We start from the raw sequence: 144179 nt of genomic DNA, 5'->3' as shown, positions 1-144179 counted from the left end.
CTGAAACTGAACTCAGACAAGACGGAGGTCCTCATACTGGGCCCCTCGCCCTCCGCCTGGGACGACTCCTGGTGGCCCCCCGCCCTGGGCACCGCACCCAAACCGACGGACCACGCACGCAACCTGGGCTTCATCCTGGACTCCTCCCTCTCCATGACCAGACAAGTCAACGCCGTCTCCTCGTCGTGCTTCAACATCCTGCGCATGCTACGGAAGATCTTCTGGTAAATCCCCACGGAGACCAGGAAGACTGTCACCCAGGCCCTCGTCACCAGCCGACTGGACTACGGCAACGCCCTCTACGCCGGAACCACCGCCAAGGTCCAGAAGAGACTCCAGCGGATCCAGAACGCCTCAGCCAGACTCATCCTCGACATCCCACGAAACAGCCACATCTCCGGACATCTGAGAGACCTGCATTGGCTCCCCGTCAACAAAAGAATCACCTTCCGTCTCCTCACCCACGCACACAAAGCCCTAGACGATCAAGGCCCGAGCTACCTCAACAACCGAATCAACTTCTACGCTCCCAAACGCCACCTCCGATCAGCCAGCCACGCCCTCGCCGCCGTCCCCCGCATCCGAAGAGCGACAACAGGAGGAAGGTCCTTCTCCTACCTGCCTACCTGGCCGCCAAGACCTGGAACTCTCTCCCGACCGACCTGCGCTTGACCCAAGACCACCTCTCCTTCAGGAAGAAGCTCAAGACCTGGCTGTTCGAGCAGTAACGGCACCCCCCCTCCCCCAAGCGCCTGGAGACCCTACGGGTAAGTAGTGCGCTCTATAAATGTCTTTGATTGATTGATTGATTGATAAACATCAACGTCAACATGAAGTCTCAAATGTTTTTGATAAGGTTATCTTATTTGAATTAATTCAAGGAAGGGTCAGAATCGGGAAAATCTATGAACATCTTCTATCTGATTTTCCGGATGTTCTTGATTTCCAGAACTCCAAGTGGGAGGCCACATTTAGTAGGACTGGGATGGATATAAGACAGGCATTGGATCTAGCTAGTTCTGTCCTTGTTTCTGGTAGCCTACGCACTCAAAGTTATATGGTAATGTTCGACCTCTATTATACACCGACGAAAATTGCAAAATGGGGGGGTCATAGGGGCGATTGTTGTGCTAGGTGCGAGCTCCAAGCTGCTAATGATATCCACATGTCCTACTCATTCCTGCATGATGTTGAGTGCTTTATAAATTCATCACATAATATTCCGCTTACCATCTCTTTGGAAATGGTTGTATTGGGGTGTGAAGGTACTTTGCCAACTGATAGAACAAGATTTGTTTCTGCCTTTTTGTTCATAGCAATGTCTCAAATTATCTTTTGTATTACCTCACAATGGCTGAGTCCTGAAGCTCCTACTTTTTTTTAATTGGAGAGGCAGGATTCTTGCCCTCTATAACTTGGAGTCTTCAGTGTTTTTGAGAAGGGGCAGAAGGAGGCTGGAGTTTGCCCGTAGGATCTGGGCCTCATTTAAGCATTGGCTAAAGCAATGATTTTTTTGAGTATCATTTATGCGTAAGGGTTGTGTTTATTTGGGCCCTTACTTTGCCCGTTAGGATATATAATGTTTTTTTTTGTTCCTGGCTCTCCAACTATGTGATATGCTTTATCCTTATCTATATTGTCCACTGTGTGTATCACCAATGTACTGGTTTTGCTATTTTCTTTGTTATATTTTACTCTATCTATGCTACGAAAATAAAGTTAAAAATTTGAAGTTAGGGGCCTTCAGTTTGCTTTGCCTTCTTGCTGCTCACTATGAACTCCTCTTCTAAAATGTTCAAAAACATATAAAAGAGGGGAAAATTAGCATGTCAGCTCTTTGGCAGCATTGTGAATAACTGTAATGCACTGCTTAGCAGCTCTTACAACAACACTACAGTCCATGTAACACATGGCCATTCTTGAAAACTCTGTGGCCACATCAGTTGTAGTATTCTGTACCTCTGAAGAGATGTTCTGGCCAGGAATTGGTGCTGCTGCCACTGATGTAGATGGTACTCCAGCTTCCCTCTGCTTGAACGGCAGTTAGGGACGTTTTCAATGAAAAGTTTTAAGATGATATAACATGAACATTGTCCCACATATTTATTTATTTATATGTTTGTATAGTGCTAGAATCAACTCCCGAAGGAGTATCTCTGTGCTCAACTCAACTGACAGACGGAAGGCAAGAGCTCTTAAGATCGAGAAGGGGTGCTAAGTTTGAAACAGGAAAGTTTTTAGCGTTTTCCCTAATATGAGATGATCTGTACAAAGCCTAAGGGTGGAGGGGAGTCTGTTCCAGAGACAGGGGCCCAAGTAGGAAAGGACCTTTCCACCCAGTCTAGCCCTTCTGATGGGGGGAATTTGAAGTAGGGACTGATTGCTGGAACGGAGGGCACGTACAGGGTTGTAGGGAACAAACTTCTCTGCCAAATATGTGGGGCCCTGGCTGTGTAAACCCTTGTGAATGACACAGCAGGTTTTGAATTTTAATCCGTTGGCGGATCGGCAGCCAATGGAGTTTTTCCAACAGAGGACGTGAAGGGGATCTAGGTGGGGAATTCAGAACTAACCTTGCAGCAGTATTTTGAACCACCTGGAGCCTACTAAGTATGGTATCGTTTGCTGATATCAGTAGCCTATTACAATATTCCAAGCGACTGAGCACCAAGGCCTGAACGAGGGTTTTCCTGGTGGAGTCGGGTAATAAAGGAAACACTCTACGGAGTAGTTCGATTACGTGAAAACAGGACCCGGCTGTTTGATTTACGTGCTCTTTTAAGGATAGACCTTGATCCAGGCAGACATCCAGATTTTTCACCACCTGCTTAGGGCTGTGCGCGGGGCCCAGGTCCAATGGCCACAGTCCGGGGTCCACAACAGTGTGGCCTCCCCAAAGAGCATTACCTCCGTTTTTCCTACATTACACTGTAGGAAAATTGAGGCCATCCATTGTGATACCGTCCTCATACCCTCTGAGAAGGACTGCTTGACCGCCCTGGTCAATGTCTTGAATGGGAACAGGAGCTGAGTGTCATCATGGTACAACACTGGGATGAATCCATATGACCTCATGAGTCCGGCCAGGGGGGCCACATATATGTTGAAGAGTGTGGGACTCAAACACGAGCCAAGTGGCACCCCCTTGGTATGCTCCACAGGTGAAGAACGGAAAGAGCCCATACTGACACTCTGTGTGTGGCCTGATAGAAAGCTCCTCATCCAGGACAGCGCTGAACCCCCGAGCCCCACCTCCTTCAAACGACTGAGCAAGATATCGTGGGATATCGTGTTGAATTCTGCGGACAGGTCCAATAGCACCAGAATCATAGAGTTCCCCTTATCCTGGGACATTTCCATTTTATCAGTCACCAATAGGAGCGCTGATTCGGTGCTATAGTTGGGCCTGAAACCGGACTAGGAATGATCCAAACCTCTAGTCAGCTTGATAAATTTCGACAGAAGTGTTGGCGTGTTTTTCTGTTATCTTGCTCAGATATGGAAGCAGAGAGATGGGTCGGAAGTAAGATAGTTAGGTCCATGGGATACTGGAGTTCTTATGAATGGGCCTCACCTGGGCCATCTTCCACTCCTGTGGCACCTGACCCTCCAAGAGAGAGAGATTGACAAGGGACTGGATCATGGGACCGAGTGATTGGCCCAACGATGGAAAAACTCTTGCAGGAATAATATCTGAAGGAGATCCAGTCTTAATTTGACCAATTAGTGTCTCTACATCACCTAGGCTAACTACAGGAAGTGCAGTAAGCATGATGGAATTGGAGGCCCTCAGATTCTGTGGTGGCACTGGAGGGCAGCTCATTGGAATCAACATAAGTCCTTCAAAATTTCTCCAGCCAAAATCTACCACCTGCTCACATCAAAGTTCTGGAAAAGAAGATTCAAAGGGAGGAGTGGGTGTAAACTTCATATTGATTTTACTAAAAAGTATATTATCCAATGATATTCCATACTTTCCTGGTCATGTGATGTTCGCAGATTGTGCATTGCACTTATTTTTCTGCAGTATTTAATTCCTCATGAGTTTGGGTATCAATAGGTAGTTTGATGGGTGTTTGGTAGTTATGTTCTATTCATGAGTTCAGATGTCAGATGTTAAGTTATTTTTTAAATGTGTTGTTAAAATAAAGTTAAACCAATATGTTACTAAACAGCTAGACTCAAACTTTGTGTAAAATATGTCGAAATATCTGTTTTACACTTTGTTATGTGTATTTATGACTACTGATGTAATTGCGACCTTTGGTGTTGCTGTGAAGAAAGAACATGCATTTTGGATTTTGTTATTTCGACAAAGGAATACAATGGGGAAAGCTAAACTAGAATGTTATAAATAGCTACACTGAAACCTTATGTAAAATATGTCTATGTATGTGTTTTACCCTTTGTTAAAAACAACCAATATTCGCTGTGTGTCCTTGGCAATGGCACTCAAAAAATCATACAGTCAATGTGACCTGTGCAATCATCAAGGACGTCCTTTCTCCACCACTCTGTAAAAGCATCTCCTGGCATAGTATTAGTTGGGGGATGAAGTCCCCTTGGCTATTGAGGGTATTTGAGGGCCACCTACCACTGCTGTTACCTCCAGCAGGTCACAGTTTGATAAGAGCTCTTCGGAGGCCACACACCCTTTCTGCACTACTCTGCAAACGCGTCTCCAGGCACACTACGGGTTGGGGAATAATGTTCTCTTGGATGCTAAAGAACCTTAGGGACCGGGGAGCCCTCCAGGTACTTTCTGTAAGTCTTACACAGTGGGATTCCCAAGAGCTGGTCCCTGGCCTGCCCCCTTTCCACACCATTCTGCATACACCATTGCTACTTAGAAAATAATGGAAATTCACTGAAAAACCAAAAGGTTACAGATAAGTTATAGCTAGGAATTAGCATTTAAAAAACCTTAGAAATTCACTAAAAAACAAAGGTTACAGGGATGTTATAGTTAGGCTCAGATTTCACAATCACAAAACCAGAGAAATTCAACAGTTATAGTTAGCGGAACGTGTGCCCCCGCAATGAACTGCTTATGTTCAATAGTACTCTGATTCTTGGTCATCCTTGTCTAGATTACCTCCCTCCCAGACTAGAGGAACAGGTGGGTGCCCACAGACACTGCTACAGATTGATAATTCAAGAAGTTACACTAGCTCCTCATTTTTAGAACTCCAGGAATGGGATTTAACAAGCATGGGCTAATTAAAGACGAGACCATATTTTATTTTGTTTTAATAATATTTTGGGATAGGTGAGCTATGCCTCTGCCTCGTTATGTTAGTAGATTACCACTACATACCCAGGCCAATTGTGCATTCCATCTGCTTTCTGGGAGCTAATTTACACCGAGTGAAGGTCCATGAAAATCAAGCCATATGCCAACAGCCAGCAAAGGGCCCGTCAGGGCACATCATTCAGAATGGATTGAGAACACTCCCTGGGATTAGTAGGAGGACCATCTAAGAGGCGGGCTAACGATTGCATCTCCTTCAGAAGGACCTTAGTTGGCAGCAGGTGTGTCTCATAAATTACAGTTTGGTGTTACATAAAATATGACCTCACGATCAGCATGATTCACACAATGTAAGCATAAAGCCACCACTGTGGTGTGCTCAGTTTCACAAAGGTCAAAAGCACTCTTTCCTCATACTGTTGACCGAGAGTTAGAAAATCCACACATCCTGTTTCAGTGGCTTCTAGAACCCTTACAAGTACTAAGGAAACAATGGTGGGATGGTTCACTTACTTAAGGACAGGGCCTCAGAGACTAATATACATTGAAATAGGAAATGTGGCATCTAACATTGGCATGGGGCTCCATGGCAGTGGGGCCGAGGATATCCAAATGCACTTCTTTACTGTGTAATACCTAAAGTTTAATCGGACTCTTCTTTTCAGTACCGAAGCATTCACTTCTGCAGAGAATACATTTTTTAACCACCTTAAAAGTGATCTAAAATGTCACTCCCTGATGGTGATGCGAGACCTCTGATGACCTGCAATGACAAATACTCTGGAAGGAGCGGGATTAGTTTCTGCAATAATACAACACACAATGTGTTGCATTTTATAAATATTTTAGCTAAAATTAAATGAACATGCCAATAATTCCGTCCCGCTTGTAAAAAATAGATGCAAGCTGATGTTTGCACACAGTTTATACAGAGTACAATTTTGGGGATAAATGCCTTTGTCACAGGTATATATGATGTAAATAAATTAATCATTCAGTTGTATGATTACAGTGCAATGAAATAATTAAATCTATGTACAAAATCGCTTAACAGATTTAGCTACTTTTTAACATGATTTGTAGCATTATTTCAAGAATCTGTAGCTTCAAATTAAGAACAGACTATGATAAAAGCAAAGACAAAGCCAGGCGCAGTGTCTATATGTGCCTTAAGGTGGATAAAATGTGAAGCTTGCATTAAAAAGTGCATCCGCGGTGCTACAAGAAAACATTTTGACAGCTGCTTCTTGCAGAGTAAAACAGAGGAAGGTTAACTTGCCTTTGAAAAGAGCTGATGCTGATCAAGACGAAGGACTTGAAATGAAAGGCGCTGCATGGGTTCAGGCTGTCACAGAACAGCGTGCTCGCAGCCTGAGGCGTGAACAGTCCCTCTCATTCTCATGCCAGTTGTTACATCTTTGTTCGAAGCTCTATAACTATAACTCTTAGGTAATTTCTACTGGTGAAATGTGATACATCTTGTTTTAGGAAGCAAAGGGCACACACTATAAACTGAATGATATGTAAACAGACTATTGCAAATACCACGTTCGCAATATGAGAACGCAGACTTTTGCAAATACCACTTTCGCAATATGAGAACGCCTTTCATATCTGAGTGCAGGTACAAATATGCAGGGGTGAAGAGCAAATGAAAATCTAAACTTTATTCTGTTGAAATAGGATATTAGATTTCCCATAAGTTAAATGATATACACATTACAGAAACAGTTCTGAAATTCCAGTGCACCATGCCTATAAAGAGGGTACTTTTGCATATCAACCTTCCACAATGGGACTTCCACTGGGACTGCCACCGCAGTCGGCCCACCAAGACCGCTTAGGCCGTTGTGAGCCTGCCCACCAAAATATAAATTTAATTCAGAGCGGGCGGTGGTGTGGTGGCGGTCTCATGGTGGCCGCTATGCTAGACTCATAGGAGCGCCTTGAAAGCGTACGGCTGCTGTGAGAGTTTCTGCAGCATGTTTATGCAGAGTGTGGAATGCTCCATGTCATGTATAACACACCATGGAGGAACTAGGGTGCAATTCCGTGGGGGCGAGGAGGCAACATGTGCCTCACCCGCACTCCCAAGGCCAGATTTGGACAGTGGCCCTTCTAGGGCTCACTGATAGGGCCCCTCACCTTCATGTCTGCCACCCTTTTCATGGTGGGGACTCCTCCGTGAAAAGGACGGTGGATAAGCAGGCTGTAATAGGCTCCGCAGTGCTGGCATTGCACTACCAGCACATTCAGGCCCCTTTAAACACCTCCACCGCAGTGGGGTCCTGGCGAAGGCGGAGGTCTTGTGGCAGTCCCACCACCACCATCATAATATGGAGAGCGTACCTGCAATGGTGGTGGTGGTCTGACGACCACCGCAAGCACGGTTGTCCCTGGACCATCGTATTCTTAAAAAGGCCCTATGTATCAATTCAGTACTGGTACCAGAGCACCGGAGGGTTACCTTTTCCCTCTTGACATTGAATCAGGACATTTGAATCCAGTGTGCATTGTAGATAAAGTACAGAATAGACCATCGCGATTTAACAGTAACAAAACAATCCAAACAACTGGGTCTAGGTTCATCATCATGAGTCCATTTCAGCTTGCGCGTGTGCTGGAGGTCAGAAGATAAGGCCGCCTCCCCATTATTAGGTAGGCATTATCAGGTGAGAACCATCAGGGACATTTCATGCCAAGCTCCCACCCTTTCATAACCCCTCCATCTGTCTCTACAGAAGTCTCACATCTCAGCTGGAGGTATTTGTATTACTGCAAGTAGTGTGTTGGCCTCTAGACTGGTCTAGAGGGGAGGGGGTGTAGCGCAGCAGCCAGAGCTGCTGACTCGGAGCTGGGGATCCAGGTTTAGGTTCCAGCATTGGCGCAACATCCTGTGAATCTGGGCAAATCACTTAGGGGGTGATTACGTGTTTGGCCATCTATTGGACCGCCAAACCCATGGTGGAAGCCCACAAACCCCCAGACTGGCAGAGTGCCAACCGTATTCCAAGTTTGGCAGTTGGACATCCACTGGACTGCTGCGGTGGCTGAGGATCCTGTCTCCAGCAGAGGTGGTGCAGCAGTCTGGCTGAGTTATATGCTGGTGGTGCTGCTGCAGCACTGAATGTATCTATGTCTATGAGTGGTGCAGTACGTGAAGGATGTAGTGTTGTTCAGTACGTAGAGGTGAAAGGCATGTGCTGGGTGTATGTGTACCTGTTATTTGTACAATACATGAAGGTTAAAAAGTGTGCATGTAAATGCATGTTCTGAATGCATATGCGGCTATGATTGATGAATGTACATAAAGGACACAGTGCTGTACACTGCATACATTTTAAGTACTTGTGCTGGGTGTATGTATGCCTATTAGTAGTACAGTGCAGTAAGGGTACAGTGCTGTGCAATGTGTGTATGCTGTATACATGCAATGGGTATATGTGTGCCTGTGAATGGTACAATACTTTGAGGGCCATGGTTTCCATTTTGGGAGACCCAGGCCCACATGGTGAGTCATGAGAAAGTAGAGGAATCCCCCAGATAGATTTGTGTATTGCTGCATTCCTGCAAACTAGGTGGGGCACACAGGGGAGAGGTGAGAGCCAGGCTTACCCTGTACACTTCAAAGGGTGCTCTTTGATTCAGCGAGAGGTCACAAGGAAAGGGCCCATACACATTTCATGAAGGAGAAGTGGCTGGAGCTACTCGTGTTTCGACAGACTGCCTTCAAGAGGGAGAAATGGGCAGGGTTGTGGCCACTTCAGAAGAAGCGGACCCTCATCATAAACTTCAAAGGCCCAAACTCTAAATCACATTAGGGGGCTGATTTCCATCCTGGAAATAAAACGTCCGTACCATTTTCATCCGGAGTCATCGCAGTACGATTCATACCCGTCCATCCGAGTCGCGTAATATGATCCGTATTCCGCCAATCCATCCGAATCATCACGATCCGTACGTATTGCAAGGCTGAAACAGTGAACCGTACGACTCGTACACATGCCGTACGACCCGACGAGTACGGTCCGGACCGGGGTATGAGGACGAGATTCGTAGGGTCCAGGTCAGGTAAGGGCCATTCGTACAGAAAAGCACACAATCACTTACACACCGTATGGTGCGTACACCCCGTGATCGCAGGAGTACGCACCGAACCCCTGCGATCATGGGGTGTACGCACCGTACACCCAGCGAACATGGGGTACTGTGGGTACACCCCAAGATCGCGGGGTATGGTGCATACACCCCGTGATTGCAGGGGTACGCACCGTAGTCCCTGCAATCACGGGGTGTATGCACCATACGCGGGGGGCGTTCCGTACCTGTTTCGGGGTGAACTCTTCTTTTTTTTACGGCTGTTTTCAGCTCCCGTAGAAAAGGGGTTGTACGGTGCGTGCCCGACACGAATCGTACTTGCTGGGTCAGAAAAAGCAGCCGCGAACCGTACAGATGCCGCGTACAGCGGGTTCCGAGGGAGATTCGTATGGGGATTTAATTCGTACGGTCTCTGTACGATTCGTACGGAGTCCAGCTCCTGGTATGAATCGTACTTCGTTGTAGGTACGGGGGACGTTGCAGGGTACGATTCATTTGGGAAAAACGCTCCGAACGGCTATTCGGCTCGGTTTTTCCCAAATCGGAATCAATCTCTTGGTGTCCGGAAATTGAATATAAGAAAGGGCATTTGAGACCCCATAATTCGCCATGTAGCCAGATGGGTTGTGTGAGGATAGGAAGCTCCTCAAGTCTTCTGTCTGTGACCAGGACTGGGGCCAAGACCTGCTTGTTTCCCTGATTTGCTGGGATAGCACCCAAGACCACCTGGCCTGAAGCCTCGAACACCATCACCTGCATGCTTGCCAAGATCAGCGGGCCCTGTGATAAAAAGGAGAGTGTTGGAGGGAGCAAGGTCCGAGGGAAATCCTGAGTGGAGTCCGCTTTCGTTGCGTATGGTAAACTCATGTAGACCAGGTGCTGACACTCCAACGTCTGCAGAGGGAGTGCGGTCAGAAACTCCAGACCCTCTGAGCCTGCAGCTGTGGGTAAGACTGAATTTGGACCAGTTGGCCCCAGGGAAACTTGCTGGTTAGAATAGCTCATCTACGCTGAAACACTATTGACAGTGGAACAGATTCAAAGTAGACACATGAGACGTGGACTACTAATGGGAAATACCATGGATTTTGCCAATAGTAAATGGGGAATAACCACTATCGCTAGAGCAAGGAGGAAATGGGACAGGAAACTGCCAAGGAAACACCAGATCCCCAACCTCAGAGGGATTGTGTAGTTATTTGTGAATGTAGTATTTTTTCTTTGTGTTAGTAGTGATAGGTAAACTACTTTTTTTGGAAAATAAAAGTGAGTATTTGTCTTGACAACGATTTATTTCTGCTCCTGCCCACATTCTAATTTGTGAGCCAGTGCTCACTCCCCTGTATTCACACCTCTCCATTGAAGGAGCCTTCGACTGCTCGATCAAGTTACCACTGAAAGTCAAGTGCAGAAGGGGTACTTGGCCCAATTGCTCAGATGCATAGTAGGTCGGACCCCCAGACATCTGGAGTGAAAGGCTTCAACCCCCACGGTTGGGCCCAGTAAACTCTGCTTGCCCTGTGACCCTCTGAATGGGTTTCTGACACCCTCCTATCCCTATTTTATTTATTTTTAGTCTCCTTTTACTGATTATCATCTGTTTGAACCTCAGTAGATCGATGTTCATCCTTATCCTCTCTCTCTATTCTCCCAAGGTATTGTAAATTAGCATGCTGTGGGTATCACATACATATAATCTGTATTGAATTTTATTAATCATGATACAGGTAGTTAAAACCTTTGCATGATTAAAAAAGTGGAAGTAACAAAAGAGAAGACAAGTAAAAAACATTTATATAGTCAAAGACCCTTGTAAAAGCATATTAAAAAGCCTCAAGACCTGACCTCAGTCACAGTCCCGCTCTCCGCCGAAAGCTTCAGTGAGCCGCTGCTGCCCCTGGTCCCCTGCCTCGTGGGTTCGAGGCTGCTGTGAGCTACTGCCATATTCTGCCAAATTCTGACTATACTTATCCTTTTCCGTGTTTATCTTTTTCTACATTTATTTTGTGCCCGGTTCTTGCTTACTTCTGCCTTTTCCCCATTGTCTCCATCTGGTCTCCCAGCCCCTCCCCTCTCCTCGTGCCCGTTCTCCTGCCCTTTTTCCCGCCTCCCAGCTGAGCATCCCTCCCCTCCCCTACATAAGCAGACCGCTGCAAGGGAGCCCTCATGAGACCAGACCTCGGTGACAGTCCCGCTCTCCCCGGACAGCTTCAGTGAACCGCTGTTGCCTCTGGTCCCCTGCCTTGTGGGTTCAAGGCTGCTGTGAGCTACTGCCACATTCTGCCAAATTCTGACTGTATTTATCCTTTGCTGTGTTTATCTTTTCCTACTTTTATTTTTTGCCCGGTTCTTGCTTACTCCTGCCTTTTTCCCCATTGTCTCCCTCTGGTCTCCCTGCCCCTCCCATCTCCTTGCGGCCACTCTCCTGCCCGTTTTCCCGCCTCCCAGCTGAGCATCCCTCCCTCTCCGCCTTAAATGACGACCGCCGCCCGGACGTGCAGCGGACATGCGCAGCGGGTGTGCCAAAGTCAAGCCCGTCAGCGCCAATCCTTGCCTGGACCGCGCTCAGCGCCAGAACCCCTGGACCCCAAAGCCGCCACAGCACCAGACTGCGCTACGACTCCAGCATCCTCCACGCACACAACCCCGGACAAGATCACTCCTGCTACCAGGCCATCCCGAAGCGCACTCAAGGGCCCTTCACCTGCCGGAACTGCAGCCTCACCAGCTTTCGGCCCACCAAACCATCAACCAGGGAACCCAACCACCTCCGATGCATCCTCCTCTAAACCCGCTCCGCTCACAAGCACGCCATCGAACTCTGGGACCTCCAAGACTCAACCATCCCGACGTCGCCTTCCTGATGGAGACCTGGCTGAACACCACCTCGGCACCGGACATCACCATAGCCATCTCAAAGGGCTACAAGATCTCCCGCAGAGACCGCACCAACGGAGTGGGAGGGGGAATGGCCATCATCCACAAGGACACCCTCAAAGTTTCGACCAACACCGACGACACCCTCACCACCGCCGAGCACATGCACTTCCAGATCCACACCGACCCCATCACTACCCTCAGAGGAACACTCGTCTACAGACCACTCAGACTCCCACCACAGTTCAGCGACACCATCGCCGACCTCATCATCACCCACGCCCTCACCTCCACGGACTACATCCTACTCAGGGACCTGAACTTCCACCTCGAGAACAACAACAATGGCAACTCCACCGCCCTGATCGGCAACCTCGCCAACCTCGGACTCAAACTGCTCGTGACAACACCCACCCACGCCGCTGGACACACACTGGACACCATCTTCTCCGCAAGTCCGCACGTCTCCTTTAACCACACCACCGAACCCCACTGGACAGACCACATATGCGTCCACTTCACCTTCAGGAAACCCACCACACACCACCGCAACCAACACCTACCACGCTGCTGCTGGAGCAAGATAACCAAGGACCAACTGACCACCACCCTCGCCCTGGGACCACCCGCAGACCCCACCAACCCCGAGACCGCCGCCATTAACCTCAAACAGTGGATCAACGACTGTGCCGACACCCTCGCCCCCCTCAAGACCTCCGCACCCAACCACACTAACGAGAAAGCCGCATGGTTCAGCAAAGACCTCCGGGCCTCCAAGCGCACCTGTCGGAAGCTGGAGAAGAACTGGCTCCGGGACCGAACACCAGATGGCTACACAGCCCACAAGAACTCCACCCGCAGGCACCACCAATTAATCAGGACAGCCAAAAGGACCGCCTGCAAGGACCACCTAGACAACAATGCACACAACAGCAAAGAGCTCTTCAACATCGTGAAAGAACTCCCCAACCCCAGCTCCAACACCAATGACATTCCACCATCACAAGACCTGTGCGACTCTCTGGCCACCTTCTTTCACTGCAAGATCGCCGACATCCACAACAGCTTCAACTCCGACAACCCCACTTCTGCCACCGAGACCACCATCCCTGCGACCCCCACCCGCACCAGCCGCCTGACCGCCTGGTCCAGCATCAGCGATGAAGACACCATCAAGACTATGAACTCCATCCACTCCGGATCCCCATCTGACCCATGCCCCCACCACATTTTCAAAAAAGTAAGCACTACCATCGCAAATGGATCCCCTCCGACACAAGAAAGACCGTCACCCGGGCCCTCGTCACCAGCAGACAAGACTACGGGAACGCCCTCTACGCAGGAACAACAACCAAGCACCTGAGACGGCTGCATCACATCCAGAACTCCTCAGCACGACTGATCCTCGACGTCCCCCAACACAGCCACATCACACCCCACCTAAGAGGCCTGCACTGGCTCCCCATCAACAAGAGGCTCACCTTCAAACTCTTCATCCATGCACACAAAGCCCTACACAACGATGGACCAGCTTACCTCAACGACCGACACAGCTTCTACACCCCCACCCGCAGCCTCCGCTCTGCCAACCTTGCCCTCGCCACAGTTCCACGCACCCGAAAAACCACAGCCGGCGGCAGATCCTTCTCCTACCTTACCGCCAAGACCTGGAATACTCTCCCCACGGACATACGGCAGACCCAGGACCTACTGGCTTTCAGAATACTCCTCAAGACCTGGCTCTTCGATCAATAGCAGCCCCCCCAGTGCCTTGAGACCCTCACAGGTATGTAGAGTGCTTTACAAATGAAATAATAATAATAATAATTATAGTATTAGTGATGTCCAGTGCCTGGCATGCCTCAGATTAACCCTTTTCAAATTGCGCACATTTTAAAAAATAGTGGGTTAAGAAGACTAAAAGAACAGTCGCTTGTAACTGTTATGACAGCTAAGTGTTCGTTCAAATAGTGGGCACCAGTGCCATTGGTCTATTACAGCATTGTACTCAGTAGTGTAGTGATGCACGTAGTTACAGTGGCAGTGTTTGGAAAGTGAAACAGAACAGGTGTGATGAACACAACTATAGCACATGGTTTAATCATAAAGTGTGCTCCGGTGGCATCAGAGCGGTTATTCATTTACCCACAGCAAGACATTGGCAGGACACACAAGGTGTAAGTGATAGTGCTTAGAAGGTGCATCAAAGCTTGCAAGATAGCCACTGCTATGGCCCATGGACCAATCAGAGAGTGTGCTCAATTGTCATCACAGTATTTATCAGTTTGCCCACAGTGAGGCGTCTCCTTACTGTTCTATGTTCAACTCAAACTGTAGGACAAACATGCCTCGCTATAAGGTTTCCATTTTGTCCACTTTTTCCTCAATTTTTAATCGATTACAGTGTTCAGTGGTGCTTTTGAAGTTCATCTTGAATGTTACTTGAGGTTGCTGTAGGCGCTGATGCCCTTCTCAGAGTCGTTCTGTACCCAGCTTTAAGCAGTTTCTCAATAATGGTGATAAACTGAACCATGAAGACTATTACCTGGGCACTCTATCCTTGCAGACAGAAAAGAATGACATGACAACATGTTTATTCCATTAGTGTTAAAGATGTTACGGCAGCTTTCTGCGTTCCCATTGCAGGGCAGGGAATATGCACAATATGTGCAAGAGAAATTCTTCTGACCCCAGCCACATCCTTCATATCGTCAAACTAGATTTTAGGGCCCGCATTGGGAGTGCAATCTTATCTGATGATAGGTCGAGTCTCAGTGCTAAAAACCTGGATTCATGAAAGCCTATGATTATTTCAAACCAATAGCCCTGTGGGTTCGCTGATTTGTATGCATTTATACATGATGGCGAGTGCTTACGCTTTATAGAGTGTTTCTTCTCTTTCGCCAATGAAAGTAATTTTATTTGCTTGTTCATTGTGAATTTGAAGGCATTGTGGGGTATATTTACTTCAAAGAGGTGGTGTGCGCCCAGAACCTCTAAAGTCTTGCTGTTGGCATAGACCCAACAGTTCCTTTTAATGCCATCTTGAATGTCTTTCCATATAAATGCCTTAGGGCCCGATGTAGGTAATCCCAGATTACCGATTCCTAAATACCGAATCATACCGATTCGGTATTTAAGAACTGGCAATCGGGATGTAGGTAATTTTACCGATTTAATTACCGAATCGGTATGATTCGCTAATTACCGAATTGGTATTTGCCGATTCGGTAATTGCCATTCATTCCTATGGGCCTGGAGGCCCATAGGAATGAATGGCAATTACCGAATCGGTATATACCGATTCGGTAATTGGGAGAAACATATAAGGGTGGCAGGGTGTCACTTTGACACCCTGTTGCACCCCTCAATTGTGCATGGGTGCACATGTTGCAGACATACATGCCCTTAGGGCATGTATGTCTGCAACATGGCACTGTTTTAAAAACAAAAAAAAATGCTTTTGAAAGGGTTTTCATTATTTACCACCAACTTCTAGTTGGTGGTAAATAATGAATTCTTAAACCCCTGTAGCACTGATTACAATGCTACCTAAATGTCAAAATACCGATTCAGTAATTTTACCGAATCGGTAAAATTACCGATTCGGTAAAATTACGGAATCTGTATTTTAACATGCCCCTACATCCCAAACTCCAAATACAGGTCGGTAACAGCCGAAATCAGCCGTTACCGACCGGTATTTGCCTTCCTACATCTGGCCCTTAGTGTGTTGTCCGGCATGCTCTCTCCTAATGATAACATGTATTTAAGAAGGATGCCTTGGGGGCGTGGTCTCGCACCGGTGAGTGATGGCGGCTCTCCTGTGAGCTCCGGTCATTCACGGAGCTTCGAAGAACATTACAGTCCGCATTCCGACATCGGCAGGAACCACGATGATGGATTCTCAACCTGAAGAAAGGGAGCGGTGATTTCGACCGCTTTGAAGACTCCAACGCTTTGTAATGTCCCGGTGATTCTCCCGGATCTCGTTCTTAGTGGCAGCCGCCATCTTATATATCGGATGCTCGCCTCACACAGTCCTGAGGTAACCGGCAGTTTTTTAATATTAACGCGCGGTCCCGTGTACTTTCTTTTGACTCCGCTTCTGCTTCTCTAATAGCTGCCTCATAGTTACAAGCCCTGTCATTGCAAATATTACCATGTTTTGCCACTATTTTAGTCAAACTGGTGACCTTATGCTGCCATTACATTTCACCTGTTTTGTTTTCCTCTCTCTCGTCTTATGTGCCTCATTCTGCTACTAAAATGAATGGAAATCATTCCAGGAGTGGCTGCATTTTATAAGTATATTGGGTTTTTGGCTAGCTTGGGCAAATTTTTATATTTTGTATTTTTACTTTTCATTTTTGTCACATCTCCTAGCCTCATGTAAAAATTAGCATTTGACATAATACTTGCCATATTGCTTTGGCTTCTTTGTATGCTAGCGAATACCACAGTGCTGACGGAGGGTGACGTAATTCTTCAGCTACATTGTTTTCTGGAGCCCATTCATCATTAGTGTGTTCTTACAAGGCATATGGGCAGATTGAAATCGTTATTGAAAATCTCTTCACATCCACGTCGTCATTTCAAGATGGCAAATGAAGCTCCAACGTCTGTCAGAGCCTCGTCTACAGGTACCAAACCTAAAAGACCCAAAAATGACCCCCCTTCACCCATCTTATCCTCTCAAAACCATGTTCTTGATATTATTCTGGATGAAGTGAGAGATCTTAAGTCTTTTTTGTCTCCGACCAATGAGAAGCTTCAACAAATTGAGGATAGATGGATTAGTATGGAAGCTAAGGTATTCGATATGGAACCGCGCATCAGTGACCTACAAGATGTCTCTACTAAAATTCTGATTTTCGAATGGGAAATTCAACGTCTAAAGATTCACACAGAGGACCTTGAAAATCGAAGTAGACGTAATAACTTACGCCTTTATGATCTGCCAGAAAATCTTGAAGGTCAGGATATGCTTCTCTTACTAAAGAAATTCTTGTCATAACTTTTGGACCTTCCAAAAGAACCCTCATTAAACATTCAACGTGCCCATAGACTTGGTCGATGGCAACCTCATGCCTCCAAACGGAGAAGGATAATTATGTTGTTTTTGGAATTAACTAACTTAATGCGAGTCCTATCTGCAGCCAAAGCAAAGCGTCATCTCAAATGGTCCAGCCACGACATCTACATATCTCAAGACTTATCTAATGCTACTAATTCTAGAAGAAAAGAATTCTTGGCTCTACGTCCTCAAATGAGGCAACTGAATATTTGATATGGTCTTCTGCATCCTTGTTTGTGTAAGATCACTCATGCTTACTCCACACGTTCGTTTGAGGATCCTCTTAAGTTGAAGTCATTTCTCCAAAACACCTCTACTACTTCTGCAACTGGTTCTTCCTTTTGTCCTTTATCTTGTAGCTGTTTTTTACGCATATCATATTTATTATGGCTGTTTGTAATTTTATCACCTTTTTCTTTCTCGGTGTCATTTCATTTCTCATCAGTGCAGTTTCTACCATGCATCTGCTGCTCTTAATTTCCCAATAGATCTGGACCTCTTTGCTTCTATTTCTATTCCCTTTACCATTTTTGTCTTTTTCTTCATATGTTTGTTTCATTTGATGATGCTTAATTTGCTGCATGTGTCCATTTTCTTTATTTCTCATTTGTGCTGTTTCTCCTTTTTAGCCATATCCCTGCTGTGTATCATCTATATGTGTATGACCCTACCATCCCTCCATCATGTGTATATTTGTTACGTGGAACATTCGTGGTCTTGGACATCCAGTTAAATGACAAAAGGTACTTTCTCATTTGTCCAAACTAAACTCTCAGGTTTCTTTTCTTCAAGAAATGCATTGTAGTGAAGCAGAATCACTTAAACTGAAAAGGCAATGGGTGGGTCAAGTTGTTTATTCTCCTGCCTCAGGCAAAAAAGGGGGTGTTGCTATACTGTTTCATAAGTCGTTGTCTGCACAAATTCTTTCCACACAAAATGATGAGAATGGTTGATGCGTAATGGCAAAGGTTGTTATACAAAACAAAACATTGTTATTACTAAATATTTATGCCCAAACCAGACCCTAAGTTTTGGAATGACATTAAGATTTTACTTTCTTCCATTGATTGTCCGAATATTGTTATTGCTGGTGATTTTAATCAATGGATTGTCCCCTTTTCTGATAGATTATCTACTTGTAAATTTAACCCTGATAAATCTCACAAGGCATTTAAATTGGCCATTTCCTCTCGCCCTTTGTATAATGTTTGGTAAACTTGTAACCCTGATTCACTAGAGTATACTTTTTTTAATAGTGTTCACGAATCAAGCTCCCGAATTGATTATAATTTGGTTAGTATGTCATTGCTTCCATCCATTCAATCATCTGACATTGGTGCTATTTTTATTTCTGACCATGCTCCAGTACATACTGTTTTAGACCTCTCTCATTGTGCCCCACAATTTAGCAGATAGAAACCTAATAATTTCTTATTATCTGATAATGCTTTTATTAAGGAGGCTAATTCATTTATTACTGAATTCTTTTGTATTAACAATCCATTAGATACCTCTGTTTCTAATACTTGGGATGCATTCAAGGCCTCTTTTCGTGCCTTCACTGTTTCATATGTTTCGAGGAAAAAGAAAACAACTCAGAAAAAATACATTGACCAGTTACAGCACCTTAAACTTCTAGAACATACATATTTCACTTCCAAATCATCTTCCAATCTACATGAATTGATCAAGGCCAAAACTGAGCTTAATAAACTTCTCACAACTGAAGCATGTAATATTCTCCTTAATGTAAAGTCTAAATATCATGGTAGTCAAAACAACACGGGTAAGATGCTAGCTAACTATTTGAAAATTAAGGGCCTCATTATGATGGAGGATTTTCCGCCTCCTCCGGGCCGGGGGAAGCCACCTCCGGCCCGGAGGAGGCGGAAAATCCTCTGCGGACTCACCAAAGACCCACCGCTGCATTACGATGGCTGGTGGGTCTTGGTTACTGTCCGCTGCTTTTCCACCGCGGTCAGATTACAACCGCGGTGGAAAAGCTCTCATTTGGCTGGCAGTGTCTATCAGACACCGCCAGCCAAATTAGGAAGCATTTGTAAACATGCTTTTCCGCGCCGGTTTTTCTGCCGTGGAAAAGCATGTGTTCTTTTGATTTTGGGGGCCCGTTGCGGGCCCCCAGGGTGTTGGCGGGTGGGGGGTGCACATGGGGGGTACCTATGGTACCCCCCAGCATTTACTTGCACAAAGCGGCAGGAACCGCGCGGTGCCTGCCGCTTTGTGCATGTAAATGTTAAACATGCACTTTTAACATTGCGGTGGGTGCTGCTTGAAGCAGCACCCGCCGTAATGTTAAATATCCAGGATGTGACCGCCAGGGTGGCGGTCACATCCTAATCGCACATGAGGGAACGCCTCAGCCCATGCGGACGTTCCCTCATCCTCTGGGGTCGCGGACGGACGCAAGTCCGTCCGCGATCCTAATGAGGCCCTAAATCTGAATGCAAACTCATTGGCTCTATTTTAAATGAATCAACTAATAAATTGGTATTGTCTAATGAGGATATTGCTAATTGTCTTCATGAATATTATTGTTCACTTTATTCAGACGACACCAATCCCTCTAATCAGAATTTAGATACCTTTTTTTTGGGTCTCCCTTCCACATCTCTTTGGAGAAGGAGGTTACTGCTCAAGAAATAACCAATGCTACTAAATCCTTAAAAAATCCAAAGCACCTGGACCTGATGGTCTTCCTGTTGAATTTTATTCTATCCTTTCTTCCATTTTTGTCCCTAAACTTTTGGCACTTTTTAATTCTTTTATTGTTGATGCTAAAGCTTCCGGTTCATTTACGGATGCCCTAATAATAATCATCACTAAACCTGACAAAGACCATTCCCTTTGTAAAAATGTCTGTCCTATATCCTTAATAAATTATGACTATAAAATATTATTTCTTATGATAGGATAATCTAAATATCCTCTTGCAGCACTGTGTTTGGATGCTGAAAAGGCTTTTGACCGTATCAATTGGCAGTTTAGGTTTAGGACTCTTCAATGGTTTGGCTTTGGTCCGACCTTTATTTCATATGTTAAGTTGTTATATTCTTGTCCAAGGGCCAGTATTTGGTTAATAATCACTTCTCTAAATCCTTTTCCTTATTTAGAGGCACTCACCAAGGTTGTCCCCTTTCTTCCCTGTTATTTGTTTGATGCCTTGAACCCTTCCTTGAACGCATCCGTGTCAATGCTTGTATAAATGGATTCAATTATAATTCCATAGAAACAAAGTTATCAGCATACGCAGACGATATATTAATTTACATGTCAAATCCTCTTACTTCTCTCCCACCATTCATGGATAAGGTCCGGTTATACTCTAGTGTTTCTGGGTATAAATTAAACCTCTCTAAGACAGAAGTCTTACCCCTGAACCCCTTATGCTATCAATTTATGTTCACTGACACAAATTTCGATTGGTGTCCCACAAAACTTAAATACCTGGGTATTTGGTTTTCTGATTCGTTAAATATCACAATTAAACATAAGTTTGCTCCATTGATTACCAAAATGTAGTCACTCCTTCTTAGTTGGTCTCCTCTTTATCTCTCTTGGTGGGGTCGTCTATATACTATTAAAATGATGATTGTCTCTCATGTCTTATACACAGTTTTCATGTTACCTACTCGGATCCCCTCCTCATATTTTTCCCAAATTAACTCCATCTGTTCAAAAATTTTCTGGAACAAAAAGCATCCACGAATTGCTCTTACAAAACTCATTTGTCCTAAATCTGAAGGCGATGTCCACTTTCCAAATTTCAAAGCTTACCACTCAGCCTTATTGTTTAAACAATCCTTTGCCCTTTCCTATGACTTTGCAGATATCCCTCTTCTCAAATGGGTAATTTTTGAACCCTCTTTATTAAAGGATTTTTCCTTTCAAAATGTATTGTATATGTCTAATAGTACCTTCATATCCAAAAATACCATTTTAAAATATTCTCAGACTTATTATATAACACATTCTCCTCAGGACTAACACCATTTCAATGTTTTTTTATCCTCCACGTTATGATATAATAAGTATCTCAAATATAAAGGTAATTAATTTTACTACAAATACTGGAAGGAGAAAGGAATTACCTTTGTATACCAATTGATTCACCATAATTCCGTTATTCCCTTTCCTGATTTACAAATACAATTTCATTTACCTGACTCTTGTATTAATGAATATACTGCAATCTCAAATGCCTTTAAATCACAATTAGCCACTTGTGATCTTTCAGCTGATACACCATCTCTTACACCAATCACCCCATTATATAGTCTGTTTCAAACTCACAAACCTAAAGCAGCTCTGGTCTAAAAACTATTGATGTCACGTTTTGTGGAGAGACCTAAATCCCCTTTTGAAGGAGCTTGGGAAACACACCTCTCTCTATTTCCCTTTCGATCACGACGTGGGATAAGTTATGGTCTAAATTATTTAAAGTTTCTCCTGCTGCTCGCATAACCCAATCTTTGTATTTTATTTATAATAGGGCCGTTAATAATCCTGTTTGTATTTCCAAGTTTTCCCCATCCTCGTCTCCATTATGCTGGTCTTGTTCTAATGATTCTGGCACGTTGAGACATCAACTTTATGATTGTTCAAATGTATTAATATTTTGGAAATCTGTTTGCACTATTTGCATGACATTTTTTTAATGTGATCTGCAATTATCGTTACAAAACGTATTTTTAGTTTCTTCATTACCTGCTGTTAAAGAATCCTCCTCTATTTCCATGTTATTTGACTTGTTTATTGCATTAGCATTTAAAGTTATCTTATCGTCTTGGAAAGACAATTCCAAATAATCTTCATTAACTTGGTGGAATTTTATTTGTGATGAACACAGAATTGCTCATGTTTCCTCTATTTCTCTTGCTCCAAAAAATCAAAGCTGATCTTCTTTGGCTACCCTTTGCATCTTATCTCTCTTCACATGCTACTTTACACTAATTCTCTTTTCCTATCAACTTGTTCTATCATTTTTTGAACTCTTTTCTCCTCTATCTTTCTTTACTCTTTTCTTTCTCTTATATCTTTCTTTCCGTTCTTTTTCTTTTTCTTTTCTTTATCTTTTCTCTTCTCATGCTGTTCACGTATTGCATTTACATATTGATCGCTGTCTTTTTTCTTTCTATAATATTGTAATATGTTTATATATTCTATGGATGCATTGCGTCTTTATATTTTTTCCTTTTTTCTCCTGAAAATTCAATAAAAATTCTTAAACAAAAAAAAAGAAGGATGCTTTGCTGCATTAGCACTTGCTCTTGTAATCTGAACTCTAAACAAGTCTGTGCGGGCGAGGTGTACTGCAGAAGACGGAAAATGAGGTGGAAAACCTTGCACTGAGAGTTATTCAAAAATATGTTTAGCTTCACTGGGAAGGCTACTGACTCATAAGCCAACATTAGGATCAGATTTGTTTTGATGCCGCCAAGATTGGCCTCCAGGTTGACGCGAGCATTTTATTATGTACTTTTTGAAAAGCGGCAGTCAGTGAAGCCAAGCATGGTATTAATATATTTAGGTGGAGTCTGGGGGCTTGGCATCTTGGTGCCAGACCTCTAAATATTTGTAGCTAGAATATTTTTCCAACAGGTTGCTTCCCAGGTACCATTTACGCTTCTTATTATCACCACCTCCAAAGATTACCATTTTGTTTCTTCTTAATTCACTCATCCATTTTATTGTACCGAAGAGGGCTAGCGCATTCAACAGGTTTTGCAATCAAATTGGTCTTAAAATCTTGAGAACTATGTCATCTGGGTATTGTGGTGATGTCAGCAATTCTGGTCTCAATTTTGGAGAATGTGAGTGCACCTCAACCAATGATTTGCTCAGAAGACAATAAAGTAGCTACATCGAATTGGGGGAGTACACACCCTTGTTTTAGACCTCACCTAGTTCTGCTTGCCAAGGTTAGGCCCTTGTCCCTGCCGAAGTTGCCTAGGTTTCAGAATACAAAAGCTATAGCACTCGTGGAAGGTGTGCCCGGATGTTCCATGATGTCGGATTATGCCACAGCCAATTCCTATCCACCTGGTGAAAAGCTTTTGAAAAGTCAATAAAGCTGTGTAGAGCAATTGCGTTTTCTGGTTGTATTTCTCTATAAGCTTAGAAAGAGCCACACGATTGTCTGTCGTGTTTGACTTGGGCCGATAGCATATGTGGTTTCTTGGAATCACGCCTTATTCTGCCCAGCATTCCAGTTCTTGTAGCAAGATGTTGGCAGTGCATCTCGGAGCCAGTGTCTAATAACACAATCAATCGATAGCTGTCTGGGTCCAAATAGTCCCCTTTTTTTGTAGATAAAGTAGTGAATATAGCAGCGCCAAGACTCTGGTGTGGAGTTTTCTTGGAGGCAGAAGTTAGGTAGGAGAAACTGTTTACTCCCGAAACTCTAGTTGTGCTTGTAAATCGATGCTACCATTCCATTTGGGCCTGGTGCCCCAGTGCCTCTGATTTTCTTTATTCATGCTTTAATTGTGGTTTGGAAAAAGGAAAGTGTTGGAGAGTTGGTCTTGTCATCTGTATACAATATTGTTATTTTTCCATAGGAATATTCCTAAATGGATTAGCGAGGCTTATTGCGATAAGTGTTTGCAATGTTCTAGGTGGTGAATCAGAGCCCACAAAAGTTTGTTATTCCTTGATCGATAGACTTGTAAGACTTTGATTCTGTTGTGCTCGCTCCTTGTGGGGTTTGCCTACTAGATTGTTTTTTATACTCTTTCCCTAGCTCCATAAATGCAGGTAAATGATGTTTGTGCATGTTGCTTTGCCTTCTTTCCTTTTAATGAACATTTCTGATGTTTAAGTGCGTTTTTGAATTATTTGTTTTCTGTCAAAAATTGGTGGGTCAACCGTTGCCATTTATTTGCTTCCAGGAACATTTTGAACTCCTTTTGCATATTTTCATAGGCAGCTAGTGAATTCAGTGGGTCCCATCTGCTTTGCAGATCAGTCTGTTTCCAGTGCTCATATTTGTCCTGGGCAATTCTGACCATCTGAAGTGACTCCAAGTTGTTCCTTGGTCCTGAAAACCTATGTTATTTTCATTGTCGGTTGGTGAAACGGAACCAGGCAAAATGCAACTCTACCAAGGCCAGTCCCAAGGGGTTTTTTGGGGTAGGGACGTGTGAGGGGGTTGCAAATTGGTGCATTTTATGCCACAATATATCACAGACACTGACTCTGAAGCTACATTTTAAAAGGCAATTAGGGGTACTTGGTAAATAGGCACTTATAGTGGCTTGCTGTTCTGCACATGTGACCTTCACTTTGCCAACTGTAAGGCCCAACTGACCTTGTAAGCAGATATGTGTAATGCATTTAAGACCTCATCTTGGTTTCAGATGCATGATAATTTCCACCCACAAGACGTACAAGGAAATCAAATTTAGGAATTTGTTAAAAAGTGGGTAATTCGCAGAGGCTGCCTCCACGAAGCGGGGGCTAGAGAGCCGGCGCCATAACGTCGCTGTGCCCCTCTCCTCCCCCCAGGAACAGGTCGGCGCACCGGTTTTGGCGCAAAAATACCCTGGGCGCGAAAAACAGCCCGGATTAGCCGCTCCCCCCCTTCCCGCCATTGGGGATTGCCGGGGCCAATGGGGGGGAAGCGTCATCGAACCCCCAATAAGGGGACTAGCGGGCAGGCAGGCTAGGGAACAAAGGAGTAGGGGGATATAGGGCCTGTCCCCCAGGTGAGCTCCATGTCCACGGCCGGAGCAGGGGGGGGCAGCAACTGGAAGAAGAAGTTAAACTGACCTGATCGAAGGAAGTCTAAGAAGCTTTGCGTACCTTGATCAAAGCGGCAAGAGACCAGGGTGCCAACTCCTCCAGGCAGGGTAAGGAGCCAACGGCCACAGACGGACCGCGGTGACTGCAACATCGGGAAGGTCTGGAGCCCACATGGCAGGAGGGGAAGGACTGCAACTGGTGCCCACCCAGCAGGAAGTGGAAGGAGGACGACGTCACGGTGGAGAGGGACTGCATCGGAGGACACCGGAGCCCACCCGGCAGGAAGAGACAAGGTCTGCGGCGGGTGGATCCGGAGCCCACCCTGCAAAGCAGAAGTGCACCCGGGACCGCCGCCGCTCTGCCCGGATCAATCAGCTGGAAACGCGGGTGGGCGGGACAGCGGTACAGCTCGGGTGCGCTAGACACCGCGCCTCGCTGACCGAGTCAGCGGCTCTCTATCACCGGGGCCGCAGCCGGAAGGAGGGGAGCGGTACCCGCGGGGGAGCAAGAAAAGCGCTCAGCGGAGCGGCGCAAGGCTAAAAGGGCAAGAAGCATTTGGTGCATAAATTAAGGCGGCAGCACCCCGCCGAGACAGGGCACTCGAAACATCACACCAGGAGTAAGCACGAGCAATATTTGGTGCATAAGCTCAGCAGCGGAAAGGTAAAGATGCCTTCAAGGGAATTTATTTTCTGTATATTTAGTGACTCAGATTAGTAATGAAAGGATGAATCAATAATCCTTGTTGTGAACCAATCCAATACTATTTAACTCAACATTCAATGTAGAAACTTCGTTTCATCAAGACACAACATATAAACAAAGAAACAAGGTGTATAAGAAAAATAGTTTTATCAAAAATTCATTGAGATAAGTGACTTCATATACAGATAAATACACAAATAAAGTTTAGGACTGTGGGTACACACATAAGTAAATTACTACGTGACTCAACAGAACCTAAAAAACACCTATCCCACACCACATTGAGTAAAGCAAAGATAGGGATAAGATGTACTGTCGACGTTTCGGTTTCTTAAGAATCAATTGCAGAAACCATCCTCAGGACTGCTGTCAATTATGATCTGTATAGAGGTATTGTAATCGGAAATTTAAGAATATTTACAGTTACAAATCTACACTAACTATATTCATTACACCTTGGTGACAAAACAAAAAAACTTTACAACGTTGACAAATAACAACACAGTGATATATACAACATAAACAACTTGTAAACCTGGACTTCATTTCTTAAGAAAACATTTCAATATTTACAGTGCCTTGTGTAAATCAAGAAGATGTTCCCATACATGATCATTTATCTATGATTCATTGATTAAACATCCATACTGAGTTAGAGTCATATTGTTCTTATTTATCCAGAGCACAATGACTCTATCAATTAAACATTTCCCAAAAATCCTCCATTTCATCAAAGTCTATGAGTGCAGTTCAGAGGATCCAGTTATTGATATCTTATTTCCAGTCTAGACATTTCAATACATAACATAAATCGAGATGAAACACTGTCTATTCATTACTTATTAATTGATCATCGCTTGTTGGTACATGATTGTTCGAGTTATCATGCAGATATTTTAAGACACTATATTACACATATCGATTGCATATCAATTGATAGTACATTTATTATCATCGGTGGGCCAGGCTTTATGATTGTTAATGTTTTCATGCAGATGTTATATGAAACCCTATTGGGCAAACTGATTGCATATTTATTTGCAATATAAGACTGAGAGGGTTTTAATAAACAGAAGGATTTATGAATAAGATCTTGTACCTGTTTGGAGGGTTCCTGCACCTTCGTCACATGAAACATGTGTGACAAATACACTTTATTAAAATTGTAGATTAACTGAAACATAAAAAATCAAAGATATTGAGTCTACCCATTTAAAGGGGTGGTTGAAGAGCCTATTTTGTAATTAAAGGACATACCTGTGAGTCGTTTAGTATCTTGAATCCAAGTTAAAAACCGGGAATAGATGTGAAGTCGTGTCTGATCTTCACACATATGAGATAAGAGGATCAACTAGCCGTAGGACGATGGTCTGAAAGATGATAGAGGATATCAGAAATGTCAATATCTTACCAGACTGGGAAAGTAATGATATGGAGCCTGTTTAGTGATAACAATCTTACCTAGTTGAGCTGGGGTGCAGTCTTTATTACAACCAAAGAAGTCGTGGAGCAATCACGATCGTCTCATATAAGGAGAATTATTTCCGGGGTGGATGCTCGCCAATTCCGCATCACTAGTCTAGGTGTTAATGGAAGATGTATATATGCGTTAGTGACATAATTGTCCAAACACGTTATAATCTGTTTTAGGCATCGGTAATCTTAGTAGCAAAAAACGGGTTATGAATTTGCAACAGCAACCTAATTGTCCTGAATGCGTAATGGTCTACTAAAAGTCCTTCGGTTTGTTCTCACCTGAGTCCGATATCTGTGGCACAGAGTCACGCAGCGTCTAGTCAGTTCAGAGCAGAAAGTTGCTACTGAACGCTCTCTCGTTTAATAGTAGCATTTGGAGATCGAAATAGGACTGCGTATGGCAGCCATATTGGACTAGTCAAAGGGATCAGTGTGTTTTTGAATTGCGAGTCCGATCGGTAACACGTTGAGTATACACTTAATGTGGGCAAGGCGAAAATAGTCGCATGTTTTTAACACTTAAACAACATCGCGAAAAAATAATAGGGATTTATTCATAGAATATCCGCTTTTGAATTTTTGTTTTTTAATTTTTCGCTAGCAATATAACAAACAAATACAGTGTACATTATTCATTAAGATCTTATGATATATACATACAATCCTGTCTCCAATTAGTTGTCTCAAGAAATGGATGTACTTTTACAAGTAATACATCAATTTATGTAGAGCAAAGGGGAAACTTATTTGATTCAGAATTCCAATAAAGACAAGGTCAATGGTTCATGGGAGACATGCCAAAGCATGCCATTCGGTTGCTGAGTTCAGGCCTCGTTTGACAGTGTCAGTAAGGCAAATGAGTTTGCCCTCTCGCATTGTCAATATCTTGTCAACATTGTTTTGTCTCTTATTGGGTTTTATCACTTCAAGAACCCACCAAGTCATATCTGTTTCCTTGTGTCCTTGACGCAGGAAGTGCTCAACTAAAGGGGCAGTTTCCTTTCTGCAGCGTATTCGCGACTGATGTTGTAGGATGCGTTTCTTTATGGGTTGAATTGTTTTGCCTAGATAATGTAACTGGCAAGGATATTGAATACAGTAAACCACATTTGTGGTGTTGCAGTTTGAAAAGTTCTTGTTTGTGAACTGGATGTTGTTAATTTTACAGGCTTTAACCGTCATGGTGGTTGCACATGCTGCGCAGTTGTTACATTTAAAGTGACCCACTACTGGACTAAGTAGTCTCATGTTATTTACAATGTTGTCTGCAGGAGTGTTATCATAGGCATGAATTAACCTGTCTTGTAAGTTGGTACCTCTCCTTAAATATACCAGCCATCATCCCCAAGCGTTGAAAGATGGACTACCATTTGGACAATTTCTTCGTCTTCGACGAAATTGTACATTTAAGGATGACTATTTCCATGAAGCCAGAAAACTGAAAGATAAACTATACTCACGCGGCTATCCTGGTAAATTACTGAGGAAATCAATGAAAAGGGCCTGGTATCACGATCGTGATACTCTATTAACAGTTAAGGACCGAACAAATAAAACCAATATTGTCTGTGTATCCACCTTCGGCACGCGCTCAAATGCAATTAAAAGAATTGTATCAAGACATTGGAATTTACTCCATTCATTTCCTGAATTTGGGCAAAAACCACTTTTTGCTTTCAAAAGAGGTACCAACTTACAAGACAGGTTAATTCGTGCCTATGATAACACTCCTGCAGACAACATTGTAAATAACATGAGACAACTTAGTCCAGTAGTGGGTCACTTTAAATGTAACAACTGCGCAGCATGTGCAACCACCATGACGGTTAAAGCCTGTAAAATTAACAACATCCAGTTCACAACAAGAACTTTTCAAACTGCAACACCACAAATGTGGTTTACTGTATTCAATGTCCTTGCCAGTTACATTATCTAGGCAAAACGATTCAACCCATAAAGAAACGCATCCTACAACATCAGTCGCGAATACGCTGCAGAAAGGAAGCTGCCCCTTTAGTTGAGCACTTCCTGCGTCAAGGACACAAGGAAACAGATATGACTTGGTGGGTTCTTGAAGTGATAAAACCCAATAAGAGACAAAACAATGTTGACAAGATATTGACAATGCGAGAGGGCAAACTCATTTGCCTTACTGACACTGTCAAACGAGGCCTGAACTCAGCAACCGAATGGCATGCTTTGGCATGTCTCCCATGAAACATTGACCTTGTCTTTATTGGAATTCTGAATCAAATAAGTTTCCTCTTTGCTCTACATAAATTGATGTATTACTTGTAAAAGTACATCCATTTCTTGAGACAACTAATTGGAGACAGGATTGTATGTATATATCATAAGATCTTAATGAATAATGTACACTGTATTTGTTTGTTATATTGCTAGCGAAAAATTAAAAAATAAAAATTCAAAAGCGGATGTTCTATGAATAAATCCCTATTATTTTTTCGCGATGTTGTTTAAGTGTTAAAAACATGCGACTATTTTCGCCTTGCCCACATTAAGTGTATACTCAACGTGTTACTGATCGGACTCGCAATTCGAAAACACACTGATCCCTTTGACTAGTCCAATATGGCTGCCATACGCAGTCCTATTTCGATCTCCAAACGCCACTATTAAACGAGAGAGCGTTCAGTAGCAACTTTCTGCTCTGAACTGACTAGACGCTGCGTGACTCTGCGCCACAGATATCGGACTCAGGTGAGAACAAACCGAAGGACTTTTAGTAGACCATTACGCATTCAGGACACTTACGTCGCTGTTGCAAATTTATAACCCGTTTTTTGCTACTAAGATTACCGATGCCTAAAGCAGATTATAACGCGTTTGGACAATTATGTCACTAACGCATATATACATCTTCCATTAACTCCTAGACTAGTGATGCGGAATTGGCGAGCATCCACCCCGGAAATAATTCTCCTTATATGAGACGATCGTGATTGCTCCACGTCTTCTTTGGTTGTAATAAAGAGTGCACCCCAGCTCAACTAGGTAAGATCGTTATCACTAAACAGGCTCCATATCATTACTTTCCCAGTCTGGTAAGATATTGACATTTCTGATATCCTCTATCATCTTTCAGACCATCGTCCTATGGCTAGTTGATCCTCTTATCTCATATGTGTGAAGATCAGACACGACTTCACATCTATTCCCGGTTTTTAACTTGGAATCAAGATACTAAACGACTCACAGGTATGTCCTTTAATTACAAAATAGGCTCTTCAACCACCCCTTTAAATGGGTAGACTCAATATCTTTGATTTTTTATGTTTCAGTTAATCTACAATTTTAATAAAGTGTATTTGTCACACATGTTTCATGTGACGAAGGTGCAGGAACCCTCCAAACAGGTACAAGATCTTATTCATAAATCCTTCTGTTTATTAAAACCCTCTCAGTCTTATATTGCAAATAAATATGCAATCAGTTTGCCCAATAGGGTTTCATATAACATCTGCATGAAAACATTAACAATCATAAAGCCTGGCCCACCGATGATAATAAATGTACTATCAATTGATATGCAATCGATATGTGTAATATAGTGTCTTTCAATATCTGCATGATAACTCGAACAATCATGTACCAACAAGCGATGATCAATTAATAAGTAATGAATAGACAGTGTTTCATCTCGATTTATGTTATGTATTGAAATGTCTAGACTGGAAATAAGATATCAATAACTGGATCCTCTGAACTGCACTCATAGACTTTGATGAAATGGAGGATTTTTGGGAAATGTTTAATTGATAGAGTCATTGTGCTCTGGATAAATAAGAACAATATGACTCTAACTCAGTATGGATGTTTAATCAATGAATCATAGATAAATGATCATGTATGGGAACATCTTCTTGATTTACACAAGGCACTTTAAATATTGAAATGTTTTCTTAAGAAATGAAGTCCAGGTTTACAAGTTGTTTATGTTGTATATATCACTGTGTTGTTATTTGTCAACGTTGTAAAGTTTTTTTGTTTTGTCACCAAGGTGTAATGAATATAGTTAGTGTAGATTTGTAACTGTAAATATTCTTAAATTTCAGATTACAATACCTCTATACAGATCATAATTGACAGCAGTCCTGAGGATGGTTTCTGCAATTGATTCTTAAGAAACCGAAACGTCGACAGTACATCTTATCCCTATCTTTGCTTTACTCAATGTGGTGTGGGATAGGTGTTTTTTAGGTTCTGTTGAGTCACGTAGTAATTTACTTATGTGTGTACCCACAGTCCTAAACATTATTTGTTTATTTATCTGTATATGAAGTCACTTATCTCAATGATTTTTTTATAAAACTATTTTTCTTATACACCTTGTGTCTTTGTTTATATGTTGTGTCTTGATGAAACGAAGTTTCTACATTGAATGTTGAGTTAAATAGTATTGGATTGGTTCACAACAAGGATTATTGATTCATCCTTTCATAACTAATCTGAGTCACTAAATATACAGAAAATAAATTCCCTTGAAGGCATCTTTACCTTTCCATTTCAATTACCCAAGCCCTCAAGGGTATTTTCGGGTCGCTCACTCTTTGTAAATTAAGCTCAGCAGCAGCACCCCGCCTAGACATTAAAAGTCAGTGCAGCATACCAGGGGAGCCTATATACACAAGAGCGCAAGCAAGGGGTTGGTGCATAAACTCAGCGGCAGCACCCCGCCAGACTGCACAGGTGGCAGGAAATGCCAGGATTCCCCAAATTTTGTGCACTTTTCCTCGCCACAAGTGCACAAACAGGAGCGGGCGACCACAGCCAAGGACCAACCGGCCAGGAGCAGAGAAGGCAAAATGGAAAAGAGGGGAATAGGCAAAAAACAACAGGAGGACCTCAACGACCTGCTGAGGAGGATCAGGGAAGCATCGGCAGTGCACAGGAACGGCTGGCTGCAGCACCACATGTGGGAGAATGGAGGAGAAGGGCCAAGCAACCCAAGGCAAGAGGACGCAAGCACACCAGCAAGCAAGAGGAGGGCGCCAGCCAAGTTGGGGGAGGCGGCAACCCAAAAGAAAATGACCCTGAAGATGGCCTGGCCTCCTGGACCTACCATGGTGGCGGCTGGACCAGGCAGGGGAGTCTTGGACACACCGGCAGCGGGTGAGCATATCAGCACAATAGTAGCGGAATGCATTAGAGCAATGGCATCAATGTTATTGAATGTGAACTTGCAGGGCGTGGGGTACCCGGGAGCGGGTAGGCAGCCAGGCGCAAGAGCGGCGGGGGCAGCTGAGAACTCGGAGGAGGAAAAGGAATCGTCAGGGTTGCCATGGCACCTGATTGATCCAGGGTTCCCGCGCTGGGCGGCACTAGGAGGCCAAGGGGAAGCAATCGTTAGACCAGACAATGGGTCACCAGTGGTAGCATGGGGGCAGATGCTGCTCAAAGTCCCCCAGCAACAGCGCTAGAACCATATGCACGGCCATCCCCAGGGCTGGCATCACTGACTACCAGGACCACAGGGCTCGCAAGTTTAATACCTCTCGCAGTTAAGGAAAGGATTTGGAGGAAGGAGTTTGTAGATATCTTCTTGCTTCTAGAGATACAGCTAGAAGGGCTGGACCTGACTACATGTGATAAGAAAGATGAAGAGAAAAGGGAAAGGCGCAAAGAGCGCAAAGAGCGGACCTTTGATAACTGGCTGGACGCATTTCGAATTATGGCATGGATAATTTTAGAAAAATTCCCGCGCTGCGTGGCGGACCTATAGCTGTATGAGGCAAGCATCCATACTGCGCAAAGGCAATTCCCAGGTAAGGTGTGGCTCGAATACGAGAACGGTTTTAGACTGAAAATGCAGACCCACCCAGAAATGGAGTGGAATGAGGAAGATGTGTCAGGTTTCATCCAGAAAATGATGGTAGCAAAGGAGGCTAAGACATGGTACGGAAGGAGCGAGCAGTCCTTTCGCGGGCATGCCCACAGGGGAAGGGGCAAACCATTTCAGAGGCACAGGCACTATGGCACAGGAAAACCCACGCACAACACCGGTCCACCAGCAGTGTGCTGGAAATTTGAGACCAACTAATGCACATATGGGGCGGCATGTAAGTTCCAACACATATGCACCACATGCGGGGGAGGACACCTGGCAATGGGTTGCCAGTGTAGGAAGGAACAAAAGGGAGACAAGCAAGAGAAGAAGAAATGAAGGGGTGGTAACAGGGGGAGAAGGCGACACAGCAGGTCATCAGAACTTTAGGTTAGCGTTGTCCCCCATCAAAACGCCAGCATTGAACAGACTAGCCAACAGGTACAACAACAAGACAGACGCGGCCATACTAGTGCAAGGTTTCAAAGAAGGCTTTCCCATCCCTTTTAAGGGCACCCTCCCCCCTGGCAGCAAAACGAATCTAAAGTCTGCGGCACAACAGCCGGGGGTGGTAACCAAGAAGATTGAGAAGGAAAGGAAGCTGGTGCGAATCGAGGGTCCTCTCTCCGCGAAGATGAGAGAGGGTTTGGTGATCTTGCCACTAGGGGTGGTTCCCAAGAAAGAAATGGGGCAGTACGGCCTCATCCACCATTATCATTCCCGGAGGGTGCTTCAGTGAACAATGGGAATAGGTCAGAGATATGCTCAGTAAGCTACTCCACAATTGAAGATGCCATAGACCCAGTCAGGGCAACAGGGCGGGGGACCCTAATGGCGAAAGCAGACATTGAGTCCGCTTTCTGCCTCCTCCCGGTGCATCTGAAGAGCTTCCATTTGTTGGGTTTCCAGTGGAAAGGGAGCCTCTACATAGACAAGGCTATGCCAATGGGATGCTCAGTGTCATGTGCGTATTTTGAGATCTTTAGCACCTTCATACAGTGGGCACTACACGATAGGCACCTAGAGGGGGGAAAGCTCCACCACTTGGACGACTTCCTGTTCACAGGCCCAGCAGAAGCGGCCGAGTGTGAAAGCACCCTGGCAGCATTCAAGGGATTGGCCAAAGAGCTAGGGATTCCCCTATCAGAAGAAAAGACAGAGGGACCAGCCACCAGGATCACTTTCCTATGGATAGAGCTGGACTCGGTAGCAGGCACGTCCAGGCTTCCCACAGAGAAAGTGGAAGACTTCCGGAAGGCGATTAGGGGCTTATGCGGAAAGGAAAAGGCAACATTACGAGAAATCCAGGCGCTAATAGGCAAATTGAACTTCGCAGCCAGGGTGATCCCAGCAGGCAGGTTGTTTGCCAGGAGATTAACACAGTTGACACGCAGGCTCACACAGAAGCACCACCACATCAGGCTGGGGGTGGATGTAAGGAAGGATTTGGCGATGTGTGATTCCTTCTTGACACACTTTAATGGCACGTTAATTTGGTGTGAGGGATGGATAACTAACAAACAGATCAAGCTGTACACGGATGCATCAGGTAGCACAGCCTTTGGAGCTATCTTGGGGAATAAGTAGTGTGCAGGGTAGTGGCCTGGCGAGTGGCGTAGGCATGGCATCACCAAGAATATCACCTTCCCAGAGCGGTTCCCTGTCATAGTGGCACTGACGATCTGGGGTGAGCAAATGCAGAACATGAAACTAACTCTTTGGTCAGACAACAAGGGGGTGGTGCAGGCCATCAACAGAGGCTCAGCTAGGTGCCCGGATACACTGCGTCTAATGCGTAGGTTGGTTGCATTGCAGCTGGACGGCAACATGGAATTGCAAGTGCGCCACGTACCAGGGGTGGAAAACAAAGTGGCAGATGCCTTGTCCAGACAACAGACAGAGAGGTTCAGGAAGCTGGCACCCAGGGCAGAGCAGAGCATAACACCTTTTCCAGAGCAGCTGTGGAAACTGGCGGGACAGGCTTGAAAGAGCTGGTGCACCAGGCACTTGCACCAGAAGGGCCAAAAGGTACAAGAGGTCGTCGAGACAGTGATGAGGGTAGGCGGAATTGAGTCCCTTGGCGACTTATGCGCGACAGGCAGGGCAGTGGAGCAGTTTATAGAATGGGCATTCACAGCAGGAAAGTCCAAGTCCTGGGCCCAGGCCCATCTGGCCACTGTGGCTCATTTCGCAAGGATAGAGATGGGGCAGATCCCAGTAGCATCGCACTACGTCAAGGCAGCAATGAATGGGTGGAGAAGGAAAGAGGGACCTATGAAGGACTCTAGGTGTCCCATTTATTTCACACGGCTGCGGATACTACTTGGCGCCCTTGGAGGGGTGGTTACAGACGATTTTGAATTGGTGCTATTTCGGACAGCCTTCTCCACCGCCTTCTTTGGGGCCTTCCACCTCAGTGAGCTAATAGCCCCAACAAAATGGGGACCAGCGGAGAAATGCATACAGTCGAGCGACGTGGCACCCACTGGAAATGGGGTGGAGATAGTACTAAGATGGTCGTCAACCGACCAAGCGGGGAAGGGGGGGCAGGATATAACTGCATTGCATAAAAGACCAAGGGTGCTGCTCGGTTTGCTGCCTGCTCGCCTTCATGGCAGTGCGCCCGTTGGGGGAGGCCCCTTGTTCAAGCACAAAGACGGCACGCACTTGAGCAAGTTTCAATTCACGACAGTCATGCGCAGCGCAATAGGCAACGCAGGATTGCGCCCGGCATCCTTCACGTCCCATTCTTTTAGGATAGGGGCAACCATGAGAGCAGCACTGCGCGGGATGACAGAAGCAGGCATTAAAGTGGTAGGGAGATGGAAGTCACAGGCCTACAGAAAGTACGTAAGACCCCAGCTGCTTTAACCGCAGGGCAGGCGGACCCGTGACGGGCCGAACCAGGAGTGACTCAATTTTCCTTACTTCAACAGGAAGGAGACGGCGCCTGGTATGGGTGGTGGGGCACTCGTTCATATCCGGGATGCAGACCTGGTGGCGCGATGGGGGCAGCAAGACGAAAGGGGGACCAGCGGACACTTGCACCCGGTGGTTCGGCCGGCCGAGAATGAGATGGGACCAGCTGCCGGCAACCCGCGAGGAATTGAGGGCAGACTCAGCTTGGCACCCAGACGTACTAATAATACACTTGGGCGGCAATGACCTGGCACAGCTTGGGAGGAGGACGCTCCAGCACAACATACAAAGGGAGCTCGCGGAAATAGCCAGGACATTCAGGGGCTCAGCGGTAGTGTGGTCTGAGATAATCAGCCGGCACGAATGGCGCGGGGCGGAATCACAGAAGGCAGTTGATGATTCCGGCAAGAAATTGAATCTGACAGTGAGCAAACACTGCAGGGCTAATGGCTTGGCGTCAGTGAGACATGGGCTCATTCACACGGGTCGCCCAGAAGTATACGCCAAAGATGGCATACACCTGTCAAGTGAAGGCATGTGCCTTTTCTGGAGCAACCTCTGGGGCGCCATGATAGTAGCAGGGTGCAGATAACAGGACACACGGCATAGTTGGAGGGGGAACCGTAGGGAGACGGAAGCCTCCCAGACGGCGTCGCAGAGAACTACGCGGATAAGGGTTGGTAACGAGGCACACCGGAGAGCGGTGTGCCAGGACTGGACCACTAATCTTGAGATGCCTCACGGCTAGGAGAGCTTGTCCAAATTGCAGAGGGTAAGACCACTCACCTTCAGATGCCTCACGGGTGGGTGAGGCAGCTTACCAAAAAGGGGGTTCGTAGCGAAAACGGAGACGGCGCTTGCAGCCCACCCCCCGCCGGATGGCAGGGCACAACCAGAACAAGAAAGGTAGTGAGTCGAGGCCTATCTCCCGGGATGGAAGCTACCCCTCCCCCCTTTCAAACAAGGGGTGCCCAAATCCAACCTACCAAGAAGAAGAACGGCCCACAAGGGCAAAAAAGAGTCTAAACAGCAGAATGCAAAAGCTATGTATATTTTACTGTATTCCCCCAAAAAAAACTGCGGCCAGCAAATGACCACAAAAGACAGAAGTGTACATTGGTTTATTTAGTTGGCAGAATGGGAATGCAGTATGGTGAACGGTACAAAGAGGGGAGGTGGGGGCGAGTGCGAGGGTTATTGATTGAACAATCACCTGCATGGTAAGTGGACATAAACATAAATAGATGAAAAGTAGAGTTGGAGTGCCAGGTCAAAATGAGGGCCACATAAGCCACATAAGCAGACAATGAATGCTGGGAAAGTATATCCAACAAATATTCAGGTTCTTATAAAAAAAGAAAGATAGGATGCACTCTGGTTCATTTAGTGCCATGGTATGTCAAAGAAAAAAATAACTATAAGTATTTACAACAACTTCACTGACAGTAAAGCCAATAGTTTGAGAAGATATGGGACTTCTAAATGCTTCACACTAAGCCTGCAATCTCAGTGCAGTACAGAAACATCTCAATACATAAGGAGCGGTCACTACAAAAATGCATCACACATCTGGATATAAATACAAGGCTCCAGGCCTACACCTACCACAGCATCATCCGATCTTCTACAGCAAAACACACTAGCACACTGCTCACTGGACAGTCACATCATCATATGCATTGCATGGGGGAAAAAAATCACAAAAAATCCAGTGACATCGTGGGAATGTCTCTGCCTCTAAAATGTTCAATGATTTCAAATAAGGAATACATCTGTCCTAAAACGTGCTGCATCATGCTTTGGAGCGAAGTCACAGAGTAAAATACCAAACGAAAATAACACTATTTTAAAAATAAATTGTGACAAACCTTTACGTTAATTGATTTCTCTCTCCTAGTATTCTTCACAGCCAAGCTCTGGGCAAATACAGTCTCAAAACCTCTGAGGCCCAACTTTGCAATCTGGGTACATGTGGGGTGGAGTCAGTGAGAACTTGAATCTTACCTCAATCTGTGATGAGACTGGAAAAGTACTATGCCTGATATGCTGCTTCGTACAGCCTGGACTGTAGAGTAAAAGGCCTGAGGCTGTTTTTTTCATCTACGCCACTTGAAGGAGGAGGAGAAATGGAAATGACGACACCAGCTCTGAGGTGAAATACAACAGCTGTGCGTAGGCAAGCCCTATAGATGTTGCAGTGAAGCTTCAATCACATGTTTGTCCATGAGCAGTGAGCCTCCCTAAAGTGCCTGGTTTTAATTGAGCGAGCGTCCGTCAGTCAGGCAGTATTTTAAATTTTACTTTTATTACAGAATTTGTTTAAAAAATAAAATGTATTGCACTAAAAGGCCAGGGGGGCACAGTCCCAGTGCCATTAAGCAGAGACTGCTGCTGTAACATGTTCATTGTCATCTATGATCCCTACCATCATGGGCTGGTGATCACTTTCCTAGCGATGTTCCACTGTGAACTTCGTGATCCTTTGGAGACAACCACATAGTCTAGCACTGACTGTGCTAACTTGGTTTTTTCTGTAGCCATCATTGGGCGGTCTGTGGCAAACCTCCCAATTAAAGCTCCTAGACCTATGGATTCAATTGTGGAAAGCAACTGGGGTCAAAACTGTCTAGCTTTGCATATTTTGAAACCTGATTGGATGGGCCCTGGCTAACGTCCAGGGCATGCACTTCCATGCTACTTTTGAGATGGTCAAATTCAGATTAAAGTTGGTGCTAGGACGAAAGCGATTTACTTCTAGTGATGAATGTCCAGGGATGCAATTGCCTTTTGTGTTCTGGCACCTTTGGGTTCAAGTAGACGTTGACTATTAGGACTGTTTTTTCTCGAGTGTCAGATTTCCATTATTTAATCCGCACTTGCATCAAGGAGGAGTCTGTTTTCAACTCAATTGTTTTTAAAGCTTTGTTGAGGACCACGTTGATGCTCAGCTCACCTTTTTCCTTGCCTGTAGCTCCACTTTTTAGAGCAGGTTTATATAATTGAGAATATCCCAAGTGGTGTTTGTCCAAGTCTCCAGGACGCCTGGGGACCTAGTATATCAATACATGAGTTTCTAATTCAGGAACTATTGCAATCTTGCCTCTCCTGCGATGCTACATGATATCAAGGTAATCTTGCTGTGGAGGCATACATCGAAACTCTTGTTGGAATGCGAATGCTAGCATAGTTTATGAAGAGCATCCATAAAGCGAATTGGTGTTCAATTGCAGGGCAGTGTCAGACCAGTGAATCTAACTCAAAAATGTTATGTGTCTCCTATATGGTCCATTGTAGTTCTCCCTGGGTTGACCTGGTTGTGCATGTTGTAGTAGGTCACATTTTCATTTACACACGTTACTACATAAATATATTTGCTTTATGCCACACTATACTTTCACATAGAACCTGCATATGTTTTTGTGTTCTTTTTTCTGGGATTTAGATCATCCCTCTGGGTATGCTAAAGTACAGGGCCCGCTACTAATCCCAGAGACGTTTGATATAGCTTTTGCCATCAATTCAGGGTAGGCACACTCCTGGTCAAATAGTTTACACAAAAATGGCACAGTACATTGGATAATAAATGTGTATCCTGTCAGGAGCAGGTTGAGTCAATTCCCCATATATATTGTTTGTCCATCGTACAAGTTTCCCAGAGATAAATAGCTTAAGTCAATTTGCTCTAATATGGGTACTAGATCAAGTACTCCAGCTCTTCGAATATTGAAGACCGATATGCAAGAGCACATAGCGATAGCCGTGGCCACATTTCTGAGCAGGACGTGGGGCATCTGAGCTAATAACCTGAAGTAGCACGATATAACCAATAGTAACTTTGCTTATAAAGCACTATGATTATTGCCCGAGAATATACCATACAATGCTTATTGGGATATTTTTACATAGTTATTAGGAATATGTCCCATTTTATAGAATTTTTTTAGTTTCAGGATAAAACTGAAGTTTGTATTTAAATGGAAGCTAAAGATGAGAAGCTAGGCTGATGTGCTTTACTGTTTTTATCAATCTTTAATAACTTTTATAATGTTTTATATGATTTTTTTAAACTCCTTTTTATTTTTATTGTCTAAAAATGCACCATATATTGTCACATCAACAGCTTTTTTACTCAGCTACTGTACCACAATATTGTACTTAACTTACTCAAATTTTTCAACACAATGCTTTATTGTTATTATTATCTGTGTCTTTTATGATCGGAAGGATCGAAAAAAAGACTGATTTGACTTGACTTGATATGTAATAATGTGGCTTCAGTAAAAAGTAAGAGTTAAGGCTAATCTGTTTTCAACCATGATAGGACTATTTATGGTATATGGTTCAATAACCATGCCAACTGTATTTTCTATATGCATTTGTCTTCTAATTGAGGCACGCATACTGCATTTTAGGACACAATAGTTTGAATAAATATTTTTAACTTCAATTGTGTCTCTTGTATATTTTTTTGTAGACGAATAGAAGTGAGAGAGCAAAAGGGGGTGTCCTGTTACAGCGATCCCTGAGAGGGTCGAGAGTGTTGTGTTCTGGGGTACCAACCCACTTGTTTCTCTGGTAAGGTTAGGAGGGCAAGTGAGGTACTATAGGTAGTCGGACTCGAGCTCATAGGTACTGAGGTATTGTGGTGGCGATGTCCTTACATTCCAAAGTTCTATGGTCCGAAACAATAGTTCTGTTTCTGACCAGAATCCGTGCAACAAGTGCACTGTTGATATGATGATTTTCATATTAAACAAACACAAAGAGATGATGGACGGAGTGCTGAAACTTTTAAGCCACTCCCCCCCAGTCACATATCTGGGTTGAATCCATTATCGTTCTTTAGCTAATTTCGCCACCCCAGTTCAGACACAGCTATATGCAAGTCCGTCTTGACCATGTGCCTCATGGGAACAGCCCAGACCAAACTGCCAAGCCATGTTTTCCCTGGACCTGAATGAAGCATCCTGGGGCAGGTTTCAGGCTAACAGCCCTCATCAGTAAGCCTGGGTGTAGGACTATGCTGCGCTCGCGTAATTTGCTTAGTTTCCGCAACTACGCACTACGCGAATTGTACTTAGCACAGTGCAAAAACGGTGGCGGGCATTTTTTGCTTGCTCATGGTCCTCATCGTCAAGTTGGCGACCCTGAGTGAGCAAAATGACATCCCGGTGAGACTTTTTCCTCGTTCGCGATCAGCAACATCAAGTTGCCGATCGCAAGCGTGGAAAATAAACCTCCCGGTGAGATTCTCAATGCGGGGAGGTCAGGTTTCTCATTGCGAGTGGTCGCGTATGCTGACGACTGCTCGCAATGAAAAACTACTTGTCCACATTGAGAAACCTGCAGCTCGAGTACAAATCTAATCGAGTGGCAGAAAACAACTGCTTGCACTGTGCGATATGCGGTTTGCACTGATTGCACAGTGTGGACAAGCATCCAGCACTGTGCAATCAGTGCGAACAGCACTTTGCACATTGCACTACGCAATTCGTGTTGCTACACATAGCTTGCGTAGTGCAAAGTGCACTTTGCTTAGCTACGTGTAGCCCTACTACGCGAACTTCGGCCAGGATTACTCATCAGCCAGGCTAGCTTGAATCCAGTGGCAAAGTGAGCAAGGGACCCCGGTCTGGGCATACCCTACTAACTTAGGATGAACAAAGCAAACACAAGGAGATGGTGAAACTTTTCAGACACTCACCCCCAGTCACAGATCTGGGTTGAATCCATCATTGTTCTTTAGCTCACTTTGCCACGCCAGTTCAGACAAAGCTATATGCAAATCAGTCTTGACCTTGTGCCTCATGGGAACAGTCCAGCCTGAACTGCAAGTCATGTCTTGCCTGGACCGGAAAGAAGCACCCTGTGACCGGTTTCAGGCTAACAGCCCTCTTCAGCCAGGCTAGCTCGAAACCAGTGGCAAAGTGAGCAAAGGACCCTCCTCTGGGCATACCCTGCCAATTTAGTGCAAACAAAGCAAACACACGGAGATAATGGACGGATCGCTGAAACTTTCCAGACACTCACCCCCAGTCACAGATGTGGGTTGGATCCATCATCGTTCTTTAACTCACTTCGCCACCCCAGTTCAGACACAGCTATATGCAAGTCAGTCTTGACCCTGTGTCTCATGGGAACAGACCAGCCTGAACTGCCAAGCCATGTCTTCCCTGGTCTGAATACCCACGTCTGGGCATACCCTGTCAACTTAGGGTTAACAAAGCAAACACTAGGAGATGATGGACGGAGCGCTGACATTTTTAGACATCACCCCCAGTCACAGATCTGGGTTGAATACATCATTGTTCTTTAGCGCACGTCGCCACCCCAGTTCAGACAGCTATATGCAAATCGGTCTTGACCCTGTGCCTCATGTTAACAGTCTAGCCCGAATAGCCAAGCCATGTCTTCCCTAGACCGGAAACAAGCAACCTGGACCAGTTTCGGGCTAACAGCCCTCATCAGCCAGGCTAGCTCGAATCCAGTGGCAAAGTGAGCAAGGGACCCAATCCTGGGTATACACTGCCAACTTTTCAAATTCAGCCTGGCTTGATGTGGTCTGAATGACCTTTCACAATAGTTAGCACCAATTGTCTTATTCTCAGGGGTCTACATTCATCCCAACAATGTGCTATTGGCTGCAGATTGAACAAGTGAGGATATTTCTCTGAGACCAAACAACACAAACTGATTCACCATTCTTCCAGTAGGGCACTATGAAAGAGTATGAGACCTAAAATCTTTGCATCATAAAAACATATTTAGGTGGATTCCCTTTTTTGCCTGGTCCTCGCCCCAAGATCGCTTCATAGTCCAATATTTTACAATTTATTTTATCCAGGTCTGAAAGGCCAGAACAAATTTAGAGTGTATTTTTTACCTAATTGAAAAGTCCCAGTGGCCTCAGGAGTAGAGTTAGGGCAGAAAACTAAGGTGGCCGACGATGAAAGTGTGGCAGTAATCTCAGTTTGTTTACCCGTCTGTCCATGGTCAATCCTAGGAGCTGAAGGATTGGCAACATTAGGCCACTTTGGTTTTTACACTTGTATAAAGTGTCTCTCAAAGTCTTCTTTTAAGAAGGAGGTGCGCACTGGCACTAAAAGTTTGTTTGTTTTGGCCCTTTGACTGAGCTGGCGCTGTCAATTGATTAGCTCATGTGTGTTTACTTTTTTGATTGTTTTGATTTTGGCCTTCATGTTGGCTCTCTTTATTCGGTCTTGGTGTATTGTGCTTATTCCCCCCAAGTTCCCCGTAGAGTCATTCTATGCCTTTCTAATCACATGCCTAGTTATCGTGTTGCTATGGACCAGATACCTACTTACCTGTCCTGTTTTCCTCCCCCCCAATCAGGTGCTATGCCACCGAGTGTGCCGCTGTCTAGGTCAGGTGGGATGGCTGGTCATTGTCATATTTTCCAGTAATTTATGCGTTTCCGCTCTTGAGATGTCGTAATACGTGGCTGCTCACTTTAATATTTAAAGCAGCTTGGTATATCAATTACTTGCAGTGCATGATTAGGGTGAAGGCGCCCTGTGAGCTCAGAAATTCCTGTCATGCCTGGTTTGGGAGCCCTTGTATTAGAAGGCGCAAGGCGTGTTAAGCCACCCTATTGTCTATATTGCTCATTGCACTACGTTTTGCGGATGTCTCTATTTGCTCCTGAGGCTGATCGCCAACTTTATTATTTTGTACATGTTTAAAGAGTGATTTGTGGGTCAACCAGCGCCTTAGGTTTTCTGGTATCAAACATCCTGATTGATGATTTTTGTGGAGCTTTCTCAGTCTTCTTTTTTCCCTTGAGAGTACATGTCTGGGAGATACAGCCTTTCCTAAAGTTTCTGTTAGGTTTCCAGTTGAGTTATTTTGAATTGGATTGCCTGTTAAATTAACACTTGGTGCTGATCGAGTTGTTTTTTCTGTTTCTTCTGCTTATAACTACAGTAGTGGGTCCTGTGGTGGGGCCTACAGGTTCCATTAGATTAAATAATTGTGTTGGGTTTTGAATATGGTGTTCCTTTGCTTCAGAAGAGATCCAGACATTTCATGTTGGTTCTTGTTTTTCATTAAATGAAACTGCTTGCATTATTTACTCTATCATCTTTTTCACAAAGTCTGCTAATTCATCTAGTTTTTCAACCACAATGTTTTGCGCTCTTGTTATTGGAGTTCAATCTTTCACATTTAGCATCCACTGACATTATGTATGACTCTAGTGTTTGTAAGACTGATATCTGTATGTACATTTTGTCAGAATTCATGGTGGGTGCGGTTATTATTGCAGACAATGGGGCATATTCTCAAGGACTTGTTGCTGAGTTATCAGCACTTTAGTGCAGCAAAAATGCCAAAAGAATTATCGCCCCATTCTCAAGCTGGTGCAAACTGCTGATATTGCCAGTTTTCCAGCGATAGCTTCTGCAAAAACATTGCCATGGTTTTAAGCGCCAACTAACGCTAATGTTATGCAGAGTAGGTGTTCAAGTGCAAAAACTCATGAAAACACCACCTTGCGATATTCTCAACGACCAGCCCGGTCTGCGATGCAATCCTAAAACAGGCGATAAGGCAAGTTAGCAGCAGGGATTTAACAATTGCCTTTTACTGGTGTAAAACCTGTATACCTGCAGTATGAAAGGGATCCCAGCCCAGAGCCACATCTGAAGACCAACACATGTCATGGAGCTACTGATCATGCAGGTCGGAGACTCAAGTGGGCCACAACACCCCAAGCCCCCCCCCCCTGGACTACCACCAAGGCAGCGCAGAACAGGACAGCTGATGTTTCAAAATGGCGTGGCCCCTCAGCCACACAATACAGAATGTAGAGAGAGGTGGAAACCAAGTACGTGTGAAGGAGGCAAGTCACCCATGAATAAGAATCCACACAATGGCAAATGTGGTGGTGATGTGCTGCCCAGACCTCAGTATGCAGAGCACAGACCTGTCCATGTGAACATATACTGCTGGTGTTTGTAGTGTTGTGGACAGTGGACGCAACCATGTCACCATAGGCAGTGGGGAAGATCTCGGCCATGTAGCTGTATCTCTCCCCTGTAAGCGTAAGCGGAGTGGGCTGATCCGGCGTACGCCAGTCCAGCGTAGGAGTGTGAATAAATAGGCCGAGGCTCTGGGCGTGGTTCACTTCCGGTGTGGCCAATGCATGTGCCAGGGCTGCGCCCCTCACCCTGCCATGAGGCCGTCACTGTGACTGCCAACCTCCTCGACGGAGACCCACTGAAAACCCAGCGGCACAACACTGCAGAGTTATGTCTGTGCTGACTACTGCCTTTGACCTACACTGCGTTCAGCAGGGCTCACAAGATCGAGTCGCGATTGAAGATGACGCAGTCGAGTAGGCAACAGACATTGCTACCAGTTCGGCCGGCCCGGACCACGCATCATTGCAGGCTGCGCACCTCCTGAGTGCTTTAGGTGCCACTAACTCTATGCACCACAAGTCAACGCCACATAGCTGTGGGCCCCTGCTGACCTCTGCTTCCAGCCTACACTGCAGCCAGCAGGGCTCACACACATCCAATCCATTCTTGGTCTTCGCGGATGACGCATCATCGCAGGCTGCGCACCCGCTGAGCGCCACAGGTGCAACTAACTCTGTGCACCACAACCCATGGACCCTTTATGAATAAGTTATGTACTGCAGATGCAACAATTTCACCTCAGGCACGTTGGAAGACCTGGGATGATGATGATGAAGATGAGGCAGGTGTAACACACCCCACTGCAGTTGCAGCAGGAATATCCCGAAGGGAATCAATCATTGACAATTTCTTCACATGAGCCCGCCCAGCTCTGGTGCCCCTACCTCAGTGCACCACAAGTCATGACCCCTTCTGATTGAATAGTAGGTGACCTCCGTACTTGCTCCGGCTACCCCCATGATGCTTTGCAGTTGTTTGTGTGATGTTGGTGTTTTCTGTTTCCGCTTTAATAGTGATCACTGTTCAGGTTGTTGCCAGCACCAACCACTCCATGAGGTCTGGCTCACATTCCCCCAACACTATCCAGCACAGGCATCACTGGATATGTGATCCTGGTAATAAAAAGTGGCCGGGTGCATGTACCCGTAGTCCGTTCCACTACCTTTCCAAGTGTGTCTGTGTGGTCATTATATTTGAATGATGGCCTAGGGCCCTATCACATTACATTGTGCTGTGGATAGCAGACGCAACCATGTCACCCCAGGCAGTGGGTATGAGCTTGGACATGTAGCTATATCATTCCCCCCGTAAGCAACAATGTTGCAATGTAGGATGCACCCGGAGGATGGGCTCACACGAACAGAGTAATGAAGGAGCTCAAGGCCGCTCGGAGTCCAAGATCATACATGTCAAGATTTATGTGTATCTGTATTGCTGCAGCATGAGCCAAATGCCTAGCCACATTAGCAGCAACAGTTCAGCCAGGCATGTACTCTGCATGTGTGTCCGCCCCATCCTTACCGTAGGCCTACACTCACGTGGCCCACCACCTTCATTGTTTTAATTTTTTTATTGTGAATCAAAAACAGTCAGTGCCTTTGCAGCAGAAAATAATTTTGTTTACATTAAAAAAAGAAAATCGAGAGGGTTCGCAATATACATATCATTGCAATGCATTGCGCAGTACATGCGAGAGTAAAGAAAAAAAAATAATTTCATATCCAAGTGTGTCAAGCATCAAATCAAGCTCAAGCAAACAATGGTAGAAGTGATAGAAATGTATAACGAGTCCCCCAGCCCTAGAGGCAGCCGAATCATAAATCTTACAACCACCGTGTGCAAACACTGACATTCTGAAATTAGACTAAGTCATGATTATTTTAAATACTCCATAAGTGACTCCAATATCTTTATTCCTAACCTGCGCTTGTAGAGACCCTTGAGGGCATACTGCCCCCTGCTACAGCAATAAAAATAAAGTATCTGAATTGATATATCCCATGTTCCTCCATAGAATCATCCAGTACTCTCAACATCATCCCTTTAGGGGTAACCACGATCTGTTCCTCTGTCACCTCTGTCAGAAATGCTTCCATTTTATTTATCAAATGCTTCAAATCTGGGCATTCATAAAACATGTGAGTACTATCAGCTTGATCTTTCCCACAACGCGTGCATCTACCCTCATTTAATCCCCCCACCGTGCTATTTTGGCAGGCGTTTAAACCAAATTAAATATGGTTTTATAATGTTGTGATTTAAGACTGGAGGATACCAAAAGTTTATCTGCCAACACTATTGATTCCTGCTCAAGTATATTGTTCCATTTAGAATTCTGTTTTTCAAGATCATCACTTTGTAAGTAAATAAGACTTTGGTATAAGTTACCATTCTTGCAGTGCTTTCTAAAAATCTCCACCAAATTACTTTTCCTAGCCAAATTCGTTATATTTACTCTTCTTGTTAAATAATCTCGTATTTGTAGGTATTTAAAAAAATCAGTTTGAGGGAGATTGTATTCAGATTCAAGCAAGGAATAGGCCTTAATTGCACCATTGTTAATTAAATCCTCTAAAGTCAGTAATCCCTTTCCTCGCCATCTACCCATGACAGCTTCTAAAAAGATTAAAGGAGGTAACGCTGGGGAGGAGGTAGGAGTGTAAAAAGAGAATTTTCCAATCTTCAATTGTTTACAAATCTGCACCCATACTTTATGAACAGGTTGGAGCACCTTAAATCGAGTTTCTTGTAGTAGCTAGGCTCTACATTTTGAAAGAAATTCCTTTCTGCTTTTAAGCCCCGCAAAAGCTGAAACATATTCGGGAATTCTTCTACCTTTCCCTCAGGCCCACCACCTTCAACGGCGAACGTCACAATGTCGTTGTCAGGCTTGTGGACATGAGCAGACAGGCATGACAATACTATGCCATAGGAGCGCAAGTCAATCAATTGCGCAGCGCACATAAGTAAATGGGTTCGGGGGAGGGAGAAGCAGCTGTGAGGCAATGTAACACACAGTGATGCCACTCATTTGCCACAAGCAAGACATGTCAAACATGAATCCCAAAGTCGCACACATCCCAAACCCCACCCCCAACAAGACACATTACATTTCCTGAATGCAAGCAGATGACAAACAAACATTAGGGATGAAAGCTCCTTTGTTTTCACTATCAGGCAGGAGCACATCTGCACCTCCGACTTCAGAATTGCATGTGCCCGACACCTCCTGACAGATACCACAGCAGCTGATGACGACTCCCACACTACGCATAGCCCGACGAAAGAACAACGTGTTAACACCCCACAGTCAGAAGTCCTTGTTCGAAGTTATATTACATGGAATTGCCTTCACACTTACTCGCACATCATCCCAGGCGTACAACTGTTGCACACTAAAACAACTCATTCATCCAAGCTGTGGCATTTCATCCACAGAACTGGCGCAGGTCAGAACCTTGTCACTTCAACCAGAGCCACTGACCCTATGGCAGACCATCCCGGACAAATGCACAACCCCTGTCACGTGGAACTGTACCGTGCACGTATGCTGCATTTACTGGGGGCACAGCCATTGGCAGTGATGCGGATCGGTTCCCGGCTAAGCTTCCGCTTAGCCAATGTCACCTGCTTAAAGCCTGTGTTGAATTGTCGATCATGCATATTCGAATGGTGCATGGATGTCTGCCTATCCAACAGGACGGGAGCTGTACTGGATTTTGACATGTGTTGGCCCAAGACCAGAAGTGTTACCGTGAAACCAGTTTATGGGATGCCTTGATACTTGGCATACATGCTGGCAGCTGGACCTGGGAGATTGCAGAAATCCTCGTGTGCAGTGACCACATTGAACTGCTCCCCTATTGGGCTATAGTGCAAATTAGTGAAAGCGCTGTCCGTAGCACATCTGTCCAGACCTGCTAAGAATGGACTCGGCGTCCTTTTTGATGAAGTCGACAACTACCTCATGTTGGAAATATTAGCCTACGAAGCTGCAATCGCTTTCATGGACATGTAACTACATACCTGCAGCCAAAAAAGATTGGAACACATTGCACATGTCCCGAAACCTTGTTCCATCTTCGAGACCTGGTCACATATCCCACAACAGCAGTGGACATGGCTGCATTCACCTGGACTCCAAATACATGAGCGGACAACAACGTAGCCTAACACACGCCTGTGAAAGGTGAGGCACTCCCCCGGAGTGAACAGCGGTGCTTGGCAACGTTCCTCATTCTGACATACTGCTTGTTGTAGCACTTATCTTGCCAGTACTGACAACATATGCTAATAAAATCTACACACCTTCACTTGTATTCAACTGTGATGAGTGTTGATTTAAATGACAATGTGTGTCTCAATGCCTATCTGGGTCATAGCCATACATGTGCATTGATAGCATTAACCAGGGAGTACCATTTTGTGGAATCACTATCCCAACATTCATCAATACTTTCATTCTTGATTGATCATGGCCATGACACATCTGTGTGAATTGGAATGTGTTCTTCACATTCAGTGGAGTGTTGAAGCCGGACCAATACAGGGCCATGCAAAACCCACTTTAAATTGGTGGCCTGTGGAGGGCCAGCCAGAGTCCTTTAGGGATTGAAAAGTTCATAGGGAGTAGAAGACTGCAGTCTGCAGTGTGATTGCTGTGTCATTGGTAACAAAACCAAATATGGCAGTCCATGTCGAGGTCCAAGGTGAGTGTCGCTCAGTGTAGGGGGGGACAGTGGGCGGTGTTTTCCAGGGCCTGATGCAGAGGGAAGAACCAAGCTGAACCCGGCCATATGGAGGAGATGAATGCTACCACTTCATTTTTACCTCAAAGCCAGATTCATCATCAGCTTCGTCCTCTGATGTGTCAGGTGCCTCACATGCGGGTGGTGGTGTTTTGTCTGCATCATTGTGTGGTAGTGACACATGAGGGGCCAGAGATGGAATGTCTGCCGCACTGTGTGGCACTGTCGCTTCAGAGGGAAGAGATGTGGATGGAGTGGTAGCACAAGCATCCATCCGTGCCAGGCCTTGTGGTGGCAATGCCATGACAAGGATCTGCAGGGCATGGAAGATCACAGCTACATTTCACTGGTGTACAGCCATGGCAAACATTCTTCCACCTGCATCAGGTCCATGTTCTCCATGATCCTCCTTATGTGTCCCAACTACTGACTCCAGCGATGTCAGCCATGGCTTGTTGTAGAGCAAGGAGCACACAGTGGGTGTCCGTTAAGGACTGTGAGTGGTCCCTGCTGGGACTTAGATACCCACGTATGGCATCTAGTTTGGCAACTATGAGGTCGGACCCCACCCACAGCTGGTCAGACATCACCTCCTGGCACCCTAACACACGCCATTGGAAGGTCATGTGTTGATCTGGGGGTCCTGGAAGACAGCTGTGGTGGTGGGTGCTTCCTGCTCTGTGGTCTGTGCAGGGAGTGGGGACTCATAAATGCAGCTGTGCTGCCCTGCTCCTGCAGGTGGGGTGCCGGAGCTGTCCCTTAGCTGTTGGAATGCATCGGTGTAGATGTTGGGGAGGTCCTCTTCATCTTCAGTGCTGTGTTGTTAGGTCTACTCTGCAGGAGGTGTTGATTTTCCATCTGCAATGTGAAGGGGAAATGCAAATTGACATTATGTTCACATGTATGTTCAAGCATTGTACAAGTTTACTGTCAGACTGCAATTCAATGCACATTGTGACTTTTTATGAGGAGACGCCTATTTAAAGCGGGACACTTTGCATCTCTACACCATCAGGGATGTGAGGTTGTACTTGTACATTGTCATCTCACAGTTTCCTGCTATGCCAAATGTGAATGGCCATTTTCTACACACAAGCAGCAGCATTTGTGTCCTCTGTTCTGTTGTGAAAGTGTTGCAGTTTGTACAACATTGTTGTCATTGTTGGGGTACTACGCATCTTATGTGTGTGTGCTGCATTGTGGGTGAGTTGCCCCTTCGGCTCAGATTTGGCTGGCCCTTATTCCTTTCAGGCTGTGTGCCTTTCACTTCTGTGCTTATACAGTGCTGAGATGTTGCAGACGTCTGGCAAATGGGCCTCTCGGTCGGATTGTGACTCTTGGGCATGGTTTATCCCCAGTTGTGCTATACTTACTTGTGCCTGTGTGCCATTGTGCCCATCTCCCCCCGTCCGCCCAGTTCATGGTCATTACTCACCCTGTTGCTGTTGGCTCAGGTCTTGTTGTGCAGTGTCCGGTCCCCCACCTCCTGCCACCATCTCCCCAAAGATGGTCCCAGGCTGGTCCTCCGTGGGGCTTGTGGGGTTCTGGTTGTCCTCTGTACTTGCTCCATCTACCTCCAAGGTGCTCCGCAGTTGTTTGGGTCTTGTTTGTGATTTGCTGAACGCTTTTATAGGGATTTTGGTAGCCTGACTTGTGGGACTTGCATGCTGGCGCTGCTTCTTGCTTGATTTTTTACCACAGTTGTGCCCAACGCAAGTTTTTCATGTTTGGGTTTGGATTTTTATTGCCATCCAGGGACTTTTATCGCATACATTTGACGCGTTGTCGGGATACTATCACATGTTACCGCTGTGTTGAGAATACGACGTTGACGCAGCGTTTTGTCCCGAGATAGACAGTGAAAGGAAAGATTGTGTTAACCGATTTTGGCGATGATTATTGCACGTTCTTGAGAATATCCCCCAGTGTTCTATTAAACTTATTCCAATCTAACAGATTAACATTTGATTTTTCCTTCCTATTCGGTATTCCAAACTCTCTTTGCCCACCAGGAGCCAGGCTTTTACATGTATGCCTCCAGGATTCAGGCATTTTTTGATTTCTTGACTGGGAGCGCTGTAGTACCTTCGATCTGCAACTTCGACAATCTTCTGCCTTTTCACAAAAATTGGTACCTTTCCTTGCTAGGTCTGGGACGTTGAGTACTTACACAGCATGGTCCAGTGTTATGCTTTCAAGGGAATGGCTGTGAATGCCAGTCAGAGGGTGATCTTTAAAAGAAGTGCCTTCCATGCTTCTCAACGGGCACATAAATGTAAGGTTGCACACAACGCACTTCTTCCTCTAACTGCAACCATACATTCTTACGGTCACGCCGATTCTGAGAAACAAGCCCCTGTTGTAACCAGACAATCTTATGTCCAAGCCGATTCAGAGAAATAAGCCCCCGTTTGCCAAGACACAACGACCAATTCCGAGAAACCAGCGGCTGTTTGCTAAGACATGACACCAGACATCCTGTCACAACCATTTCTCTCTTTCTCATCTAAGGAACCAGCCTAGGGTTATTTCTCAACACTCTGCTTCTGCCGTGACTTCCTCATGATTATGACACAGTTACGCTGCCTCTGCCATGGCTTCTGTATGATTACAACACGATTAACTGAAATTTGCTCAAGGGAAGCTCCTTCCTCTTTTCTATGTCAAGAATGTATAAATGCCACGTTTTCTTTGATTAAAGTAGAGACTGTTCCCGAGCCTCCTTAGGTGACGGAGCTCTCCCTTAACTCGAGTTACTGAATAAAGACCCTGAATTCTAACCACCACAGACTCTGCTCTTCATGCTTGACCTTATTGATATTATAGAATTCCGATCAAGGTAAATTACTAAAATCTTTACCACACATGGGGTAGCGGGACCCTTGGTGGCTTCCTTCGAGGCCCTCCTTGCTTTACTCTCTGTGGACATTAAAAGGGGATTTGAGGTATTGGTTGCCAATCAAGGAGAGATAAGGAGCTTTTGTGAGTCCTTAGAGAAGAAAGTGGATCTCCTAAACAATAGAACTGAGACTATAGAGTGTAGTTTGGGAGAGTTAACAGACCATCTTGGAGTAGTAAAAGCAGACATAGTCACTCTTAAAAGGGAGGAGGTGGCTCTTCGGGACAGACTAGAAATACTGGAGAACAATTCGCGAAGGAGTAACCTGCATATTTTGGATGTCCCTGAGGACAGTGAGGGGGACGACCTCAAGTCCTTCGTGATTACACTCCTAAAGGACTCTCTTGAACTAGAACATTCAGTGGATGAGTTGAGGAGTGATATGCAGAGAATTCACAGAGACCCCTGTAGGAGGAATACTAACAGATCCAAGCCAAGGAAGATACTTGTAAATTTTCACACATACTTCCTGAAGGAGAAAATACTTAATCTGTCTCTCAAGCACAAGTCATTGAAGGCCAAAGATTTTTCATTCCAAATTCGATCTGATTTGGCCCGAGCAACTCTCGACAGGCAATGGGAGTAGTGTAGGAAATTGGATAATTTTAAGAGGCTTGGTGCTGTCGCTCAACTCAACTTTCCAGCTACCCTCAAAATTATGTATAAAAATAAAATGCACAATGTGAGGTCAATACAGGAGGCGGATGAGATGCTTACTATTATGGGGAAGGGTGAGGTTTAGACAGAGATTTTCCTTTTTTTTCTTTTCTTGCGGTATCTTCCCCTTGTAGTTTGTCTGATAACTAGCTCAGGAGACAGATGAGGGGTTTGGTAACACCAGTGAAGGGGCTCCATTAGAGAGCATTTTCTGCTTGGATCATGGTCTGGTTGGGGCTCCATATTCATCTTTAGTGGCGGATTAAGTTAGAATGACAGATGATTATACGCCAGAAGCGGCTAATATGTAGAGTATAATAATATAAACCAAGGAACCTAAGGAAGGAAGAAAATAGAATGAAGAATTAAATTATGAAATAAAATAAAAATACCAATAATTAAAAAAAAAAGCCTAGGATAGTATGTCTCCTTCCTCCCCTTTTCTAATCTATCCTCGATTACTCTGTAGGGTCAGATAGGTTTTTACTTTGTTTTCTTTTTCTCTTTGCACTTTTCTCGCTTTATGGAAGGTGGTGGGGGTGGGCAGGTACCATCAGGATGCAACTGTCTGGACTCCACTTGTCCAGATAATTGGGGTAAGGGTGCTCCAGGGGTGGGGGAAGTTTGGGAGGGGAACAGGGGTTGGAAGCAGTGGGGTAAAAAAAAATGTCCTTATTCTCCCTCTTTTGATCTCACCGCTCTTAACATTAAGAGCAATTGTTTTGGTATTGTGTTGGTTTGGGTGCTGGTGCAGATGTCTTCAACATCTAATGACAGGGCACTGGTCTGACCCACCATGAGTTCCAGTTTCTGGAAGGCAAATGGCCTGCGCACTAGACCTAGAAGAGATAACATCATACAATACCTTCGGGATTTGCCCGCACAGGTCATTGTGCTCCAAGAAACACATCTACTTGAAGAGGAGATGGCCACTCTCTTTAAAAGTAAAAGATGGGTTGATTCGTATGTTTTCACTAGTCAGTCAGCAAACATCAGAGAGGATATAATTCTGTTTAAGAAATCAGCTAGGGCTCAGATTTTATTACAGCTAGTTGACCCAGGTGGCAGATGGGTCATTGTCAAAGTCATTATAGTGGGGACCTTGTTTATCTTGGTCGGCACTATGGACCCAACCAAGATGATTCCTCCAGTCCTGGCTGGAGATTTCAATACTGTTTTGAATCCCTTATTACACAAGACTCCAAACAATACAGCTCTAATCCCTTCAAATCTCGAGACTATTTACTTGGAGCAATGAAGCAATCGCCTTTTCGAATATCTGGAGGGAAAGATCAAGCCAGCAGCCTGGTGTCTCGAATCGAATTTATAAACATCAGCATCAATTCAGAATAGATTATGTGTTGATAAGTTTTTCGTTAGAAGGTAGAGTTAAAAAATCTCATACTTGGCATCCCATCTTTCAGACCATTCAGGGGTTCCTCTGGGTCTGGAATGTACAGTACCTAGTCCCACTAGGATATGGTCTTTTGACCATGCATTACTTTTGGAGGAAGAGGAGATCTCTTTCTTATCACAAGAAATCAAATGGTTTTTTAAAGTAAACTCTGGATCAGCTTTAATAACAATCAAAAGGGATTCTCTAAAAGCCTTCTTGTGAGGCCAAATCACCAGCTGATCTAGCTATAGAAAGAAAAGATATAAAGAAGAGACCTCAGCTATCGAAGCTAAGCTGAAAGAGGCGGAACCCGATCTAATTTGCCAAGCTCCCCCTGAAATTCAGCAAGAATGTCCAGCTAAGTTTGACAGTTGAAGGGTCAGTTAGAGAATGTCTTGAACACCAGGCTTTCTTGAAGGTGGGAGGCAAGTAAAATAGCCCATTTCGAGTTTAGGGAAGGGGCAGGCAAGCTCCTTGCGTGGAAGACCAAATCAGACCGGCCGAGGAACCACATAAAAGAAATTATTAATGGGAATGCTATTCATTCTTCTGATGAGGAAATTTGTGAGGCTTTCCAGTCCTTCTTCCAAGACATCTATTGTGAAGATAAAAAGGTGGACAGTGATAGTGTACAGAGCTGTCTCTGAGGCATCTCTCCTCCCTCCCTAAAGCCGGATCAGCAACAGCATTTAGACCAGGCCTTTTCTCATGCCTAGGTCAGGGAAGTCATTTCACTCCGTAAGAATGGGAAGGCTGCGGGCCCCGATGGGCTCCCAGCCAAGATCTATAGATTAATGAGCGATACGATTGTCCCCACCCTGATGTCACTTTTTAATCAGATATTACAGGAGGGCCTAAAGCTTCCAGCTTCATTGAACAACGCCACTATAATTCTCATTTTGAAATAAGGGAAAGCTCCATCAAGCTGTGGGTCATACAGGCCCATATCACTCCTGAATGCCGATTATAAAATCTTCACTTCAATATTGGCAGCAAGATGGGGACTCATGGCGGTAGACATCGTTTATCCTGATCAGAATGGCTTTTTCAGGGGTCGACAGCTTTTAGACCTTTCGTATGACTTTATTGGTACGATTGATTTGACTTCTGCATATTCTCTCCCATTAGCAGCCATGACTTTAGACACCACCAAGGCCTTCGAACGGGTGAATTGGACTTACCTGTTGGCGGTCTTGAGGAAATTAAATATAGGGGAGAAATGTTGTAGTGCAGTCGATTTATTAGAACCCAGCAGCCAGACTTCTTGTTAATGGTAACACTACTGACCCCTTTAAGATGTCTAGGGGGACCAGACAGGGCTGCCCACTCTCCCCTCTCCTCTTTGACCTATACATTGAGCCATTTGCTCAATGGCTTGGGGACGATCCTAACATCCAACATTTTAAGTATGGGGAGTGGGAGAGGAAGGTAGCCCTGTATGCTGATGATATTTTAGTCAATTCAGCTAATTTGCAGACAGCATTTCCAGCCATCGTCAGCCTAGCTCAGGAGTTTGGTCTGGTTTCAGGCTATAAAATCAACACCTTGAAGACAGAAATTATGGCTTGGAATCTTGGAGGATCCCAGCATCAGAACCAGACCAGTTCCGAAATGAGATACCTGGGGATTAATAACCTTCAAGATATCACTAAGATCACCAACCTAGCTATGATGGCTACCGAGTGCCAGAGACTAATGAAATCCTGGGCCCTACTCTCTTTATCCTTTATAGGCAGAGTTAATTTGGTCAAGGTTTCAATACTCCCTAAAATTACTTTCCTCTTCAATTGTATTCCCCTTCACATTGAAAAATCCATCATTGACAAGCTGCAGAGGGATAATACCTTGTTTGTCTGGGCATACAAATCACCTAGGATTGCATGGAAAAAGCTGAGGCAGAGGAAGAGAATAGAGGCCTTGCTTTACCAGATCTCCAACTTTATGCTTGGGCCTTCCAACTTTCACACTTGCGTATGCTCTTCTAAATTCCTGTTAATACCGGTGCTGGGGTAATGTTTCTAGCTATGCTTAGTGGCACTAGTTTACTGGAGGAGGGATTTCTGTTTAAATTCAGTGATTCAAAGTTTTTCAAAAAGGTTAAGCTGAAAGTTTGCCAGGGCTTAGCTAAAACATGAGCAAAACTGAGGGGTTCAGCTGTACTAGGTTACTTCTCCAGCCTGGTTACCCTCTGGGACTCCCTTGGTGCACCAGAGTATTTGAGGGATAGGCTTGCAATACCCCTGAGAGAAGCCGGGCTAGCAGTCTGGGGGTACCTGATCCACAACAGTATTCTTGTTACATGGGAACAACTTAGAGACAAAGTCGGAGCAGGCCTTCCCATATTTAAATATCTTCAGCTGGAAAGCTGGGCCCATTCACACTCACAAACAAATCGTAAGATCTTAACTGGGTGTGGCAGCTACCTGGAACATCAGCTTGTGACTAAGTCCCCTGGGAGGAAGGATGTTTCTTTTTGGTATCAAGCCACATCTGAAGTGGTGGACGGTGAATTCAAATTTGCAGATGAACTGTGGGGAGGCTCCTTACCTGCACAAGACTGTGATATATTATGGTAGAACTCATGTAAGATTTCACACGAGGTAGTAAAACTGGCATGGCTAAAAAGGAATAACCTGTTTACCATCCATAGGGCCTATTTCTCAGCACAAAAACCTTCTAAAATCACTAAAGGCCCACCGGTCTGCTGTAAGAAATGTGGGCTCGCTTCAGATTCCGACATCCACATGTTTAAATAGTGCCCTGCCCTTGCTTCCTTCTGGGATAGCATTGGAAACTTTTTGGGCAAGTACCCTCGGGTGTCCTATCAACATTGACCAACCTTTGATCATTTTTGGTCTGGTAGATAGAAATATGGGTTCTGCCAGATCACTGCTTTTCCATTCTATCCTCCTAGCTAGGAGGCAAATCTGTAAAAGATGGACATAATCCACCCCTCCCTCCTTTCTAGACTGGCAGACTTCAGTGTTGGCGATCTCTAAACTGGATCTTATGAGATCAGGTAATAATAATAAGAAAGCATTTTGGAACCTGCTGCAACTTAGATGGGGCTCAGAATTGATTGATTGAGGTTTTTTTTCCTGAGTCCTATGAATATGCTGCCTCAATACTCTTCGGGCTAAGTCGGTTTCTCCCAGCGTTTCACTGGCAGGTGTTACGACGAGTGTCATCTAGCTCTTGGAGCTGGGCAAAAGAGTTATCGCAGCTGGTTCTTCATTAACACTCAAGCAAGTCCTGGTACCTATAGGCGGGGTCTCCACTTCTAATCACCTACGCCTCTCAGCTTGCTGATTGGGGGTATAGACATCTTAAGTGTGAACTGAAGTGAGGTTGGTGGCGAATGAAGATATAAAAATTAAAAACAAAAAAAACACATTGGAATTGGAATTGGACTGCACAAGTTCAGTGCATAAGACATATGCAGAACGCCTTAGGGGATGAAACATATGTTGGCTGTTCTTCACCTTCACTGGACATCAGACTACTGTCTTGTCAATAGAAATGGAGCCATACACAAATGGACATCAGTATGAGTGATTATTTTGGGAAGAACACTCCTACACTGCTCTAAACAGATACACAACAGGTGTATTAGGGATCTATACCCTGCTGAAGTGAACTCCCACCAGAAAGAAAGGATTTAAAAGACTGTCAGAGGATGTTGGAGCCTTATAAGGTATGCTAACATATTGGAATTTGGTATTGGCACTCTTCTGGGGCATCCCTGCTAAGTGATGCAAAAAAGCATAGACATGCGATGGGGGCAAGCATTATCTCCAATGTCAAGAAGGAATTGTGGAGGCTACTTCCCTGCACACTGGTCCAACTGCAACCTGGCCTTATATGTGACTAAAAAATGGTGGGGTAACATAAATCTGACACAAACACAATGTTCCACTAGCTACTTTTTTTGCTAAGAAATAAGTTCAACAAACTCGCAGTCTAGCTAATCACTGATCAAATGTAAACCTTGTTTTAATAGAACTAAATTTTATGTGGTTTGGTATCTTTTTAGGATTTTAAGGAAGATCATATGCCTATGAGTTTTTTAAGTTTAATTTATTGAAATGTTATTTGTCCTATGTACGTTTATGCATTGTTCTTAAATGTGAAATAAAGTTATTTGATGATGATGAAGTTTAACAATAAATAATTTAAAAGTTCAATGGTGACACTGGCATACTCAGTCTAGGAAGTAGAGGGCGTCCTAGAACTCAGGGGGTTCACCGAGAAGTTGGTGAGCTAACACACTTTAATTTGACCAATCCTCTTTCTCCTGTGCTGTTTAGGAACGGTGTAATTGTGTGGTATGGAATGTTGATTAATTTTGATTATGGTCAATTTCTCCACGTTTTGATGCAAGAGACTAGTCCTTCTCACAGTAACACCAGTACAAGCTGCACTGAACACACGCTCAGCAGACACTTGGTCTACAGGACAAGCCAGATATTTTATTGCCATCTTGCTGAGTTCTGGTATTGGAGGATCTTCCCAAATCAATACATCAATGGGTTTTGACCAACATAAACCTCTTTTGGATCATTCAAATACTCCTGGAACAGCACTGGTCTCAAGTCCTGCCATTTGATACTAATCCAATGCAGAGGTTTGGGCCGATCCTTCTGTTTCTGTTATTGCCGGTGTTCTGGTTGTTGGTGTTGGCTGCTGTGAGCTAAGAGTGCCCTCTTTGAAAGTTGAAAATGGGAACCCAGAACTGTGCAGTGGGACTGTAAGTTCCAGCCATTCTTCTTCTAGGTCTGCGGCTTGCACAACGATCCACCTCTTGGATTTTGAAACACCCCCTTCAGTAAAAGGAAAAAAAGTGAGCAGAATGTTTTAGTACTGTCGATCAAGAAGTGGGGCACAGTTGTACTCTTTGGATGAGATGATGTCATTTTGCAGCCTTGCAGCACAAGCCAAGTGAACAACTAAGTTCTCAACCTGAGTTGTCAATTACACATGTGAATGCAAACCTTTCAGACACCTTTTTTAGTTTGTCCTGTGGTAAATGCAAAAATGGGATAGCTTGGCCAATCGTACTGTCCTCCTTGTTAACTTCCTGAGTGAAAACCTCAAAAGGCAGTAGCATCATTTTCACGTATTTTACTAGGCCCCATTTGTCCACATCCATGGTCAGAGCTTTCCCAATTGCATCCCCTCCTCTTTGAATAGCATAGTCATTGATCTGTTTGTACTACTCAAACAGACATCGCAATATGTGATAGGTCTTGTTTCAAAATGCTGGCACCAAGCCTGGGCAAAGCAGGCATAGTACCTCTACACGTATTTCCACGAAGTTTGTAAAAAACGTGCAAGATGCACAATGTAATGTTTTTCCATAGGAGATGGACGGTGAGGAGCAGGAAGGAGAGTGGCCAGGCAGAGGAGGAGGCAGCCACGCAGGTAAGTGCCTTTTTTTTAAATTTGTTATTACGTTGGGAGGTGGAGGGGCTGGCTAACTCCACTCTACCACAGTGGAAAGTTTTAGCCTAAACCCCACATTTGAAATGGAGCGCGAAATAGGCAAAAATCGGAAAACTCAGTTGGCGGAGTGGAGTTACCCGGCCTGGGTTAGTTGACTCCTCCTTCAACCAGTACTCTGTTAGCATGCTGAATAATCTGCAACTGTTTCCGGGCTTTAAAAGAAAGGCTGAAATAAGTGGAGATTCTTCTGCAGGTGGTCAATATGTTGCTGACTTTGTCTTCTTTTTTGAGAAAGGCATACACAACCAGGTTGATGCAATGCACCAAACCCAGGACCCTGAAATCAGCCATGGCCTTGACTATGTTACTGCCATTGTCTGTGGCAATGATTTCAATTCTGAGACCTTAGGGTCACAACTATTCAGACACCTTGCTTTTAATTTCTCCAGAATGAACATGGGTACTGTTGCATGCCGCTGGATGCTCTTAAATCTTTCTTCATGTACAATACCTGTAGATGGGAAACATCCGTTACAACACAGTCATTACATCACACTGCTTTTACAACGCAACTGTTACAACGCAACTGCCTTTACATCGCGTGCCATCACAATTCATGCCATTACAATGCATGTCACTATAACACATGCCATTACAACGCATGCCATTATAACGCATGCCATTACAACACATTACAAGGTAAGTAATGGACATTTTTTAGATTTAGGGTGGGTATGGGTTTTGGGCTAGATGGAAAAGGTAATGTTTACCCTTACATTATCCAACACTTTCCCTAATGTTGCACTCACCGGGGTGGGAATAGTAATTTTTACCATTACACCATCCAACATTTACCCAATTGTTGCTCTCACTGAAGTGGGAATAGTAATGTTTCCCCCTACACTATCCAACACTTACCTTACTCTTGTCCTAAAAGTATTCTGCATTGTAATGGTATGCGTTGTAATGGTATGCATTGTAATGGAATGCGATGTAATGGTAGTTTTTAAAAATGCATTGTAATGGCATGCGTTGTAAAATCAAGGTTGATTTCCGTGCGCATGAAGTATTCAAGCTGTCAAATCTGTTGAGTGACTGTTGGTGTAGAGGGTGGGAATGTTCTTACTTAATGGATGACGTTGTAAATCCCATTTGCTTGAGTGTCACTGTATGCTTTTGTTTCTGCTTTATTGTCAGTCAATTGTGCAATTTCATCAAAAGACATTGTGTGGTGCAGCTTCCACAAGTGTGGGTGAAACATTTTTAGAATTAAAGAAAGAATGTGGTGTTGCACTAAAAAAATAGAAATAAATCATACTCAAATGTAAACTCTAATAAACTGGCTTAGTAAGCTTTCTGTGTACACTGTGAGAGGATATCACACTCATCCCCTGTTATAGAATAAAACATATCTAGAGCTAGATTCCAGACACAGCATGCACTACTAGTATCTCAAAGCGGCTTATTTTCAGAATTGGAACTAGATTTCCATACATTGGCCACTATTGTTTAAATATTGCAAGTCCTGCAGTGAATATGAATGAGGTGCTTTTCCTGTTTTCTTTTTATTTTGTATTGTTTCAGTGTCTACCTTTGGGCTCATGGCTTCTCTGACTGACATTCAATATAATTTTTTTTTATTTTTTGCCTATAGGTATCAGTGTTTTCCACCTACTGTTTTACATTTTCACTTTTTATTGATTAGTGCTAAAGCTGCATGCATATGGTTTCCATTCTGTGAATATGGTGCATGTCTTCCCATTTCGTGCTATTTTGAGTGTTATGATATCATCACCTATATATTATTTCACCACGACTGCACGATTTAACGATTAGCAATACCTCTTTTCTTGGCTCTTATGATGGTTGAAGGTCACCTCCACTACTGAATGTCTCTCAAGGTATGAGGCTGTGTGTTTCTATAATTGTGAGTATTGACTGTTTCTTTGAACAATTCTTGTACATGTATGTTTGCCCGCGGAGACCCCTGATGGTGGGGGTACTGTAACAGCCCTAAATTCATTAGGACTTACTTTGAAGCTAGTTTTTTAAGAATGTCAAGACTAGCAGTCTATGGAAATCAAAGAAGAATCATGTCCTTGAAATTAAAGTAACTTGACTTAACAATAGAGTTTATGTGTATTATGCTGCCCAAATTTAAATTTTTATAAGTTTTTATTCATGTATATTTGATGTACCATTTTAACATTGGAGTATTTTGTTGCAAGTTTGGGAACATTGTTTACTCCTCTTTTGGGACACTAGTAGTGCATGCTGTGTCTGGAATCAAGATCTAGATCAGAGGTCATCAAACCTTTTGATGCCAAGGCCCCCCTGTCAAAATGTTTTTGGCATAAGGACCCCCTCCTGACAAATATTTCTGGAACTTGGGCCTCCTCATCATTACCAGCTATCAACAAACATAAACGCCCCCAATTCCCACAGCAAATCATTTATACATTGAAGAAATAACTTAAACAGTGTTCAGCAAACCAAAGGTTGGGGCGTAGTCAAAGGTGTGGCTAGAAACAAAGGGCCTCATTCTTGCTTTGCTGCCCTATGCCAATGTGAAAGGGCAGGAATGCACCTTATTAATGAAATATGGTACATTCTTGTCCTTTTCCTCAGTTTTGGCAAACACATTGCTGCCTAGCACCAGCATAGACAGGGTTTTTTTTGTGCAGGAAGGGGTACCTTCCTGCACAAAAACAATCCTGAGAGGGGTTTTACTGAAAACATTTCTCCTCATTATTCTTCATGTGGGGAGGCATAAGGGTTTGGCAATGCTCAAAGTTTAGCAGTTTTTTAAAAATCTGGGGCAGCGTCAAAATCCATGGGGTTTGCGTGGGAACACCCACTGCAGCACATATGGAATGCCTACTTGACATAGAGTAAGGTAACACATCGACTTGCCCTGTTTTGTCTAACTCCATCTCTATGAGGCCATGCAAAGCCACGCAGAGTGACTTTGCCTCACCTCAAAGATATGATTGAAATGCTTGTGCCACCGAAGCATTAAAAAAACTGATGCTCCAGCAGCGCAAGCCTCTCATAAATAACCCCCAAAATGTTTTGTACTTTTTTTTTAGGTCTTTTACCATCAGGTAGCTACATATAACATAATGGATAGCTTAAATGAAAAATAAATGTAAAAAGTTGTTACTCAGTGGGAAATGCACTATATGGTACATTATAAAACCTTTATTATTTAATGCACTGCATAAGTCTGTGTGTAACCAGAGAGCCACAGAATTAAATTTAGTTGGTGCAGTGAAAAATAGTGACTTGTGTATTTTTAGTTCTATGAAGTCACAGCCTATACCAGAAAGCACTGTGAATGTGTACATCATTATTTTATACTTGCATTACACACATCATGAGATAGAATGCTACATAATGTTCAAAGAGTTTTGGGATAAAATGGAGCTTCCAAGATGTAGATTTGTGTAATATCGGGCCATAAGTAATGCATTTGTTTTGCATAACTGCCCCTTCAACTCCTCCTCAGGGGACAAAGCACTGTGTAAATACAGCTATCACTAAAAGCACACATTGCACAGCCCAGTTGCTAACCACCACACAAATAAAACACATCTTTGCCATCACAATGCTTGAAGTGATTTGAGCAATTAAAGCCAAAACCACTCCGAAGCATCCTTTACATTTGCAGATTAACTCCTAACGTACATTTGCATTTCATTGAGGCAAGCAGGCAACCTGGCATGAAGGCTTATTTGAAGGATTGTTTTACCTGTCTGCCGAGCTTCTTAGTTAGAAAAATACGAAAAGTGCCCACACCAAACTTATTTTCAAACAATCAACTTAAGAATCAAACCAAAAAATCCTTTTAGTTTGTCCGGGTACTTTTATTTATACCCTTTGACTTTTTCAATTCTTTTTAATAGATTCTTTTTATCACATTTGTGTATGAAAAAGGAACAATTATACATTCAGCGCTATTTACACTTATATACAACAAACTTTACAAACACATATAAATAATACACAGCATTACTAATAAGAAAGTAAATACAAAACATACATCCTAAATACAATACCTAATACAAGCAAACAGTATATCTTAGTGCATTTGCAGTCTGATCAATGAATCAATATCCAAAAATAACTTGGGACAAAGTCAAACAAGGAGACAACTTCACCAAACGGTGACCAATTGTGGAACTAGCAGCCGCTAGTTCATACAATAAATGATATTACTCGCTCCTTCAAGTATGCTGACAGGTTTCATATCCAGGGAAACTAGTTCCTGGATTCTCACAGGGCTCTGTCACTTATCTGTAATAGGTGTAAAAAACAATAAAGTTTTATTTGTTGATTCAATGATGCCTCTCTCACCACAATTACACTGCTGCCACCGAGCAGATCTATATATGTACATAAGAGCACAGGTGCACCACATAAGTCCAGAAATACAATATCAATAATCACAGACGTAGGTTTCTCTTAGTTGTGATTTTCTTTATTCCAAAAAAGGCGGTATACAGTCAAAACACGGGTGCTTGCAGCCGACGCGTTTCGTCCTCAAGGGACTTCTTCAGGGCTGCCATAAAAACAGATAGACATACAATTAAAAACTGAGTTTAAAGTTTGGTCAAGCAAGAGAGCCAGGCTTTGTTACAATTAACGACATAGAAGTTATGATATCAGAATTGACCAACATGGTCAAACTCATTTAGGGCCTATGCAAACCAATACTTTCCTTTTTTGTCACAAGCTAATTCTCAGTTTGGAATGGGAGAACAGCAACAAGTAATACTTTTCTACTTTTCATATAAGAGGTACATTTTGTCCATTTCAAAGTTACATTTAGGTAGAGGGCAATACATTGAGGCAAGATGGAAAGATCTAAAGAGGGGATGAATAGAGTAAAGGAAAGTAATAATTTACTGAGTTCTTGGATGAACTATCACTGTGACAGTGGGTGTTAACCAGTGTGCACACATCGCGCCCACACAAACTATCTAGGGCTTTTTTTGAAAACTTTGGGGTAAATTTGGTTAGGTGCTGTAATCAGGAAGTTTCCACTGTCTCCTCAGTTCTTAGAAACAGATCTATATATGTACCTGCGTGAATTAGGCCAACTATGCCTTCTTGATATTCGGATTGATCTGTCCAGGTTTTTCTTACTACTCAACTGAATGGTTGATTCCTACAAGAAAGAATTTGAGCTCTAATCAAGCTGAATGTTTTATGTTCTATTTTAAAGAACCTACTGAAACTGACAACATGGTCATACCTCTATTTGTCGAATCAATGTCTCAACTTGAGGAGGACACAGGGACCTATTCTTTGTTTTCACTCGTAATCTACAGCTAAATACACAACCAATGGGATTACTACACTTGCCCATTTTAGATATGCTTCCTACATGAGGCACTTGAACTATAAGTATGTCACATACCTTTATAATTTTGCATGGGGCTACCTTATTTCTTTTCAAGCATTCTTTAAAATATGCGCAGCTTCTTGTATATCAAGCTGGCGGACAAAAGCAAAAGGGAGGTTCATTTGTAAAGAAGCACGCAACCGAAGACGCACATTCTCATGCTTGCCTACCTGATTGTAGAACTTGACCGGTTCTCCGTCGAGAAGCTGACTTTCTGCCAATATATGTTTATTCCTAGTGCATAATGGGCTATCGTTATTACTTTGTGTCAATTGCACAGAAACTTTGAAAATGTGTTGCGAGACCGAAGCAAAGAGGAAACACATTACCTCTCTCTCCAGTCACAATCCGCATCGCCTACGATTCCACAGCAACAGCGGCCATATTGGAATCATTGAATATGTATCTTCCTCACTACCTAAGGAATTGTGGTACTCATAGTATCTCAATATCTTAAGTCCACCAATGTATAGTTCACAACAACATGTCTTAAGTGCTATTTTTAAAGTCATGCGAACCCTCGATATTTTTTTGTTTTATTATTGCTAACGCCGGATTAGAGAGATGAACAACTTCTTCTCTGCCCAGTTGCCCAGCGCCACACCTTTTATTACACTGCAGCCGAGACATGTTAAAACAATTCAGTGTATTTCCTCATAACACCATGAGGGATTATGGGATTTGTAGTAGCTCTATTACCCAATTTATTAACATCTATCGGATATATATTAAACTCTTAGCACAGAGCTCCAAATACCTTTCATTAACATGGGCACTTTTCGTATTTTTCTGATTAATAAGGTCCAGCCCACTCCATGTCCCAGGGCCTAACTCCTTAGCTTTGCCGAGCTTCTTAGTTAAGCACATGATACTCAATTAATTCCAGCTGAAGCATTTTAAGGATCGTGGTTGACTTTGTCAAAAAGGAAGTGCACATTTTGTAATCTAGCCAGAAGTTAGGCCTGGAAATGCGCAACCACCTTCCTTGGACTTCAGAGCCCCCTGGGGGTCACACCCCACAGATTGAAGACCTCTGTTATAGATTTTTTTTATTTTACTTTTAGAAAGCCAGTATTTTCTTGTCCAAATTATTTGAGCCTTCTTGCAGTGTCCTGGGTCACATGATTGTGAATGATCGTGCTATCGAGATTGAGAATTTCTCCCAGACAGTGACTCAAAGATTAGATATGTAAAGTATGGCCCAGGAGAGAGCTGTACCCGGCCCAACGTACACTTCAAAGGACTATGCCTCCAGCACACAAAAAGGAACCTGGCACCAGACTTTTGTCACCCCAGACAGTTTGAAGTCGTGACAGGGGACGGGGAGAACTTTCCAGAACCAGAGAAGGGAGTAGGATAGGGAGTTCCCCCACACACAAAGACTGGCATTAGCTATAAATATTGCACCGAGAATCCCTCTTTAGAACACTCCTGAACCAGTGGAAACTACAAAAGAAGGACTGCCTGATGCCAGAGGTCTGCCCTGCTGCGTAAGGCCTGGACTGCTGTCTGAGGAGGAAGATTGGACCTACCCCCTTCATTCCAGGCTTCCTAATGACTCCAAGGGTCAGCTGACTGCCCTCCAGTTCTGATCTACAGGGACACAGCAAGCTCCAGTGGCATCCCTGCAACTGTCCAGCTGACCTGCAGCATTAGTCCTACCTGGGCCTACAACTGGACCAACCTGAGTCCTGCAGATCTCTGGTGGAGTGAGTTCTTGATCCCGAAGTGGTGCCTCCCGATATCCTGAGCCCTTGGTTGACATCAGCTAGAGCTCCTTCTGGCCTAATTGATGGCTCCACCCCATTTTTTATAAAGTGACACATAACCCTGCAAAGTTTTGCCACATATCAGAATCCTTCATAGGAACTGAGGCCGAGCAATTAAAAGCCCCACAAAGCCTCATCGCACAGCTGCTGCCTCATAGGAATTGATGCTGAACAACACAAAACACTGCAATGCCTTGACGCACAGTTGCCAGCTTCATAAGAACTGATACTGAGTGACACAATGCTTCACAAAGCTTTGCCACACAGCTCATCGGAGCTGATGCAGATTGAGGCAAATCTCGCAAATCCACTCTGCATAGCTTCATCCTGACAGGCTCGCGACGGCGCAAAGGCTTGAAAAGCACCAGTGCACTTAGGACATAGATAAGGTGCAATTCTCAGTGGGTAAAACGTAGTCCTCTGCCCGGCCTGCACTCCATTGTTGTTGGTCTGAACATCTGAATTTGTCCTGGGTCACAGTGACCAGATACTCTCAGATGGCACTTTGCTAAATCTCCAAAATTGCATATCTCTAGTTCTGATAGATTTTTTTTTAGTTTTGGTCTCAAATAATGTATTAAAATGTACTTTATTTGTTCTGATTTGATGTTGGATTTTTCTTGTGTTATGGTCTCACTTTATAATTGTTTAAGTACAGCATAAATACTGCACACATTGCCTCTAAGTTAAGCCTGACTGCCTTTGTGCCAAGTTACCAAAGGGTTAAGCACAGGTTAATTTAGCGATTTTTGTGGTTCGTCCTGGTAAGGAATGTAGCTGTTGCTTGAGTAGGGTTTCACCCCCCTAACCAACAACCAAATTTCTAAGGAAAATGTTAATGATATGGCACAAAAAAAGTGTATGTGTTTATCACTCTTATAATGGGTTAACTTCTACACCCTAAAAGGAGCACCAACGTTGTTATCTTTTACTTTGCATACCCTCTGTAAATCAACTATGTGGTTTGAGAATTTTGTCATCCAACTTACCATACTCACTAAAACCATTTTTGAGTACTTTTACTTCTGTATATGATATGGATAAATTAATTGATAATATTAATGAATTGCCAAAATATTTCAAATTTGTGTATGTTTACAGCATTTCTAATTGTCTCCTATGATTGTTGCCGCGAAGAACTAATGTTTCGACCTCTGACCCTAAAATGATGTTGGTGCAAAAAATTGAGTACCTTAAAAGAGAGCTGGCATTTATTGATTGAGTGTTTGCTACAGTTCTTTGCTTTTCCGTTGGTGCAAAATATACCATAAAAGGGACAGTAATTTATCATTTTTTTTACCCATTCTGTGTCTATGGGAAAATATGTTTGTACATATAGTCCCTAGGTGATTTTGTGTACTAGCAGGTGACATTTGCTCTGACGTAATTCGACTTATCCTTACACTCTGAATGATGATGCATCCTTTATGAATTTAAGTGCGTTGTTTGAACTCTTAATTCACACTTTGGGCAAACAAATATTTGCGAATTTACAAAAATGTGCAATTTAAAAACAAATTGTCAATTTTTGTTTAAATAATTTTTCAAAGACAAGATCCTTCTATCTAATTCATGCCACGCACCGCTGGGTAAGTGGCAAACATAAAATAAAAGCAAAAAGTACAATCAATATCTTAATAAATTATTATGAGATATTAAATCTTTGATCATCAGCCATTTGATTGAAAAGGTATTCGAGAGCATGACGACCCAACAAAGGACACTAGGATATGTGTCGCTCATAAGTTTCTATATCACATAAGAATATGGTTACCCACTGGAAAATGCAAACATTCACATGATTTCTGTTTTTAGAGCATGGTTTTTCAAAAATTTCAGAAAAATGTTAAGAAACCTGTTTAAACAACAGAGGCATGAGTTGTAAGGTACGTCTTAAGAGGAAATCAGAGGGCAGAAATGTTATTTTTACAATCTTTTAAACAACACAAAATATAGAGACTTTTAAGTAAGAAGCAGAATTGAAGGCCCAGCGTGAGATTTCAGAGAGAGCACATGAGTATATTTTAACACCAAAGATTCCTCTGACTCAGTTTTCACCCGAGACCTGCAAGGTTTGCATGCACCACAGTTTATTTCTGCTTCTCACTCTCTCGTCTCTAAGTGTTGTTTTACTCGCCTCCCGCTGCCACTGCCCGAGGCAGAGGTGGCCTACAGCTTCGAAGGAATGGTACTGTTTCTTTCTCACCACTGAATGCTCAGAGGTGCCAAATAACATAGCATTTGAAGATGTTTCCCGTGTGACTCTAATAATGTACGTGGCAGAGCTGTAAAAGTGATTTGTCATTTACAGAATTTAAAAACAATCTTGCTTAAGCAGAAATCAATTTCCCCGGGCACTTTCACCAAAGCTGAATCTAAAAAACCATATAGAACTAAGGGAAATCCTGTGATCTCTCTGGCATGTGCAACATACTGAAGCATTTTTTTTTTGGTTTGGTAAATATATTTCATGAACAGTTCGATATCTGTCTGAAGTACAGAATTGAAATACAGTTTACGGAAATATTGATATTACCTTTTGTAAATGTGTGTTTTTGTAGTTGGTCCTGCCACAGTGTAGTTTCCTGTGTCAGACGGAAAATGATATCACTTTAAACAATCAACTGTTAATTGAGTTCACTTATAGTAATAATTGTTTGTAAAACCTCTTGGTGTTTAGTTTTGTTTGTTTGATTTCGAGTCTTGTGGCATAATAGGAGTCTCTTGAACAAATGTCACATTGCTCCAATATGAATAGATATGTTTATTCATTCATAAACTGTTGGCTTTTAGAAATACAAACATAAAAACCAACTTGAAGGGTGTAGAAATCGCGCCCACACATCTGGAGAGAAGATCACATGTATCTATATTATCCCTTAATTTTCTTCTCTTCTTGTTAATACCCCTGGAGGTTTTTTCTACCTCCTCTGGTTTGGCTTATTAATACAGAGTGAAATTATTCGAAGGGGCTCACTCATTAAGATCAAGTCCTAAGTTATAAAGACTGCAATTCAGGCCACGTGTCATGCTTGGGAGAAAAAAACAGAATACAAGGTTCTGTAGTTTGATAGCTGATATAAATTTATATTTTTGTATCACCACTGCTAGAAACATGCTGCATATCAGTCAGTATTTAGATATAAAGGGGAATCTTACTTTCTATTCATTTTATTCTGGCACTGTTCATCGAGATTCTGAGAGGAAAGGACTCGTGCATATCTCTAGTGGGTTACAGAGACTCGGATAATGTGTGGAGTAATGGTTTACTGTCTGGAGGATGCTGCGCCATGTGATGGATTTGTGCAGTTAGGGTGTAATGCAGAATTGTCGGTAGTTCCCCTACAATACAATGCAGTGTATACGGTCCTTAAATTTAGTAGTGGACTAGTGCTCCACAGTTTCTATGCTAAGTAGTGAAATTGTATCCACGGTACAAGATAATAGGGTGGGTTGGCATTCCTAAGATGCAGTGAATAGTTTTGAGCAAGTAGGAATTATAATTCATTGTGGTTAATAAGAGGACCGTACAAACATTCCCTTTAATCATTATGCTTCAGTGCTCAGGAGATTATATACCACATTTCCCCATGTGAATCGGGAATGTATGCCAATATCAAATGTGCAGATTCACACTTGGGGGTCAATTAGGCCTTTTCAGTTCTAACCTAGAGCTAGACCTAATAATTGTGCTTAGAATGTACAACATCCCTCACCTTACTTTGATTTGCCATACATGCTTCCTAACCATACTAAATGCATACATGGGAACATATATACACATACACCTACACACACACACACACATATATATATTACCTCCTGGCGGTCGCCAGTAGGTATATATAGTTAGGATTTTTTCTCTATGGAACTTTTGAAAATTCTATGTCTAATAACTTTGACGTTTGTGGACGGAATCGGCTGAAATTTTCAGGAAAATGGCACATTTTGTTTCTGAGCAGCCACTAAAAATTTGGGGGGTTCCGTCAAGGGGGGGCCGAGAAAAAAGGGGGGTCCCAAAACGTGTTTTTCCTATTCATTTTTCCATAGGGCCTTTGGCCTCACTTTTAGCTCGAACGGCTGAATGGATTTACACGAAACTTGGCAAAATTATAGGGACTGTTAGCCCGATGTGCCTTTGCTGGGTCTCAATATATGTGCTCCAGTGGATTTTGAGAAATTAACATTTAAAAAAACAGATATATCTGTGACAGCGTCCCAGATAGCTCTCCAGATCGCGTACTTTTCGCGTAACGGAGCTTTGCGTAGCGAAGCTGATTGGCTCTCCGGTGTCTGTCAACATTCTAAACAGTCCGGTGCGGCCGCCATCTTGTCTCTCGGTAGGATCGAGAGACAAGAGGAGGAGAAAAACGAAGGGGGAATTTAATGAAAGGGGGCAAGGTAGACCCCTCTTGACCCCCTAGGAGTGATGTTGGGGTTATTAAAGGGTCCCGTGGGGCAAATAATAAAAATTAGATTTTTCGCGGTAGAAGCGCTTCTCGGTTCGCGAACCGGGTCGCAAACTGGTAGCGAAACGTGAATTCGCCATTTTGTGTTTCGATTTAATTAAATTACTAGGTATTAGGGGGTACGGGAGACGTATCCTGACCCCTTATGTTTTCTGAGGGTGGCTGTGGAGGCTCATATATGTTGATACATGTCTTCCAGCGGCTGTGCGTGAGCGTTTTTTTTTTTGCTGCGTGACGTCTGTTAACGTTCGATTCAATGGAAATCAGGAACTGTTGACCGCTATTTTGTCACTGCGAGTAAATATTTTGTTAAAAATAATTGTTATAAATTAATCCTTATTGATAAACATTGTCTGCGCCATCTTGCCTTTTTTGCAATGCCACACTTTTGTTGAGCACGGCAGCCATTTTAGATGCCTTGACCAGACCCACTCTCTGCACGCCGCCGATCCTCAGCATGGCTCCCCACCCTCGCAAGCATCTCCCCCACGCACTGGTCACCCCCGCTCTCTCTCTCATGCATGGGCCAGAAACCTCCTTCCATCTGCGCTGTTCTTCTCTGAGAATCACACCCTGTGCCCGCCCGACACCTCCCTTTCACCCTATTCACTACCGCACCCTCTGACACTCCTCTTCCTCTGTGTCCGATTGTCCAGGCCGGTCCCAGGCTATCACCTAGCCCTGCAGATGTAGTTTATGGCCCCAGCTGTAGAGAATCACCCCTCTTCAAAGGAGTTACAGTAGATCAAGGCCCCCACCCGATGAGATCCGTCACACCACACGCGTACCTACTATCTGATAACCATCCTGTATTGTGCTTGGGGAGGGGATTCTCACTGTGAGGGTGTGTGGGCCCGAGCCTGAAGCGGAAGATTCCAGGGATGCCTCTTTGTACATCAAAGTTTTTACAATTATGTGTCACATTAAAAATATATAGCACTCCAACAAAGTAGTAGGATTAAAACACTTTAATATCTTATAAATATATACAACGCAACAAAAACAGTAAATACATTTAAACATTTTTTTGAAAAAAGAAGCAACAATGGTCAGTAGCTGTGTTTTGTGCGAATAGTCCCAAGGCAGCACAACGTGCTGAGTTCTGGACGGCACCCAGGTGATGTTACCTGGGTGTCGCACTGGTTTTTGGTATCCTACAATGCAGCTCCGAAAAACGGCGTGGGGCATCCCGGGGGGTGCGGGGGGAGGCATCGTCAGTAGCGGTCTGTTGTGCGAATAGTCCCAAGGCAGCAGAACGCGCTAAGATGTGGATGGTACCCAGGTGATGTCCAGTAAGTTGCCGCACTGGTTTTGGCATCCTACAATGCTGCTCCCAAAAACGGCGTGGGGCGCCCCGGGGGAGGGGGGGGAGGCGGCGTGAACGGGCCTCCCCAGGTGGAGGCTCGTCTGCTGTAGTGGGGCGCCCCTTTACCGTTTCAGTTTCCATTCCGCCCGCTTTTGCTACACTGTGCCTCATCTGCCATTCAGCTGTTTATCGCCCGCTCTTGCGGCTACAGCGTCTCGCTCACCATGTAGTTGAGTTGCGCCCACTTTTGCGGTGCAGCGATAGGCGGCTGCCACAGGACTCTTAAAATGGCGGACGGCTCTTCGGATTTGGGCCTGGTCCACTAAAATGGCCCTGGGACACCTTGGAACTCGGACGCTTGTCTGCTAGGTCTTGGACCCCATTCTCGAAAGCGTCCCCTGAGCCTTGAAGATTTTACAAAAGTCTTGGGGTCCCCCGACTCCTGCAGGCTTCCGGTGGGGAGCAGCTGCCATGATTGCTCGCGGAATGACCACGACGGAGCCACAAGATGGTGGTGCTCTCATGCTGATGCCAGCTTCAGTCTGAAACATCCAGAAACAAGGTGGGGCTTTCATCGTTTGGGAAAAAAAATGTTTTAATCCAATGAAAAGTGTTATTTTTAGGTCATATGATCAAGCCTTCCATCATTAGGAAACCAAAAGTAAAATGAACCAATGAAAAGTTTTATAAACAAGTCACATGACCTGTTATGCGGCATAGGGCTATAAAAAGCGTAGAAAATCCGTTGGCACGTGAGGCGGTGTCAGTAGCGGACCGATGTGCGAATAGGCCGAAGGCAGCACAACGCGTCAAGATCCGGATGGCACCGAGGTGGTGTCCAGCAAGTTGCCGCACTGGTGTGGCCATCCTACAATGCTGCACCGAAAGTCGGTGTGGGGCTCCCCGTTGGCCTGTGAGGTCGCGTCAGTCAATGGGGGCTGTTTGAGGATCTGACTGCATTGGAAAGCAATGTGATGCTGTGCGTCGCCCCCAAGATGGAGGCTCCTCGGCTGCAGTGGGGCGCCCCTTGGTGTTTCATTCGCTATCCAGCTGAGTTGCATCTGCACTTGCGGCTACAGTAGGCCGAAGGCAGCACAACGCGCCGAGATCTGGATGGCACCGAGGTGGTGTGCGTCGCCCCCAAGATGGAGGCTCCTCGGCTGCAGTGGGGCACCACTTGGTGTTTCACTCGCTATCCAGCTGAGTTGCGTCCTCACTTGCGGCTACAGTAGGCAGAAGGCAGCACAACGAGCCGAGATCTGGATGGCACCAAGGTGGTGTCTAGCAAGTTGCCGCACTGGTGTGGCTATCCTACAATGCTGCGCCGAAAGTTGGCGTGGGGTGCCCCGTTGGCCTGTGAGGTGTTGTCAGTAGCGGACCGATGTGTGAATAGGCCGGGACCAGCACAAGGCGCCAAGATCCGGATGGCACGGAGGTGGTGTCATAGTTGAGAGTGCTGAGCAGTGCTTGTAACACTGTCTGAAGCTTATTTGCACTTGCTGCAGCTTCACTATTGCCCTGGTGTGGCCAAAGATCGCCCATGACATAGGCGGCCGGCTCCCGGGGTCCGGCTGAACTTTTTTCCTTTTCCTTTCTGCATCTTGTCCCACAATCCGTTTGACCTGAAGACACGACCAGGTCCCTGAATGTGTGCAGAGGGACGCTATTGATTGAATCAAAATGGCGGCTTCACACAAAGCTGACTCAAGCGTTGCTGCTGATGCTATACAGACAAAAACTGGTTTTCAGTTTGTACATTCTTCAGGATTTTTCCATCCAAGGCTGGTTGAGAGTTTGTAGAACAATGGCTTCAGATCTTGCCCTCCCCTCTTTTGACTGATGGTTCTTGTTGCCTATCTCTTCTGTTGTCATTTAACTGAACCTTTTTTGATTGCCGAAAGGGGTTCTGGTCCGACCGCTGGTTGGTGGAGACATTTTGACTATATCCTGGACCTGCCCGGCCTCGCCCAAAATGGCGCCGGAATAAATGGGACTTGTAACTCCTTGTTGTGTACTGGTTGCACAACCTTGATATCACGAGATACGTATGCAGTTTTGAAGCACATGGCGGGCGGGGACGAGAATTGATTGAATATTTTGACATCCCTATTGATATTAAGTTCTGATGTGTTATTGATTACTGTACTATTGAAAGTTCGAATTAACGTCACCCATGGTACTTGCCCGCAAATGTATATCTAGATAATTTTATTGTAAGTGGCCCTGTCGTATTTTAATTACAAAATGTACGTCCACCGATTCCGCAAATGTTAGACACCTTAGTTCTTGCAACCTAATGGCCCGCTCGTTACGTTCCTCTACAGTGTAAATGTCTCCTCATCATATACGATTCCAGTTTGCTCCGTGGCCGGCCCACGTGGTTATAGGCCCGTATTTGTATACTGACATTTTCACAATAAAGGTTTTTAAAACAAAACATGGTAGTAGTATTTACATTGGTAAAGTTTTTAATTTTAGTCACTGTTTTCGAATCAGTAAAAGGCAAGTGAAATAAAGCAGTCCAATTACATGACGGATAAAAGGTATAATACGCAGGAACGCAGTAAAGATAAATGGTCAAGGGCTGTTGTGTTTTCTACTCCTGCAACATGTGCAACTAAGACAGCAGGCCGAGCCTCTTTTGCTCAACGGCTCCGTCATGGGACGAAGAAACACCCTTTTTCTAGAAAAAGGAATATATTTTACTTGCAGGACAGTTGTAAATTTTCCGGGAAAGTACATTAGCCTGGAACATTATAACATATATGTTTAAGAAAAAATAATGTTCGAAAGCAATAAAAAGCGTAATTTTTAGGTCATATGACCAAGCCTGTCATCATTAGAATAACAAAAGTAAAATGAACCAATGAAAAGTTTTATTAACAAGTCACATGACCTGTTATGCGGCATAGGGCTATAAAAAGCGTAGAAAATCCGTTGGCACGTGAGGCAGTGTCAGTAGCGGACCGATGTGCGAATAGGCCGAAGGCAGCACAACGCGTCAAGATCCGGATGGCACCGAGGTGGTGTCCAGCAAGTTGCCGCACTGGTGTGGCCATCCTACAATGCTGCACCGAAAGTCGGTGTGGGGCTCCCCGTTGGCCTGTGAGGTCGCGTCAGTCAATGGGGGCTGTTTGAGGATCTGACTGCATTGGAAAGCAATGTGATGCTGTGCGTCGCCCCCAAGATGGAGGCTCCTCGGCTGCAGTGGGGCGCCCCTTGGTGTTTCATTCGCTATCCAGCTGAGTTGCATCCGCACTTGCGGCTACAGTAGGCCGAAGGCAGCACAACGCGCCGAGATCTGGATGGCACCGAGGTGGTGTGCGTCGCCCCCAAGATGGAGGCTCCTCGGCTGCAGTGGGGCACCACTTGGTGTTTCACTCGCTATCCAGCTGAGTTGCGTCCTCACTTGCGGCTACAGTAGGCAGAAGGCAGCACAACGAGCCGAGATCTGGATGGCACCAAGGTGGTGTCTAGCAAGTTGCCGCACTGGTGTGGCTATCCTACAATGCTGCGCCGAAAGTTGGCGTGGGGTGCCCCGTTGGCCTGTGAGGTGTTGTCAGTAGCGGACCGATGTGTGAATAGGCCGGGACCAGCACAAGGCGCCAAGATCCGGATGGCACGGAGGTGGTGTCATAGTTGAGAGTGCTGAGCAGTGCTTGTAACACTGTCTGAAGCTTATTTGCACTTGCTGCAGCTTCACTATTGCCCTGGTGTGGCCAAAGATCGCCCATGACATAGGCGGCCGGCTCCCGGGGTCCGGCTGAACTTTTTTCCTTTTCCTTTCTGCATCTTGTCCCACAATCCGTTTGACCTGAAGACACGACCAGGTCCCTGAATGTGTGCAGAGGGACGCTATTGATTGAATCAAAATGGCGGCTTCACACAAAGCTGACTCAAGCGTTGCTGCTGATGCTATACAGACAAAAACTGGTTTTCAGTTTGTACATTCTTCAGGATTTTTCCATCCAAGGCTGGTTGAGAGTTTGTAGAACAATGGCTTCAGATCTTGCCCTCCCCTCTTTTGACTGATGGTTCTTGTTGCCTATCTCTTCTGTTGTCATTTAACTGAACCTTTTTTGATTGCCGAAAGGGGTTCTGGTCCGACCGCTGGTTGGTGGAGACATTTTGACTATATCCTGGACCTGCCCGGCCTCGCCCAAAATGGCGCCGGAATAAATGGGACTTGTAACTCCTTGTTGTGTACTGGTTGCACAACCTTGATATCACGAGATACGTATGCAGTTTTGAAGCACATGGCGGGCGGGGACGAGAATTGATTGAATATTTTGACATCCCTATTGATATTAAGTTCTGATGTGTTATTGATTACTGTACTATTGAAAGTTCGAATTAACGTCACCCATGGTACTTGCCCGCAAATGTATATCTAGATAATTTTATTGTAAGTGGCCCTGTCGTATTTTAATTACAAAATGTACGTCCACCGATTCCGCAAATGTTAGACACCTTAGTTCTTGCAACCTAATGGCCCGCTCGTTACGTTCCTCTACAGTGTAAATGTCTCCTCATCATATACGATTCCAGTTTGCTCCGTGGCCGGCCCACGTGGTTATAGGCCCGTATTTGTATACTGACATTTTCACAATAAAGGTTTTTAAAACAAAACATGGTAGTAGTATTTACATTGGTAAAGTTTTTAATTTTAGTCACTGTTTTCGAATCAGTAAAAGGCAAGTGAAATAAAGCAGTCCAATTACATGACGGATAAAAGGTATAATACGCAGGAACGCAGTAAAGATAAATGGTCAAGGGCTGTTGTGTTTTCTACTCCTGCAACATGTGCAACTAAGACAGCAGGCCGAGCCTCTTTTGCTCAACGGCTCCGTCATGGGACGAAGAAACACCCTTTTTCTAGAAAAAGGAATATATTTTACTTGCAGGACAGTTGTAAATTTTCCGGGAAAGTACATTAGCCTGGAACATTATAACATATATGTTTAAGAAAAAATAATGTTCGAAAGCAATAAAAAGCGTAATTTTTAGGTCATATGACCAAGCCTTTCATCATTAGAATAACAAAAGTAAAATGAACCAATGAAAAGTTTTATTAACAAGTCACATGACCTGTTATGCTTACGTTACGCGCTGCGCGCCGCACCCCGGATCGCTTCCGGGAAGCTGCGCTTTGCGCACCGGAGCACTTCCGGGTGCGCTAACGCGGCATGTCATATAACGCATTACGCGACAACGTAGGTCTAGAATATAGTCAAAATGTCTCCACCAACCAGCGGTCGGAACACAACCCCTTTCAGCAGTCTAAAAAGTTCTCTTAAATGACAACAGAAGGGACAGGCAACAAGAACCATCAGTCAAAGAGGGGAGGGCAAGTTCTTCTCTACCGGGTCACGCTGGGGCGCTACCGGAACTGATCGAATTGGTAGTCTACAGTGTTTCTGGATGTTTCAGACTGAAGCTGGCACCACCATCTCGTAGCTCAGTCGTGGCCATTCCAAGAGCAATCATGGCAGCCGCTCCCCACCAGAAGCCTGCGGGAGTCGGGGGCCCCCAAGACTTTTGTAGAATCTTCAAGGCTCAGGGGGCGCTTTCGAGAATGGGGCCCAAGCCCTAGCAGACAAGCGTCCGAGTTCCAAGGTGTCCCAGGGCCATTTTAGTGGACCACGCCCAAATCTGAAGAGCCGGCCGCCATTTTGAGAGTCCTGTGGCAGCCGCATATCGCTGCATCGCAAGAGCTGGAGCAACTCAACTACATGGTGAGCAAGACGCTGTAGTCGCAAGAGCGGGCGGTAAACAGCTGAACGGCGGAAGAGGCACAGTGTAGCAAAAGCGGGCAGAATGGCAACTGAAACGGTAAAGGGGCGCCCCACTACAGCTTGTCTTCAGGTCAAACGGATTGTGGGACAAGGTCCAGAATGGAAGAGTCATCAAAAGGCAAAAAGTTCCGCCGGACCCCGGGAGCCGGCCGCCTATGTCGGGGGCGATCTTAGGCCACACCAGGGCAACACGACTTGGGGAGGGGGCAGGAGCCAAGCACCCCCTCCCAGTCCGCGCCACCACACCGTATGTTGAAAATCTGAAGCCATCGTTCTACAAACTCTCAACCAGCCTTGGATGGAAAAATCTTGAAGAATGTACAAACTGAAAACCAGTTTTTGTCTGCATAGCATCAGCAGCAACGCTTGCTATCAGAGTGCATGACTTTCATGCTCGATCGATTGAGCTAGCCGGATCAGGCAACAAAAAGTATAAAATAGTTATGTAAATAGTTATTTAATAAAATGTTTTACCCTGTTACTTTGCTGGTGTGTTGTATATATTTATAATATTTGCATCGAGTTTATCGTTATTTTGGGCGGGGTGGGTGGGGGAGCCAAGCTGTCTTGCAGCCATCATGGTGTGGAGCTCAGTTCATCTCACTAGTTTCGTATTTCTCATGAAGGGTTGTTCCTAATGTTTCTATTTTAGCGAGGTCAAAAAGAGATCCCATTAGTGGCCTACTGATTTTGCTCGATTACTTTTGTTTTTTTACACGATTTTTCACTATCTGCAAAGACTAAACAGAGTATTTCGACTCTGTGCTTGTTTGTAAATAGAGAATGAACCAAAGAGAATCAATTCTAAAACAGTAAATGCTTGGATAACAATCAATCAAATGGAGAGACAAGCAGGCACGACAGATTACAACGGGGGCATAGACCTGCGTTAACTACCCTTCACTATCTGCAAAGAGAGAGTACTACTAAGAGAAAAGAGGGGGGGCAGCGTTCAAAGCACATCAGCGTGCATAAACACGAAAATGTTTTTACCTATCACGTACTTGACATTTGACAGCTTTTGATATTTGCTATTAAAAAACCATTGAAATTCACTGAAAAAAACATAGGTTTTAGCCCATATATAGTTAGGGATTAGCATTTACAAAACCTTAATTTACTCGCACAAAACCATAGAAATTTGCATATATAGTTAGATGCAATAACTATATATCGCGCACCCGCAACCCACTGCTGATGATGTCACATATTACATCATTCATGACATGGTCAGTGACATCACTTATGACATAACTGATGACATCTCAAATGACATCACTGATGACATCTCTAATGACATCACTGATGACATCACTGATGACATCTCAAATGACAACATCCAGTGACTGTATGTTTCTGTAAAGTTAAAATATGTCTTACATATTGAAGAATGAGTGGATGTATAAGTGTTCGGATGAAGGATTTAGTAGGTGCATGACTGACTGTATGAGGGAATGATTAAATGTGTCTCACTGAGTGCATGGGTTAGTGACTAAACTGTCTTAATTTGTGCATCATTATTTCTGTAGTTCTGTAAACTGCTGCATGTGTTGTATGGCTGAGATACCCGCCACCCCCTCTCAACACAATCCCCAAGGATGGGAAACCGGAAACAGTTCTGAAGTTTTTGGAAGACGGGAGGGAGTAACCCTCCCGGCCGTATTTATTAAAATATGAAACAAAATTAAAACATTAAATAAACCGTTTCATATTATGTACAATTTCATTACCACATTGCGATGTTTGGCTAACCTTAACAGATTCTCTAATACAAAGGTTCTCCTAGCCGAACTAACATCCTACAAAACATTTACTTGAAATTTTGAAATTGTACATCCTAACGTTTAAGGGCCAACGGCAAGGTCGTAACCGGTGTCAAGATCCCTAACCCAGAAATATCGCCCTCACTTGTGAGGGGCGGCCCAGAGGCGTACCTCAAGTGCAATTACCAATTTCCCTTGACTTGACGGGGGCCCCAATAAAACTCGACGCCACTTAGAGGTCGTACGAGGACTCGTGTGAGGTATCTAGAAGGTAGCGTAGACCCCCCCCAAACCCCACACAACTTACCACATCTGCCGTCGCAGACGTCCTGGCCCCGGGAAATTCCCCAGGAGGGGGCTGTAACCCCTCCTACCCAGGAAGGGGCCTTGACCGCCTTTCCTTTTCTTTCGGCGACCCATCCTTAGAAGGGACCGCCTCCCCGTTGAGGGGCCAATGGCCACCTCCCCCGAGCGCTCCCATCCGTGCTGGGTGACGCCCACTCATAGGGATCTTCCAATTAGTGCTCACCGATCATTAACTTACCGCCCGACCAAAATAAATACGACAATGCTAACTAAATGACTAAACTAAAAAAGACAGTAGCAACTACAATTTTATTAAAAGCATGCTTACCGATGAACACTAAAGCAGAATTTCTTTATTTGCGAAACGTAACACAAATCGACCATTCTTTATTACATACTCAAAATCATCACGATAATACCACAACCTGTAAACGAAAATCAGAGTTATCCATCAACTTTATTCAAAAAACCACTTGCTGTCCTCAGGGGCTGGTGGGTGGGTCAAAATTGGCTCTTCGTTCCGTCTCGAGCTCACGTGCAGCGAGGAGGTGCAGCTTCAGAGCACAGGAACAAGAGGATGCCTTCTGATCTTGCTTCTCCTTTTATCCGTCTTCAGGGCGGGCGTAAACCCGCCCCTGCCTGCCCCAAGGGCGTGGCCAGCCGCGTCAGTGTCTAGGCCAACCCACTCTAGGGCGGGAAAAGGCGCGCCCCGGCTACGCCGCTTCGGGCATACCAGCCGAGACTCGCCTCCCGCCCAAGATGGCTTCCCGGGGGGATCGTGGTACTCCGCCATACGTTCGGGGGGACCGAGTGGTCGCCCCTTTCCAATCAGTAGCTATATGAGTAACTATATGGGTTATTGATTGGTTGCCCAAATATTTGTATGGGAGAGTGAGTGTGTGTGTGTGGGTGGCTGGGAGGTGTGTGACTCTGTGCATAGATGTGTGAGCAGTTGATTCAGTAGATGTATGGGTTCAAAAGTGCATGTGGAAACAGCTGTATGGGCGGTTGACTATCTGCATGAGTGCATTGGTGAGTGATTGGATTTCTCAGTGCTACATGTCAAAGTAAGTACATATGTAAAACACAGTACATGTAAGAGTTGACATATATAAATAACTGTGCATAAGAGCCAGTGAATGTGTGAGTGGCTGTTTGGATCATTGTGAACTTGTATCAGGGATTGTATAAGAGAGTAAATATGTGTTAGTATATGTTTGATTAAGTAAGGTGTGTATAACTGTATAGTTGAGGAAATGGAGGTGTGATTGATTCTTTGCATGACTGACTAGGTGTGTGAGTAACTCCATGGATGAGTGACAGTCTGTGCGAGTCTGTTTACACTGATTGTATCTAAGGTTATATTAGAGTCTGAAGAGGTTAATCGTATTATCACATGAATGATATCATCAGTGATGTGATCAGTAATGACAAATGAGATGTTATCAGTGATTTTATCAGTGATGTCATTTGAGATGTCATCAGTGATGTCATCTGTGATGTCATTTGAGATGTCATCAGTGATGTCATCAGTGATGTCACTGACCATGTCATGAATGATGTAATATGTGACATCATCAGCAGTGGGTTGCGGGTGCGCAATATATAGTTAGTGCAACTAACTATATATGCGAATTTCAATGGTTTTGTGTGAGTAAAATAAGGTTTTGTAAATGCTAATTCCTAACTATATATGGTCTATAAACTTTGGTTTTTTCAGTGAATATATATATATGTATATATTATATATATATATATATATATATATATATATATATATATATATATATATATATATATATATATAGATATATATATATATATATTAATTACCTACTGGCGGTCGCCAGTAGGTAGTTATAGTTAGGATTTTTTTCAATGTTAAATCTCAAAATTCTATTTGGAATAACTTTGGCGCCGGTTGACGAATCTGCCTCAAAATTTCCTCAAAATGGCCTCGCGGCGTTCCGGTCCTTCCCTGAAAGTTTGGGGGGGGATTCGTCAAGCGGGGGCCGAGATAAAAGGGGGGTCTCTAAACGCGTTTTCCCCATGTTAATTTCCATAGGGCGGTCGATTTCACTTTTAGCCCGAACGGCTGAATGGATTTCCACCAAACTTGGCAAAATTGTAGGGACTGGTAGCCCGATGTGCCTTTGCTATGTCTCAAGATATGTGCTCCAGTGGATTTTGAGTAATTAAGGTTCAAAAAAATATATATATCTATAGCCGCGCTCCGGTACGCGCACCGGTACGCGCACCGGGCGCTTACCGCGACTTGCGCGCAGAAAGCTGATTGGCTCTGGGGTGTCTGTAAACATTCTAAACAGTCCGGAGCGGCCGCCATCTTGTGTCTCGGTAGGATCGAGACACGAGAGGTGGCCAAAACAAAGAGGGAAATGACCATAAGGGGGCAGAGTAGACCCCCCTTGACCCCCTAGGTTTGATGTGGGGGCCATAAAAGGGCCCCGCGGAGCAAAAAAAAAAAAAATTTTTTGGATTTTCGCGGGGTGAGCGCCCGGTACGCGCACCGGTACGCGCACCGGTAAGCGTACCGGGGAGCGTACCATGGGGAAAAAGAATGACAGTTTTAAAAGTAGCTGTTTAAAAAAAAAATGTTTTGTTGTTTTTTTTTATCCATACACATACATATATATAAATGCATATGCATATATATATATATTCACAGAAAAAACCATAGGTTATAGACCATATATAGTTAGGAATTTGCATTTACAAAACCTTGAAAATTCACTGAAAAAACCATAGGTTATAGACCATATATAGTTAGGGATTAGCATTTAAAAAACCTTATTTTATTTGCACAAAACCATTGAAATTCCATATATAGTTAGTTGCACTAACTATATATCGCGGACCCGCAATCCACTGCTAATGATGTCACATATTACATCATTCATGACATGGTCAGTGACATCACTGATGACATCACTGATGACATCTCAAATGACATCACTGATGACATCACTGATGACATCTCAAATGACATCACTGATGACATCACTGACATCTCATTTGACATTACTGATTACATCACTGATGATATCATTTATGTGATAATACATCTTCAGACTCTAATATAACCTTTGATACACTCAGTGTAAACAGGCACTCACAGACTGTCACACATCCATGGAGTTACTCACACACCTATTCAGTCATGCAAAGAATCAATCACATCTCCATTTCCTTAACTATACAGTTATACACACCTTACTTATTCAAACATATACTAACACATATTTACTCTCTTATACAATCCTTGATACAAGTTCACAATGATTCATACAGCCACTCTCACATTCACTGACTCTTATGTTCAGTTATTTATATATGTCAACTCTCACATGGAGTGTGCTTTACATATGTACTTACTTTGACATGTAGAACTGAGATATCCATTCACTCACCAATATACTCATGCACACAGTCAACTGTCCATACAGCTGTTTCTACATGCACTTTTGAACCCATACACCTAGGGAATCAACCGCTCACACATCTATGCACAGAGTTATACACCTCCCAGCCACCCACACACACACTCAGTCTCCCATACAAATACTTGGGCAACCATTCAATAACCCATATAGTTACTGATATAGCTACTGATTTAAACATGCAGCAGTTTACAGAAGAACATAAATATTGATTGCCAAATTAAGACACTTTAATCACTAACCCATGCACTCAGTGAGACACATTTAATCATTCTCTCATACAGTCAGTCATGCACCTACTAAATCCTTCATCCAGACACTTATACATCCACTCATTCTTCAATATGTAAGACATATTTTAACTTTACAGAAACATACAGTCACTGGGTGTTGTCATCAGTGATGTCATCAGTGATGTCATTTGAGATGTCATCAGTGATGTCATCAGTGATGTCACTGACCATGTCATGAATGATGTAATATGTGACATCATTAGCAGTGGATTGCGGGTCCGCGATATATAGTTAGTGCAACTAACTATATATGGAATTTCAATGGTTTTGTGCAAATAAAATAAGGTTTTTTAAATGCTAATCCCTAACTATATATGGTCTATAACCTATGGTTTTTTCAGTGAATTTTCAAGGTTTTGTAAATGCAAATTCCTAACTATATATGGTCTATAACCTATGGTTTTTTCTGTGAATTTCATTGTTTTTTTAAAAGCTAATATCTATAGCTGTAAAATATATTCTTTATTAAGTGACGTATCACGTAGCCCGTGAGACGCCTCATGATGCATCGCATAACCGTGACGTATCGTCTCTGCAGCGCAAACCAAACCCAAAACGTAAGCGCGCCAGAACACGCTTAAAGATATATATATATTTTTTAACCTTAATTAGACAAAATCCACACGTGCACATATCACAAACGTTCAAAAAACACAATATGTCGGACTCCCGTTACGCTGCCGGTTAGCTGCCCGGTTAACGTACCAGGAAGCACCTTTACCGCGAAAATCGCAAATTTTTTTTTTTCACCCCCCAGGGAACTTTAATAGCCCCCTCATCAATCCTAGGGGTTCAGGAGGGGTCTGCCTTACCCCTTTCATTCATTTACACCTTTTTTTTTTCCACCTCTTGTCTCTCGATCCCACAGAGAGACAAGATGGCGGCCGCTCCAGACTGTTTACAATGATAACAGCCAATCAGCTTCTCCTCAGACTCCCGTTACACTGCCGATTAGCTTCCCGGTAGCTTCCCGGTAGCTGCCCGGTTAGCTGCCCAGTTCGCGTACCAAGACGCGTCTCTACGGCGAAAAAATCGGATTTTTTTGTTTGTTTTTTTTTGGCCCCACGTGGTTTTATAATATCCCCCTCATAAATCCTAGGGGGTCAGAAGGGGTCTACCTTGCCCTCTTTCCTTCATTTCCCCCTTTGTTTTGGCCTCCTCTTGTCTCTCGATCCTACCGAGAGACAAGATGGCGGCCGCTCCGGACTGTTTACAATATTGACAGCCAATCAGCTACTCCTCAGACTCCCGTTACACTGCCGGTTAGCTTCCCGGTTAGCTGCCCGGTTAGCTGCCCGGTTCGCGTACCAAGACGCGTCTCTACGGCGAAAAAATCGGATTTTTTTTTTTGGGTTACACTGCCGGTTAGCTTCCCGGTTAGCTGCCCGGTTAGCTGCCCGGTTCGCGAACCAAGACGCGTCTCTACGGCGAAAAAATCGGATTTTTTTTTTTTTTTTGGTTACACTGACGGTTAGCTTCCCGGTTAGCTGCCCGGTTAGCTGCCCGGTTCGCGAACCAAGACGCGTCTCTACGGCGAAAAAATCAGATTTTTTTTTTTTGTTTTTTGGGCCCGGCGTGGCTCTATAATATCCCCCTCATCAATCCCAGGGGGTCAGGAGGGGTCTACCTTGCCCCCTTTCCTTCATTTCCCCCTTTGTTTTGGCCTCCTCTTGTCTCTCGATCCTACCGAGAGACAAGATGGCGGCCGCACCGGACTGTTTAGAATGTTGACAGACACCGGAGAGCCAATCAGCTTCGCTTTGCAAAGTTCCGATACGCGAAAAGTTCGCGAACCGGAGCGCTGCCCGGAGCGCTGTTACAGATATATATCTTGATTTAAACGTTAATTTCTCAAAATCCACTGAAGCACATATATTGAGACCTAGCAAAGGCACATCGGGCTAACAGTCCCTACAATTTTGCCAAGTTTCGTGGAAATCCATTCAGCCGTTCGGGCTAAAAGTGAGTCCAACCGCCCTATGGAAATTAACATGGGAAAAACGCGTTTTGGGACCCCCCTTTTTTCTCGGCCCCCCCTTGACGAACCCCCCCCAAATTTTCAGGAGCTGCTCAGAAACAAAATGTGCCATTTTCCTGAAAATTTCAGCCGATTCCGTCCACAAACGCCAAAGTTATTAGACATAGAATTTTCAAAAGTCCCATAGGAAAAAAATCCTAACTATATATACCTACTGGCTATCGCCAGTAGGTAATATGCATATATGTGTATATGTGTGCGTGTAGAGAGAGGTAGAGAGGTAGAGGTGTAGAGGTAGAGAGGTAGAGAGGTAGCGGTAGAGAGGTAGAGATTAGTAGAGAGAAAAGAAGAGAGAGGTAGAGAGGTAGAGAGTAGAGAGTGAGTAATAGAGAGTAGAGAGTGAGTAGTAGAGAGTAGTAGAGAGCAGTAGAGAGAGTAGCAGAGAGTGAGTAGTAGAGAGTAGTAGAGTGAATAGTAGAGTGAGTAGTAGAGAGTAGTAAAAGTAATTTACAATCGTTCGGAATATCGGTGTTTGGGCAGATATGATCCAGGGACCCCCAGTATGCAAGGGGAATTAGTCCCCCCTCTACAAACGCGCCAGTGGCCTGCATTGCAGAGAGGTGTAACAAGGGTGTGGCCTCATTACACTTCTCTGCAATGCAGCTCCCTCGTGCATACTGGAGGCTCCTGGTGGACCAGTTGACCCCAGGGACCCCCAGTATGCAAGGGGAATTAGTTCCCCATCTGCAAACGCGGCAGTGGGCTGCGTTGCAGAGAGGTGTAACAAGGGGCATAGTCTCATTACAGCCCCTGGCGCATACTGGAGGTTCCAGGTGGGCTAATTGGCCCCCAGGGGCCCCCAGTATGCAAGGGGAATTAGTTCCCCCTCTTCAAACATGCATGGGGGCTGCGTTGCAGAGAGGTGTAAAAAGGGTTGTGGCTTCATTACACCTCTCTGCAATGCAGTCCCCTGGCGCATACTGGAGATTCCTGGTGGGCTTTCAGGTCTTATATAGTTAGGAATTAGTATTAAAAAAAACTTTGAAATTCACTGAAAAAACCATAGGTTTCACACCAGTTATAGTTAGGAATTAGCATTTAAAAAACCTTTGAAATTCACTGAAAAAACCATAGGTTTCACACCAGTTATAGTTAGGAATTAGCATTTAAAAAACCTATTAAATTCACTGACAAAACCATAGATTTCACACCATTTATAGTTAGCTGGAAATTTTACTGACATAAAACCATTGAAATTCCCACGTTATAGTTAGTTGGACTCACTATAACTTGCGCGCCTGTAATGCACTGCTGATGACGTCACATATTACATCACTCATGACATGGTCAGTGACATCACTCATGACATCACTGATGACACCATCCTTGTGACAGAGTGACAGACCTAATTTCAGTGTAATGTAACGCTTGAAACACATATTCAAAAATAGAAACAAACATTTTCAAAAAAATGGAGATACCCAAACCAGTAACAACAACCAATTCAGTAATTCCACCATCTATATACACATCCACTCATTCACCAACAGTTCTATATAGTCACTCATATATATACTCACTCATCATATGTAGTGATACACCTATACATCCTGTTACACATCAGCAGTCATCCAAAAGTTACTCACACACATACTCACACATGCAAATAAACTATTGAACATCCATTTATTTGCATATACATTTATACACACACTACCACCTTACTTCTAAGGAAACTTACCCATACTTACTCTCTTAAACAATCACATACTTATTTAAACAGGAACTTCTACAATCTCTCACTATATATACTATACTCACTTATATACATCAATACTCACATATACTAGATTAAAACATATGTCGTTACTAATGAAGACACTAGTGAGACAGTCATTCACTCACTAACACACACATATACACACTCATCCACCCATACAGTCCTGCACATATGCTGTCTTCAAAACACATACAAACAGTGAGTCAGTCACCAACACCTGCAGCCACTTATACACAAAGAGAAACACTGATACAAACATTTAAATATTTAAACAATACTCGCTAATATATGTATTCACTAAGATACACGTAATAAGCCAGTTACCCAACCAATTTTTTTTAAAAAAAACATCCATTTACACACTTATTTAAACATTTATTCTTCCATCGACCTTTACAAATACATATATAAAACAAATTTATTTTTCAGAAAGACACACATTCACTGGATGGTGTCATCAGTGATGTCATGAGTGATGTCACTGACCATGTCATGAGTGATGTAATATGTGACGTCATCAGCAGTGCATTACAGGCGCGCAAGTTATAGTGAGTCCAACTAACTATAACGTGGGAATTTCAATGGTTTTATGTCAGTAAAATTTCCAGCTAAATATAAATGGTGTGAAATCTATGGTTTTGTTAGTGAATTTAATAGGTTTTTTAAATGCTAATTCCTAACTATAACTGGTGTGAAACCTATGGTTTTTCCAGGGAATATATATATAGAATATATATATATATATATATATATATATATATATATATATATATATATCCAAGTTCCTAGGTTGCTCCAAAGGGTTGCGGTCGGTTCCGTGGGAAGTGGCGTGAATGCCGGCAGAGCACGCCGGTAGCTTCAAATGACAGTACTTCGTCTCACAATTCACCACGCTCTCAGACACCAAGTAAACGCCAGAGAACAGCAGAGTCCAAGGGTGTTTATTGACACCTTACGACATGTTTCGGCTTGCGAGAAGCCTTGTTCACGTAAGTTTGTGCATCGCATCATTACAGTGTAAATACTATACAACAACAGAGACAAAGGACTCAGGTCGCATGTCAGAGGGCAAAAAGTGGTTCGGCCATGTTGGAACGGTCAAATTATGCTGTTAATGCGTCTTAACCAACATAACAAATGCACATGTATATAATCAATGAGTCATGATCATGACAAAATATATAACTTGACAAATCAAAATAAATGCATGTTATTGACATGTGCACAAAACGAGACAAGTGGAGTCTGTGCTGACACTCGCGTTAAATGGCCATGCTAGATCGTGTAACGAACAGAGTGTGAATGTCAATGATGTGTTGGAGGAGACCAACATGCATGGCACAGAGAGTAGAAGACTATCCAAATGTATGACAGTGTCTAAGCCAGTTACTAGGTGAAATACCTGGGTTCCCAGAGTGCCTACAGAGTTTTGCGGTAGGCGGCGAAGCGCCACAGTTCTATCAGGCGGCCTGGTCACAAAAGTCAATGTCTGTGAAGTGAAGCCAGTGAAGGCGTGCTCTTATCTTATATCAGGAACGTGAAAGGAAGTTGACTGGTGCAGGTGCAGTGAAAGGTCTCAATCCCAGTGATGTTCCTGTGAATTTAAAAATAGCAGATGTTAAAATCTAACATGAAAAACAGCGTATGCATAACGTCAATAAACCTGATGGTAGGCGCTAGGAAGGGAAGATAAGGACATGAAGATCATGTTATATCACAGTGAATTAAATGAGACAATGACAGGGTGTTTAAACATAATCGTCCTTGAGATGAATTGCTAGTTCTTCATCATGGTTCAGCCCCCCCGGGGCCTTGGTTTGGAAATTGATTATGTGTCTAGATTCCCTCTGTCTCATTTTGAGGACACGGTTCCCACCCCTGGGATTTCTCTCTATTTGTTCCAGAATGAAAAATTTCATAAGGGTGGGGTCAGAGAAGTGAAATTCACTAAAGTGAAAAAACCATAGGTTTCACACATGTTATAGTTAGCTGGACATTTTACTCATACAAAACCATTGAAATTCCCCCGTTATAGTTAGTTCAGCTAACTATAACTCGCACGCCCGCAATGCACTGCTGATGACGTCACATATTACATCACTCCTGACATGGTCAGTGACATCACTCATGATGTATTAGCGAGTAATGTTTAAATATGTAAATATCTGTATCAGTGTCTCACTTTGTGTATAACTGGCTGCATGGGTTAGTGAGTAGGTACATGAGTGTCTATATGGGTTATTAGTTGTTTTTTTGAGTATCAGAATGAGTGTCTGTATGGTTTGGTGGGGGGTATTACTTAGCGCACTGATGCATGAATGACTGACTCACTGTTTGTATGTGTTTTGAAGACAGCCTGTGTGCAAGACTGTATGGGTGGATGAGTGTGTGTATGGGTGTGTTAGTGAGTGAATGACTGCCTCAATAGTGTCTTTATGAATAAGAACATATGTTTCAAACTAGTATATGTGAGTATTGATGTATATAAGTAAGTATATATGACAGTGACAGATTGGAAGAGTTCCTGTATAAATAAGTATGTGTTTCTATAACTGATTGTTTGAGAGAGCAAGTATGTGTACGTTTCTGTAGAAATAAGTGTAGTGGTTTGTGTAGAGCTGTATATGCAAGTAAATAGATGTTTGATAGTTTATTTGCATGTGTGAGTATATGTGTGAATAACTGTATGTATAAGTGTAGGTGTGTAACAAGATGTATAGGTGTGTGAGTACTTATGTTGAATGAGTACATGTATGAGTGACTATATAGAACTATTGGTGAATGAGTGGATGTGTATGTAGATTTTAGAATTACTGAATAAGTTGTTCTAACTGGTATTGGCATCTCCATTTTAAAGAACATTTTAGGTTCTATTTTTGAATGTGTGTATCAAAGGTTATATTATGGTGAGAGGAGGTCTGCCACTCTTTCACAAAGATGATGTCATCAGTGATGTCATTTGAGATGTCATCAGTGATGTCATGAGTGATGTCACTGACCATGTCATGAGTGATGTAATATGTGACGTCATCAGCAGTGCATTGCGGGTGCGCGAGTTATAGTTAGCTGAACTAACTATAACAGGGATTTTCAATGGATTTGTATGAGTGACATGTCCAGCTAAATATAACATGTGTGAAACCTATGTTTTTTCAGTGAAATTCCAAGGTTTTTTAACCCCTCCGCTGCGGCGGCTATTCCGCCGCAGCGCTAAGGGGGCGGGGGGGCCGCGCGGCGGGCGCATGCTGGTTATGTTATGTTATGTTATGTTAGTATCATTTATTATGCGCACAGATGCTCCAGCAAAGGAGCGTCCTGGCGCCCGACAAGGTAACAACACAACACAACTGAAACAAAGTGAAAGGAAGGATCTAAGGAAACAAAAAAGTTTTAACAGCTCAACGAAAGGAGAGCAAATCCCTGGGGGCACGGATTTCAAGGGGAAGAGAGTTCCACAGAACCGCAGCGCGTACTTGAAAAGAGCGGCCGCCAGCCCGGCATCGCTTAAAACGGGGAACCACCGCAAGTTCTAGGTCCAAGGATCTTAAGGCACGGACCGGAACATAACGGGACAGGAGGTTAGAAAGAATCAAGGCCGGGGAGCCCTTAAGAATCTTATAGGCTACACAAAGAACCTTGAACTGGATCATTCGCGCAATCGGTAGCCAATGCAGGGCGCGCAAAGTATTGGAAGTGGGACAGAATCTAGGTAAGCCGATAACACCTCTAGCCGCTGCATTCTGCACACGCTGCAGGCAGGTGATTTCGGCCTGATTTAGCCCCACTAAGAGGGAGCTGGCATAATCTAGCCGAGAAATCACCGTTGCCTGGACCACAAGTTGCCTGGTGGTAGCATCGAAAAATTTTAATACGGGACGTAGTCCACGCAGGATGCCAAAACAGCAGGCCGCCATGCGCTTAGTATGTCAGACAAGGGTGAGAGTTGGGTCAAGCCACACCCCAAGGTTTTTTAACTCAGCGACCGGAGATGGCGTAGGACCCAACTCCGAAGGCCACCACCTGTCTCCCCAGAGTTCCCTATGCTTGCCAAAGATCATAATTTCCATCCTATTTGCGTTCAGTTGGAGACAGTTGGAGGTCCTCCAGCTGGCAACCGCCCGGGGTCCATTCTGGAATGGCCCGCCTGACTCAATAGAATGCCCCAAGCAGGCACGGCGGCCAAGCCATGACAGAACCGCTCCGTCATCAGCACAGCGCCACCGCGGCTGATGATGGAGCGGTTCCGTCATCAGCATGGAACGAGTTAAATGCTAGCTCCTAACTTTAACGTGGCTGAAACCTATGGTTTTTTCAGTGAATTTCAAAGGTTTTTTAAATGATAATTTTTAAATGTATTATTATATTTTTTCTTTCTATACTAATTTCATTTTATTTTATGAACTATATTTTATATTCTTAATGTAAAATATTAACCAAACTTCTTTTTTTTAATTGCATTTTTTTTTCAATATATTAAAATTAAATTCTAAATATTTTCTTTTTTTGGGAGGGGGGTAATCGCACCATACGTTGTACTTTGAAATCGTCCTCTGCGCATATCAGTGTATACGTTACGCATACGCTTTCACGTTGAGCGTCGCATCTACTCTTGTGAGTGCCGTCATATACGGCGTCCCGTACGCGCACCTTGCGAAAGCTTCTAATTGCTCAAAAACATATATTTATGTATTTAATGTGCATATTGAGGGAAGACATTTTGTAGGATAATAATGAAACAAGTTTTTTAAAACTTTTATTAAGCGTATATTACTTTTAAAAGCAATTACGCAAATCGCGGCGGTACGTTGTATGTACTCGCACCGTACTCGCACCGTAAGCGCACCGTAAGAGTACGCAAAGCCATGTGACTTTAAAAGAAGAGATTTGATTGGTTCATAATACTTATTATTCTAACTGTTGAAAGTCCCTCCTATTTTAATCATTCTTTCTTGACTTTCTCAGGAGAAAGATATCTTCTGTGGAGCTAGTGAGAAAGAACCTGCATGCACCGTGTCTCAATTTTTAGAATCTTCTTCAGAGCACTCCTCACTGGAAGGATTTGTTCGTGAGGAGCCTCAACTTAAAAAAAAGAGGCCATAGTTTGGAAATTTTTCAGCTTCCCTGAAGGACAAAAAAATGTCAACGCCCCTAAGGTCACATGTAAAATATGTGACAGTACTTTGTCCACGGGTGATCCTAATAAGAAGTATTCTTTTGGGACTGCAAGCATAATTCGCATGTTAAAAACTTACACTCCAACAATTGGGCGAGACAAGTAACCCGGAGAATGGAGGAGGAGCATGGCTCTGCTGTGCCAAGCACATCAAGTGCCCCACCACCACGACAACCACTACCGAGCAGTATGATTCCCAGCATCCAACCGTAATTTGGAGATCTAACAATTCATTGCAAGCTTTGCAATCAATTAACATCCTATGGAGAACAATCCATTGAGCTGATTCTTCGGAAGAAGAGGAGCCACAACTGCTCTCGTGAATTTCTTTTTTTTTTTGTTTTTTGTTCCTTGTGCACAGTTTTTGGTTTAAAAAGTTACATTTTTCTGTTTAAAAAAAAACTTCTTAAAAAAACGACAAAAAAATATAGAAAACAACAAAGACAAAAAAACAGTTCTTTTCAGAACTACCTCCACTGGTCAAAAAAAGAACTATATTTCTATGTTAGTGTGTAAAAGTTTGTCAGAATGAATATGTACTTCATAAATGATTGAATGAATACATTAGTAGTGTATGGTGAATGTGAAAGTGCAGAACTATAAGGATGTGCTACAGCATAAATCTATAAGGGGTTTACCTATAGTATACTGTAGTACCTCCGAAGCACTTAAATGTAACAAATGCATAATAATATGTTACAAGTCTATGCTTCAATTGCACTACTGGTGAAACTGCCTAGATGAATTTGTATGTATTAGGGGCGGTTTTACAACCTCCTTGTGCCTCTTTTACAGAACCATTGCATCACTTTTGTGATGTAGCGGTGCCGCAAAAGATGTGACATGGTATATGGTATTTTGGAATGCGCGTCACATTGTAAAGCCTTACGCCAGAAGGAGACTTTTCTGCGCAGGTGAGGGGTGTTCTGGCGCATGAACGCCTCCTAAAAATGACTACGTGAAATCTATAAGATTTAATTCAGTCACTTTTGGGCTTATACTGCTTCAAAATCCTGCATCTGCTTGAAGCAGGTATAAGGATTGACACAGTATTATGACCTTAGGGTCCCAACAGCATTGCTGGAGCTGCATTTTACTTGCAACACAAGTGAAGCAATGTGCCACCTTCACAGCAGGGATACATCACATATCTGTACCGTTTTTGCCCCAGAGTGCAACACATTGTAAATACGGTGCATGCATGGTGTTGAAGTTACACTGCACAATAATTGGCATATCTATGGGGATCTACCACTTATTGTACATCTAGTGATTAGTGTTTTAATGTAGTGAATGCCTTACTACACAGTGATCAATAAATCACTATAAAAGTATGCCAAGATTGACAGAGTGTTTGGTGTAAGTGTAAGGATAGAAACTGCGGAATTCAACATACAAAAGGCAAATTTGCAGGTGCATAGAACAGTGTGCGCATAGTCTATAGGGCTTTGAAGTACTCCTTGCCCTAAGGCCCACTTTGTACTATGAATACTTAGCTACTGACATAGCACCTCATTTATGAGATTTTGCCATAGGGAAGCACAGCAGGCCTTCCTGCTGCACTTCCCTACGTCAAATGAAAAAGAGAAGAATGCATCGTATCTATAAGACTCGGCACATGCCTCTCCTTTTCCCTGCACTGGCACACAATGGTGTGCCTGTGCCAATGCAGACACCTTTGCACAATAGTGCAAGGGTACCTGTGTTGCAGGGATAATTATTTTTGTTCTGCAAGGGAAACCTTGCTGTACAAAATTAATCACAAGAGACTTTTCTTTTTTCTATGTGTGCTGCAGAATGCAGCACACATAGAAAAAGGAGAAACAAATAGAAATAAAACTATTTTTCCTTGTTGTGCCTTCCTTACGCCTCCCCTGGGAGGCATATGGTTTTGCCACTGCCTCAGATTTACAATTTCTCGTAAATCTAGGGCAGTGTCAAAAAGCTATAGGTGTTGCTGTGAACGCTCCCAGCAACACCCATTTCATGCCCCTTTAATGCAGAACACTATGTTAAAGGGGCTGATATTTTTATGTAGCAGTATGCCCAAAAAATTATTGGGTTATTTGTGCCTCATAAATATCACGTAGACAGCTGTGCCACAGAACATCACAAAAAGTGACGTTCCGATGGCGCAAATAGCCTCATGAAACAGTAGAATGAGAGTAATTGCTGAATGTCTAATGATACAGACTGGGGAATGCATTTATAAAGAACCAGTTTGTAGGTACATAGAAGACTGCATGCATAGTCTATACAGGTTTAAAGCAGTCCATGGATTAAGGCAGAGGTTTCCAAACTGTGTGTCCCAACAAAGTACTGTGTCGCCTACAAATAGTGGGTGTGTTGCAGGCACTTAGATCATAACGGCTGCTAATTAAGAGGCATTCCTTGACAATCTGCTCTATAATCTTTGAAACACCTGTGAAGTGCAGCAGTGCTGACAGCTCTCATCTCCAGGCTAGAGGAACGGAAAGGCCGCCTGTCTATCAGCTACAAAAAAAGCACACAAAAGGCTTCCAGTGTTAAACAGTACTCTGCATTTCCTTTTGTGGAAATTGAACTTGCAGACCAAGGCCTTAACCTTGGCCTCAGCGGCCTGTGCACAGCGAAGCCAGGGAAACCTCTTGCAGAGAAGATGGATGTACAGTATGCATGCCAAGTTAAAAATGTGTGTGCATACGCTCATAGTTTATCTTCACTTTTGGTGCACGTCAGAGCTATTCTGCATAGAACCATTAGAGAGACGTTCCATGGCTGCTCTCTGAATATTCAAGGCACGTTCTCTCTGCTTGCTCTCTCATTTATTGATTCTAGAATATTCATGATGTGTTGTAAGCTAAAACTGTGCACAATTTAGCAAGAGTAAACCCTATTGAAGAAGTGCTCTGCATATGGATCAAGGCTTGGCTTTTCTTGTGTTAGTGTTCTCTACACGGCAGACATCTGCTCTTGCAAAGGGCTCTAGTAAACCCCTTTCAGGGTAGAAACCAGTATAGAACTCAACTTCAGTTGGTTGTAAGGGAGGGTTTCTTGCTGGAAGAAAATTGCAAAACATGCTGGCTTCCCACTCTGTGGCCTTGTAGCAGCAGAGAGACAGGGAGACAGAGAGAGTGAGTGACACAGAAGGAGAGAGAGTAAGAGAGAGGTAGAGAGCAAACGAGAGGAAAGTAAACTGAGAGAGAGATGAAAGGAGACAGAAAAAGACAAAGAGAGAGGGGGGAGAGAGAGGGAGAGACAGCGAGAGGGAGGAGACAGAGATAAAGATAGAGGCAGACAGAGACAGAGAGACAGAGAGGGAGATATAGGGTGGAAGACAGGGACAGACAGAGACGAAAATAGAGGGTGACAGACAAAGGGAGGGTACAGAAAAAGGGAGGGAGACAGCGAAAGAGGGAAACCATGGGAGACAAACAGAAAGGGAGACAGAGGAATATAGACCTCAAAATAAAAGCTATAAAACACAACTTTGCTGGTGCATAAATGAGTGCATACATAATCTATAGAGGTTTGAAGCAGTCCATGTCCTAAGGCTCACTTTGCACCATGAGTACTTGGATACTGCCTGAATGATTACAATTCTACAAGAAGAGTTTCTCAAACCATTTTTAATTTTAAATCATACATTTATTCCTGTAACATTTCATAATTTAATAGAGCTTCTAACATCATTTTGTCTGAAATTTCATTTTCTGGATGATCAATTTCAAAAGTCATATCATGAAACACGATGTCTAATGCTTCAATAAAATCATCATCCAATGTTTCATCTAAAAAATCGCTGGTGATATCTCCAGCAGCAATACTTTCATCTTCATTCTCGCTCCCCATGAAAGGTATATTTAGCTCCTCTATCAGAGTGTTAATAATTTCAATACTAATTTCCATATTGTTCTGTTCTTCTTCCATAGTGAATTCTTTAATGTTGTTGTTCCTTATAGAAAAACATTAACACTTTATTTTATCATTTTTCCTATTACATAATACAAAACTAGGTTTATCAAGTATTTTGCAGTTTAAAAAATATTATGCAAAAAACATTCTCAACTACTTTATATGATTATATCAATAAAATTGCTTATATGAATTTTTAGTTTTAAAATTTGCTTACATTTTCAAACCAGTCACTCTTTATCACTATAGAAAAAAACTAGGGCTACTATAATAAAATGCAGTACTAAAAAAAGTACAAAATATCTATTCACCTTACCAGTTCCAAAGTAGTTGATGTTTTGTAGATAAATGCAAAGAATACAGGTACACTCAAAATATATTTTATTAAATTTCTTCAAAAATGTTTAAAAGGTACAAACCGTCTTTACAAACTTATGTACACCATGGGCGTTCTCTTACTTCAGCTCTGTAGAAATACATCCCATCGATCATTTTTAGAGTTAGTTATACTTACCTTCAAATTATTAAATTAAAAAAATAATATTAATTATAAATTTTGCATCTGTAGAAGATAAAAAAATACAGTTGCACTTTATCTTTTACTACACAAAATCATTTGTAAAGCATTTCAGATGCCTTTTTTGCTGTTCTCAGAATATATTGAAATTCACTAGAAACAGTGAGTTCAATAGTACTCATCACATAACAGCGGGCAAAAAAAAGACAATCAAGAAGATTATCTTAAAAAAAAAAAAACTAAATAACAATCTTAAATGTTTTTTTTCTAAGACCAATTTCTTACGTAATTATGAGGTATGGCAAACAATCTTGGAAAAACAAAAGACCATCATTCATTTTCTTCCATTATAAATAATGTTACTTACAAATATATGCAAACAAAATTTACAACAAAAAGTCATTAAGGGTTTCACATACTTTCCCCCATGGCCAAATAGTATGTGTGAAATTTTTAGTTTAAAAGTTGTTCAATAGAAACTCTGAGCATCTGCCTTCCAGCCTTCTGATCCAAAACCACTGATATCATTTGCACCATCCTCCACTGCTCATCCTTCAGTCCAACGCTATTCAACATCTCCATGGCCACCCTTACACAAGTGGTCCAACATCTCAACCACAACATTATCTCCTACATTGACGACACCCAGCTCATCCTCTTCCTCACCAAGGAGCCACATTCCACAAAAAAACACTTCCACGACGCAATTAAGGATGTCAACAAGTGGGTAAGGAGCAGCTCTTTAAACATGAATTCACACAACATGAAGATACTCATCCTCAAACCCACCCCCTTAGCTTCAGATGACTTCTGCTGGCCAACTACACTGTGAACAGTACCAACACCTACTGACCATGTACACAAACTATGATTCATATTGAACTCCTCCCTCTACAAGTGTAAACAAGTCTACAGCATTTCCTCATACTGCTATGACACCCTCCAAATGCTCCGCAACATTTACAAGTACATACTAAAGAAAAGAGGAAGAAACAGAGTACACTGTGGCAACACCCTCTACACAAGAAATCCAGCCAAACATCTATAACAACTACAACCAATTCAAAGCACCTCCACCTGAGTGATCTTCAATGTCCCCTGCTAGAGCCACATCATCCACGACATGATACACCTACACTGCCACAACCTCAGTTACAAAATACTCTATAACACCAGACTAATCTACCTTAACAGCAGTAATCCTGAAAGGCCAATTTTTGATCTTAACATTTTGGCTTTAAAAATATTAGGTAAGAATTTGGTAACTCTTTAGGCAAACATTGCTTAAAAACTAATTGAGTATCATTACAATGTATCCAACCTTTCAGACATTTAAAAAAAACAGTGTAATGTCCAGATGTTGTAGAAGGTCCATCATAAAAAATAATTGCAACAGCTACAAAAGGTCTTCCTGATAATGATAGTTGAGTAGCTACAACATTTTTAATTAAAGTTTCCAATTTTCTTCCATCAGCTCTACAACGTTGCAGCATTACAATTACATACTGTCCATATCTTTGCATAAATAATGTTGATGACATTTCTGATTTACATTGGCTACACTCCATGTTTTGGCTTGCTCCTCTGACTAGATTGTTAAAGGACACTGATTCAAAGTCTGGCAAAGTCAAATGTATGAATCTTTCAGTGTCTATGTTAGTGTTATATGTAAGCAAACAATTTTGACAGTCATGTTGCCATTTATAAGAAAGGCCAAATAGATTTTCAATATCTATACCTTCATTTTCCAGTACACCAAGCATAAACATTAAAAATTCCTGACAATCTTGTTTAATATTCTGCGTAAAATGAGTAGAACCAGAACACATGTCCAAAACATTTAGAATATCTGAAACACTTTGTATTTTACTTTTATCACTACTATATTTCTCATAAACAGAATGCAACAATGAACAGAATCTTTCATCCTGATTTTCAAAAATTTGTTGTTGCAAACTTTCAAGAAAAAAAACAACATTAACAACTACATTAGCATAGCAGTTGACATCACAACTATTTTCAGACCGATAACCAACATTCTCTTCAACACTATCCTTTTTCTTTTTGCATGCAGGCGCAACTTCATCTTGTTTTTTTTCTTTCTCTACAGTTTCACTACAGATATTTTCAAATCTTCTTTTTCTACCTACTACACGCTTTTCAAATACTGGATATTGACCTAAATTGGGTGCATATTCTCTTCTTAATCTATTATACACTTTCACACAATTTGCATCTGCACTAATCTTTGTCTCATAAAAATCAATTAAGTACAATCCAGATAAAGTTCTGACTTGGGACAAAGCAACATATGACATACCCTCTTTAAACACGGTACTTCCAATATTCACTAAAGCACTATCTACACTTAAACCTTGAGATTTATGAATGGTCACCGCATATGCCAAACAAATAGGAAACTGTTTTCTGCATACATACAAATCTTTTCCATGCAAAAACCGAGATGAACAACAACTAAATTGTTGTACTTCAGCAAATTCATCAAATTTGATTTTCAAAAATTCAATCCCATCTCTATTTACATAATTAACAAAATCAACAATTTTACACATTGCTCCATCTACTAAACCTTTTTCCACATTCAAAATACGTCGTAAAATTACCCTACAGTTTACACATGCATACAAATTCTTCTCTAAACCAGCAGTTTTACTTATGAGAACCAAGGAAGTTAACAGGTATGTCAAGCACTCTCAAAGTTACGTTACATTCCCAATGATTATTGTTATCATTCACAAATATTCTGATTAGAGTTCATTAATAGGACATGAATTTCCAACTGACAGCAGTGGAGGTCCCTCGTTACTATGCGCCGATAGAAGTGACTTATCATGGTCTTCTCACGAACTTAAGAAAAACGAATTAACCTCCATGCAGTGAGACAGTTGAACTTATCAAGTCGACTATATTACACATTGAATAATTAACTTGGACGTCGTCCTATGAATTACACCATTGGGATCTAGCGACAAAGACTATAGGGATTGCGTCCCCTTGAAAAACTCTTTCTGGCCTTGAGAAAGTCTCCATGAGACAAAACACGTGTCGGCAGGACAAGCTGGAAATACCTTTAATGTATCTAAATTAAAGATTTGAAGTCTAACATCTTGTCTGGATCCGTACTTTGGAAATTCATGTCCTATTAATGAACTCTAATCAGAATATTTGTGAATGATAACAATAATCATTGGGAATGTAACGTAACTTTGAGAGTGCTTGACATACCTGTTAACTTCCTTGGTTCTCAATATTAGCAATTCTTGCTAGTTCAACACCCCTGGTGGTGGGTGTGTAACAGGATAATAGTGCACCTCATATATCTAACTACATAAGATTTACATTACACTTATACATGCTTTGAGAACTGTATTACTTGCATGTGCAGACGCTTTCTCTGCTAGAGAAACACTACCACCATAGAATTATTTTGTAGTTTTACTTATGACTTCTCTAAAGAATCCAATTTCTTCTTCAACTTTTCAGTCAAAATAATAGTGATTCCTTCATGTTCTATTTTATCAATAGCTTCCAATTTTATAATTTCTTCATTTTCCAACTTTAACATTTCTTCATTGAGTGCAGAACATTCACGCAGTGTTGGCATTAAGCAGATTACAGACTTGTTTTTGCATATTTCATATATATAACAATATATTCATTTGGAAACAAATTGGGAAGTAATTGTCCTAGTAAATCTTGTTTGCCATGTTCTGTCACTTTTCCAATTCTTATATCTTGAAGAATTTTTCCATAATCTGCATCATTTGCCTGACGCATATTTGTAATAAGTTCCTTATACTCAAAATATGACCAAATGTTAACATTTTCAATGCTCCCCAAAGACTTTCTGGTATCTTCATGTGCCAGTGTTTTAAACAATGCTTGTCCTTTTACAGGAGTAAGTTGTAGTAGGTCTCCAAAAACTATAACGTGTTTTCCTCCAAATAATACGTCATAGTCTGTTTTAAGAATTTGCTGCATTCTTAAATGCACAAAGGCAAGCACTAAGTTGGATACCATGCTTACCTCATCAATAATGAGAACTTTCCTTTTCTTCAAGACTCTTGCAACTTCCAAACAAGCTTCTCCAGATAGCTTGTGGTATTCTAATTTGTTTTCATGCTCTACTGGTAGCATTAATAAACGATGTAAAGTAATTCCTTTAATATTGTGTGCCACCAACCCAGTTGGGGCAGTGACAACACAAGACAAATACAAGCCAGTTGTTTTGTGTAAATAAGTTGAAATTATTTTAATTAAAAAACTCACATACAATTGGATAGGTTGAAACGATGAGCAAGAGCACTCTTTCTTTTTATGAAGTAATCTATGGTTAATTTGTTCTCTCACTTGCTCATCTATTTGTTTCTGCTCAACATTTAGTTGTTCAAATTTCCAAGTTTCTTACATCTTCTTGAGCTTGATACATTGCTGTTTCCACCTCTTCCATATCAGTTGCTGCTTCATTTTGAATAAATGGTTCTCCTAATGGATCCTGACTTAACGGAGCAGAAGTTTGACTGTCTTGAGAACTGTCTCTAGCAATCTCAGCTGCAATTGTAGCTTCTTGTTCAATTTCATCGTTCAACATTGTCATATAATTAGCAAAAAGGACATTCTATAGTATCTTTAATTGCATTGAAAGAAACTTCATAGCTCTCGAAATCTCCAAGTAATTCTAATTCTGAACGCCATGGCTTGAAAAGTTACAAAAGAGCTAAATAGTAAAATTCCCTTTCGTCAGGTGTTTCACAACTCAGTTTACGGTGATTAATCAAATGTCCTTTTCTTTGCTTCACCAGACATCCTTCAGAACCAATCACAGCATATATACCATTATTGATGTTTTCTGTAATACTCTGTTTACAAATATAGTTTTGCAGCACTTCATAGAGACAAATGTTCTCAAGATGAGGACTTCTATTTGGATAATATGTATCCAACATGTTTGTTTTCACAATATCTGTACTATCTGGCTCCTTTTCAGCTAAATATTCAATTCCTTGTACAGATTTAAGTACTCGGTTTTGAGTTGCAGCAAGACCTAGACTCACCCAAATGATTCTTCTAGATTTGGAGTATAGACTTGCAGATGATAAGTGATGCAAGCATTCATACGCTCCAATTTCTCGATGAGTCAACATCTTTAAACTATAACTATATAATTTCGCACTTAGACTCTTCTAATGACAAATCTCTTCCCACATTTCCTTCAATTCCGTCTTTTCTGATTTTGTTATGTACGATATTACATATCGAGCAACAGCAATGGAATTGTCTTCAACATATTGAATATCCATGTTTGCATTCCGCATGGACAAAATGACTGGGTTGTAGTCATTTATGTATTTTGACTCTTCATTTCTTCCAAAGTTGTAGGTATTTTTAGGAGACTTTCTTGTGATAGTATGTCATAAAGATGACATAAAACTGTTCACTCTTCCTTTTGATATTACTGGATGTGGAAATCCAAAACAGCATTTGGTGTAGAATTTGTCCTTAGATTTGTACTTTCGACGACAGCATTTCCCACAACGATGGCTTTGGAAACGTAAGACTTGTTGTCTTAAGTCCTTATCCTGTGTGCTTTTGGGTATATCACATGTAGCATATTCTTCACTAAAAGACAACACAGTATCATCTGAGTCTGTTGCAAATGTGGGAGCATCTTTGATCCATATTAGCATGTGTATATGAGGAGCAACTCTTGCTTGATACTCCTTTCTCCAAAAGAAGTCCACAACCTCTCCAAGAGGAAGATATTTTTTATTGGTGATAAAATACATCATAGTTTCAAATCCATGATTGAAATACCTGCATACATTAACTGTATCAAAAGAGCACAATTCTCCAGGTGTCTTGTATTCAATATTTATTTTATTTTGATTTGCCTCTTGAAGAAATCGAAGTAAAACATCCCAAGCATATTAAGCACATCTTAGAGTAAGGAACGATGGTGGAGTTCCTAAGTTCCTTAGCATACATTTAAGTTGTCCATGACAATGATACCAGTACTCATTAGTACCACGCTGACATGCCATGAGAATAATTAACTGAGATTCCAAAACATTATCTTTCTGGTGTACCTTATCCATAAATTCCCTTTCTGAAACATTTTGCAGATGTACACCTGTATTCAATATAGGGTTTACTGTATAAGAAAGTCCAGACAAATCACTCTCAAACAAAAGATGAAACAAATACAGAATACACTGTTGAAATCTTGGATCTTCTGCATACAATCTTAATGTCCGGTATTCAGATGCAGGAATCTGCACAGGTCAGACATCATATTGTCCTCCTTTTCTTGTGGGAAATAACTGCGGGAAACAAGTCGCTTCCAAGCTTTTTTCCCATACACTAATGGGACTTCCCTTTGCTTCTTTCATTTGGAATAACTCTGTAGTATTCCCCATCACTTCTTTAGAGTGAAGTGGATGAACACTGTAATGTTCCTAGATTTCTTCAATTCTAGACACATCCACTTTTTTAATTTGTCCAGATGGCAAGTCACTATCTTCTTCTACAGTTATTTCTTCTTCACTCAGAATCACATTTTTATAATATTGATTATTTTTTATCAGATACAACGTTGCCTTTTTCACTTTTCTAACATCCACTAATTCCTGCCAGATTTTCTTACTCTTAGTAGGAACGCCATTAACAAGAATAACTAAAGGTTCATCTTCTACATTTTCTACACCAACTGTTTCAATATTTTTCTTTAAATTTAGTGGCAAATACACATCTATTCCCTTCAATCCTCTCTGTAAATCTGAAGGAGGCAATTTCCCTGTCTTAGGCTCCATATGAAAAATAGCCTGAAAAGGATGCACACATTGAATAAGAATAGACTCATAAGTATTTAAATCCATCAGTTCAGAAAGAATATTTACCAACTCAAAATTATTATGCACAGCTGTAGCAGGCATTTTATTCTCATCTAATTTGTTATAACAATATTTATGAATACACTGATCAGGACCCAAATCAAAACTATTCTCTACCAACAAATAAGTTACAAATTCCATCCACTCCTTATTATTTTCCTTTTCACATTTGAAATACAGATCAACAGTTCTAGTCTGATTTTTATAATGAGTACGTCGACAACAAATACATGAATACAGAGGAAAACATGGCGGCCGGCTAGCAGAGGGCTGCGAGTGCGGCTAGCAGAGGGCTGCGCTGCGGCAGGGCTGTTTTAGCTGTTTTTCCAGGAGTATCCACGATTTAGAATGCGGTGGCGAGGAGCAGCCTGTTGATAGCCGGTTCGGGTCGCCTTTTCCAGCATTTTTGTGCTATGGAGTGTTCGGTCCCGTATGGAGGCAGGGGGTGTGGAGCTTGACAGTGCAGAAAGAGGCAGGACACCGGGGCCGGCCGTGGAGTTGGTCGGGACTGCAGCAGCTGTGGTAGATCGAATTGACTCGGTCGGGTGCCCAGCAGGTAGGGAGAGGTCGGCGAGCTAGAGCAGTTGGAGGATGCGGAAGGGGGGCAGATACAGCCTTAGTCCTTCCTAGCAAAAGTATTGGTGATAATAAGGACATTAGGGCAGAGGCAAAGCGGGGGAGTAGATCAGAAGGTGTTGTCCCTGGAGGAGGTGTAGCTGAATCGGTCAAAGCTGCTTATACTTTAAGGAGTGCGGCGAGGGGAGCGGGGTGGGGGGCAAAACAGCAACAAGTGATTGTGCAGTTAGTATTTTGAAGAAAGCACTTAAGGAAAAAAAAACTCTGGAAAACAAAGTTGTAAACTGGTGAAACATAGCATGGAGAATAAAATTAAAACAACCCCGTACCTCAACTCTTATTTTAAACCTATCCCTAAAACACTGATATTAAGACCTGACCCCGTAAAACTCAGTCCAGATTTAGAAGGTCGGCAGGATTGGTCTCCCCATCTGAGTCCCAATAGGTACCAAATTTTAGGTATAGATAAGGATATGGATGGGCTGGGTCAGGAGAGCAGAGATATGGGGATAGTGGATACTGTAGACTTAGCCACATCAGGTATGGCTTGCTTGAATGTCTCAGGGGAAACAGTGGAGGTGGCCTTGAGCGAGGCGGAGAAGGTAGGGAACAGGGAGGAGACCATGAGGAATTACACCTCCGGGAAAAATACTTTAGCAGATTAACTTGAGCACGACAACCCAGATTTACCCATAATAGCACTGCTACAGAAACTAGATACAGACATGCATGAGGGCTTTGAGGTATCAAAGGCTAATCTCAAAAGCATTTGAGCGTCCTGCAGCCTGTTAGAGGCCAAGTTTAATGAGTTAAGTTTTCGTACAGAAGTGTTAGAGGCTGAGGCAAATCCGCTCCGCGCGACTGTAAAAGACCATCGCAAGGAAATTGATGAGATTAAGTTTAGAGAGAGGGCACAGGAGGACAGAGTAGAGCGGCTGGAAAACATGCAAAGGTGAAACAACATAAAAAAATGTTGAAGCTTCCCGAAGGTAAAGAAGGTGCTGATATTAAAAAATGTGTAGTACACTTTTTGAAATCTGAGCTAGAGTTGGAAGAGGATGAGGAGCTGATCTTTGCAGACATACAGCGGGTACACCGTGATCCCTTTAGGCTGAATCTAAACAGGTCAAAGCCGAGGAATATATTAGTCAATTTTTTGACATATAATCTAAAGGAAATTTATTTTTTCAGCTGCTCTGAAAAAGAAAAGCATAACACTCGACGGAGTCAGGGTGGAAGTAAGATCTGATTTGTCCCCGGTAACGGCGAACAGGCAGTGGGAGTTAGGAAATTGGACGCCACGGTTCAACTCAAGTTCCCGGCATTTTTGAAGGTTATGTGGCGTAATAAGATGTATTTGTTCCGCTTTGTTGAAGAAGTAGGTATTTTTATTGAGCAGTGTAGAGAGATGGCTCAGGAGGCAAATGTTTAATTCAATGTCTGGCTCGAAATTTTTGTTGGAAGATAAGCCTGCACAAAAATCTATGTAATTTGTAATACTAGGAGGGTTAGCAACACCACCGGAGGCACTCGAAGGGCCGAGGCCATGGGTAGGTCGGTTGGGTTTTCCAAGGGAGGGACAATGGGGAGAGGGCGGGCAGGGGGGGGTTGGAGTGTGATTTGGGCGATGGGAGGTGAGGGGGCGAAAAGTACAAAAAGGATCCTCAGAAGCGTATTTGCCACCAGGTTGATTAGGGCATATTGTTTGGTAATTGATGAGTGGGGCCAGTGTAACAGAGCTGAAATTCCTGTCGTGGAATGTTAATGGCTTACGTGTAAGGTCCAAGAGACGGCTAATTCTAAAATATCTAGAGGACTCATTGGCCCATATAGTTATTTTACAAGAGACGCATTTGACTGCCACCGAGTGCAAGGAAATTTTTGTCACAAAAGTGATGCCGATTTTGGTTAGGCAAGGAGTGCTTTTTTGTTTTGAATCTATAGCAACAGATCACAGAGGGAGGTGGTTGATCCTGCAGGCAAAAGTGGCAGGGAAAAAGTTTACTATCACAGGCTATTACGGGCCGAATCAAGATGATGTGGGACCCATGGATACTTTGGCTAGCAAACTGCTAACTTTATCAGGGAAGATTATTATAGCAGGTGATTTCAATACGGTCATGGATAACAATTTAGATCGTTCAGGGAAGAGAGGGCAGAGTAATGTGAAAATGTCTAATAAAGTAAGGTTTTTTCGGACTCAGTTTGGTTTATGTGATATATGGCGGGTAAAATTCGGCCTGCAGCTTGGATATACATATTACAACCGAAAATACAACCATTAATCTCGAATTGGTTATTTTTTATTGGATTTGGGACTAATTGATCAGCTAATAAGCACTAATCATGTAGGTGTCCATATCTCAGACCATTCTGCTACAACTTTAAACCTGAGGTTCAAGATAGGTAAGGTAGATTCAGCCTGGAGGTTAGATCGTACCCTCCTCCTAGATCAGGAATGTTTGAAAGTGGTAATGGAGGAATTAGAAGTTTTTTTAGAGGTGAATCTGGGCTCAGTGAAGCTTGAGACAGTTTCGGAAACTTGTAAAGCATTTCTGAGAGGTAGGCTGGGAGCCTTGGGTGCAAGGAAGCGTAAAGAGTATTATAAAGTGGTTTCAGTTCTGGAAGAAAAGATCCTTCAGAATGAAGCTAAGATTACTGCTGAGGGGGAATGTAAAATAGCGGATCAGGCGATGCTGGATTTAGTTGTAAATGTAAATGTGTAAATGTATAGGCATTTATATAGCGCACTACTTACCCGTAGGGTCCCAAGGCGCTTCGACCGCTGCGAAACCCTTCCTGGCTTCCCTGAGAGATGGTCCCTTAATGGGTATCTCCAGGGTGAGACCAGGCATCCCCAGCGGTCTGGTGGGGCCGTTAGTGAAGATGAGGCAAGCTAATGCCCAGAGTTGCCGATTGTGATCGCTGATCAGAGTGGGCACCGAGGCGAGAGAATTATCGAGTCCGCTGACCCTGGTCCAGAAACCTGCCGCGCCGGGAATCGAACCCTGGTCCCGGGCCGTCCTCTGCTCTCGGGTCTGCCGCCTCTAACCAGTGAGCCACACTACTTCACTTGAGCCACACTACTTCACTAGTAGAGCTGAAATCAGATCTTGTGGCAGTTCTTGCCCACTTAATCAAGGAAAAGTGGGAAACTAGTAATCTGGCACATTTTAGTTATGGGGAAGGATGCAGTAAATTACTAGCAAGGAAGGCGAAGAAGGACCAGGTACGCAACTTTATTAAGGAAGTAAAAATTGCTGAGTCAGATACAGTAATCACAGACAGTAGAAGGATTGCAGAGGCCTTCTTTGAGTATTTTTTAAAGGTCTATAAGGAGGACTTAGATACGGAGATCCCGCCCACTAGGAAGTGTGTGCAGCCGGTAAATCCACTTCCAGCCCAGTTTAAACAGATCTTGAAAACTGAAATATCTTTAATGGAGGTGGAAAAGGCCATAAAGTCCGGTAAGTGAGCCAAGGCTCCAGGGCCAGATGGTCTTCCGCCAGAAGTATACAAATCTTTGATAGGATTAATCGCTCCAGTATTGCATGAATTATTTAATAGTATTTTTCAAGGTGAGGCAGCAATGCCCGAATCTTGGAATGAGGCGATTATTGTTTTAATTCCAAAACCGGGCAAATCCTCCAAATATCTTGACTCATATAGGCCAATATCACTACTAAACTGTGACTACAAATTTTTTGCAAAAATCATGGCAGACAGGTTAAGTTTGGTCATTTCAAAATTAGTGCACAACGACCAAAAGGGATTTATTAGGGGCGGATTCTTAAAGGAGCTCACTTTCTCATTAATTGGAGCTATTGATATGGCCACGGTTTATAAACTCCCGCTCGCAGTAATAGCACTTGATGCCGCTAAGGCTTTTGACCGAGTCAACTGGTCCTTTTTGAAAGCTCTTATAGGTCATCTTGAGTTAGGGACGAGTTTTACCAGCACTTTATTATCTTTATATTGTTCCCCCACTTCCAAGGTACTGGTAAACGGATTTTTTACACAATCCATTAAGGTGAAGCGCGGCACACGGCAAGGATGTCCCCTATCTCCATTATTATTTATTCTATATATAGAACCACTTGCGTGTAAGATTAGGAATGCAGACACCATACCACTGTTTGTTGTAGAGAGATGGGATAAAAAAATAGGTCTCTACGCAGAGGACATTATTATTTATACCCCCAATTTGCAGCAAGCAATTTGAACTCACTAAAGAGTTTGGTCAGGTTTCTGGCTACAAAATTAACGAGAAAAAGACTGAAATTATGTCATGGAATTTAGATTCACAAGATATCTTATGTAAAAAGGAGATGCGTTACTTGGGGGTAAGGATCACGCATAATATCGCAGAATTAACAAAAATTAATTCTATGAAGATCAAAAAAGAAATAGGCTCTACACTGCGTAGTTGGGGGCATTTACCACTTACTTTGTATGGCCGTACAAACCTGGTAAAGATGGTGATCCTGACAAAAATGACTTTTTTGTTTGAGACAATCCCTCTGGCATTTAATAAGGACTGGCTTAAGAAGCTACAAAGCGAGATTTGCTCCTTTATTTGGTCATCGAAAGGGTCCCTTTTGTCCTGGAAGAAACTCAGAAGAAGATGGTCTAAAGGTGGATTGGCGGCCCCAGACTTTATTTTGTACTCATGGGCTTTTCAGTTAAAGAACTTTAGGATATTACTGGGTGTCCCGATGGCCACAGCTATTGGGAGAATGTTTTTGACTATGCTTAAGAAAAGCAACTACAACAAGGACGTTTTTTTGTGTAAATGTTTCAAGAAAGTAAGGTTGAAAATATTGCGGGAAGCGGCAGAGCTCTGGTATAAAATCAGGAGAGCTCTAAAGATTTCTTATTATGGATATAGGGCTCCCATTTGGGATGGGATTCCCCAGGCTCACCCCCCTGGTCTCACGATGCATTGGCTACGCCGCTCAGAGCAGCAGGTTTAGAGAGTTGAGGTAATCTATTTCCGGACGGAAAACTGATCGACTGGGGACGAGGGGAAGCAACTGGGGAAGGGGGGTTTCAAAATTCAAGTATTTACAGATACAAAGCTAGGCAAGTAAAACAGATGTTGTGGTCGGCCTTCAGAACAATCTCGAAGATAAACTCTTTTCAAATCAAGTTTATAAGAAAGAAGTTGCTCTATGGTATTGGGCAATGTTGGAGATGGAGGATGGCCTGTTTCTGCTTCCAGAGGCTCTGTGGGGTGATTGCTTGCCGGACATCACTACGGAAGATCAATGGCAAGTAACAATGACTACGCTATATAAAATAGTTAAGTCTGCAAATTTAAGGTGAAATCTTTTTATTCACTATCCACAGAGCATATTGGACTCCCCGTAGACTCTCAAAATTTAAAGCTGGCGGCTTGGTGTAATGTCCTAAATGCAGAAGTATCAACGCGGCTGATTTGCATATGTTTGTGGACTTTCCAAACATTAGGGAGTTCTGGGAGGCTGTAAGTAAAAGCTTGTCACGGGCGGTTGACCTGAATATTGAGGTAAGCCCTGAATTAATTATTACTAGAAGATATGATTTGCAGAGCAAGAACATTAATGACATTGTTAAGTTGGTGTTTAGGAGTTCTGCTTGCCCGCAGAGAAATCTGTAAATTATGGGTGTTGTCTATATCCTCTACACTTCAGGAATGGGTGAAAGCGATGAGATATTTTGCTAAACTAGACTCTATGGATCAGAAAAGGAGAAAGCACAGATTTTGGTTATCTTTTTTACAGCACTTTGGTTAAAGGGGGGGGATAGAGGGCTGGGAATAAGGCCTGTTAATAACAATCCAATGATTAAGGTCTTGGCCTATCTCGCCGGCAGTTTTCCCTCCCTTAAGAGGGATATACAGACAAGGTAGCGGCTGCCAGGGGGTTGTGGCCTCGGAGTCCTCGGCTAGTACAAATTGAGAGGTTTGGTACCTGTTGGTGAACTGCACAAGCCTTGCTCTGTTAAGCTGGTATATGATATAAAAAGCCCATGGAGGGTATTGTGTTGCTTTTTGAACATGGGTGGTGAAAAGGCTAATGAGAATAAAAAATACAAGAATAATTTAGTGTTTCACCTGAAATCTCCTTAAATTTTGTAATTTCTAGCTCAAATTTTTCTGAACTACAATGTTGTACATTCTCTTCTACATTTCCTTCTACTAACGTAGCAATTTCTGCACTGTCTTCTGCAGGACCAAAGTAAAGAACCTGAATTTCATCACAAACGTTCTTCACATCTGATACAGATCCATGCAAAAGAGCACTGTTCAACATTTTTAACATTAGAGCTGGACTTTTTGCATAATACAACCTTCTGACTAATTTCCCTATTTCAGTATGATGTACTGACAACATCCTGAAATGGTGAAAAACACTTCTACATACTTATTTAGAAAGACTAGCCAAAGAATGATCTTGCAAACCATTTTTTTCTCTCACTCTGCAAGGGTCTAATCCTTGCAACATCTTAATCTTTTAACACTTTTCTTAGTATCGTTACTTAAGAAATTGCGTAAAAAATCAATAGATTACTGCCGTACACTACAAATACTACTCCAATTCCAAGTGTACACTGTAGCTTTAGGCCTTCTCCCTAATACATCATCAGCTAACATCTCTTCTACATTTCTAGAAAGAATTTTCTCTGTCTCAATAGGACAACCATTTTTAACATCATAAGCACAACCTGTAGTGTCAACTGCAAGCAACAAATCATAACTTTGTAAAATAACTCCTCTTTAAAAAAAAAGGCTCAGAACTTGAACTATGTTTCCATTCACCCAAAAAACTTCAGAAAAATTACTTCTATTAATTACTCATCTCCACTTACTTTTACCCTTCATTAAATGGATTAGCTAATCTTGTGATTGAATTCTATTGATTACTAAAACAAACAGTTTCTATTTTAATTCAAAAGCTTTCTCAACTACATTTTCAATACATTTTCTCTTCTTATAAAATGCTTTTTTCTTTTTACAATTCTTGACTAGCTTTGTCAAGTTGGATACAACTCTATTATAGAACATATTCTTCCTTATTTTCTTATATTGGTTTTTCCTCCTTTTACTATATACATTTTTTTCAGAACAAGTTTTTCCATGATTCTTCTCTTTTCTCTTAGTTGCAGAAACAGTGATACTATTTGTTACTTTGTGCACACTACTGTTAGTGGTGAACAATCTTCGCAGAAAAGTCTTAGTTTTCTTACTAGGACTTTTTTCTTTTTGTTAACACATTGTTCTTCAGGTAAATGTTGTAGATGACTTCTCTTTAAATAAACTGCTTTCTTTCGTTCTTTCTTCTTTTCTATTTTTGTTGGCATGATGATTTTTTTTCAGTGATGATCAAAACAATCTATTGTAAAAAGTATATATCACTTTGGAAAAATAAATATATGAAATACACCATTATATTACTTATAACAAGAGAGGGGAGACTATGACAACAAACGTGGGAGTATGAAAAAAGACAAATTAAAATAAGGAAAGAAGGGAAATATCAGAAGAGAGGCGACACTATAAACAGAGAGAGGTAGACTGTGAGAGAGACAGCGTAGATTATGGAAAAAGGTGCATATGTAATTCTTTAATTAACACAGACGCTCAGTGTGATGCTAGACAACAAATGTTAAACCATACATTTCACCAAAAAGCATTCACCACACTCAAACATTTTAGTGACTGAACACATTCCATGTATATGGCCACTACATTTCAGTGAACAATCCTGACTTATTTTTCAAATACATTTCCAATATGCACCATTGTTTTTTTACCAACATTATATCCAAATATGAGACACAATAGAACAAGAAAGAGGCCCAAGGGGCTTGAATATCTGCCCAAGTCTGTATGCAGCAGTCTATGCATACTGACTGGAGAATTATTAAGAGAGAGATATGATGAGATAGGGAGGAATCAGAGTTCAGAGGATAGACTATAAAAAGAAGGGGGACTATTAGGAGACAAAAGGAGACAATAAGGAAAGAGGGGGACTAAAAGGACAGAAGGAAATATGATAAAAAGTGGCACTGTGAAGAAAGACAAATTAAAATAAGGAAATAAAGGAAAATATCAGAAGAGAGGGGACACTATAAGCAGATAGAGGTAGACTGTGAGAGACTGTGGAGATTATGGAAAAAGGTGGACATTTAATTTTTTAATTTACACAGACGCTCAGTGTGATTCTAGACACACAAATTTAAACCATACATTTCACCAAAACACATTTACCACACTAAAACATTTTAGTGACTAAACACATTCCATGTATATGGCCAATACATTTCAGTGGACAATCCTGACTCATTTTGCAAATACATTTCCAATTTGCATCATTATTTTCTTGCCAACATTACATCTAAAAATGAGACACAATAGAACAAGAAAGAGGCCCAAGGGGGTTGTAAATCTACCCAAGAGTGTATGAAGCAGTCTATGTATACTGACTGGAGAATTATTAAGACAGATATGATGAGAGAGGGAGGATTAAGAGGTCAGAGGAGAGACTATAAAAAGAAGGGGGACTATTAGGAGACAGATGGAGACAATAAGGACAGAGGGGGCCTAAAAGGACAAAAGGGAGTATGAGAAAGAGAGGTACTGCAAAGAAAGACAAATTAAAATAAGGAAAGAAGGGAAATATCAGAAGAGAGGGGACACTATAAGCAGAGAGTGGTATACTGTGAGACAAAAAGCGGAGATTATGGAAAAAGGTGCAAGTGAAATTCTTCAATTTACACAGACGCTCAGTGTGATTCTAGACAAAAATTTTAAACTATACATTTTACTAAAACACATTTACAACACTAAAACATTTTAGTGACTAAACACATTCCATGTATATGGCCACTACATTTCTGTGGACAATCCTAACTCATTTTGTAAATACATTTCCAATTTGCACCATTATTTTTTTGCCAACATTACATCCAAAAATATGACACAATAGAACAAGAAAGAGGCCCAAGGGGCTTGTAAATCTGCCAAAGAGTGTATGCAGCAGTCTATGTATACTGACTGGAGAATTATTGAGAGAGAGATATGATGAAAGAGGGAGGATTAAGAGGTCAGAGGACAGACAATAAAAAGAAAGGGGACTATTAGGAGACACCAGGAGACAATAAGGACAGAGGGGGACTAAAAGGACAGGAGGGAGTATGAGAAAAAGTGCCACTGTGAAGAAAGACAAATTATAATAATGAAAGAAGGGAAATATCAGAAGAGAGGGGACACTATAAGCAGAGAGAGGTAGACTGTGAGAGAGAAAGCGGAGATTATGGAAAAAGGTGCAAGTGTAAATCTTTAATTTACACAGACGCTCAGTGTGATTCTAGACAAAAATTTTAAACCATGCATTTCACCAAAACACATTAATACACTAAAACATTTTAGTGACTAAACACATTCCATGTATATGGCCACTACATTTCAGTGGACAATCCTGACTCATTTTGCAAATACATTTCCAATTTGCACCATTATTTTTTTGCCAACATTACATCCATAAATAAGACACAATAGAACAAGAAAGAGGCCCGAGGGGCTTGTAAATCTGCCCAAGAGTGTATGCAGCAGTCTATGTATAATGACTGGAGAATTATTGAGAGAGAAATATGATGAGAGAGGGAGGATTAAGAGTAAGTGTGGGCGTAGTTCGCGAAGTAGCCCTACGCGAAGTGCAGTTCACACTACGCGAGCTGCATAGTAGCATGTTCGCACTGTGCAAGATGCATTTTCAATGATTGCACAGTGCGGACAGCATCCCGCACTGTGCAATCATTGAAAACGGCATCTTGCACAGTGCGAGCTGTAGTTTTCTGCTGCTCTAGTATATTATTACTCGAGCGACAGCTTTCTCAACGCGAACTGGTAGTTTCTCATTGAGAGCGGTCGCGAGCATGCGCAACCACACACAATGAGAAACCTTACCTCCCCGCATTGAGAATCTCGCTGGTATGTCATTTTGCTTGTTTGCGGTCACGAACATGACGTTCAGGACCGCAAACAAGCAAAAAATGAGTGCTGCACTACGCGTGTTCGCACTGTGCTACGTGCAGCTCGCGTAGTGCGAAGTTGCGCAAACTCCGCGAGCGTAGCGTAGTGCTTCGCCCAGGATTAATTAAGAGGTCAGAGCAGAGACTATAAAAAGAAGGGGGACTATTAGGAGTCAGAAGGAGACAATAAGGACAGAGGTGGACTAAAAGGACAGGAGGGAGTATAAGAAAATGTGGCACTCTGAAGAAAGACAAATTAAAATAAGGAAATAAAGGAAAATATCAGAAGAGAAGGGCCACTATAAGCAGAGAGAGGTAGACTGTGAGAGAGACATCGGAAATTATAGAAAAAGATGGAAGTGTAATTATTTAATTTACACAGATGCTCAGTGTGATACTAGACAAAACAATTTAAACCACACATTTCACCAAAGCACATTTACCACACTGAAACATTTTAGTGACTAAACACATTCTATGTATATGACCACTACATTTCAGTGGACAATCCTGACTTATTTTACAAATACACTTCCAATTTGCACCATTAATTTTTTGCCAACATTACATCTAAAAATGAGACACAGTGGAATAGGAAAGAGGCCCAAAGGGCTTGTAAATCTGCCCAAGAGTGTATGCAACTGTCTATGTATACTGACTGGAGAATTATTAAGAGAGAGATATGATGAGAGAGAGAAGATTAAGAGGTCAGAGGGCAGACTATAAAAAGAAGGGGGACTATTAGGAGACAGAAGGAGACAATAAGGACAGAGGGGACTAGCTGGACAGAAGGGAGTATGAGACAAAGTGGCACTGTGAAGAAAGACAAATTAAAATAAGGAAAGAAGGGAAATATCAGAAGAGAGGGGACAATATAAGCAGAGAGAGGTAGACTGTGAGACAAACAGCTGAGATTATGGAGAAAGGTACAAGTGTAATTCTTTAATTTACACAGACGCTCAGTGTGATTCTAGACAAAAAATTTAAACGATACATTTTACCAAAACACATTTACCACACTAAACATTTTAGTGACTAAACACATTCCATGTATATGGCCACTACATTTCAGTGGACAAACCTACCTCATTTTGCAAATACATTTCCAATTTGCACCATTATTTTTTGCCAACATTACATCCAAAAATAAGACACAATAGAACAAGAAAGAGGCCTAAGGGGCTTGTAAATCTGCCCAAGAGTGTATGCAGCAGTCTATGTATACTGACTGGAGAATTATTGAGAGAGAGATATGATGAGAGAGGGAGGATTAAGAGTAAGGGTGGGCGTAGTTCGCGAAGTAGCGCTACACGAAGTGCACTTCGCACTACGCAAACTTCACGTAGCACTACGCGAGCTGCGTAGTAGCATGTTCGCACTGTGCAAGATGCATTTTCAATGATTGCACAGTGAGGACAAGCATCCGGCACTGTGCAATCATTGAAAACGGCATCTTGCACAGTGCGAGCTGTAGTTTTCTGCTGCTCGAGTATATTATTACTCGAGCGGCAGCTTCCTCAACGTGAACTGGTAGTTTCTCATTGAGAGCGGTCGCGAGCATGCGCAACCACTCACAATGAGAAACCTTACCTCCCGCGTTGAGAATCTCGCTGGGATGTCATTTTGCTTGCTCGCGCTCGCGAACACGACGTTCAGGACCGCAAACAAGCAAAAAATGAGTGCTCACTACGCACGTTCGCACTGTGCTACGTGCAGCTCGTGTAGTGCGAAGTTGCGTAAACTTCGCAAACTCCGCGAGCGAGGCGTAGTGCTTCACCCAGGGTTAATTAAGAGGTCAGAGGAGAGACTTTAAAAAGAAGGGGGACTATTATGACACAGAAGTACACAATAAGGACAGAGGGGGACTAAAAGGACAGGAGGGAGTATGAGAAAAAGTGCCACTGTGAAGAAAGACAAATTAAAATAAGAAAAGAAGGGAAATATCAGGAGAGCTGACACTATCAGCAGAGAGAGGTAGATTGTGAGAGAGACAGCGGAGATTAAGGAAAAAGGTGCAAGTGTAAATCTTTAATTTACACAGACGCTCAGTGTGATTCTAGACAAAAGGCATACATTTCACCAAAACACATTTACCACACTAAAACATTTTAGTGACTAAACACATTCCATGTATATGACCACTACATTTCAGTGGACAATCCTGACTCATTTTGCAAATACATTTCCAATTTGCACCATTATTTTTTGCCAACATTACATCCAAAAATGAGACACAATCGAACAAGAAAAAGGCCCAAGGGGCTTGTAAATCTGCCCAAGAGTGGATGCAGCAGTCTATGTATACTGAATGGAGAATTATTTAGAGAGAGATATGATGAGAGAGGGAAGATGAAGAGGTTAGAGGACAGACTATAAAAAGAAGGGGGACTATTAGGAGACAGAAGGAGACAATAAGAACAGTGAGGGACTAGCTGGACAGAAGGGAGTATGAGACAAAGTGGCTCTGTGAAGAAAGACAAATTAAAATCAGGAAAGAAGGGAAATATCAGAAGAGAGGGGACACTATAAGCAGAGAGAGGTAGACTGTGAGAGGGACAGCGGAGATTAAGGAAGAAAGTGCAAGTGTAAATCTTTAATTTACACAGATGCTCAGTGTGATTCTAGACAAAAAATGTAAAACATACATTTCACCATAACACATTTACCACACTAAAACATTTTAGTGACTAAACACATTCCATGTATATGGCCACTACATTTCAGTGGATAATCCTGACTCATTTTGCAAATACATTTCCAATTTGCACTATTATTTTTTTGTTAACATTACATCCAAAAAATGAGACACAATCGAACAAGAAAGAGTCCCAAGGGGCTTGTAAATCTGCCCAAGAGTGTATGCAGCAGTCTATGTATACTGACTCCAAAATTGTAGATTTAGAACACAAGCCTAATTCTACACAAGCAACACTATTAAATATTTTACAACAAAAAAAGTGACTGCACACATTTAGCATTTTTTTGTACTGCACTTTATTGCACAACGGTGACTAACTAAACACATTAACTTACCAAATAATTTTATCACAATAGTTATCCAAATGCAGAGAAACTCAGAATATGGTTCTACAAACTTCCTAGGAATAAACACACTACTCTTACTAAAAATAAAATGCAACACATACAGTCCCTTACAAGTTATCAACTCACCTTTCAAACTGATTGGTAGATTAAGGAGAATGCCACTCACACAGCAGATAACCCTACACAGAAACTCTCTGCTTCAGTGCTTGCAGCACAACGAAACAAATGGCACATTTTCCCTCTCAATTTACACATATATACACATTAATAACAAACCAAATTCCTTCACACAATAATTCATAACCAAACACACATTTCCATTGGTTCAACATTTCAAACCTTTCCAACTGACATAACTTTCCAGCCTACCCCCAGCAGATCATGCAAACGTTAACTGTCAAAAGAGGTCAAAAGTTCAGCACTCTATAAAACACTGCTCCTCAACAAGTTTAGACTATGCATAAGTACTTACATATATGTTCCAATAAATAGAAAAGGTATAATTAGAACCAACCAACACATAAACACATAAACTTAATAGATATTTATAAAATATATTTTTTATTCAGTTTTTCTTGCTGAGGTACGTTCTCGGGACGTCTTACAGACTTTGTACGGTACGTCGTACGTTCGAGCATGGTACGCGTACGGTAAATCTATTGTAAAAAAAAGATATAGCCTCTATTACTTAATTTTTTATAACCCCCGGGGCTAAAATATAACGTTGGGGACCGTGGGGGGAGCCCCAAAGCTCCCACGGTCCCTGCCGGCTCCCCGCGTCCTTCGGGAGCCGGCATTGCTTTTCGTCAGAGAGAGCAGCTAACATGCTGCTCTCTCTGACGAAAAGCAAACTGCTTTCCTATTGAAAGAGAGAGCAGGTTTCCTGCTCTCTTTTCAAATAGGAAAGCAGTTTGCTATGGTAGAGTGGGAGCCAGGAGGCTCCCGCCCTACCATAGCAAACAGCAGTGTCCTGGGGTAGGCACCCCAGGAGACTGCAGGAGCCGGCCCTGGGGAGCTGGTGGTCCCCGGGGTCCTGAAAGGCTCTAGGAAGGGGTCCACGAAGCCCCCCTTCCAGCAATCAAAATACCCAGGGGGTGGTGGTCCCCAGAGGCGAATGGGAGGGTTTGAGCCCCCCACACAACATTTTTTTTAAAACAAACAAAAAACGAAGCCCTGGAGGTGGCAGTCCCTGGGTATTAAAAAAAATAGTAATAGAGGCTATTTTCTTTTTTTACAAAATTCACTGTGCGCGTACCATGCTCAAATGTACGACGTAAGGTGCGAAGTCTGAAAGTCGTCCCATGAGCGTCCAAAACCAAGAAAAAAGAATTTACATTGGGGATCATTCTAAAACCCCCTAAGCAAACCAAGAGAGTCAGGAAGTCCTATTCCAAACAGCAAACATTTCCTATAAATCTACACACTCAATCCATACACATATACAAAAAAATAACAAATCACATTTATTCCCAAATTAATTCAAAATAAAACACACTTTTCTATTGCTTGAACTTTTGAACCCTTTCCAACTGTCAAAACTTTCAACCCTTCCCCCAACCACATTCTACCTATTACCATAGAAACACTTCAGGGAACAAGTAACTGAGCACACAGGTTAAAAGTTTATCATACATTGTTGCAAATTAAAACAGCAAGTGTGCTTGACTTGTCAGAATACCAGCTTATCTTAAGTAATGTTCTTTTCTATCACTTGTTCTTAACCAAAATTGTAACAGGCTTTTAAAAACAGAAAATTGCACACTAGTTTTGTAGCTAACAACATTACAAACAACCAATCACTTCTTTGCTTTTTTTCAAAACTCCACTTATCCACCATTTTAGAAAAAAAAAATCTTCATACTAGCCTTCCATTTACAGAGACCATCTGAGTGCATCAAGACCTCCCTTCAACATGCTTACAGTGGGGGTTGTGGGACACAGCTATATTAGTGAAAGGTGCGCACAACAGAAAGAAATTCACAAAGACCTAGGCTTACCAAATGTAGACAATAAATGAATTGGACAGAGAGGGTTAAAGTGGCATCAATTGACGCCATTTTTGAAATCCTTTATGTATCTCCAACACCCTCACCTCATAATTGTGCACTGTGGTTGCAATGACCTAGGCACTTTGACTGGGGTAGGTCTGGAAATGTTTATGAAGGACACCTTTACAGAACTGATGTCACTTTTCCCCCAAACTACCTTTGTCTATTCTAATATATGTCAAAGGCAAAATGGAACTGGTCCAATCAATTTTGTCCACAGATTGAGAAAACTAGGAAACAAGTGAATACATTGGTTTCTGCGTTTCTCCGAGACTATAGAATGGGGTCCATTTACCATAACAATCTGCGCTTCAATATGCATGACATCTATAGGAGAGATGGTGTACAGATGAGGGGAACAGAGTCTTCCTCTTGAACTTTAGACTTTGCATCAGTACTTACCTGTAGGTACTAAAATCACCCAATAAACACAAGGGCTCTTTTTAGAGCCACCCAAAAAATAAACACATACACTTCAAAAATATCTAAAAATATATATTTTTTTTGCTTAGGTACGCTTATGGGACGTCTTACAGACTTCGTACCGTACGTCGTAAATCAATCGTAAAAAAAATTTGCGTACGGCATTGCTTTTCGTCAGAGAGAGCAGCCAACATGCTGCTCTCTATGATGAAAAGAAATCTGCTTTCCTATTTGAAAGAGAGAGCATTTTTCCTGCTCTATCTTTCAAATAGGAAAGCAGTTTGCTATGGTAGGGTGGCAGCCACGAGGCTCCCGCCCTACCATAGCAAACAGCAGTGTCCCGGGGGTAGGCACCCCAGGACACTACAGCAGCCGGCCCTGGGGAGGTGGCGGTCCCCAGGGCCATCAAAGGCTCCAGGAGGGGAGCCACGCAGCCCCCTTCCAACAATAAAAAGCCCAGGGGGTGGTGGTCCCTGGGGCTGGGGGGGTCCATCACGGACCCCCCTACATTCAAAATTAGAGCCGTGGGGAGGTCGCGGTCCCCGGGGTGAATGGGGGGCTTTTAAAAAAAAACGAAGCCCCGGGGGGGTGGCGGTCCCTGGGGCCGCAGGGGGGTCTGTGAGCCCCCCGCATACTTTTCAAAAAAGCCCCTGGGGGTGGCGGTTCCCAGGGCAGGGGGGCCCCTCTGGGCCCCCCGATTACACAAAAATAAATTGCCCCCAGGATTTGGCTCCCTTGGGTGCTAATTAAGAATAAAGCGAACTTCAATTTGTTTTTCTTATTCACAGCGTACATGCACCATACACGTACCCCACGGTTTTTAAACAAAAATACGAATAATTGGGGAGCCTTTTGGGACCCCCTGAGTAGTCTTAGGGGGTCAGGGTATGTCTACCCTACCCCTTTGTGTGTTTTTACATTTCTTTGACAGCTTTCTTGTGCCTCAGTTCTACCGAGGCACAAGATGGCTGCCAACACTTCCTGGTTTGGAGTGTTAACAGACAGCTTACAGTACGCGTATGGTACTTCATCTATAGATATATCTAGGAATTTACTTTTGATTTTCTCAGGAACTACTGAACGGATTTACACCATTTAACAAAAAGGGTGATCTGCAAACAGAACTTTACCTCTCTGTCAAATTTGGTGTAATTCCATTCAGCCGTTCGGGCTGTAGCCCTGGCTAAATGTACTATTGAAAATTGCATGGGGAAAACAAGTTTTGGGACCCCCCTTTTTTCTCGCCCCCACTTGACGAATCACCCCCCAAACTTTTAGGGAAGGAGCTGAGTAGGCCATTTTCTTGGAGATATTTGCAAAGATTTGTCCACCGGCGCCAAAGTTATTCCCAATAGAATGTTGCGGATTTCCTAAGGAAACTAGGTCCTAACTATAACTACTTACTGGCGAGCGCCAGTAGGTAATATATATTATACACACACACACACACAACATTTCATTACGAAGACATTATAAAATTCAGGTACTTTACTCATTTCCCAGTTTCAAGCACTCAAACTTTGAACAACATATCTTAGTTGGAAATAGTATCCTTTGCTGTTTATAATAAATGCCACAAATGGAGGCTCATTCAAAAAAGTAGAGACTGGTCCTTTACGTTTGATGGTTCACTCTGTACTACATAATGTTGTATAGCTCTTCTGTTTTCTTAATGGTGATGTCAATGTGTTTTTGCCTTTAATGATTTAATATCCTACTCAGGACCGTTTTAAGTCCACCTAAACATTAAAACTCAAAACAATCCGACCAATCAGAGTTCTCTTTTAATAATCCATTTCATGTGTATTTCTAAGTGGCCATATACCCACTCTTAATTGTGCCCGAATAATAACTGTACATGTGATCTGGAACCATCAGATAAAAAGGTATGAGCCATTTCTGGTGTCATTGCTTGAAATATTCACATTTATTCAAGAGGTAGCCTTAGTAATCATTTAGAATGTGCCCTCGGAAATATGATGCTCATAACAGGCTTAGTGTTGGCATTGCAAATTACATTCCAAGGGTTCAGACCAGTCCTTGCTAAATAGGCAGGTTATTGAAAATCAGTTACACTTAATAAGCTAACACTTGCCAATTCACCCTTAAAAACACAATGAAGAGTGATTCCTTCTAGAAAAGCTTCTCATTGATTTCAGTATGATTGGCAAGTCACAAATCCCTATGATGTAAGGCTAAGCACCCTTTCATCCTTCGAAGTTTTATCAATAGAGTACCTTGAAATTAGTAGATAGCATCATCTGTTTTATACAGCCCTTGGAAATGACAAATGCTGTGTTGGAGTTTTGTGCATTTATAAAATTGTGCATATTCAACATTATGCAGAAATGTAATCTACACTTGAACATTTTCACTGTGACATGTTAACCCTTTCGATGCTGATGACGAGCTGGGCTCGTCATGGTGCACAGTGGTCGTGTGCTGATGACGAGCCCAGCTCGTCATAAAACAATGAAAAAAAGCAATTTCCAGCACAGGAGGGGAATTGCCTTAGCAGCGAAGGTGTTAAAGTGCTTTTACCAGGCTTATGCTAACTAGGCCTCAGTTAGGCCTCAATGCAATTTTTTTCAAAATGGATGTCTCAACCTGCACATTCTTTGTTTTTTCTTTCTGAAGAGCACAGCCAAGTGAAGTTATGTTTATTTCTATCAATCAATCAATAAATCAACCAATCAATCACTTGTAAAGTGCACTACTTACTGTTGAAGGGTCTCAAGGCGCTGAGGTGAGGGGGTGCTGCTAACTGCTCGAAGAGCCAGGTCTTGAGGAGTCTTCTGAAGGTGAGCAGGTCTTGGGTCTGCGGCAGCAGGGTCGGGAGGATGTTCCAGGTCTTGGCGGCGAGGAAGGAGAAGGATCTGCCACCAGAGGTCGTTCGTTGGATGCGGGGGACAGCGGCGAGTGCGAGGCTGGCGGAGCGGAGCTGGGGAGTGGGGGTGTAGAAGCTGAATATGCTGTTCAGGTGGGCTGGTCCAGTGTTGTGTAGTGCTTTGTGTGAGTGGGTGAGAAGCTTGAAGGTGATCCTCTTGTTGACGGGGAGCCAGTGCAAGTTTCATATGTGGAGGGTAATGTGGCTGCGACAAGGGATGTTGAGGATCAGGCGGGCGGAGGTGTTTTGGATGCGTTGCAGTAGTCAGAGGTGTTTGGTTGAGATTCCTGCGTAGAGTGCGTTACCATAGTACAGCCTGCTGGACGAGGGCTTGGGTCACAGTTTTTCTGGTTTCGGTCGGGATCCACTTGTAGATCCCGCGGAGCAAGCGGAGGGTGTTGTAGCAGGAGGAGGAGATGGTGTTGACCTGTTTTGACATTGAGAAGGAGGAATCGAGGATGAATCCTAGGTTGAGTGCGTGGTCCATGGGTGTTGGTGCTGTTCCCAGTGTGGTTGGCCACCAGGAGTTGTCCCATGTTGAGGGGGTGAGGATGAGGACCTCCGTCTTGTCCGAGTTCAGTTTCAGCCGGCTGCTCTTCATTCACTCAGCGACTGCCTTCATTCCCTCGTGGAGAATTGTTTTGGTGGTGTGAGGGTCCTTGTTGAGGGAGAGGATGAGCTGGGTGTCATTGGCGTAGGAGATGATGTTCAGGTCATGCTTGCGGGCCACTTGTGCGAGGATGTCCATTTATATGTTGAACAGGGTCAGGCTGAGGGATGAGCCCTGGGGTACTCCACAGATGATGTCAGTGGCTTTGGATCGGAAGGGTGGGAGGCGGACTCTCTGGGTTCCGCCAGAGAGGAAGCACGTGGTCCAGTTCAGGCCCGTTTCCTGGATTCCGGCTTCTTGGAAGCGTGTCCTTAGTGTGTGGTGGCAGACCGCGTCAAAGGCGGCTGAGAGGTCAAGAAGAATGAGGCATGATGTTTCGCCATTGTCTTGTTGGCGCCTGATGTCGTCTGTGGTTGCGATGAGGGCTGTCTCGGTGCTGTGGTTTCATCTGAATCCGGACTGGGACGGGTCTAAGATGTTGTTGTCTTCCAGGTGGCAGGCCAGTTGCATGTTGACCATTTTTTCGATGACCTTCGCCGAGAACGGGAGCAGGGAGATGGTCCGGAAGTTCTTGAGGTCCTTAGGGTCCGCCTTGGGCTTCTTGAGGAGGTGTGTTACCAGCTTTCCGGAAATGTTGCTGTTTCAAAGGATATGTTGATGACCTTCCGCCGTTGGGGTGTGATGTCTGCGTCTACTTTGTTGAATACGTGGTGTGGGAACGGGTCTGACGGAGATCCTGAGTAGATGCATTTCATGACCTTGCGTGTCTCATCGTCATTGACATTGGACAGAAGGTCACGTGGTAGGCGCTGGTGGTGTTCACAGGGGAGGTGTGGTCTGGCGTAGTCGGGCGGTCATGGTGTTGAAGATGTCATGGATGACAGCGATCTTGTGGTGGAAGAAGATGGCTAGTGAGTTGCACAGTGCTTGTGAGGGCGGTATGTCATTGGTCTTGGTGCTGGGGTAGGAGAGTTCCTTTATGATGTTGAAGAGCTCATTGCGTTGTGTGCGTTGTTATCCAGGCGGTCTTTGAAGAAGGATCTCTTGGCTGATCTGACGAGTGGGTGATGTCTGCAGGTGGCGTCCTTGTGGGCTGCGTGGTATCCGGAGTGCGTTTGTGGAGCCATATCTTCTCCAGTTTCCGGCATGTGCGTTTGGAGGTCTGCAGCTCATCGGTGTACCGGGTGGCTCTCTTGCTGGCAGGGTTGTTGGAGGGTTTCTTGAGTGGGGCAAGGGTGTTGGCGCAGTCGTCGATCCACTGTCTGAGGTTGCGGGCTGCGGTTGTTGGTTTGGTGGGGTTGGTGGGTGGGTTTTGAGCAAGGGTGGTGGTCAGCTGGTCTTCGGTGACTTTGCTCCAGCAGCGGCGAGGTAGCTTTTGGCTGCGGTGGTGCGTGGTTGGTTTCTTGAAGGTGAAATGGATGCAGAGGTGGTCCATTCAGTGGTGTTCGGTGGTGTGGTTTAGGGCAACTTGGGTGCCTGTGGAGAAGACGGGGTCCAGCGGGTGGCCGGCGGCGTGGGTGGGTGTGGTGACGAGTTGTCTGAGGCCGAGGTTGTCGATCAGGGTGGCGGAGTTGGCGTTGTTGTTGTTCTCGAGGTGGAAATTCAGGTACCCGAGGAGGATGTAGTCCATGGAGGTGAGTGCGTGTGTGCTGGCGAGGTCGGCGATGGAGTCGCTGACCTGAGCCTGAGGTCCGAGGGGTCTGTAGATGAGTGTTCCTCTGAGGGTGGTGTTGGGATCAGTGTGGATCCGGAAGTGCAGGTGTTCGGCGGTGTTGTGGATGTCGTCTGCATGGGTGGCGACCTTGAGGGTGGACTTGTGAACGATGGCTATTCCTCATCTGATTCCGTGGGCACGATCCCTGTGGGTGATCTTGTAGCCGTCCGGGATGGCTATGGCCATGTCGGGCGCCAAGGAATTATTCCACCAGCTCTCGGTCAGGTAGGCCAGGTCTTGGCCGGAGGTGTCGAGCAGATCCCAGAACTCGACGGCGTGTTTGCGTGCGGAGCGTGTGTTGAGGAGTATGAAGCGGAGGTAGTTGGGTCCAGTCCTAGTAGGTTTGGTGGTTCTGTCGCAGGTGAAGCTGCAAGTGTGGCAGGGGAAAGGTCTGTGAGTCAGTTTCGAGGAAGCTTGGAAGCAGGTGTGGTTTCGGCCGGTGTTGAGTGCGTAGAGGGTGCTGGCGTCGTAGCGGAGTCTGGTGTTGTGGCGTTCACGGGGTCCGGGGGTTCTGGCGCTGGGCGCGGTTCAGGCGCGGACGGGCTCAGACTGGCTTGCCTTTGGCGCACCTTTGGCACGCCGGTGGCGCGGCCACTGCACGGCCTTCATAAGAGGGGGAGAGGGAGGGAGGAGCAGCTGGGAGGCGGGAGCGGGGTGGCCAATGGGAAGCAGAAGGGTGGGTCTGCAGGGACGCAGCGGCGGGAGGAGCGGGAACGGCGGGAAAAAGGCGGGTGGCAGAGAACAGGCAGGAAGCAGCTGGCGACCGTGTGGTGGTGTGGGGAGCGATCTGCATGCGAGCAGGGTTAGATGTTGCTCCTTCACCACTGCGTGGCCTCCTTAAGAGGGGGAGAGGGAGGGAGGAGCAACTGGGAGGCGGGAGCGGGGTGGCCGATGGGAAGCAGGGGATGGGGACGCAGCGGCGGGAGGAGCGGGATTGCCGAGAAAAAAGGCGGGCGGCAGAGAACAGATAAGAAGCAGCTGGCGGCCGTGTGGTGGCGTGGGGAGCGACCTGCCTGCGAGCAGGGTCAGAGGTCACTCTGACCCTGCTCGCAGGCAGAAAAGAAGCACTAAATATTGCTGCTCTCAAATACTGACAAAATACGTTAAATTGCTGACTGACAAGACAAGTGAGAAAAAGGCCTATGGTCATTGCACTTACCAGAGCCAAGAAAAAAAACAAATGTTGTCTTTATTGGGATGTCTGATACCTCATAGATATTTGGGCCCATCCCTTAGCCCCACCACATTTAATCCTAGAGTGTATTCCTTCCCTCCTAGCGGTACTCCTTCTTCACCCTTGTTGTCGAGGGCCATCCACAGTACCTCAGACTTGGTCTCACTTCTCAGCATAGGACCTCCTGCCCCCCATGTCCCAAGATTGACCACTCTCTCACCTACTCTCAAAAACAATCAATCTCCTACTCTCCCAACCATCTCCCCTGTTTCACCCTCAAACATGCATCCTATACAATTGCCTTCTTTTTGGTCTCCTACTGCTCTCTACTCTGCGTTTAGTGACTCGACTACTAACGAAATCCATTCCAATCGATTTGATGAAGATTATTCGCTGAATCCTCCCTCTTACAATCACTCTTCCAACTCTTCTCCATATTATACAGCTGATCACTCTGAGCTTATTGAATACTAGTCCGAATGTCATTGACCACCTGTCTAATGTGTTGGTTCCCTCCCCCATTTCTGATTACACTCCCTTCGTGGGATCTCCCTCCCCAATCACCACTGACCCAAATTTGACCCTCGCCACCTTCCCTGCGGGAATACCCCCAAACTCTATTGCACAGATTCTGTACAGAAGTGAACTTCAACTCAATTCTCTGGCTACAGAGTTAACTCATCTTAGAGGGGATCTCTCTAAACTTAACACCCGGGCACGCCCCTACACTTCTCCCACTAGTTCTCCCAACTTCTCTCAACACGCCCTGTGGCCGACCATCCCCCTTTGCAGACGGGCTCATAGGCCTTACCGCACTGTTTGCTATCTCTCCACTGTTGACTTTAATGCCATTAGCAAATCCTATCTCCCCAAGTCCCAGGTAACTGATCATCTCCCCTACTCCAACATCCCTGTTATAGTGGGCATTAACCGAGTCCCTACAACTCTCAACTCGCCTAGACCTCCTGCGCAACTCACCAACATCAACACCCTCAATTCAGCTAAGGATATTCTGAATCCTCTTTCTTGCATGCTCGTTTACTGCAGATCTGCAGCACTACATGCTACGGAGATTTCTGAAACCATCATCAGCAAGGCTATTGACATTGCTTTCCTCACTGAAACCTGGCTCAACGACCACTCATTGACCTACTCACTCCTCCCAGCTACTCCATCATTAGAAAGGACAGACCTGACAGAACAGGTGGTGGCCTAGCCATAATCCACAACACTGAGTTTCAACTCTCCCTTATGATGAAATCGGAATACTTGACCTTTGAATGCCATGGCATTGAACTCAACGTCAAAGGCTTCCCTCCTCGCAGACTGCATATTATCTACCACCCTTTGCTGAAGAGTTATCAGACCTTCTTACTCAATTCTCCCTTTTTGCCTCAAAGAATTTGTTTATAGGAGATTACGACACTGGAATAATGCTGATGATCCCACTCTTAGGTGCTTCGTTAACCTTCTTGAGATGAATGACCTAAAGCAACTCTGCAACAAACCCACCCATATCAAAGGTGCCACTCTTGAAGCAATCATCACTAGCACTGATCTGGTCTCCCTTATCAACATCATCCCCATTGGCTGGTCAGACCACCATCTAATTCTGTTCAACATCTTGACCAGCGTCTTTCCTCCCCCAGTATTAAATACCAAACCCAAGACATGGACCAGAAACCTCAAACAAGTCCCTCCTACTGAACTCGAGTTTAAAATTCAAGCTCAACTGCAACTTCTCCCACACTCCCAAAACGCAAATGAGTTTGCTGAACATTTCAACAAGGCTATTTCTAATATCCTTGACCAAGTCACATCGCTTAAACTAAAACAACAAAGAGCAATCCAATCTAACTTGGTTCATTCCTGAACTTAATCATGAAAGAAGGCAACTTAGACTAGCAGAAAGAACTTAGAGACAACACCCCTCACCTTGGCATTTAGCTCTCCTTAGATCAGCAAGATTAACATACAAGAAGCACATTTTCATGGAAAAAGCATCTTTCTTTCATTGCTAACTGGATTATGCTAAAGATAGGCTCAGAGAACTCTTTAACATTGTCAGAAGACAAACGTCATCTACTCCTCCTGAACCAAGGGCCTCTAACGAAAGATGTGAGCAAATTGCCAACTTCTTCACAGAAAGAATTACAAAAATTAATCAATCCTTCCAGCAAATCTTGGCCTTTCCCAATCCCCAAATATCTCTTAACAAAACGTCCCCCTTTACTCCACATCTACCCACCTCCTAATCCTTTCCCTCTCCAATCTACTCCAAATGGTTCTAGTGATATCCTTTCCAACACACAACTGAAGAAATTACGCCACCTGGACTAATTTCAAACTCATGACCGAGCTCAAAGTTTTCAATATCACTGCGAAATTAAAGACGACCTCTCATACCAAAGACCCACTCCCAGCAAAGCTAGTACATAACCTTAACCATATCATTGCTCCATGTTGGCCAAAATTATGAACACCTCCTTTGCCTCTGGGTGCATCCCTGACTCCCTTCAACTTGGGCAAATCACTACCATTCTAAAAAACATAAAGGCAAACCCTAATGATCCCAATAACCTCTGTCCCATCTCTAACCTCCCACTCCTAACCAAACCCATGTAGAAATGTGTCTTACTACAACTCGACAGTCACATACTCAAATACAACTTACTTGACTCCTTTCAATATGGTTTCAGGAAAGGCTGTAGTACCAAAACTGCCATGCTGAACATTGCTTATGACATTCATCATTCTGTAGAGAATGGAGAGGCTTGCCTTCTTATCCTCCTGGACCTTTCAGCTGCTTTCGATACAGTCAATCATTCATCATTTCTCTAATCTCTCAAGTCTCGCTTTGCCTCAATGGCACTGTCCTTAACTGGTTCACTTCCTACCTCCAACACCAAACACAACAAATTAAAATCAACTCCTGCCTCTCCAATCCTACACCTGTCTTTCTTGGTGTCCCTCAGGGCTCAATTCTCTCCCCCCCTCTCTCTTTAACCTCTTCATGAAACCCCTTACTATCATTCTGAAACAAGCCAGGATCAATGATCTCCTTATGCTGATGACACGCAACTCTACTACAAAATCAAATCATACAGCAATGTACTTAATTTAAACAACACTCTGAGCAAGATTAAATCCTGGTTTTACTCCAACCATCTAAAATTGAACCCTAACAAAAAATAAATAATTCTATTCTCCCCCAAACATAACTGTCTCAATATCCAAGGCTGGATCTCTGACCTCAATGCCCATAACTGTCTGTTCACTCTATACCTAGGTTTCATCCTGGACAAAAATTTGGCACTGAAGGACCATATCAAAGTCAAAGAAGCACGTTTCACTCTAAAACACCTGAACAGTTCAAACACTTTATACCTCAAGACAACTTTAAATGGGTCGTTCAATCTCTAGTCCTCTCTAAACTTGGTAATGGCAACGCTTTTCTCACTGGAGCCCCTAAAACTCACCTGGCCCCCTTCAGAGCCGTGCTCAACATGGCTGCCTGCCCTTCAATCCCTTAAATGTCTCCCCATCGAAGGAAGATGCATCTATAAGACTGCCTGCATCACCCACAAAGCTCTAATGCATTTCTCTTTGTCCCCCGTAACTAAAGAATAAATCCACCCCGACTTTCTCCTTCTCAAGAAATGCACCTAGCATCTGGAATGCCCTTTTGATGAACCTTCGCTGCAACCCCTCCCACCTCGGCTTCAAAAGAGAACTAAAACGCCATCTCCTAAATAAATGTTGGAGTTTATAATTCTTTCAGATCCCGATATCCTTTGTTCACGTAAAAGTCAACTCTCTGCTAAGCTGCTGACCTTCATTTTCCCTGTGTTCTCCTTTTTGTTTACACCTGCCTCTCTTCTCCTTGGTCTCTCGTGTATTTTGTCGACTAACTACATTTCTGTAACTTTTTTGTGTTCTCCCCTGATTTTGTTAGTTTGTCTTGACCCCTCTTCAGTTACCCCAGCCCTCTTACCCCTTCAAATGTTTCTTTGTTAAATTTTATTGTGTGCTTTTATTGTGTGCGCCTAGGTAATACCTCCCTTATTTTATTTCACTGTATATAACTTTCAAATCCGAAGATTTTTGCCTTTCTCCTGTTTTGATGGTGAGATTCTCATGTTCTTGATTGATTGCTTCTGTTAAGTGCCCTGACACCCCAGGGTCTTGCCAGCAGTATAAAAAACCTTTAAATAATAATAATCTTCCATCCGGCTGTGGTATTTACCCGGGCACTGCAGGCTTCCCAGCATCTTCAACAATGCCCTGCAAGGTACTGTGACCACTCAGGGCCTGAGGGTGGTTTAGCCAACTTACGCTCCCTCGTGGGCAGCTTTCCTATATGGGTTCCCACCGACGCCCAGCTCATTCATGCTTTGGGGATATCATTTGACTTTGATACCGGGACGTGGCTTCTGTGGAGGGCCCCTTACAGATTTTCTTGTTCTCCTCGGCCCAGAGTGGCCACCTACAAACAGTGATAAACGAGGAGATTCTGGGTATTGTATTTTCCCTTTATGACTCTCAGATGCACATGCATCAAAATAGTCAATAGTGATTCTTTAATTGCTATTTTTAAGGAATCACAATTAAAGAATCGCTTTTGCCTATGCAAGTAGATTGCAAAAACATTTCCGATTCCTACACATTCTTTTATTGCAACTCGCAAATTGCGAGTCGAAATTAGGAAATTGCTCCCACTTCATTCTTAAGTGCCTAGAGGCCCATAGGAATGAATGGTAATTGTATGCGTAAAGTAAATAATGTCAGTTCCTGTGCACACGCTTCCTTGTGGTTCAAAAGTTCATCAAATATAGATAAATAAGCAAGTATTGTCTCTTGCCGTATTTTCTTAATCTTTATTCAAGAGAACACCACAAAGTCCAGCCAACACAAGTTTTGTCCTTAGGGTTTTAACCCTCAACTTCTTCTGGGCTGTATTGTAAGAGAAAAGGAATTCAATGACTATTAACAGGTTGTAATTCCGACCCAGTCGGTCATTCAAAATTCAAGTATATAACATTCAATTATTTCGGTTCCATCAATCTATACAAATTTATTTCCTCAATTTCAAAATTGGCATCTTTGAAAATCGATTTTATGACGATCTGTGTGAGATATTTGTCAAGAAGGCCGAGTCACAAGATATGTAGCGAATACGCTATCCTTTCCAACACTGATGGCAACGCGTTCTGAACCCGATTGATGGTAATTTGCGATTCCTATTTGCGAAATCACACATTTTTACTGTTCAATGCATTGCATTTCAGGAATGGCAAAATTTGTTATTCCTTAAATGCAATCGCAATTTAAGTAATCGCAAATGTTGCCATTACTTAAATTGCAATTTTTTAAATGATGCATCCCAAATGCAAAAATATCGCAAAGGGGCAGATTCTGCAAATCTGCCTGTTTGCCACCGTTTTTTACGTTGATGCATGTGGCCATCAAAGTGCATAGCTTTAAAAATATTCATCAGATTTGTATAATTTTGGTCTTGTTTGATATATAATTATACCTACGCTATTTTGTAAACCAGTGTATAGTAGTTTTGTGGTATATTCATTGTGTTACTGCGGTTGTGTTTTGAATAAATACTTTTTACATTGCCTCTTTAGATAAACCTGACTGCTCTGTTGCAAGCTACCAGGGGTCACCATAGGTGGTCTTTTTGTGTGTGTCCGGCCTACCCTCACTAGAGTGGTGGTTCCTGCCTGGCCTGGGTGCATCCCTCAGCCAACCAGGAATCCCAATTCTAACATATTCATATAAAGATATTAGCTAAGAGCAGACAATGAAGGTCTTTGAAGAGAAAAGCAAAGGGCAAAGAACCCCCTGGTGCAAGAGGGAGATATCGTGATCACCCGACAGACGCTATGAAGGAAGTCTGATACTCCCTATGACATAGAACTCTTCTGTGTGGTATTCACCAATTGACATATGGTGACTCTCCAGTCTTCCGGGAAGTCTGTAACCAGAGACTGTTCTCACTTTAGGCATTTAACTCACATATATGATGGTACATCACAAACAATTACAACGCGTGCCTTTACAATGCGATTTTTATCACGCAACTACCATTAAAACGCATGATTTTATAATGCATGCCATTACAATGCATTTTTTTAAACTACCATTACAACGCATACTATTACAACTCATACCACTACAATGCATAATACTTTTGGGGCAACAGTGAGGTAAGTGTTGGATAGTGTAGGGTAAAAATTACTATTCCCACTCCAGTGAGTGCAGGTAAGTGTTGGATAGTGTAGGGATAAAAATTACTATTCCCACTCCAGTGAGTGCAACAGTAGGGTAAGTGTTGGATGGTTTAGGGGTAAAAATACTATCCCCATGTACCCCAAAACCCATACCCACTCTAAAACTGAAAAATCCCCATTACTTACATTATAATGTGTTGTAATGGCATGTGTTGTAATGGCATGCGTTGTAATTCCATGCATGTAGCGACATGCGTTGTAATGACGTGCATTGTAATAGCATGCGATGTAAAGGCAGTTGCAAATAACAGCTGCATTGTAAAGGTAGTGCGTTGTAATGACTGCGTTGTAATTGTTGTTTCCTATTTAACTCATTGGTCTCCTGATCGAAGTGGTAAATGAAAGACACTTACTGTTGTTGTATTATCTTCATCGTGGCTGACGATCCCTGCTGATCTGCAATGAAAACGTGTATGCTTTTATTTAATAGAGGGAGTGATGCAGTATCCTACGTGTTTTATTTCAGAACTCTTTTCGTTTATACTTTGTAGCACTGTGACGCCAGTTTTACAGTGGTATGAATGAAATCTAGGTAAGCCTAAGTTTTTGTAGGCTAATTCGGGGTTTTTTGTCTTTCCACAAGAATTTGTTGATTAGTTTGTCTAGTCGTTTGTGGAAATCTACCGTGTTGGTCAGCGGGAGCATGTTAAGCATGTAGTTCACCATCGGTGTCAACATCATTTTGATTGTCTCTACTCTGCCCCACCATGTGGTGAATTTGGGTGACCATGCCTCTATTCTATCTTTCAGTTTGTTGAGCAGTGTCGATTCATTCTGATCTAGTGTAGTCTTAAGATCTCTTTCAAAGAGCAGACCTAGGTACTTTAGGGACTGGAAAGACACAGGGAAGATGTCCTTTAAGGCCTGGTTTAACTGGGTCATCTTCCTACGTGGAGCGGACACCATAACCGCCAACCATACACCCAAACCCCACACAAATAGCGAAATGTGGCTCTCCCTGGACAACTTCCTGTCCTCACACAAGCCACCGTAGCCGCTTAGACTTAGCTAAACCTCCTGAGCGAGTCAAGATCCTGACCAGTCTCAATTGCACACGAGCACTGTGCTCCACCCAACATCACAACTATACAATTCTCCTCCTCTACCTTCTTCCTTTCATTTCTCGACGCCGGGGGGACAGACAATTAAGGGGGCCGCAGACATGATCAACAACCGGCCATACGAACTATACGCATCCCAACCGAACCGATAAGGGTGGGGGAGGAGGCCAGGAGGCCGAGACAAGAACTATCACCGATTATACGAGCAATATGTAACTATGTAACCAGCCCGAAATGCCACTACATACTCTCGCCAGGTCTCCAACCCCCCCCCCGCCCTCCCCCCTCCTGGGGTGTTTCTTTGTCTGTACCCCTGTATACTGTACCTTGTATATACAAATTCTTCTTTTCAATAAAAAATTACTGAAATAAAAAATAACAAAAATAAAGTTGGGTTAGCAGTTTCACACAGGAGAATAAAGATGTGTAATATTAAGTTCCATGTGTGGCATAGTCATTGGCAGGTACCCATGTTGGGGTAGACACTACATAATATATGCTATGTCGTATTACTACTGACTGGGAACTGTAACCATGCTAGGTTACCTTACAAAAGAATGCTTCAATCTCATAGTCATCTTTTATATCTCAGTAGCAGCTCAACCTGACATTATGATAAACAATACACTGCTTCGTTAACATATTTCAAAGATTTCCTCGGACATCTAGTCCTACCTTTTTGGTGAGGTAGGACATTCCTGCCACATTGCACAAGTACTGCAATATATCATTAATGCCCCTTTGCAACCTCTAGAATTGTATCCACTTTATATATCCAATTTATGTAAAAATGGTGCTGTAAAATATCCCTCGTGAACCAAGTTGTGCTTCTCTCGGTCACAGGGTCCAGTCATGGGAATGTGCAATGTCCACCGGCTGCCGAGGCATGCAATATATACGAATTAAATATATTCATGTGGGCTATTTTTCAATATTGTATCAAGTTTTACATTTCATCAGAATGATTTAGAAAGTTTTACTTTCAAGAGAAGCTCGAATTTCTACTACTACTATTGTTCTTTTTTCTGTTGGCCTCAGTGTTATAAATGCAGTAAAACGAATTTGCCTTTGCTAAGCAAGTCATCCCTACATAATTGCGCAGTTGGAGGAGAGCGGTGCCTAATAAATGTTGTGCAGCGGTCAGCATGGCGGCTCCAAGGAGTACAACTCTGTGGATAATTAGCCAATGAATCACAGGGGCAGCACACAGCATTAGGTGCTGGATGTCGTTTTCAGGGGTTTAAGGCTTTCTGTAGTACTCTCTCTGACAGATGGCGACATACAGTCTGCATGTTATGGGCGGTGCCATGTGGATGGTTAGGGAACCGGATAGGCTTGTCTTTCCTCAGTCGAATGAAACATTAAAAATAATAAAAATGAAATGGAAGTCTTTCTAGTGCATGTAGTGATAACATGATTTACGAAGACATTTTGAATGCACTGCAAAGAGGGACGCGTGTTTTGGTTGCTTCTCTATAAATGCAGAGTGCCATTGTGTAATGATGAGAAGTCCACACGTTGAGTAGTATTTAGTGATGCTTTATTCCAAGATGTTCAGAGAGACCCCACCAGGAGCATCCAACATGGTGCTCAGTCCAGCCAACTGTTATCTGTCAGGCAGATCACCAACATTCTGATAGATGCATCACATGAACATTCCAATAGAGGTAGAGAGGGATAGCATAGAGAATACCAAGATACTACACATTGTCTCCCTGGATTAGCTTTAATGTCTCTTGAAAGAGGTAGTACCATACTGTAAGTATTGTATGTTATGTTTTATATTCCACTAGTTATATGCAGTCACTTTCATCGTGGTCATTTACACATGCCCGTTTTCGAGGGACAGCTACAAACAAATTCAGGAGGAATAGAAACATTATTTTAGGTTTTCAGGAAGAATGGGTCCAAGCATATGTAATTTTGCTGTAGGAATTCGAGGCTTTGAAAAAAGTTAACTTAATTTCCTACAAATGATAAATGAGACAGAAATGTTCGGATTGTGATGCTGCCAATTACTACCCCGTTATACCCTTGGCAACAATGGTACTACCAGCTGCTAAGGAAGCCATTGGTATTTTGGGGAAATAATTGATGTTACTATTACTACCACTGGTCATTTTTTGCATCCTCATTTCAGCAACAAAAAACTGCCAGGCATTTGTAAAAATCAACAAGATTTGTGTTTTATCACCCTACCCTATTACTCACCTAATCCCACGCCTCATAATGTCATGCAGAGTTATTGTGTACTTAATCAACCTGTCAATACAAACGTTTTCAATCCTTGCCATACATTCCCATTATGCGCCTGACGATATAGTCACTAAGGGGCATAGTAGCAAGAACCTCGTCAAAATTATCACCATTTTAGCGGCAGGAAACTGCAGCTAAAACGGCGATAATGGGCTTGCTAATATGTGTTGTAGAATTCCAATAGAAGCCCAGGTTAGATGTCCTGCACATCTATCCTGGGATTCTAATGGAAAATTGTGCTTCTTTTAAGTGACTCTCCATGCTGTTTTTCATAAATTATAGGCCAGCAGCTAAGCAGATGGACTGCATGGGAAATTAAATAAAACAGGGTGAAATGTCTTTAAATAACAGCATATGGCAACATGTATGTATGGTTTAATGCTAGTATCTACCAATGGATGCATTGTTATGTAATATTTGGCAGCTTAAATAGCTAAAACACGACAGATATCAAAGTATGAGTGCTCATCTATCAGTTAAATAGATATGGAAATGTACAGTTTTACAACTTCATTTATACGCGAACCACAAAACAAATATGAATGAATACAGATAAAATGGCCAAAAAATAAATATGATTAAATGCAGACTGAAATAGCCAAAAAATAAATACCATAAAACCGGTAGCCATAATTATAAGTAAATTAAATGTGCCATTTGGGTGTAAACTAATTCTACCATGTTTAAAAGAATGGGCACATGCACTTACGCACTGGTTAACAGTGGTAAAGTGTGCGGAGTCCTAAAAGCTAACGAAAATGGGTTTGTAAAACAGGAGGGGGAAGGCAAAAAGTATGGGATGACCCTGCAGAAAAGGGCCAAGTTCAACAGTGTCCATTAACTTTATACTCCTGAGCAACACTGTAACACAAGATAACTCCACCCAGGCAGTGTACATGGCAATTAAAAAGATTCATTCATTTTAGGAAAAAGGTCATGGGAAAATGGTTAATAATTAAATTCTATGTGCCAAGTTGTTCAATGTTTATTTCCCTTTATTGAATTATTATTTTATTAGAGGACAAGTTAAGGTTGAATTAGAGTGGTCAAATGAATCCAGTTTGAGATTATGCACATTTGATATTTGGCATAGGTTCCTGGGATGCAGTACACCCAAGTAATTCTTGTTTTTATTTCTTTGTGTTTGCATTTTTCTAGACTCTCCATAGTTTACATGCTTCATCAAATGCTAAAGACCCCCATAGCAAGACCTCAATATTGCACTAGTTCATCTACAAATACTCTGGAGCCAATTCACAAAAGCATTTATGAGTATAGGAAGCATAGTGAAGCATTACTCTTTTGAGTACTCTACAGAGCTTTGTGAGTTAGTCCTGAAACATTGAACTCCCTCTTATTAAAAGTTCAAAAGCGGCCCTTTTCATTGTATTTGTACTCATTTTATATACATTTTCAATGAATATTAAAAGAATATTAATATTTTATTTCCATTTTAGATGTTTTGCAGCCAATTCATTAAGGCACATAAAATCACGTAAATTAGTTCTGCAGGTTCCACGTTATGTAAAGGGCACATTGTGGTACACCTTCAACGAGAATCGCAATGCACAAAGAGGAACATTGTCCCCTATTACAGATAATATGCTTCCCTCAGGGAAGCTGCAAACGTGCACCTGCTCTGGGACAGCTCATTAATTAAAGGCGGAGTAACTGTTTGAAGTGTCTGCTCCTTCTTTCATAGGTTCCATCATGACCTGATTTACAAGGTGGAATAGAGACTCCCATGCAGGCAGGTACAGCGATTAAGTGGACCCACCTGCAGGAGGATGTCTGGGGGATTAATGGAACAACCTTTCTGAGGGCTAACATTATGTTAATGAGGGCAGCACTTTGCATCTTCACCTTAACTGTATTAGGATGTAGGAGAGGAGGCAAAGAGGCCTTTAGAAGGTGCACTGACAGTAAAGACAATAAGTAAGTACAGTTAGGTGTATTGACAGTCAGTGTGCCCCCTAGAGGGGGATGCATTTATTCTCTACACTAGCTGCAAAGTGACCTCTGTCCTCATTTGTAAAGCAAGCTGCATTGCGCCTGCCTTATGAAAGAAGAAATAGCTACTTTAAAGAGAAAGTCTGCTGTTTACTATTGTGCTGCCGCTAGAGCAGACACACATTTTCAGCTGCCCTCGGTGTAGTGCATGTTTTGTAATAAAGTGCACTGTCCCTGTTTGTGCTGAATTCACCTAGTTAAATGTGTGCCATGGCACAAACAGGAACAGTGAACCCTAGGTAAAATATGAAGCCAGCCATCCTCATCAGATGACAACTTCCACAACAGTCTCATCATACTGTGGATCCCTGCTTAAGTAAAGCCTCCCTGTTGTGTCTTTTGGACTATTCAACTTTTATAACATTGGAATGTTTACTGGGTACAAATGCTACTTTGCATCCGTTTTTGGGCATGCATGGGGCAACCACAGTGGAGTCCTAGACATTTAAAAATGTTTTCATTTGTTTTTTATAATCTCTTTCCCCTGCTTAAAAAAGCCATGTTACTGTAAGATATAAATTTACTTAAAACGCAGCACCTTTTAACATTGATTGTTTTCATATTTCTTTCCATTTTCCTAATCTTTTTCCTTATTTTCTGCTTCATTTTGATTACTACTATGTTATCTTTTTACATAAATTTGCCATGGTCTTTGTACTGCCTACATAATCTTTCTCTCAGAATTCATTATTGAACCTGTTTTACTTTTTTGGGGTAGTCGATTTAACATTTTCAAATAAGCCGATTTCCATCAACGAAACGTTTGTGCTACTGTGTAATTAATCTATTCCTTTAACAATTTCCTCCAGACCCTGCCTACATGCTAACATCTCTGTATCCTGAAAAATGAGTTAGGTCACTAATCCTCACCGATGCAGTACCTGTTGTGTTGTTGTCCTGCTTGAAGGCATCAGAAGTTCACTCTACATGTTAAGTAGGACCGTACAATTGTTGTATAAGTTACATCTTTAGCACAACTCTAAAAGAGGTACTTTCCCACCCACGGGTGAAATGGATGATCTTGGTTCATTGCACCAGCGACGAATATGAAAGAAAAGTTATTTGAGCACCAAAAAACACTACTCAATGTGTAATTGACATTCAAGAATTAGTTTTTGGTAGCTAACAATCCCATAAAGGGGTCAGTGGCACTGTGGAAGGATCAACAAACCGTATTTTTTTATTCACAGTATCACACATACAGCACTACGAATAATGAACTCTATTTAGTTCAAAGTATTTATTACTACAGGGACAATCTGTTTCTTAGTACATCTAAAACGATTACACAGAATATTATAAAAACAGCACCAAGACAGGTTCTAAATAATGAGAATAAAATTAACATTTCTAGTTTTGTAAAAATTTCTATTAAAATGTTATCTATAACGTAAAAACCTAGGGCCTCATTTATGAGGCCTTGCGTCAGTTTTGCGCTGCGGATGCGTCACTTTTTGTGACGCATCTGCAGCGTAAAACATGCGCCTTGTTGCGCCATATTTAAAAAGTGACGCATCTAGGTAGATGCGTCACTTTTTAAACCCCTGCGCCACATTATACCTGCGTCAGGTATAATGTATGCAGAGGGGGCGTTCCCCCGCAAAAAGGCTCGTAATAGTGACGCAGTGAAATCTATCAGATATCACTGCGTCACTTTTAGGATGCGGTTGCGTCAAAATCTTGCGCCTGCCTCGCAGCAGGCGTAAGACTGACGCAAGCCCTTTCACATGGGGCTTTCCCCATGTGAAAGGACGCATTGCTGGAGATGCGTCACTTTTGTGACACACTCCAGCAATGCGTCACTTTTGCGCTTACAGATGCGTCAGAAATACTGACGTATCTGTAAGTCCTTGCGACATGATGCGTCATACATTAAATATGACGCATCATTGGTGTCGCAAGGAGTGCGCAGTGAAAAGTGACGCATCGCTGTTTTCACGCAGTGATGCGTCACTTTTCATAAATGAGGCCCCTAATGCCTACTTCTTTGCACTATACTATGAGAGTATGAAACGCAGAGCAGATTGCAATCTAGAGTTTCCTAGGGAGAAGAGACACACTGCATATATTGTTGACAGCAAAGGCTGTCTTTATCAGTGGTGGACGCATGAAGACAGTGTTCCCTGCAAAGGGCATACACCCACTACAGTAACAGTCAGTCGGTCCACCTCCGGCACTTGGGTTTATCAGTATTAGCCTTCCAATGAGATGCATCATCTGTGAAGTGTGCTGGCAGTAGGTGAAATTGTCTCTGACAGAATCTCGAGCGATAATATGGGCGAAGTGCATCACCTGACAAGTGGTCAAGTGGAATGCCTTAAATACTAAATCTTATCAGAAAAAAGAATTTCTGATGTAAGTTTAGGAATGTCTGACATAGATTAAGTGTAGCAAGGTATGAGTTCCAGACATTTATTTATGAACATATAAGGCAAAAGGATGTCAAATTAGACTGCATTATTTGGGTTATATGTCTGTACACGTTCTTATTTAACCTTGTCATGGTGAGGAGGAAACATTTTGAACCAGACAAATGTCCCATTAGGTATTGTATCTATGTCATTAATCAAAGAGCTCAACTCTATTACAGTTCCTAGAAAGATAAGATATGGCGACATCTGCGTCTAAAGGCAGACATGTCAATAATTTTGCATAAATCAGGGAATATGGTGATGTACATGATCTAAGTGTAAGGAATATGGCGGCCTTCATGAGTTAGGATGGATTTGGGGCCTACATATGATGGTTGACCCATTGGCAATCCTCTGACTAGAGGCATTTTCAGCTGCTTGCATAGCCTTCCTGTTGCTGCCACTTGCCCCATTCTATTTGGACATTGTGCCTAATTGGTCACTGCGCCCGTCTGAGCTAACCTATGCTTTTTTTACTTAGTGCGCCCAGCTGTGCTTGCTTGGGCTATTTTTAGTGGCAAGTCTGTCTGCCGCCGCCCAAGCCTGGACTGCCTGCAGCACCAGGAACCTGGCCCTCTGGGCACCCTCATGCACTCCACTGCAGATCTCCAAGACCTGGACCCCAGACTCACAACTGCTGCCTTGCATCTCCTGTCTCCACAGCAGGACTGTTCACCTGCCACTACTGTCTCTTCAGCTGCAACCTAGGACCACCCGCCCTTACAGGTATCTGCATCATACCCAATCAGCTGACCAACAGCACCCGGTAACCCCTCCAATGCCTCCTGATCAATGCCAGATCACTCTGTAAACACACCAACAAAGTCTGGGACACCATATCCACACTCATCCTGATGTAACCTTCATCACAGAGCTCAACCCCTCCTCTGCGCTGACAATGCCACTGCGACACCCAATTGCTACAAGATGAGACACTGGGACCGCACCAACAAAGACGAAGGTGGTATCGACTTCATCCACAAACTATCAATCTGCTGCACCACCACCGAAGATGACACCACACCGACCAGAGAACACCTGAACGTCCAACTCCACACCAATGATAAAACTACCAGCAAACACACGCTCACTTATATATCCCCAGATCCTGCCACCGGCCTATGTGATGCCATCACTGACTTAATCGCCTCACTCGCCACTGAATACAAGCACTACATCTTCCTTGGAGATCTCAACTTCCACCTGGACAACCGCACAGACATGTACTCCACCAACCATTTGGAATAAATGGACAAAAACAGCCTAAACCAGTTGGTCACAAACCCCACACACATAGCATGACACACAGTGGACCCTATCTTCACATCCACCAGTAGTGGCATATACAGCCACACCTCGGAACTTACCTTGACCGACCATTCCATCATCCACTTCACCCTTACAGGGTCACCTCTGATTACCACAAACCCTCCCAGTACCTCCTACTGCAGCTGGAGTAAAGTGACACAGACCCAATGGATGAACACACTCAACACCTCCCAGCCTAATGCTGCAAATAACCTGGAACAAGCTGTCGCGAACTTCAACAACTGGATCATCAACACCACCAACCGAGTTGCTCCCATCAAACCACCCAAAACCCACAGATCCACCTAACAAAGCAGCTGCTACACGCCTGAACTTAGCACAATGAAACGTAGCATCAAACAACTAGAGAGTAGATGTTGCACCAGCAGAGACAATACATACCTAGCCACCTTCAAGTCAGCCCTCAACAAATGCCAACAATGACTCAGAGTCACAAAAAAAGTTTCCCTCGCGAGCCACATCAACGCTAAAAATATATTGTCTTCCACTGGAATAAAGACTCAAATGTTAAGCCATGTGACCAATTCTAAAGGCCTTCTTGGGGAATGGTAAACTGAACAGTTAGAAACTGACTCTGTGATGAGAGAGACGCATTAGGCTCTGTTCCATCAAAAGAATGTTAGGTGGAAAAACAATAGCGAAAGACAACACTGTGAGAAGACAGACATCTGTAGATGAACCTGGCCCAGCAGCTTTAATTATCTTAGTGTAGCTTACAGAAAAATAGACCTAGCAAACCCAGATACGAGTGCTGACCACATCCCACATTGTCAATCATAAACCACCATAAGCACAAAGCAGCAACATTAACCAGTGAGCCCAGAATATGTAGGTGCTTGGCAAGCCTTGTGAACCACACAATGGATGACTGAAGGATCCATACAGTAAAACAGTAGGTGATCCAGTTTTAGGTTTGAACCTATATTAATGGATAAAACCCCACCAAAAGGGAAACAGGTATAAACACTGATAAACACCTGAGCAAGCACACACTAAGATACCATTCAGAAAAAGGATAGTGATAAAGAATGAGTCAGTTTCATTTCTTTCTGATGGAGCCAACACTTTCTTATACAAGGTAGCAGAAATAAAGATTCTTCTAAGATTATTCTGCTTGTGTATGGTTGATGAGGGATGTCATTAAAATATTGATCCATCTGCCTTTTGTTCCCTTGAGTTTTGTGTGTTTTGTTTAAAAGGTGCAGATTTAGAATGATGTTTTCGGGCTTATAAAATATTTTATACACTAGAGAGCATCTGGAAATATTAAAATTATATTTGATATCTTGGCACTTCCTTTTTGATCTTTGTTTCACTGATTGGCAAAGTGACTGGCTCATTAGAACCAATATGTACTCTCACATTTATCTACATGCACAGAATGGGTAACGTCCTTTGATACAAGAG

Source organism: Lissotriton vulgaris, chromosome 3_1 (assembly GCF_964263255.1).
Source record: "Lissotriton vulgaris chromosome 3_1, aLisVul1.2, whole genome shotgun sequence".
NCBI classification, from domain to species: Eukaryota; Metazoa; Chordata; class Amphibia; order Caudata; family Salamandridae; genus Lissotriton; species Lissotriton vulgaris.
This window is presented reverse-complemented; position numbering follows the sequence as displayed.